Raw genomic sequence first — 134,455 nt, forward strand, 5'->3', positions numbered from 1 at the left:
GGTATATAAATAAAATTGATTTGAATTTATGGATTCAGTGGCAGCTTTAGTAATCTCTACTGCTTTGTATTTTTAACATTCCTTGTTAGTTGTTTTGTGTATCCGAATTTTCTCTGTTTTCTCTCAGAAAATTGAACTTCTGTCTGACCGTGAGGTTAAATGTCAACTCTGTAGTCTCTGAGTTAGATAATGGGCTACGTGACGTGTCACATGACAAAAACAAGCTGACCTTATAAGGGCGCCTGCTCTTTTCATTAAAGTGAAGAATTCAGACTGTTATTAGTTTACTGGATTCCTGCTGATATTTAAAGTTCAGGTGGATGACAGAGAGCCAGCACAGCAATAAGTCTCATCTCTCAGATCACCATCAGCAGGATGAATTACATGCATACCAGACAGGATCACTGCATGAAACTGATCCCGGATCAGCTGATATGAACCCAAAGCACAGTGTGTCTGTCTGCGTCAGCTCATCCAGCCTGAAAGACTGCGTTCAAAACACCAACTGGATCAGTAACACTTATCACACACACACACACACACACACACAATGACCGTCAGCACAGGTTAGCAATGAGCTCCTGTTTCTCAGTTAAAAGTATGGACAGACAGTAATGTGACATTTCAGTGAAGGTGACCTCTGACTTTTTAGACATGTCATCACTACAGCATTTGTGTGAAAAAAGGTCACAAAAACCTTTGAACCCTGCATTCTCTGAGAGAGAGTGGAAGGCTTTGCCACATTACAGTAAATTCCTCGAGGCTGTTCCTGGTTTATTCACAAGGATGAAAACTCGTCAGTTAATTTACTGTGTGATAATCTAACCCTACTGAAGTTGGATTGTGAGTAGCCTTTTTTGTCTCATTTCATCCAAACAGGTTCGTTGTGGACATTTGAACAGAGGTCTGCTCTAAAACATGCTTGATCTTTCCAATTTAGTCTTTGTGTACAAGTTTCTATGCAGAAAAATTTAAATGTCACAGTGAAAGTGGAGCTTCTTTAAAGGCACGTCGTGTTTTCATGCAGTGTCAGGCAGAACTGGCCAACATTTCAGTGAGTCTTTCCAGAGAAGCAATAACCCACAATCAGCACATCATTATCAGATATTTAAATAAGCAAATCTATATTTTCTTACCTTCTAAATCTGCCTTCATAATGAATTTAATCAAAGCTGTTTTTAACCCTTTCCTGTCACAACAGGAACTGACTGGAGCTCCTCAGGACTCTCACACTGCTCTGCGTCACCCGCTTCACTCAGGCGACTCACTGCATAAATGTGGAAGATTAAATATGATAATCAAACAGTTGTTTCTGAACAGGTGTGGACTCACAGCTCCACTTGCTGGAGGGTTACAGTCACTTCACCAGAGTGTGAAAAGTACACAAAAAATGACCCAGTTTTAAAGTGTTTTAATTTCTAGGTTTTACAGAGTAAATACGTCCACATGGAGCAGCTACAGCAGTAAAACAAGGTAAGTCCAAAGCTCAGGGTGCAGACTGCTATAAACACTCAGTTTATCCGTTTTTTCTACTCATGGATCCGTGTGATGTCACAGCGGTGACAGTAGCCTGAGCATCCTGCTTTTCAAACCTGTGCATGAGGGGCAATAAAGGGGGAGGCAATAAAACAGAAGGTTTCAGACAGGGGATGAACTGAGAGGCTTCACCACGGCCCAGTGTGAGATACAGCAGGATTATTTTTGACCTGTGAATCATGCAAAGTTGCTCTATGAGAGTCAGAGAAAAAATATGTAGCTAGAAATGAGCATCATGTTCAGCATGTAATTTATGATTAAGCACCTTCTAGGCTTCATATTACATTTTTAATAAAAATGTAATATGAAGTTTCATTTACTTTTGCCATATGTAAACACTTAATCAAAGCCTTACCAGCCATATGATCAAGAGTCCATGTAACCATCATAACAGCTGGATAACAGTATACAGGCTACAGGTGCACTGCATGGACAAAAGCACTGGGCCACACCTGTTAATCTTTGAATTCAGGTGTTTTGTCCCATTGCCACAGTATACAAAATCAAAGAGCTCACTGAGATTAAGCATGATACTGTAACAGGATGCCACCATTGCAACAAGCCAGTTCAAGAAATTCCTTCCTTCCTAAATATTCCGCTCAGTGTAAGTGGTACTATTGCAAAGTGGAAGCATTTAGGAACCACAGCGACTCAGCCACTGAGTGGGGACAGCGAGTGCTGAGGTGTATAGTGCATAAATATAGCCATCACTTTGCTGACTCAATAACTGTAGTGCTCCAAACCTCCTGTTATTAGCACCAGCACAAAAACTGCAAACCAGGAGCTTCAGGGGATGGGTTTCTATGGCTGACCAACTCCTGTAGGTGGAGCTGCAGGTGGCCCAGTGCTTTCACCCATAGAGTGTCGGTTGGTTTAGGTGAGGACAGACTCCTATTTAACCATTCATTTTCTCCACAATACTCAGAACTGAACCGTCACAATAACTGTGCCTAGCATAAACTTAAAAGAGGTTCACTGCATAGCAGAGGTATCAGAGGCTGAGGTGAAGAGTTTAACCTGGGTGAGCAGCAGGAAAGCCAACTGCTCATATGCATTTAGGAACTTAAGCAGAAAAAATTTCAGAGAGATGGACATCAGACTGTGAAGTCAAAACACCAAACTGTAGGCTGGGTTTACCTTTACAACGAATTTACCTGTCACTACTTCACCTGTAAAAATAACCAACTTACCTACCAACATAACCAGTGTATGAGTATGAAAAGAAAAAAAAAAACACAAAAACAATAAAGTTTGACTTAAGTTTGAAATCATTTGTAAGCAAATAAATCATAATTGACCAAAAACGACTTTAAGTGACAGAAACACAAAGAGAGCTGAAGAACAAGTACGACAAACAGCAGCAGGTGAGCTCAGCATCAGGACATCTTCTGGAACACAAACACCAGGTAGATACCTACACAGCAGAGCAGAGACAGGTGAGTGTTAAAATGTGATCATTTAATGAATATCAATGCAAACGTGTTGTCAGCAACGTGTTTCAATAAAGTTTTACAAGAACAACAGACGCCTGTAAAATGTGTGTAACGTTAAAAAGGAAACAGCCAGTGGAAGATCTGCTGACTAAAGAGGTGAATTAGTGGCATGACCGGGTCTGAAAAACATTTCCAGACAGGCTGAGTGTTTCAGCGATGAAGAGGAGGAGTTGATGTGAACAGCTGATGCAGGAGAACAGCTGATGTAGGTGATCAGACAGACTTACTGGTTGCTTCCCACTCAGATCTGCTCAGGGTTCCCTGCACAAACAGGAGCACAGACAGACGGTGTTAAACTGGACCAAACACCAGACGCTGTGAGCTGAGTTTTTCTGAAGCTGCGAGTTTTGAGCACACTCACCACGGGAGCTCTGACGTCAGCTCGGTCGCAGTGCTCTTTAGCATGGCAATACTCCTCTGTGCTGTCTGATGCCTGCTGACCATCCTCACTGGGAAATGGCTGAAAACAAAACAAACTGTTAAAAACGTGCTGAGGACAGAAAACACGTTCACTACGTGATCATCTGCAAAGTGGTGACAGATTAAAAGAAAAACCTTCTGACCTGCAGTGACAGGATCTGCTGGCTGTGATTCTGGCCTTTTCTTTATCTGATCAAATACTTCCATAAGAAAAACTAGTCTTTCTTTCCACCAGAAAGGGGGACTCACTGATGGTTTATTGAAAAATGAAGAATCAGATGAAGTTACATTTTTGGACTGACATGTCACCAGGAATCTACCTCCACCTTCATCCAAACAGTAAACCAGTGAACATATTTTTAAAAAACGAGTTCATCATCCAGCAGAGACTTCATGCAGATCACTGAAGCTGCTCTAGAGCACCGGGGAGGTCAAACGCATCCCTGAAAGGGTTAATTAGAGTTTTTCCTTTAATTTGTCACCATTGGTGTATGCATTCAAAAAATGTGTTCAAATCTTAATTCATATTCTACCTCCAGAGCCATCATCTTCATCATGAGGTTACGATGATGCTCCTTCTTCATCTTTTCCTCAAAGAAATCTGCAAATCTCTGTTTCAGCACCAGCCGCATGTTGTACTGCTTTGCTATGCTGAGACACGAGAAGTAAAAACAGAGTTTGAGGAAGTACTTTCACAGTAAAGTCAGAATATACGAGGATGTGTTACTGTGAGTACTCTTACTGTTCAAACAGAGGAAAGTAGACAAGGAACTCTGGAACGTCGACAACTTCTTCGAGGCTGAAGTGATACTGACATCCGAACAGAGGGTAGGAACCTTTGGACTGAAAGGTCACCTTGAAAACCTCATTGCCAAATGACAGCGAATCAGAAGCCTCCAAACGTTTACTGTGAGGACGGGAGGAGGGGAAGGATGAAGAGGGGAAGGAGGAGACCCTAAGTCAGTGATTCACATTCTTTACATCTCAAACTTTAAAAATGTCTCTAAAATCTCCAAGTATTAAGGTTATGTGATCACATGGCTTAGGTGGAGCAGGTTGTCCACCAATCAGAATACAGGTTTGAGTGGGTATTTTAACCCCCCGCCTCTACGCAGGACGCCAAGTCACCCCAAGTATGGGTAAGCACCTTCATCAGCATCCACAGGTGTGACTATGTGGCCACTGCAAAGGTTGACCATTAAAAAACAAAAAACAGCAGCTCTCACTGAACTTGAACTTTGACCTTACACGAGTTCGAAGGCATCTGGTGTCGTTCCGATGAAGAACCCTCCGGGTTTGAGGCTCTCACAGGCATTTCTCAGCATCATATTGGCCTTCTGCTCACTCTCAAATGAGTAATGATACACAAACTGACAGCTGCAGATGTCAAACTTCCGCTCAGCATCATCCAGCTTCTCTGACAACACCTCCTGCAGGCAGAGGTCAAAGGTCAGGAAGGAAGGAAGGAAGGAAGTGACCAGTCAGATTGATTTATTTGGCCTGAGGAATTCAGTTTCAAATTCAATTTCATTTATAAAGCACAAAATCACAACATCAGTCACCTTACGATGCTTTGTAGTGTAATGGCCCTATAATAATAATAATAATAATAATAACAATAATAAGGAAAAGCTCTTACTTTTATTTTCTACTTATTATTACTGATTATATATGATTACTTTCATTATGCAATATTTATACTATTATATATTATGATATATATAATAAAACCACTGAGCTGTGTGGTGCAGGTGTACCTTCGCGCAGTCTGCTGTGATAAATTCAGCAGTGAAGATTTTCTCATTACGGAAACTCTTTCTTTTCATCTCTTCATAACGAACCTGGCACTGCTCCACAGAAACCCCTGCAATATCTGAAAATAAACATCTGTGATTAATCATCAACATTCTCCAACAACATGAGAATTACTGAGATTATAATGCCTTTGGAACTGAGGACCGGGCACAGGGGACAGAGCACCAGTTACAGAGAACCTAGAACAACTACAGAGGACCGAGGAGCCGGAACGCAAGTCTGTAGTAAAGCCCGTACACAGGTGAGATTCTGAGCCAGATGCTCTCATTAATCAGTCTCTGTGAGGTCTGAGATGATGGGTGGGGTTTGGTTTTACACAAACTGAACAGAGCCAATGTTTCTGGTTGGACAGCAGGACCAGGTGGGTCTTTAAAGGAAGATTTCACTGCTGGTTCTTTACTTTCAGCCACACAGGTGTGTAAAGATGCTGGAGAAATGTGACAATAAAATTCATCGACCATAAAAATCAATAAGTGAATACCTGCACAAACTAGGTGATCAATTCCTCCTCTTCTCCACTTCTGCAGGTCTCCTCCTTTTCCACAACCAAGGTCCAACACAGACACCTCCTGAGACCCCGCCTCCCTCACCTGCTCCAGGATCTCACCTGTCAGTAGAAAAAGACAAACCGTAAAATGAGGGAAAGATCTGATTTTAAAAGCAGCTTCCACACAAGGTGCTGCACAGAGAAAACTAGTACATTTCAAAGGTGAAGCAGCTCAGGTAAGTCACAGAAAAATAAAAAATAATCATAAAAAAGGGAAAGAATAAAAAGTGTTATAATATAAAATCTATAAAAATGGTTAAAAAAAAAAAAGATTGAGAATAAAAATTCTTCAGTGTGTTACATTAACACACACATAGGTAGAACAACACTTTTGATCAGCCAATTCCCTCGCTCTTCTTTTCAAAGTTGAATTACTGCCAATTTTCCTGTCTCTGTGGTCAGCTGCCTTCATCCTACGGTCTGACAGGTTCCCCCATGTTGTTTCCAGCTGATGATAGCAGTCCTGGTTCAGTTCTGGAGCGTCACTCAGACCAGAACCCGCAGCAGGTGAAGAACTTGTTCCTGAGCAGAACCAGGACTACCAGCTGCAGAACAACATGGAGGCAAGACTCAGAGGAGACGAGGCTGATTATTGATCAGTTATTTATTACAAAGGCTAACTTTTATTATTCACCTTTTAAGAAAGCTAGGGTACAGCTCCTTTACTGAGAGGGTGCGTGCACACAAGTCCCACCCCTGCACAGGTGAAACATGGAGACAAACCTTTAGCTGTGGTTTAGACTAAAATAATTTGTCCCTTCCCCGCAAGACTGCAGCCATGTTAAAACTGTAGAAAACAGCTGAGGTCTGTGGTCTGCGTGAAAGAAAAAATGGTTAACTGACTTCCTGCATAAAACACCTCATTTACAGCAGCCCTCTGTGCAAGATTAAAACATTTCATCTGGTTCAGTCTGTTTCTTTAAAGGTTTCTGAGGATTTAAATAAAAGTTTAAAGGATGAAGCTCAGTAATCAGCGTGAAAGCGACAACCTGATGGTTCAAAAGTAAAAGGCCAATAGTCTGTGTTAGTGATTGGTGCAAAACTCGCTGGATGCAGGTCAGTCACTGCTTCAGCTTTCTAAATGCTGGAGTCGAAGTTTAGAAATAAAAAGTCAAACTGGGCGGCTTGTAAACGTGCTGTCAGCTTCATGATGAGCAGTCTGAACCACGTAGGTTTGGAGCAACATCTGAAAGGCTGGAGATGGTCTCCACACTTTGATTCAAACACAGTGATGAAGATGATGCTTCCAGATGTTCGTGATGTGTGACTATCAGGGGACTGTGATGACTGAAGGACTGATGAAGATCCCCCATAATATCAGGAGTGCAGCTGAGGCCACCTGGCTTCAGTGTAATGAAAGATCTTTAAATATGAGAGAGTAGTATTTCCTCTCTTTGGGTTCTCTGTTTCGTTGAAGCAGGTTCATTTGTTCCTGTTCATAAAGTTAGAGCTCAAAAAGTCAATTCCTTACACTCCACTGTTCTCAAGCTGAGTGAATCCTGCTGACTTGTACTGCATGCCCTTCTGAGATGCTTCACATACAGATGTTGTGATGATCAGCTGTTGGTCTGATACAGATGTGATGGCTGATCACAGTTTTGTTGAATTTAAAGCAAAAAAAAAAAAATCACAGCTCTAGTGTGAACACACATGTGATTAGAGATGGGTGTTAACTATGTCAGTGTGCTTACTGATCGCTCCTGGAATGTTGAACTAAGGCAGTATAGTGCATCAATAAACAGCTTTGATCAGGGATCAGTTACCAATCAGAATGCTCTTGAGCCAGTTGTTGAAGTTCCTCATGAAGAAGATTCGGCTTCGACTTCGAGCTGCCAGGCCAACTTCCTGCAGCTGGTTGTAGTGACTCGCCACCTTCACACTGTGATCGAGCACCTGAGGGATCAATACCAGGGATCAACAACAAGGATGACAGCCTCACAACAGCTTAGTACCTGCTGCTATTTATTTAGACTGTTCCATCTGACTGATCTCTCTGAGCTACCCTCAGTAATTACTTCCTCCAAGACATCACAATATCTACTAGACCCCATTCCTCTAAGACTGTGCAGTGAAGTATCGCTTCAGTGAAGTTTCATAATTAACATGGAAGCTAATGCTTCCATTTTAATTATGATCAATCTATCTATATTAATTGAATGTGTACCACAGGCCTTTAACATGGTAATAATTAAACCTCTACTTAAAAAGCCATCACTTGACCCAGCTGTCTTAGCTAATTATAGGCCAATCTCCAACCTTCCTTTTCTCTCAAAGATTCTTGAAAGAGTATTTGTAAAACAGCTAACTGATCATCTGCAGAGGAACGGTTTATTTGAAGAGTTTCAGTCAGGTTTCAGAATTCATCACAGTACAGAAACAGCATTAGTGAAGGTTACCAATGATCTCCTTACAGCCTCTGACAGTGGACTCATCTCTCTGTTTGTCCTGCTAGACCTCGGTGCAGCGATTAGAGCATGCCGTAGGTATTAAAGGTATTGAACTGCAGTGGTTTGAATCTATGTAATATCCAATGTGTTCATGTAAATGGGGAGTCTCACACAGTAAGGTTAATTATGGAGTTCCACAGTGTTCTGTGCTAGGACCAATTCTATTTACATTATTCAATCCCTCCCAAAAGTATTGGAACAGTGAGGCCAATCCCTTTATTTTTGCTGTCAACTAAAAACAAAACACAAATTTGAAACTAAGTATAGACATTCAGCGCTATTTATTGTTTGAATCATCAATGTAACCGGACACAACTGGGCAACAAAACACACCTTTTTAACCAGCACTACTCCCAGAAATAGAAGTGGTCTACTGTGTTCACTATTACTAGCACTGTACTAAATACCTCATTTCAAATAGGTTCAGTATTTATTTAGTGCAATAAACAAGTGCAATATAGTAATCCATTTTGTAATATAATCTTCATATAGTATGTTCTGTGCTCCATTATGTACATATTATTTATGCTGATACATATTGTCTATACTATACACATTGTTTATACATATTTTTTTTATCATTCTACTTTCTACTGTCTCTATATTTTTATTTTACCTCTCATACTTTTTGGTTTTATTGTATCCTAGTTGCTGTTTGTGCTCTGCACAATACTTTTGCCGCTGCTAAACTGAATTTCCCCATCGTGGGAACTTCTTATCCTATCTTATCTTTTAGATGCTGATCTATTTCTTTGAGGGAGGTTAAAGCCAGAGGAGCTGTGACATTTTATATCTCAGTCTGTTCACTGGGTTTATAAACATTTTCAAAATTATCTCAAACTTTTTTTATAGTCATTTATAGTTTTTGTTTGTTTTTTTACTAAATAGTTTTAGATGTGCAGTCCAATTTGATCAAGCTGAATGTGGTTCACAAACTAAAGTGAGTCTTTACCTCATGACATGAAAAGCCTCCTGATGACTGCTTTGTAGAAATATACATAAAACTGCTCTAAACAAATCGATAAATAAAATCAACCTGCTTCTTGCTGGGTGAAATCTCATCTTCCTCATGCCTCCTCTTTGTCCCTGCTTTCTGTCCCAGCTGACCTTCTTCTTCTCTGGTCTGGGTCTCCTCCTTCATCGTTTCTGTTTGAAGAGACTGAAGCTCCATCTGAGAAAGGAAGAGGAAAAGGAGGAAGACAGAAGCATTTTCAGTTTGGCCTGATGAAGCTTTATTTTGCATTGTCAGCTTGACTGAGTTTGAACAGCCTTCACAAAGTGTGTTGTAATACCTGTTCTGATTTTTATAAATGTGTCCCTAAAAAACACCCTCTGTGCAGGCCTTAAACTGGGCCAGAATGATCTGGAATGGTGATCTGACACCTTTAATAACAAACCATTAAATCTGAATTTGACATCATAAAGGCAAAGACTTTTAATGTATTAATAATTTTTCATGTGCTGAAATCTGTGGTTCTTAGCAGATAAACACATACATACCTAAATTTATTTAGATCTATTTTTATATTTTTGGTACAACAACCTTGTGATTTGTTTACAGTTCAGTTCATCAAACCATGGCGTCTATACTGCAGTTATCAGTTAACCGTGGTGAACCGTTACACCTCTCCACTCTAGCCAGGCTGACAAAGTCTCAGAGATCTGCTGAACAGTTGTATGAACAGTTACTTTCAGTACTACTGATATTTATTTAGAATTTTATTTAGACTGATCTGAGTTAACTTCAATACTTACTTCCACCATCGTGTCTATTAGACCCCATTCCTACAAGACTGCTCAAATAAGTCTTACCATTAATTAATGCTTCAATCTTAAATATGATTAATCTATCTTTATGTGCCACAGACTTTTAAGGTGGCAGTAATTAAACCATTACTAAAAAAGCCATCACTTGACCCACCTGTTTTACCTAATTATAGGTCAATCTCCAACCTTCCTTTTCATTCAAAAATTCTTGAAAGAGTAGTTGTAAAACAGCTGTTTCCTCTGCAGAGGAATGATTTATTTGAAGAGTTCCAGTCAGGTTTCAGGATTCAGGATCAGGTTTCACAGAACAGAAACAACATTGCTGAAGGCTGCATATGATCTTCTTATGGCCTTTGACAGTGGACTCTCTGTGCTTGTCCTGCTAGACCTCAGTGCAGCGTTCAATACTGCTGACCATAATATTTTATTACAGAGATTACATGCCATAGGTACAAGCCTGGTTCTGCTGTTGGGTTCTTCTCCTTCCCAATGTCGTGAAGTGCTTGCTCATAGGCGGTTGTTTTGCTTGGTGGGGTTTTCTCTCTAATTATTGTAGGGTCTTTTCTTTACAATATGAAGGACCTTGAGGTGACTGTTGTTATGATCCGGCGCTATATAAATAAAACTTAACTGAATTGAATTGCTTTAGATGGCTGGCCCTAGGTATTAAACTCGCAGCTGTACGTAAAGAAAATCTACCGGAGCTCACTGCAGAAATTTTAACATGGCTTATTTTTATGTGAGTAATTTCCCCGCAATGACTTCTGTGTCACAGAGAAACAGCAGCATCAGTGTTCGTGCAGCAGTGATAGGACCTGAAGACTTAAGTCACAAACAGGAAGTTCACTAGTCTGCAGAAGGACGAAGCAGCTGTGAGGGTCAAAGCAAGGCTGAGGAAACTGTCAGCTTCTATCATTCAAACCACTGTCATCCCTGTTAAAGTGTTTTCATACACACAGCTGCACTTTGACCTTCCATCAGTAACCGGAAGCTGCTGTTTGACTGTAAAGTGACCGTTAGCCGCGGGTGCTAACAGCTAACAGACGGCGCTGTGTTCAGAAAGGAACCGGAAGCAGCCAGAATCGGCGGTTGGATGTAATCCTCCAGCTGCCGCTGCTCTAACAACTCAAATCGACGCTGACTTTGGATAAATGATTAGTTTAAAGATAAAAATAACTCACGGTGCTCTGCGGACACGACGCGTGCGCTCTGAGCCGCTTCCGGGTTTGCCTACGTCATATTTCTGCGTCACCTCATTGAGACAGCAATTTTTTTAATTAAGCAATTGAACAATACAGTCAAATACAAAAAACATATAAGCAAAAAGACAATGACCGTTTGACATTTAAACTTTTTTTAGAAACTAGCAAATACCTCCCTACACAACAGCATAATATTAAAACCTATAAACAGAGAGAGATTAAAATATAATAACAAGAAAACTAGGGTTTATAACAAATTAAGTTCTGATATAATGAGAAAAGTTTGACTACTGGGGCTGTTTTATTTATTTATTTTTTAAGATTTACAAAATAATTAAAAACTAATTTTTTAAAAGCTTTCTCAATTTGAATAGATTTTGTTTAACAACATTTATGGTACCGGAAGCCTGACGGTTCTGGGTGAAACGGGCTTCGGTCACTGTTCTTATCTATGAAGAAACGTGCACTTTAGATTTCTACTGGCTTCTGTGGAGACTTGTGTGCCTTGTGTGGTTACAGCTGATGCTCTGCTTTGTGTTTCTGATAATGCAGACGCCCATAAAGGAAAGCTTGAATTATGTTGTTAATGGCTGTAACTCCAAACACTGATAAACATACATTTGTTCAGACTCTTCCACTGATCCTGTCCTCACAATCCTTCAGTCCGCACACACTGATCACAATCAACCACAATAACTTTACCATCACACATTTTCATTAGCACTTTATTCTGATTGTGTTTCCTTCAGAGTTACTCTGTATATGTAGCAGCTCCAGGACAGGATGTGCACATTTGTGCATGTGCACAACAGGACAGTGCATTCATGCTTTTGACAATTTTTAATAAAATAAGACCCATCAGTGATAGGGATATCCTCCAGCAGTTAATGAAAATATCATCTGCCTCCAGATGATGTTTTCATCTGGAGGTAAACAGACTTTGCTGTGAGAGCATCTTCCTTTGTCACACCAATCCTCTGCATGTCCTCCCTCGCTACATCCATGAATCATCTCTGTGGTCTTGTGCTTTTCCTCCAGCATGGCAGCTCCATCTTCAACATTCTTTGTCTACTATATCCTATATGCCTCCTCTGCACATGTCCAAATGATCTCAGCCTCGCCTCTCTAACGTTGTCTCCAAACTGCTCATCCTGAGCCTCCCTCTGATGTACTCATTTCTAATCCTGTCCATCCTGGTCACTCTCAGTGAACATCTGAACATCTTCAACTCTGCCACTTCCAGCTCCACCTCCTGTCTTTCAATTAGTGCTACCCTACATCACAGCAGGTCTCACTACTATCTTGTAAACTTTCCCTTTCACTCTTACTGCTCTCCTTCTGTCACAAGTCACCCTGACACTCGTCTCCACCCACTTCAACCTGCCTGCACCCTCGTCTTCACCTCTCTGGTCCACTATCCATTGCTTTGGATGGTTGACTCCAGGTATTCAAACTGGTCTACATTCACTACCTCTGCTCCTTGTAGCTTCACTGTTAACACCTGTCTCCCTCTCATTCACACACATGTAGTCTGTCTTGATTCTATTGACTTTCATTCGTCTTCTTCGCTCCAGAGCATACCTCCACCTGCTCCCTGCTCTCACTACAGATCACAATGGTGTCTGCAAACATCATAGTCCACAAAGACCAGTGCAAACAAGAATGGTCTCAGAATCAATCCCTGACGTAATCCCACCCCCATCTTAAACCCACCTGTTACACCTACTGCACACCTCACCACTGTCTTGTTGTACATGTCCTGCACCACCCTCACACACTTGTCTGCCACTGCTGACTTACTCATGCAGTACCACAGTTCGTCTCAGCACCCTATCATACACTTTCTCTAGATCCACAGACACAGTGAAGCTCCTTCTGACCTTCTCTATACGTCTCCAACAACACTCTCAAAGCAAACATCACATCTGTAGTACTCTTTCCCAGCATGAAACCATACTGCTGCTCACTCACAAATTGTGTCAATAAAGTTCTTTCAGTCTGTGTGGTTTAAAGGGACCAAAGCTTCAACACAGGAACTAAACAGTTGAGAAAACAGGTATAGAAATTCAGGTGTGACGATGTTTGTGTAATGTGATTTAAAGTCGAGTTTTAAAGATCCAAAACAAAAAAACACGTCAGCCCACCACTGGACAAAGAAACAGAATCAGGTCACTTTGATTTATTTTATTAACAATGAACGTTATTTTGAGAAAAACAATCAAAGTTAAATAATAACCTCTTAATTTGACAGTCACTGCTTTTCCTGCAGGAAAGGAAAAAGGGTCCTCCGTCAGAACAACCACACACTGACCCCCGCCCACTCCAACACTGTTAACTTCTTTCAGCTCCATGAAGAGCTGCTTCAGTTTAAGCCCTGAGACTCCCATCAGTGAAAACATCAGAGAGAGAGACATGAGTATGAATGACATCATCAGACAGAAATATTAACCTGTCAGAGTTTGTAACAAAGATGGAGGAAGTAGAAAAAAATTTTTAAATATGATTTTTTTTTTCTTCAAATCAGATTGTTTTTGAACTATTGAAACTAAAAGAAAGCTTCAGAATAGCCACCTACATAACAGCCCACAGGTGTTTCAAGATGGCTACAAGGTGGTGAGCCTCGAGGTAGAAGTTTGACTCAGAGAAATCGATGAGGAGGAGAGAGGAAGCTCTGACCAATCACTGATCAGATGTACTGACTGCCTCTAAAAACAGAAACAGGTAAACAGACTCTGCTGCGTCCTGATTGGTGGGAACATCACCATGATGTCATCTGTTTCTAAAATGTCAAAAGGGTCTCTGGCACTTCACTGGCTGGCCATCAGTTGATTGGCTCGTAGGACGCTGCTGCCCTCCTCTTATGGACACAGACCCAGACTCCACCCACCAGTATGAGGATCAGGGGAGTACCCAGACCGACCGCCATGATGGCAACAACCAGCGGAGAGAAGAAGTCGACAGGAGGGGAGCCAACACCCACCAGAAGCGTCCTAAAGGAGAGGAGGATGTGAGAGGTGATTGGTTGAGAGTGAGATTAAAACAAGAAAACAAAAAACAAAACATGAAGTACCAGCTGAGGAAGTGCGTGCTGTTGTAGAATGGTTCCCCAGCCAGACCGAAGCTCACGTTCAGTGCCACACTCTCTGGGTCCGAAAAGAAGCCTCTGATCAGACCGGACGCGGCCATCACTGCCGCTCCACTCTGAGCCCGCGGTGCTGAGTGACGGCACGGTGTGGCGTCCTCCAGAGCTGGGCAGTCATGACGGTACGCCACCGGCTTCCACTGCGCGAAGCCCAGAACGTCGGAGCTGCCGTTCACTGATGACACCCACCGGGACACCTGAGGGGTCACAGGCCAACACAAGACATTCAGTCAAACTTTATTTAACCTGTAGATCCTGGAAGCAGGACCAGAGGCAGAAACATCTGGAAGGGAACCCAAAGTCAATTCATGTTTTTAAAACCTTCTTCTGCCTACTCCAACAGAACTGCTCTCTAAAATAAAAACTGATTCATGTGAACAGCCTTCAAGTTAGGCTTCTCTGTTAGTAGAGTCTGACCAATTTTTGAGACCCATACTGATATTTGGCAATTTAAATATCTGATATCAGCCAATCTTTATTTTCTTTCAGACCCACAAGACATAAGCAGATCTCTCAAACATCTGTTACATGTAGTTAGTTATGAGTCTTTACTAAGCATTTATTGCATTAAATCATTAGTTATTATTAATCTCTGGCTCTCTTCCACAGCATGTCTTTTGTCCTGTCTCTCTCTCCACTTAGCCCCACCCGGTCACGGCAGATGACCCCCCCTCCCTGACAGAGGTTTCTTCCTGTTAAAAGGGAGTTTTTCCTTCCCACTGTCGCCAAGTGCTGCTCTTAGGGGGTCATTTTGACTGTTGGGTTTTCTCTGTAATTATTGTAGGCTCTTTACCTTGGCTCTATATAAATAAAAATGAATTGAACTGAATTAAGATAATATGACAATGCAGGTGAAAAATAATCTTGTATTATCAACTCTGCTTGGATCAGCTGGTTGTTGTTTGTGGCTCCAAACTTGCTGCCAACAGGGAAGGTGTAGCACACCCCCTGGTTGACAAACTGTGTGACATCAACACAAACAGCATGGTTGGAGGGTGTTTCTCCTGTCTCTTGTTTACTTTTTAATTTTCATTATTGTCTATTATTGACTGTTACAAATGCTGACACTGATGAATCAACAAATAGCAAATACTGACTGACATTTCAGCCCCAAACTATAGAAACTACATGAACTTGGAGACATACTTATGGATCTGGACTCTACCAAGTGCTATGGGTATCTACTTGGTTTGTCTTACTTGGACATAACAAGAGGAGTAGGACCCATTGCAGACAAGCTGCCATTCCACCTTCAAGAAAATGGATGTCTATAGGGTCAAAGTAGAATGACCACTACAAAGTACCTTTTCTACCATTTTCTTTCTTTTTGGACTTTGTGCAAAGAGAGAGGCCAAAGCTCATAATGACCCAGTTTTTAACACAATGATTCTCTCCACACATCCACCCAAGAAGGATAGATTTGCAGGGAACAGAACAACACCTGCCTCAGTGCACGAAAACCAATGTGTCAACAGAAAGCAGCAGTGCCCTCTCCACCACAAACCTCACCCTTTACACTCAGTGCATCATGGGAAACCCCCAGCAGCCTAGGCCTATTGCAGTGTAACTAAGGGCTGTTCAGGGTCACCTGATCCAGCCCTAACTATAAGCTTGATCATAAAGGAAAGTTTTAAGCCTAATCTTAAAAAAAGAGAGGGTGTCTGTCTCCCGAATCCAAGCTGGGAGCTGGTTCCACAGAAGAGGGGCCTGAAAGCTGAAGGCTCTGCCTCCCATTCTACTCTTAAGTATCCTAGGAACCACAAGTAAGCCAGCAGGCTGAGAGCAAAGTGCTCTGTTGGGGTGATACGGGACTATGAGGTCTTTAAGGTAAGATGGGGCCTGATTATTCATCTTATTATTCAAGAATAAGGATTTTTAATTCAATTATCTATTTGTTCATTCTGCAGTCTGTGCTGACTGAGCATGCCTGTTCGGGGTTTCTGCTCTGTGTGTGCTGTCTAATCCTGGATGATTTCCTCGTAGGAGACAATAAACTAATTTGGGAAGAAAAACTTGACGCACACCATGAAGTGAGACCGTTACCTTGAATATCGATGGTGTGTACTCATCGTCAATTGATTCGTGGACTTCCATTCTGCTCAGAGGATAATCTCCACCTACTGCTTGCAGCTCCAGCAGGAACCTGGACTGAGCAGCTCGGGCCGGCACGCCATCCAGCCGCAGCTCCAACTGGGAGGAGTTAACAGAGTGCAGTAGGTGGGGCAAGGACTGGCTCCGCCCCTCAGAGTCAAACACTGACAGCTGAAATAATAAATGAAAGTCAGCGTATTAATCACTTTGAATATAGATCAGTCTGAAATCCTAGCATGAGTCACCCTGACAACAGACCTGCAGGCAGAGCGAGCCATTGGTGAAGGAGGCGTCGGCACCACAGAGCAGCGCCGTGTGACCAGACAGGTTGAGGCGGTTCCAGGTGAAGTTCTGTAGGTCGTACGGTGGGAAGAATTCAGAGGTCGGCTCAGCCGTGTTGTTCACGTCATCATACTCCAACAGCTGAGAAAAAAAAAAATTAACTTTAAGGTTTGTCCAGTGCAAGGACTCCTTAAAGATTTAAGGTGGACTGAGACAGTTCTGACCCGGCTGAAGACGATGGCACTGCTGTATAGCACGCTGCTTTCTGGCTCCACCTTCAGGCTGCCACTGGTGTTAGGAGCCAGAAACTGAGTCCAGTTCACCTGAGACACAAAGCACACCTGAGGTCAGAATATTAGGAACAGTCTTGTGACTGTGACAAAGAGAAACACCCGCATGGCTGAAAAGTTAGTGCCATAAAAACACATCAATGAGCTCCCCCCAGCTCTTCCAAATAATGCACTACCTGCTAACATAAAATCTGCATCATTAAACAGCATCGTATAAAGTGCATTCAGAACTGCCCCAAAGCACGAGGAGCAGCTTTAGGTGTTGTGTCAACTGTGCTCGATGAGACGAGTGCTGCAAAATCAGTGACACAGCTGCACCTGCTGATGTTACTTCAGCTGAAGAAGACCAGTTCATTGACATGTCCTCTGACCCCACCCTCAGGCTGATGTTTGCCGCTCAGACACTGAGTGAATTCTGGCTTGGGGGGGAGAGGGAACACCCACTCACGGGACAGAGAGCCATGGGCATTCCACTTCCCTTTGGCACCTTCTGGAACATGGAAACCAAAGCATGGCGCCGGGCTGAACGCTGAGCGCAACCCGAGAGTGGGAGCACTGGGTCTCAGCCCCAGTGAAAACCAGCCACAGTGACTTCAGCTCTCTCTAACAACTGTTTCTGAATCTGTTCCCTTTCACACAGACTGAACTTCACTGTTGAATTTCTGGCAAAGTACAAACTGCTTCATTTGTCTCCATGTTTGAAAAAAGCACAGAGTGATGAAGCAGTTATTGAGAAATTAATGTTAATGAGTTTGGTGCCATTGAAATTAAGTTAGACTGGGGAGCGGCAGGAAGCACTGAAGACGCTTTAAAGCGTGAAAACAACCTGCTGAGGTCACTGACGCCCTGCAGGAAACGGCCCTCCGGTTTTGTTGGGTTTGACACCTCAGACGGATTTTCAAACTGCAAGTGTGCCTGTAGCGTTCCTTGATGTGGTGTGCATGTTAGTGTGGACTGTGGAGCCCGTACAGGTGGAACAGCGTGCAGGTTTACTGCAGTGCAGGTATTAAATTTAATAACCCTTTCTGAAGGCATTCTCTCTGAGTCCCGCAGGCCAGAACAAACCAACACACTTGGGACATTTCCTCCAGATTTGTATTTTTTTTAAAGTCTGGGTTTTATTCTTATTTCAAAAAGCAAGCCGTTTTCACACCTGCTTTTAGTTCCAGTCACTAGAAGCACCCTGATGATGATGATGATGATGATGATGATGATAAGCAGAGAGCCACTCTGCTCTCACTCACACTCTCACATCCTCAGCTTTTCTCTGATGACATCACACTGATGTCACTGATTTCCTGGTCATACCTGGACATTAGAAGAAGAGGAGTTGGTGTGGACGAACAGCAGCGTTGGTGCCCCCTGGCTGCAGAACAGGAAATGCAGCGTGTCATTGTCTCCCACTGCTCTCACGTGCAGCAGGTCGCCAAGGGGAGGGGTCGAATTCGAGCCAGGATTCACCTGTATGAAAAGCTGCACCACAGAAGAAGAAAACGAGCTAAGAATGTTTCATCAATGAGTGAAAAATCAATCATCGTGATCAGAGCACTGATTTTCCCTCAGCAGGATGATCAGTCAGCTGATCATCATCAGCTGACTGATCTGTTTCAGCTGAGTATGTGAGGCACTCAAACAGAAAGTTTAATCTCACTAACTCTGTGCATGCGTACAGCGGGTTTCAGCTGCTCTCTGATTGTGTGATTTGAAGGGGGTCTACCTGCTACTCATATTTATTAATCTGATCAAAGCTTTCAGAAATCAGCTCCGGTCTGATCGACCAGACACCACAAGCTAAACTATCAGATCTATAACCCGCACAACAGCTGATCAGCTATCAAACACACTGTCACTTCCGGATTCCCCACCCGCACCCTCACGCTGATCAGCTCCTCTGGTGGTCTGACCCGGTTCCGACTGCACCTGTGGACTCACCTGTCTGTGCCCGGGATCCGCGGAACACGTTACAATGACGGCACACAGCACGAGGAACCCGCCGCTCCGCGTATTCCCGGTCGCCATCATCGCTGTTGTGGGACCGGGTCACATGATCCGCGGTTTCCCTGAAGTCAGCTGAGCTGGCTGCCACAAATCAGCCAATCAGAGCTGAGCCGACGTCACCCACTCAGGCCAATCAGAGCTTCGATTTAAAGAAAACAAACCTGTAGAAATATTAGTTTGGTTCCGTTTTTCTCACCGTTATTTTTCCTCTGACTTTTGGTTCTTGCATTTGATGTTTAGGAACCATCTCTGTGGTCTGAACTAAATAGATCCAAAGTGAGTTTTTAAAAGCAGCTCCAGTTTGATTGTAATCTGATTACATTTCACATTGAAACGTGTTCACAGATTGAGATTCAGTCATTAAAGGATGCCAAACAAAATTTTAAAGGTTCAGAGTCAGAACCTCGACATATTTTCACTGACAGTCACCTAAATCAGTCTCAGTGGGTCGACCCAGAACCAGATCCACCCGAAGGAATCATAGGCTCCATCACGGATCTGCATACCAGGTCCGGGTCCACTTGAACACCAGGATGGATCCAAACTGGATAAGGAAAAGGATGGTGTGGGGTTGTTTTTCAGGAGCTGGGTTAGGCCCCTTACATCCAGTGAAAGGAACTCTTAATGCTTCAGCATACCACGATAGTTTGGACAATTTCATGCTCCCAACTTTGTAGGAGCTTCACAAATAAGCTTCTGGAAGAATGGTTAAAAATTCCCTTAAACACTCCCAAACCTTGTGGATAGCCTTCCCAGAAGAGTTGAAGCTTTTATAGCTGCAAAGGGTGGGCTGATATCATAGTAAACACTATGGATTAAGAATGGGATGCCAATAAAGTTCATATGTGTGTGAAAGCAGACAAGCGAATGCTTCTGGCAATAGAGTGTATATTATTATTGTCCCAAATTAAAGACTTAATGCTGTAATCTGACTAACCATTACCAGGCATTGGGCTGCCACACAGACACCAGGGGAAATAAATGTGTTAACACACACAGAAAGGGAAAACTGAATGTGCTCTAACAGCTAAACACATTAATTCCACTAATTCCATTCTCCTTATAACCAACACTTTTATTCTTCTTTTGAGTTTAATGGTAGTTGGCAAACCAACTTAGATCTGCATTACTGCCACCTACTGGACTGGAGTGTGGAACAGGAACTGGACAGAAAAATAAGATTCTTTCTATTAAACCAATTCTTCTCACAAATCTCATCAATTGACCATAAACTTGCAACAGTGCCTTTTCTATAAGTTCTTCCAACATGAAGTTAATCTTCAGCAGTTTAAAAGTTGTCCTATGATTGTACCTTACAATATAAAGCACCTTGAGACAAGTGTTGTGATTTGGCGCTATATAAAATTGAATTGAACTTTTAACCTCTTCCTGTTCTGGCCTTAGGCCCAACGCTCTAATAGGACATGCTAGACAGATTCAGGTTGGAGTGCACACACTGCCCAGTAGGTGCTTCCTCATCAACTACAGTGTTTTATTAAGACCTGTATGTTCTATCCTGAGACAGGTGAGTATTACCTCGCCCACCAATAGGTGGAGGTAGGTTATGTTTGATGGAGGTTATGTTATGTCTGTTAGCAGGATAACTCGAAAAATTATGAATGGATTTTGATGAAAATTTCTGGAGTTGTTGGGGGTGATACAAGGAACCACTGATTAAATTTTTGTGGTGATCCAGATCCAGGATTTTGTAAAAGGATTCTTTACCATTGTGAGATAGGGACAATAGTCACATATTTGTGTCTAACCTTATGAGGATAAGTCAAAACCTTGTAAAAAAAAATAAAAAATTAGGGTGCAACCTGACCATCAGTTTATAGCAAAGCTTGTTCATGATTGAAGGAGGATTCTGGATCTAATGATCCAGAAGGTTATTTATGTTGGATGATGACATTGGGTAGTATCTATTGCAGTGTGGTATAGGCATTATTATCAGGCTGTCCTAAAAGCTCCCTGAAAAGCCTTCAGCTGATCCAAAATGCTGCAGCTAGAGTACTGACAGGGACTAGAAAGAGAGAGCAGATTTCTCCCATATTGGCTTCTCTTCATTGGCTCCCTGTTAAATCTACAATAGAATTTAAAATCCTTCTTCTCACATACAAGGTCTTAAATAATCAGGCCCCATCTTAACTTAAAGACCTCATATCACCCCAGTAGAGCACTGCTGGATTACTTGTGGTTCCTCGGATACTTAAGAGTAGAATGGGAGGCAGAGCCTTCAGCTTTCAGGCCCCTCTTCTGTGGAACCAGCTCCCAGCTTGGATTCAGGAGACAGACACCCTCTCTATTTTTAAGATTAGGCTTAAAACTTTCCTTTTTGATAAAGCTTATAGTTAGGGCTGGATCAGGTGACCCTGAACCCTCCCTTAGTTACGCTGCAATAGGCCTAGGCTGCTGGGGGGTTCCCATAATGCACTGAGTGTTTCTTCTTTATTCACCTCTTTTCACTCTGTTTATAATCCACTCTGCATTTAATCATTAGTTATTATTAATCTCTGGCTCTCTTCCACAGTGTGTCTTTTGTCTCCCGCCCCTCAGCTCCAACTATTCACAAAAGATGGCTGACCTTCCTTGAGTCTGATTCTGCCAGAAGTTTGATCCTGTTAAAAGAGAGTTTTATTCCCACTGTTGTCAAGTGCTTGCTCATAAGGGGTTGTTTGGATTTTCTCTGTTTTATTTTATGGTCTATACCTTACACTATAAAGTGGCATTGACAAACAATGACTCTCTAAGGAGGAGGGAAGGCGTCTGCCTGGCATCAAATACAGCAACTTAACGAGGCTTCATTGAGTGCAGGTGTGTCTGGCTGCTGAAAGGAAAAAACAGCCCACCCCAGCTGCTGTACAAAATGAGGAACACAGCAGACAGGGTTTGTCTTGACAAACAGTGTCTCTCAGCCTCTGTGTGCTTTGTAGACATTATAATTCTCTGAACTACTGCTTGTGCTCACTCGTAATGAATCAGTGTCTCTTTTCAACTGTTTGAACGCTCTGCTTCTGTTCTTGACTGCTTTACTACAGTCCTCATTCCACCAAGGCTGCTGTTTTTAACCCCGCCCCCTACAATCCTTGGAACTGTTTCTTCTGCTGTCTGCTTGATTACTGCCACCAGCTTTCTGTTAAAAACCTTTACACCACTAATATGTTCCCTGAGAAGACCCTCACACCAAGCCCCACATAACACCGGAAACTCTTCCAAGTTTGCCCTGCCAAAACTGCACCTCTGTGCTTTCAACAGTACTTCTTATTGAACGTCAGTATGTATCTACGTTAATCAGTATAGGGTAATGATCACTACCAATTGTGGTGTTACAGAGTACCTCTCATTTAGCAATACCTCCCCCTTCCAGAGTTGTCAGTGTTACATCTACTGTGCTATCAGTATTTAGTAGACAGCTATATCTAGTATCTTTCTTCAAATGTTGACTAGATTTCATTAATCCACAGAGAACATGGAACAACATGGCTTGCTCTAAATACGCAGACATATATATCTTTGAATAGCACGACAAAATGTAAATGGGGAAATTGCACAAAATGCAAGGGTTTATTTTTTCTTCTGAAATAACATTAGTGACAGCGCACACATTTCCTGTGTTATGGACTCTTTAAGTTGGTGTGCAAAATTTCACTAGATGTCAGCAGATCACAGTCAGCTGAGTTTTGTTTTTTTCATAGCCCTCCCAACTCAAGTGCATAATCCTAGCTACTGTAGGACATCAGTCAGCCAAGAGAGCTAAAATAATACATTTAGACTATACCTCATAATGATTGCAGTGTGTTTCTAGTACTGTCTGGATCAGATCCGGATCAACCCCAGAGTTTTTCCCCTATCTATGGAAGGCCATCAGGCCAGTTTACCTGAGCTATGAGAAGCATCCACCTTTATTTCCCCTGGAGGAGGCTGTAAATCTTTGTGAAAGGAGTCTGATATGAGTCAATGAGTCAGGAAACCTCACTTTTGTCTGATGACAGTGATGCTGAACCTTTCTGTCAGTAAGAGCTCCTGTTTTTGTCACCATTAGTGAAACTGTCAAGGGGGTGTAACTTTGTTGGACTGATGCTTAGTAAATAAACTCACATACGATGTGAGAATCTAATGTACAACTTTCTAATCAGAGAAAAGTGTGATTTTTAGGACACTCAAGCCTAACATTTGCTGGCATAGTGTTAGATTATAACTAGCAGCCGTTGTTTAGATGGCTCCTGTCAGCTCTATGGAGACATGAGAATCACAGGTCTGATCTGCTGACATTAAGTAAAGCCAACAATATCAGGAATAAGCATGCATGTTTATGCATGTTTGAGCCCTGACTTTAGTTCAGGAGATGAAGCTTGAGGGGAGAGAGAAGATCCTGATCACTTTGTGTCTTTCTTTCACGGTTTTGCTTTGGTGAAGGGGACCCCTCTCTAGCCACATACATAAAACGCCATTAGTAAGAAGGGAGATGTCCTTCCTGTCCACTGTGTTAAAAATATGGTGAGGGAAACATGGAGACTTCCACACACCGGTACCCACTCCTATGTATCATCAAATAACTAAAATTATTCTGCGCTCTGATCCCAGGTTAGAACAGTGCAGCTAATGTTAGCAGAGCTAGCAACTTTCTTTACTGCGTCCTGTCAGAGCAGTGCTGCCAGCTGCTGGTGGGAGGCTGAATAGCACTTCACAAGAAACAGCAGGTGAAAATAAACCTGAAGAGATTTTGTACTTCCTCTGACCATAAAAAGGACAACACAGAGGAGGATTCAAAGCTAACTTTATTAACTGCTGTTGCATTTCATTGAGTCATCTGATCCACACACACACACACACACACACACACACACACACACTCCACACAAGGAGTGACTGACGTGGATCTAGAATGACGTAGACTAACGATGACCTACTCAGCACCCTGTCCTCCCATCTGCTCCTCTTTGTCCTTCTTCTTGTGACCAGAGACTATGTCATCAATACGCAGCAACAAGATAGCCGTCTGCAAACACAGAGGGATATCAGTATCAATCACACTATTGATCACTATTCATCAGTATCAATTAGTATGTATAGTGTGTTGGTAGTTCTGACCTCGACGGCGGTCTTGTAGGTCTGAGCTTTGACAGCAAGTGGTTCCCAAATTCCGAGAGCTGACATGTCGGACAGACAGCCGCTCTCGCCATCCACACCCCAACACACACTGTTATCCTGTGTGTGTTTGGCCTGAACACACACAGAGAAACACATACATTAACACAAACAGCTGACTTTTCAACAAGAAACATTTACTGTGATAAACAGCTGAAATAAAGTTTTATTACTGTAACCTCAGTGGTCACAAAAAGTTTTGCATACCCTCAGTGATGTCAGCACGCGGATGGTGGAGGCACCACAGTTCTGGATCAGCGTTCGGGGAATGACCTCAAGTGCCTGGGCCACGGCGCGGTACGGCCACTGTTCAACGCCAGTGAGAGCGCGGGAACGCTCCATCAGCCGCTTCGAAACCGCCATCTCTACGGCACCACCGCCCGGCAGTAGGAAGGGGTCGAGCAGAACGTTACGGCACACTTGCATGGCATCCTGCAGGTTCCTCTCCACTTCCTGTGGACAGAGACGGTGTTAAGAGACCCAAGCAATGCCTGGTTTTACTGATCAATTGACTAATTGATCAGTGAACTGATTGATCAGTTGCTTGGCTGATCACCACTCACTGCCAGGATCTCCTTGCTCGCCCCCCTCAGCAAGATGGTGCAGGCTTTGGGGTCCTTGCACTCAGTGATGAAGGTGAAGTACTCGTCTCCTATCTTCTTCACCTCAAACAGTCCTGCCCCCACACCCACATCCTCCTCACGCAGCTCGTCCGTCCGACTTACGATGCGGGCGCCACATGCCCTGAGACAGAGAGAGAGAGAGACAGAGAGTGTTAACTGCAGCTTGTTCACCCTCACACACACTTCCTGTCTGAGGAGTTGAGAGCTGATTGGCTGCTGTGTACCTGGCGATGCGGTTATTGTCAGTCTTCCTGACACGGCGGATGGCGGTGATGTTGGCCTTCACCAGGTAATGCTGAGCGAGATCTGACAGGAAACAGGAAGAAAATGTTATGCCGTATTTTTAATATGCGAGTTTATTTCAGGTGACTGGTTAAACGTCTCTGCTGTCAGGTTTCACAAACATGTTACAGTGCTCAACATCATCTCAACGCTTCAGTCATTCTCTGCTTTATGTCCAGCTGAGCCTCAGGTGACCTGCAGGTGAGGCATACCTGAGATGCCCTTTTCGGTAAAGAGCAGGTCTGGTTTGAGACGGATGATGTCCTCACAGATCTGCTGGATGTACTCTTCCTCCATCTGCAGGATCCGGGCAAAGTCTTCCTCCTTACTGATCTCTATGTCCGTCTGCAGGGAGCAGTGCCACAGTGCACACAAACACATACATATACACACACACAGACATTAACACAAGTAACACACACACACGGAGTTACAGTTAGAGAGAGAGTGTGTGTGTGTGTCACCTGACTCTCTCCCTTCTTGTATTCAAGTGAGCAGTCAAGCAGGACGATTCGCGGGTTCTTGATCATCCTCTTCATCCTTGGGTGCGTCACGTCTTTGTTGATCATCACTCCTCTGAGCACGCACGAGTCCTCGATTATGCCGCCTGGAACCTGGATGTGGCACAGCATCATGGGAAACAGAACAGGTAAAACTTTATTAACAAACAGCCTAATCGCAGGTGCCCCTTCTCCTTGATTTAAAGTGACTGGCCCATCATGGCAATGGCGGCGGCCGTGTGAGGCTCATACCTTCTCCACCTTGGCATACTTCTTGATGTCGATCTCTTTACGGCCGTTCTCCTCCAGCTCCACGGTGCGCACGGCATCCAGCGCGATGTTGCATGCCAGCTCAGACCAGCGGCTCAGAGCTTTGGTGTTGATAGCTGAGTGAACAATCTTCAGCATCATGGAGCGGTCTGACGTGTCCACAGGGGTGCTACAGGGAAAGGGCACAGTTACAAACAGCACAGTACATGGTGACATCATCATAGCTGGAACAGCTGGGTATTACCTGATCTCCTTCAGCGTGTCCAACACGTCCTCCAGTGCCCGGCGGTACGCACTGATAATCACCGTCGGATGCATCTGCTGTTCCAGGAACTGCTCGGCCACTGCCAGCATCTCGCCCGCTGACAGTCGCACAGGTGTGACAGGGAAAAGAGAGAGAGAGAGAGAGAGAGAGAGAGAGAGAGAGAGAGAGAGAGAGAGAGGTGTTAGATCAACTGTGAGATCATGTGACCTGACAGTTCGTTTCTCCACCACTTCCTCACCCAGGATGATGACCGAGGTCGTCCCATCTCCCACCTCCTCATCCTGCGTGCGGCTGATTTCAATCATGGACTTTGCTGCCGGGTGCTGCACCTGGATCTGTTGCCATGGAAATGCCATATGTTAGTAACCACACACATCTGAGGAGGTGCTGAGTGTGTAAGAGTGTGTGTGTGTGTGTGTGTGTGGCTGACCTCTCTGAGGATAGCGTTTCCATCATTTGTCATCACGATTCCTCCAGTGGGGTCGAGCAGCATCTAAACACACAAAACACACACACGGAGCATGTTAGCATGCTTACAGCTGTGTACTTGGAGTGCTGAGTGTGTGAAGGAGGTCTGACCTTCATCATGGCCCTCGGGCCAAGGCAGGTCCTGATGACATCAGCAATGGTCTGAAACACACACACAGAGATGGAGGGGTTAAACAATCACTCAATCCCAGCAACAGTTCCATCCACCTGAGGTTCAGGTGATGAAACAGAACCTTCAGGTGAGGTTTACCTGCTCAGAGCGAGCCATCACATCTAGGGCTACAACAAATCCTCGGGTAACTCCAATAATTTGAATATAAAAAAAATCCTCAACACAAATTTGTTGCTCTGATGCTTCCTTGAAACTCTGCAGCGCTCAGGTGTCACCATACAAGTGGAGCGTTTCACCCACAGTAGCAGCATTAAAGTTCTTCGTTGCTGCGACAGATTTCCATCGTTTGGAAAAATTACCCTATTGGATCATCACTGACACATTTTTCCATGTCTCTCTACCCCCTGTGTACGTGTGGGTGTATGTTGTGCTCCCTGTGCTGAGAATTTCAGCTGTTAGCTCAGCTGGTAATGACGGAAAACCCCGTTCAGTAACGGGCGGCACGTCAAAATATTTTTATGGTTTAATCCCTGATTAGCGACTAAAAGTAGACCTGCAATAGGAACATATTTAGGAGGACACTTGTGAATACAAAGCATTACGACATTAATCTCATGCAGCACCAGTTTTTTGAACAAAAACACTGATGACACAACAGCAGCAGTTGTTTTATGTGCAGTCTGTCTGCACACACACGGCTCGAGCTCAGGTTGAGCTAAAGAAAAAGTCTTTTGTTCAAAGCAGCAGCGCTTGTTCCTGTAACCTCCATTAAACCTTTACTGGCAAACAGCTGCCCTTCATCAACCACCTGATCACCAAGCATTAACATGAAGAAAAGAGAACTTTATAGCTGCTCCATCCACCGCTGTTTGTTTCACACAGCGAAAAACTGCAGTAAATCTACAGAAGTTAAAATATGCAGAACTTTGTGAAAGAAGACAAAAGTATTTCTTATCCAATTACTCAATGGAATAATCAATAGAATACTCGATTACTAAAATAATCGATAGTTGAAGCCCTAATCACATCTGTAACTCGTTTCAAACAGCGTGACCTCACCTGAAGGAGCCAGGCGTTGAGCTAATTATTGAATATTATTTCATCATCAATAATCCTAGAGTGCAGCTAGTCTATATGGATACAATCAGATCTGTCATACATGTTGAGTTCATTTATACTCCTGAAAAAACACAGACCAGAACCAGCCCACTGACCATCTCAATCCAGTCTGTGATGCCCTTCAAGGAAAATTTAAAATCAGCAAAAGCTGGAGTTTGAGCAGGATGTATGTATGTATATGTGTGTGTGTATGTGTGTGTGTGTGTGTGTGTGTGTGTGTGTTATCTGACTGAGTTATCAGTAAGTGAGCATTATTATTTCACTGTTTGGCAACACAAACAACAAGTTACCACAGTTTACCTATGTGGTAACCTCCTGCACAGTGCTTCTCCGTGGAAATGTTTATCTGATCGGTCACAGTGCCGGGGTTCTACCCAGCACTGCTCTCGGCTGAGAATTTCCACTGTTAGCTACCGGAATGGATTGCTATCATCACAGTTTGCCAGCAGGCCTGGCCATTAGCACTAGCGAGCAGTCATTCAGTACCAAGGGGACCCGAATATCAAAGCGCAGTGATCAATTAATCTGCAGTGCTGTCATCACTGTGCAAACCAGCCTTTCATCCACATTTGCAACTAAAATAGGCCCACAATAGAAATGTACTCAGGACCCTTTTGTGAGTTAAAAAAAAAAAAATTCAGCCCGAACAGCATTTCCTCACCAAAAAGCTAACATGACAGCAGCAGTTTAATGAGTCTCTGTACACACAGCAGAGAGCTGCAGCTGCGCTTCTTACTGTGATCACCATTAAAACCACATGCAAGATCACATGCACATGCATACACCAAATCTACAACATTCAGAAGATTCAGTAGTCACACCTCTTTCTGACTCACACAGAGAGCTTTAGTTTAGGTTGGACCGTTTTAGGACGGTTTATTTACATGCTGTAATTGTTGGTTTTCTTCTCTGCATTGTTGTAGGTTCTTTACAATATAAAGCACCTTGAGCGGACTGTTGTTGTGATTTGGTAATATATAAATAGAACTAAACATGAAGCAGATTTTTTTTTCTGTTTCCATGTTTTCTTTAAAAAGACTTAATTTGGCTTATAAATGCACTGAAGGCCCTCTGACGAATGATGTCTGCAGCTTCAAAACAGGAAGTCAAAGAGACACATATTAAAACACTTTTTTCTCTCCTCAGTATTTACCATTATTCATTTATAAGAAAAGTACTCAGTTAATTGATGGATTAATCGATAACTAACTAAAGTGATGAGTAGCTACAGCCTTCATATCCAGCTGAGACCCCATCATTCCCTCAGGTTAGGAGCGTTTCTCAGTCGGGGCGCCGCCTTTACTCCACTGTGTGACTACCCAGGCATGGAGCTGCCTCGTTAAGTAACTAACCAATCCGTGTGAGGGTCACTTCACCAGTTTAGCTGCTAAAGCATGGTGAACTGGCTGTGCTGTCATGGCATTCTGTTGCTGAGCCAGGTCGCTTCTGTACCTAACCCGGCCGGATGCTGAGGCCAAAGGAGTCGTCCGGCCTTCATTAAATGCAGCCAAAGAGCTGAAGAAGGCCGGAGTGAGCATCTTAGTCACCATTACTAACATACTGCAGGGGGATGCTCCATCTGTGAGGTAATGGGCCGAGGCTGAAGTGGGCGGAGCCTAGGAGAACAAACTCACCTTTGCTGCATTGATGTTTCCGGTCTGGACTTTCCGTCCTGACTCTCTCTTCACGTTCTGGTCTACGGAAACACAACACACACAGGAAGTTACTTCCAGCACACACTCAGTGCTTTTATTCTGAAAATTAGAATACGATGATGACAGATCAATATTCATGAATCAAAAGGGTAAGGCCATCTCGTGCAGCATCATCAAGGTACTGATGACTGATTATTGGCCTGTCGGTTCTCTCTGGATCAATCACAGTGATCAGTAACGGCGACGTGTTCCTAATAAGGATCAATGGATATTGTTAGCCTGCTAGCTGCGCAGACGCTGAGTAACGGCTTAGCTGCTAACCGGGCTAACATGCGCTCATGCTAACTGCTCATGCTAACACCGGCCGCCCCGCGCTTTGTGCGGCTCCGGGAAGCTCTGGCGGTGGCCGGCTGCGGAGCGGACCGAGCGGCAGACTCCCGGGGGGCTTAGTGGACCCCTCAGAGGAGAATAAAATACTTACTGAGTACTAAAACCTGCTGGCCGAGCATTTTCACAGCGCGCGCCGCACAACAGCCTGGAAACTTCTGGGTGGCACGAGGAGAAGGGACGGCTCCACCCACGGGAGTGGCAAAACAGCCCTGGCGGGACCAATCGGCTGACAGCATGAAATAACAGGCAGCCGCGTCCACCAATAAAGTGAATGAGGCGAAAGCGTCACCCTTTTATGGAGACAATCAGCCTTTGATTTTATATGATTTTGATATTTCTGTGGATTAAAACCTGTTCTGCTGAAGCTAGCGCAGCTTCTACGGTGAATACCATCAGAAAATCAGAGTGTTTACAGCAATCAGCACTTCCAGTCTTTTAAAACCACTGCTGGCTTTTTGGTTTTATGTAAAGAAGCAACTGATGCTCAGGAGCTGGGCGTCTCCAGGGTGAGCCCAAGCCCCAAGCACCTCATTTTTATATATATATATATATATATATATATATATATATATATATATATATATATATATATATATATATATATATATATACTACCAATGGCTGGACAAAGCTGGACTGACAGACAGCACAGAGGCGCAAATCATGGCAACACAGGAATGAGCTCTGAGCACAAGATCGATAGAGGACCCTCAAGCTCCCAGGCCTCTGGTACCCGAGCTTGGAAGACAAAGACAGCCCACAGGGCGAGTTGGGATTTTTTTTTAAATATACATATGCATACATACATACACAAACTGAATAAATATAAAAATAAACAATATAAAATAAACTGTTTAAGATGGAGTAAAGGTAGTGACACATGGTGCCACAGCAGTGATTTTTGCAAATGACAGCAGCATGTGCAGCAGAGTATGTGCAAACAGCAGCATGACTGTGTGCTGAGTTGTGCAAGAGCAATGCAGCGACACAGCCCCACCAGAGTTCAACAGATGAACAGCTTCAGGGAAGAAGCTAACTGAGGTTACAGCGTAACCTACGCCATAACCTGATGTGCACCTCTCTTGTAACTGCACGTCAGGTCAACGCAGTGTGCAAGGATCGTGATTACAGCATAGGGTTCAGAGGGAATTTCTGCTTATGTATGTAGGCCCCACAAAGACCCAACGCAGAAACATAATTCAGGCCTCACTCCCAGGAGGGTCATTGCTGCTTGGACAGGGGCTTGAAGTGTGGCAGCATCAGCTCTTCTTTTCACCTGCGTATTAACCAGGGCATTCCCCAGCTGTCTCAGGTAGATCCAGTGATATCTCCAATGTTCTGGTAACTTCCAGACTGAAAGTTATCCGAACACTGGATCCAGAAGATTCATGCAGTGATAAAGTCTTTAAATTACTGTCAGAGTGCTCCTACCCCTCATGATACCTTAATTTAGGATCCGTGGCACAATGTCATGGGTTGAGCCCAACCCATGACATCGCCTCCACTGTGTTTCACAGATGAGCATGTATGTGTGGGATCATGAGCAGATCCTTTCTTTCTCCAAACTTTAGCTTTTCCATCACCTTGATTAATGTTAATATTTGTCTCATCATTCCATAAGACTTTGTCCTAGAATTTCTGAGGCTTTCCAGTCTGCCCTTCTTGTTCTTTTTGCTAATTAGTCATTTGCATCTTCTGGTAAAGCCTCTGTACAAAGTCTCCTGTGAACAGTGAGACCTTCACTCCTGCCCTCTGGAACTTGTTGATGTCACTTGCAGCTCTTTTAGGGTCTTTCTTTACAGAACAGAGTGTTTCTGTCACAACTGCTGTTGTTTTCCTTGGTCTACCTGTTCAACATGTTACTTAGTACACCAGTGATGACTTTTTTCTTCAAGAAGTTCCAAACAGTTGTACTGGCTATGGCCAATGTTTGTGCAATGGCTCTGATTGATTTTCCATCTTCTCTCAGCATCACAGCTGCTTGTTTTTCACCCACAGACAGCTCTCTGGTTTTCATGTTGGTTACTCCTCTAACTATAAATGCACAGTCTGCAGAGGCCAAACCCAAATCTGAAACTGAGGGTAGATATTCAGTGCTATTTATTGCTTTAATAATCAATGTAACAGAACACAACTGGGCAACAAAACACACCTGTCACATGTTCAAATACTTTTGCTCACAAGAAAAATGGCTTCAGACAAAAGGTGCTATCTTCTGAACTGTGCATCAGATCCAGAATAAAATACCTGGAAATAAAAGCTGAGATGTTGCTCTTTTGTCTCATATTCATCTTTTAATGTCAAACCCAAATGTTTTTAGTCTACAACAGAAATAAAGAGATGGCCTCACTGTTCCAATACTTTTTTTTTTTTTTTGGGGGGGGGGGGGGGGGGGGGGGGGGGGGGTGATTGTTTTTTTTAAAAATCTGTTTTTTTATTGTACTCAGAGATTTTCATTTTTAATTTTGTAGGGTATTTACCTTACAATATAAAGCACCTTGAGGCAACTGTTGTGATTTGGCACTAGATACATAAAATTGAATTGAAATTAAATGATATCTGTGCTTAATGCCTAATGAGACAACAGGTGACCTTTATTGATTGACATGAAAGGTTTAAAGCAGCTGTGAGTAAACACAAACCTTTGTCCGAGTCTTTTAAATTGATAAAAAAAACTTTATTGTTCAAAAACACACAAGGAAACCAGCATCCTGTTTATCCATTGTCCTTTGATGCACAATGTCGTGTAAACAAACAAATAAATAAATGAATAAATAAATAAATAATGAGGCAACTGACAATGGCATTACTAACAGTGGTGTGTTTTAGGGATCAGGGAGGAATCTGATTGGATGCAGTGGCTGTCCTGACATGATGTCCTGCAACTGAAGTCCAGATTCAGGCCCTCCTCCACACTGCTGTCATGGAGGCCAGTGCGGTCCATTCTCATTGGTGGGTGAGGGGAGAGGTGGGGTCACAGTTCATCTCTGAAGCCGCTGAACACCAGACTGTGACTCGCCTCTCGCTTCAGGAACCGCAGGAAGTCTTTGAGCTCACGGTTACCCTGAAAGCACATGGGAGACATCATGTGACCCCAGAGGAACGTTTATCTAATAAAACCTGTCAAAGTCTGAAGCCCCACCCTCGCCGTGAAGTTGTGCCTCCTTGCTCTGCACAGTGCTGAAAAATGTAAGGTTCACCTTAACTCACATGTCAGTGTCTGAGCTTTAGCTCCCCTGTATCTGTGACCTTCAGATCCATCAGCAAACCTTTAAAACTAGAAACACTGAATTTTTACTGGTGGACCTCCTGCTCTTCCTGCTGTATCTCTGCATGAAGGAGGGGGTGTTAAACAAAGCCTGGTCCCTGCAGGAAACACAGCTGTGTGCATGTAATGTTCCAGCAGACTTTCAAAATAAAAATCTGTACTTTTTTTTTTAATGTTCTCTTCTGAACACAGAGGGGTGGGGGGGGGGGGGGGGGGGGGGGGGGGGTGTTCTCCCTGCAGTGTCTTCTGCTGTGGTGTAAGGTGCTGAAATCCAGGAATGGCGAGCTGTTGGAGGACGGCTGCAAAGGTTTCTGAACAATAAAGGTAGATTCAAATAGTGTAAAAATGCACACTATTCCAGTGTGAGAGACCACAGTGTGAAGTCACAGCGTAATAAACTAAAAAATAATAATAATCAGGAATTCAGTGGTGGGTAGACCCTGTGGTACAAAAAGATCTGTGTCTCTGCAGCCTGTCGCTGATAACTAAAACCATGCTCATTTTAACGATTTGTTATCAGTGGCTCAGTGTTTGTGCAGCAATCACAGCAGCAGGACTGAGGAGGACACAGAGTTTGGAGCCAGGCAGACTTTGGGAAGTACTGAAAGAGCTCATTGGTCAGCTCGTGAGGCTGGCTTTAAACATGAGCTCGCTGAAAATGACAGAACAGTTAAAGACATGTTGAGGACATTTTGATCCATTTCTGGACCTTGAGAAAACATCTGTCCTGTTTTACACAGGTTGCAGTCAGAGACAGGTATAAAGGAGGCTCTGTTTAAATGTGACAGGTTGTCTCTGTTTTACTTTCTAACCTGTTTGTGAGTGACTGTATTGACATATGAATGAATGGCCTCTGAAGCCCACATGGTCTCACCCAGCAGGTTAGAAAACATTTGAAAGGAAAAGTGGGTGTAGTTTCAATAGGAAACATGTAAGTGGGAACCACTTCACTGTGAACTGGGCTCGATTCAAATTGACTGATGTGTGCTGAGGGAAGCAGCTGTAGACTACTTTTCTGTCTTGCTGTTGGAGATCAAAGTGAAGTCACCTCAGCTCGTCAGGTATGGACCTGAGCTGGTGCTGAAAGGTGGAGCCTGACACAGCACACAGGTGAGCATCGCACTTAAGAGTATATTTAACTGCCATATAACCCATGGGACAGGGTGGCTCAAACAGCTCTGAAGGGAAACTATAGCAAAACACGGGGGTGTGGCTTACTGCCACTTGCTGCAGACAGCACACCGACAGGAAGTAACTTAATCTGAAACGTTATCTGAGCGACATCCAGCCCAAAGCTGCAGGTGTGTTACCTGGTATCTGATGGGCTCGTCCTTCCTCCCCACTGGAGCAAAGTAGATGGTGGGAAACCTGCAGGCAGACACACGGACATCAGACTCACACCTGGCGAGGATCGAAGCGTGTCACAGGAAACCTGAGTCTCACCCTTGGACGTCGTAGCCCAGCGGCACATCGTTGGCCACAGCGTTCATCTTGGCAATGATGATGTTGGGGTCAGATCGCAGCTGAAAAAACATTGATGCAGCTTCAGTGATGATTTTACACAGAAATAATCCAATAGCATTTCATCCAGTACAACATGTGCGTTTAGTGGGTGGAGCTACAAGACACTGAACATCACCTCACAGGTAAAAGGGGACCAGTACCGTATATCTGAGAACCAGTCCCAGTTTGAGCAGGACACCCTGTGATGTCAGCAGGAGGAGCACCTAAATGAACTCAGGTGAAGCTGAGTTTCTTAAATTTCACAAGTGCAGATGGGGTGTGGGGCGGAGCCTGAATCCAGCTGGGCTGTGAGGAGCTGCAGGTGCGCTCACCTGCACCCCTATCAGTTAGCACCTGCATTACACTTTCAGACAGTGATGCATGGCAAACATGACGTTACAGCAGACTGTGTGTGTCGTACTTTGTGTTTTTTGTTGAGCACCTCCCTGACTGTGCCTCCTGGTGCTCAGAGCAGGGACGGCCACTTCACACAAATGAACCATTGTTCAAAGGTCCCACCCATTCTGTAGGTGTCAGCTTTCCTGATGCCAACCATGTCACGTTTTACAGATTTGATTCAAAAAGTGAAACTTGTATATTATATTCATTCATTACACACAGACTGATATATTTCAAATGTCTGTTTCTTTTAATTTTGATGATTATAACTGACAACTAATGAAAACCCCAAATTCAGTATCTCAGAAAATTAGAATATTGTGAAAAGGTTCAATATTGAAGACACCTGGTGCCACACTCTAATCAGCTAATTAACTCCAAACATCTGCAAAGACCTTTAAATGGTCTCTCAGTCTAGTTCTGTAGGCTACACAATCATGGGGAAGACTGCTGAGTGACAGTTGTCCAAAAGGTGACCTTTAACACTTTGCACAAGGAGGGTACGACACAAAGGTCATTGCTAAAGAGGCTGGCTGTTCACAGAGCTCTGTGTCCAAGCACATTAACAGAGAGGCGAAGGGAAGGAAAAGATGTGGCAGAAAAAAGTGTACAACAACAGTGATAACTGCACCCTGGAGAGGACTGTGAAACAAAACCCATTCAAAAATGTGGGGGAGATTCCCAAAGAGTGGACTGCAGCTGGAGTCAGAGCTTCAAGAACCACCAGCACAGACGTATGCAGACATGGGTTTCAGCTGTCGCAGTCCTCGTGTCGAGCCACTCTTGAACAACAGACGGCGTCAGAAGCGTCTCGCCTGGGCTAAAAGGACTGGACTGCTGCTGAGTGCTCCAAAGTTATGTTCTCTGATCAAAGTCAATGTTGCATTTCCTTTGGAAATCAAGGTCCCAGAGTCTGGAGGAAGAGAGGAGAGGCACAGAGTCCACGCTGGCTGAGGTCCAGTGTAAAGTTTCCACAGTCAGTGATGGTTTGGGGTGCCGTGCCATCTGCTGCTGTTGGTCCACTGATGCTACTTTCCCACCGCCGAGGTTCCGGAGCTGGAGCAAGTTCCCGTGCCAATCCCAGTGAACCGGCGAAACGCTTAACGGGCCCGCGTTCCCACCGCGTTTCTGTGAACTGCTCCTTTACGTATGAGCGTGGGCGGGTCCTCGTCTGGACACGGAAGCCGAAGCGCACAAACGTGGGAGAACACGCTCCCCTTTCTGTGCTGCAAATACGTTTTAGGGTCCAAACCAAACTACTGCAGCATCTGTGTGCAGCACAGAGGGAAACACAGACAGCGATTAGAGCAAGACGACAAGTACGCACTTTGTGTCCTTTTATCTGTGATATGAACTGATACAAAGCAGCAAGTTCAGCCTTAGAGCCCAACCTAATTCACAGCCGTCAAAATCGCTTCGCTTTTCTCCTGTAATACACATGTAATATGGTAGAAAACTTGATGTTGAGACGGCAGAGTCACGTGTTCGTGGTTCGAGACCAGCTAGTTTGCGGGGCCGGAATTGAACCCGTTTTTCGGCCGAGCACCAAGTGCTTCAGCGGTGGAAAACCCGCCTAATGGTTCAAATTACGGCTCCGGAACCCTGTTGGTGGGAAAGAGGCCTGTGTTTTCTGAGGTCCAAGGTCAACGCAGGAAGTTTTAGAGCACTTCATGCTTCCTGCTGCTGACCAACTTTATGGAGATGCAGATTTCATTTTCCAACAGGACTTGGCACCTGCACACAGTGCCAAAGCTACCAGTACCTGCTGTAAGGACCATGGTATCCCTGTTCTTAATTGGCCAGCAAACTTGCCTGACCTTTAACCCCATAGAAAATCTATGAGGTATTGTGAAGAGGAAGATGTGATACGCCAGACCCAACAATTCAGAAGAGCTGAAGGCCACTATCAGAGCAACCTGGGCTCTCATAACACCTGAGCAGTGCCACAGACATACCACCAGTGTTAATTTTGACAGCAAATTTTGATTTAGTTGTAGTCATAATTTAGTCATCTGAATAGTTTTAATCTAGTTGATGAATTATCGCCAGAATACAGTCGACTAAGTAACTAAAATATAAAGGGTGTAAAATGTAAATGCTTTCTCTTCAGTTCCCTTGAATTAGTCATTATACACACTTACACAAAATTAAACATTTATTCAAAGTTATGGAATACTATTAATAATATTAACATTAGTGTTTCACCTGCTTCCCACACACCTGATCATTAACACCACCTTACTGAGATAATCCGAGCGTTTTACAGCAGGACGCTCTGAAAGGTACAGGGCAGTGTTCAGGACTAAGATTATAAAGGCTAATCCACCGCGGTGTGGAGATTTTCTCTAAACACAAACTGGGAAAAACACTTTACCCTGCATGACATTAAAATGCTGACCTTTGCATGGAGATCTGGGTGACTGGTTTGCAGATGTCGTTTACGCTTTGTCATGTTTTTACCCGAGATAGTCGCCCCACATGGTTTACACATCGTTTTGTTTGTCACTACGTCAAAGGACAAATGTGTCCATACATCGGCTCTTCTCTTCCTCCCTGCTGACATTGTTTACATAACTTAGTTCTATCGGAAGTAACGACCAATCACAGGCTAGTTTGGTCTTCCCGGGTTTAGAGCAAAATTGCGCAACTGTGCGTTTGATTGGATGTTTTCCCGGCCTGTCACAAAATTAAATCAGTTCTGATTGGATTTTGTCCTGCCAAGCATTTTCGTCTCGTTTTCATTCGTTGACAAAAGTGTCAATTAATTTGGTTATCGTTTTTATCCTTTTAGGTAGTTTTTATTTAGTTATCGTCTTTTTTTTTTTCCTTTTCATGATAAAAACAAGGGTTGACGACGAAAACTACAACGAAAATATTTCATCAACAAAATTAACACGGCTTGCCACACCGCACAGCTGCAGTAATCCCGGCAAAAGGAGCCCCAACTAAGTATTGAGTGATGTACATGCTCATACTTTTCAGTTGGCCAACATTTCTAAAAATCCTTTTTTGTGTTGGTCTTAAGTAATCAAATTTTCTGAGATACTGAATTTGGGGTTTTCATTAGTTGTCAGTTATAATCATCAAAATTAAAAGAAAAACATTTGAAATGTATCAGTCTGTGTGTAAGGAATGAATATAATATACAAGTTTCACTTTTTGAATGGAATTACTGAAATAAATTAACTTCTTCAAGATATTCTAATTTTATGACCTGCACCTGTAAAGGATCAAGTCCAGGAGAACTTTTAGGATGTCACATGTTGAAAGCAGAACCACAGAAGCTCCTCAGAAGCTTTGAGTTCAGGTAAAATTAGGTTTGAGGGCACAGGTGTGCCCTGTGCTCACACCTGCACAGGGCACACCTGTGTGCTTTAGTTAAAAAGTGTGAATTGTGTGATGCAGAGGACTTCAGGTCATGAATGAGTGAGCGTACCGTGTCAGCGAGCTCTTTGTAGACCGGCTCCAGCTTCTTACAGTGAGGACATGACGGAGAGAAAAACTGGATCAGAACATCTTTATCTGGGTCGTTCACCAGCTGATCAAACGACTCCGCTACCACCACCTGAGGCACACAGGTCAGAGGTTACAAGGAGATCAGAGACATCACCGCTGATGGAAACACAGCAGGGTTTGGGGTGTTTTTTTCTCTCACTTTGACAGCCACAGAGTTCTTTTCAGGTACCGGTTCTGACTTGATGTAACGTTTGAGTTGACCTGCAAAGTAATCTTCCAGAAATCTCTGCAGAGACGCACCGTCCCTCCTGAAACAAACACACACACACACACACACACACACACACACACACACACACACACACACACACACACACACACACACACACACAGTTACCTGTTGGTGCTTTCATCTTATTGGTTTGCAGTGTGTGAGGTCAGGAAGCTGAGAAACGTGGGTCACACTGCCCACTCTGCACTCAGCAGGTGTTCTATGGATTTGGAACAGGTGGCTCCAGTTTAGTCTGACACCCCCCCCGCTGAACATGTGACACTATGGTGTGACCCCAGGTACGCACGTGAACTCTTCCCTCATGGTGTACTTGTGGCCGAGGCGGGTTCGGATGGTGACGAAGGGCAGCTCTCCTCCGTCTGACATCCCCACACCAAAGTCTTCCTCCAGCTCAGACAGAAAGTCCTTCTTATTGGCTACGGAGAAGGTTAGACCACGCCCAGCATACTTAGACACCACCTTCATTACCCTGGCAACAAGACACACAAAGAAGAGGCCTACGTAAACCTGTACAGATGAACACTTCATCAAGCTGTACAAGAGGAACACATCACCTTTGTGTGCGTGTGTGTTACCTGTTCCTCCAGTAGTTGGAGCCGGGGATATTGTGATGGTAGTCGAGGTCAGAGTATGCCGTCAGCAGGTCTCGGACTCTCAGACGGTCTCTGTTCTCCAAAGTCATGTGAGGACACAGGCCGTACCTACACACAGGTGGACACACAGGTGGAATGAAGCTGCAGTTCCTCCAGTGACCAGCAGGTGAGTGGTTAGAGACTCACATGTGATCTCTGATGAAGCGCCGCAGCGAGCCGATGGTCAGGTAGTCTCTGAAGATAACCACGCTGTCCTCAAAGGCATTGGTGAGTCTTGGAGGTCTGAACAGCAGCACACACCTGGACACCCACACAGACATGAATAGAGCACTTGTAAATTGTGACCTCACTGCTGTGACATCACTGAGGTGTGGACTCACTCTGAGTTGGCACCGTGCTCTTCAGCTAACTGCACTTCGGTGGTGTGAGCGAACCGGAACTGTTCTCTGAGCAGAGCGGCGGCTTTCGTGAACTCAGCCAGATGGGGGCTGTCCACACCTGAGAACACACCTGAAACACACACATGCCCACAGGTGAAGGACCTACAGGTTTATATGTAACTAGGTGAGTCAGAGCGCCACAGAAATCACGTTTGTGTAGTCTGATCCTGAAGTTCATGTGGCCGTGCTCACCTCAATAGGATTCTGAGGTGAGCATGCGGCTTTCTTAGCGAGCAGTAAAAACTCAGTGAAGGACTACAGGTGTCTGGACCAGGACAACACGCATGTGTTTAGCTAAAGCTGTGCAGACACAAGCTCAGACGTGAATAAACCACGTCCGTCTCAAGGCGCTGACCTGCAGATGCTCATGCAGCGTTTTAGTATGGGTTGTGGTTGCCATTTCATTATTTGTTTGACAAGAAATCACAAAGAAAACGCAGCTGCCGCCCACTAGCTTGTTTCAAAACAGACCGAGCCCGTCACAGGACTGTGCCTCCTTCAAACCAGATTTACATTTGGTCTAAATTCCAGACAGCGTTAGCAGGTCCTGATGTGACCAATGGTAAACCAGTGTGCAACAATATGTGACCTCAGAGTCATACCGACAATGCTGGCATCATAGTTGTTGACGAAGGCCTGCAGGTCGTATTTGGTCTTCAGGTGGACAGAGTCCGGACCAGTCTGCCTCCTCATGTGTTCGTAGATCCCCTCTGAACACACACACACACACACACACACGTACGTTACATCATCAAGTCAAGAGGGGAAGCAGCATGCCTCACATCAGTGTTTCCTACCTGCAGTTCGAGGACCATCATAGGGGGCGGAGTCTTTGCCGTACCTGAAAATCTTCAAGGTGGGATAACCTGAGACCCCAAAACGACTGCACAACTCAGAGTTTGCTGTACAGTCTACCTGATGTACAGATGAGACAGACAGGTGAGACTCAAGACAGGTGAGACAGGCGTTCACAACAACAATGAACATGATGAAGGTGTTACCTTTGCTAACTGAACACTTCCTTTCAGCCGACTGGCGGCTTTCTCAAACTCGGGAGCCAATTTCTTACAGTGACCACACCTGAAGGAAGGAAAGAAGGGAGGATGGAAGGAAGGGAGTGAGGATAAACAAAAGAAGGAATAAAAGAAAGGTGTAAAGGAGGGAGACAGGAAGAAAGCAAGGAGGGAAGTGAGGAGGAGGGAAACAAGGAGGGAGGAAGGAAGGAATAAATGAATGAAAGTGGGAGGAAGTAGGAAAGAAAGGGAGGAAGGAATGAAGGAAGAGGAATTAATGATGAAAGAAGCAAGGGAGGAAAAAAGGGAGGAATGACAGAAGGACAAGAAGGAGGTAGCGAGAAAGGAGGGATGAAATGTAGAAAGAAAGGCAGGAAGGAAAAAGGGTGGAAGGAGGAAAGGGAGAAATAAATAAATTAATGAAGGAAGGAAGGAAGGAAGGAAGGAAGGAAGGAAGGAAGGGAGCAGGCAAAGAAGAAGGGAGGGAAGGGCAGAAAGGATGGAGGAGAAAACGGAGGAAGGATGAAGGAGGAAAGAAGGGCCAAACGAAAGAAAGAAGGGAAGTAAATAAAAGCCAAAGTATAATAAAAACAAAAAATAAAATGAAGGGAAATGACAGGGGAGAACAGCAGGTTATTAGTGTTTATATCACAGCAGAGACACACTTTAAAAGCACAATAAAAACCCAGTAAGGATAAAGTCATTTCACAGTGAGGTCCCGTTAAAATCACGGTAAAATCTCCCGCCGCTAGCCACACGAAGCTACTGCCGCTTCATTACCATGGAGCGTAGAATTTCACCAGCATGGTCTCATGCTCCGTTGCCAGGTAGTCGAAGTCCGTGTCCCCGAGCTCCATCACCTCCCTGTGCGCCGATGCGGCGGCGGAAAAACCGGACAGCAGTACTAACGTGACGGCGAGAAAGAGGCACGGAGCGGCCGCCATGGTGCAGCAGAACAGGAGCAGCTGAAAAAGAGACGGATGAAACCGGTGACCGTCACCGTCCGGGAGGCCCGATGAGACCCGCCGTCGTTCCAACTATATCACCTTCAAAGTAAAATACCTCGCCGTTACATATATTATTTCAAATGTAGAATGACTACAATCAAACATCTTTAAAGGAAAATTAAAGCCATGTAGCACTAAGAGCCTCTACAGACACACGACACACCAAATCATACCATTTGAATCCAGAGAACGAATCTGCGGCTTTGATTTTGAAGGTCTGATTACTGCAGTTCCGGTGGTTTCCGGTGTCGCTGCACTCTTTCTGAGCTGTCAGAGGGAAGGCGGGACGTAAAGAGAAACTACCGGAAAGGTACTCTCTAATTGGATCAACAATAGGAGCGGTGATGCGATGCAAGGCTGTCATTGGTCAAATGGCCCGTCAATCACAAAACGCCCTCATTCAACGTTCACATGCCATTTTTAAGATATAAACACCACTTTATGTTAAAGGTCTGGAATTTACATTTCAAACATAATAGAACAAACATTTAAGGGCTGAAATTAAAACAAGCAGATATTATTTTAATCATACTGGATACTTTCCTAATGATATTTAGTTATATTAGCTTCAAGTTTGGTCTGAAGCTCAACCGTTTCTTCATACGCAGGTGTCCTTATTGATAATCGGTGATTCTGACGACCTGAATGAACTCGTTAACATCGTGCATTCTGATTACATGATGCAATCATGTGACCCTCAGATCGGAAATGTGTTCACAAGTAATAAACAGTTTGTTTACAGACAGTTTCAAAGAGTAAAAAATTTTTAATGAGTTTTAATTCAATGTGAATAAAAGTGTGTACAAAACCTTCTCGTCATGTTTGTACAGGAATCATGAGAGCCAGGAGGCACCCTCGCTCCAGAGCGTTATGGGAAAACAGGAGGTCCCACTGGTTCCAGCAGGTGGAGACAGGTGCATCACTGTGGTCACGTGACCCTACTTCAGCAGAACATTCCTTCTTTGTGTCATGTGACCACAGAGGCTTCTCTCCCTCTGTGAGGTTAGAGGAGATAAATTAATGATAAATAACTTAAATAAAGCTATGCTCTGATTGGTCAAGGACTCTGAGTTCAAACACAAAGAGGAAGTGTGTCTGAACCCTTTCACAGTAAAGCTACAATCCTTCGCATTAACCCTTTCATCACCTTCTGCCTTAAATTTCCTCCACAGGTCTAGGTTCTGATCCAGAGCTTAGAACCTTAAGCTCAGGATCTCCTTAAACCTGAAGTCCATAACCAAAGGCTGGATGAGGAGGTCTGCATGCTTAGTATAAACATTCAGATCTCAGATTTAACGCTTTGATCCTCCCAATGGAGCCGTCTGAGGAACTCCTGTCAACACATCCTAGAAATATCTCTAAGAACCTCCAGAACCAATCAGGTGACTTCTCTGAGTTCTACCCTCATTCTGATGAAATCTGAATTACAGCAATCTGACACGGGCATTCAGGTGAGCGCCCCCTGCCGGACTACATCCATCTGTCCATATAAACTCCACAAACTCAGATGGCAGTGGATCTGGATCAGTCTGGACGCTGCAGTCCGTATGCAGGGCTCTGACTGGTCCAGCAGTCAGTCTGGAGCAGCCTCCTGCCTGCTGACTGGCTGAGCCTCAAAGGAACAGGAACCGGACTTTGCAGAGTGGAAAAGCTTCATCAGATCGAGAAACCGAAGGTGGACCTGGAAAACGAAACCAAAAAAAAAAAACCTCCCAGATTTAACACTTAGAAGAATAACAGAAGTCAGATATCTACACCTGCATGTTGAGGCTCTGCCCCCTCTCACCTGCTGGGTGGTCTTGTTCCCTAGGTGGGCGGACACCTGTCTGAATGTTTTCCAGGTGGCCCCTCTCTGCTGACAGGCGGTCAGGATGGCTCGGTCCACCTCGCTGGAACAGGAAAAACCAGAATCTGCTTTTAACACTAGTTTCTGTTCTTTTGCGGTTATCATTTAGTTTGATGGCTGTGAAGGAAATCTGAAATGTTTTATTAAAGATGCTTCTTTCCTTCCTTCCTTCTACATTTGTTTGCTTGCTCTTCCTCTGGATGTTTGAGGAATCACTACACCTCAAACTGCTTTAACCTGTTCACGTTTGTAGAACAGTTTTATATTTGCAGGACATTTAAAAATCAAATATTTCTACAACATTTAGTTTTTAACAATACAAATGTCTCGCATTGTTTACTGCAAAAGCTTCATTTATATTTCAGTAAGTCAAATTTTTCTTGATTTTTATACCTTCAGATGTTTTATAGAACATTAATGATCTGTTTTCTTAGGAAAGTTTTATATTTTACACAAGATGCAACATTTAATATATGTTTCTAGAACATGTTTCAAGAGCACGTGAACATGTGTGCACGTGCATGGGTTCAGTATCTTGCCCAAGGATACTTTGGCATGGAGACTTGAGCAGCCAGGGATCAAACCACCAACCTTCCGATTAGGAAGGTTTAAATGATGTTTAAATAATGTTTTTAAAAAATTATAGTAACATTTCTTTAGCAATTCCCTGAGTGTTTCTGGATGTTTCTCTGACCGAGTCCACATGACAACTTTGTCTCCAGTGGCCGTCATCGTGATGTTTTTGGCACAAACCGCTCGCCGCCCCTCCTCCTCTTCCTCTCTGTTGGCACCTCTCTGAGGTTCGACTCGGTTCCCGTCAGGACGACTCTGGGAAGCTGAGTCAGTGGCATGAAACTGCTGGTAGAACTGGCAGACTTCCTGCTGCAGGTCAGGATGATGGTGGAGCAGAGACGAGAGCTGAGAGAACAAACAGTGAATCAGACTTTCAAGTGAGATTAACTGATTATTCAGGAGGAAAATCAATCAGTGATCAATGATTTTAGCCTTGCGCTAATGCAGTGGTTCTCAAATCCAGGCCTCGTGGCCCTGTGTCCTGCAGCTTTTAGATGTGTCTCTGCTTCAACACACCTGAGTCAAATACAGAAGTCATTAGCAGGACTCTGGAGAACTTGACTACATACTGAGGAGGTAATTCAGCCATTTGATTCAGGTGTGTTGGATCAGGGACACATCTAAAACCTGCAGGACACCGGACCTCGAGGCCTGGATTTGAGAACCACTGCGCTAATGGCACCTGTGAAGTCTGTCTCAGACAAATCATTAAAAAAATAATTGATAGATTTTCTGATAATGAAACTGATAGGTCAGCTCAACTGACAGTCAGTACCTACCTTGTTCGTATCCTCAGGTAAGGGGGCAGAGCTTCCTTGCAGTACTGACACTACCTGCTGGTAGAGGGCGGAGCTTTCCCCCAGTCTCTGCCTCAGTTTCCAGAGAAATCGCCGACTGCGTTCAAATAGCTGCTGCTCCAAAACCTGCAGAGAAGGAGAAGAAGAGGAGGATAAGTCACTGAGGGCACCTGAGTGACATCACAGCAGGTCTCTGTGAGGTCACAGTGATGTCACCCACCAGGCCACAGCGGTGAGCTTGTCTATGGTTCAGGAAGGCGGCAAAGTCTCTGAGCAGCTGAGGCCACGGCCGCAGGATGCTGCTCAGTCTGTCGTATAGGACATCGGCCGCTGCCGTGGAGAACTCTTCCAACACCTGCAGCAGCTGCTCCCACAGGCCCGGACACACCTGCACCGCCTCACACACCTGACCAGGTAACAGGAAGTACAGTTTATGGTTACACAACCTTTCCAATTAAACCAAACATTCTTTTAGAATTAAGGCCTCTCACCCTGTAGAGATAATCGTGAGCAAACAGCACATCTTCCCGTCTTCTCTGATCATCTTCATCTTCGTCAGTTTCCTCTGATGATGGCTGAAACCAAACAGGAAGTCTTTATTCCAGGTATCTGGTTAATTGATTATGAGCTGACATTGGCCACTGGAGGAAGGTGTTTGTAAATGTTTCACCTGCTGATGAATGGTCTTTCTACCTCCATCTTCTTCTGCTGTTCTTAATGGTGTCTGGACCACTTCCTGTTTACTCTCTGACACCGCCTCTTGTATGTCATCACTTCCTGCAGTGCTGGGTGAAGATTCAGACAGAACCAGGACAATGTTGCCCTCTTCCTCCTCCTCTTCATCAGTTCTGATGACATCATCCCCCTTCACTTGATGGGAGGTGGGACCTTCACTGGAAGGAGATGTAGAGCATCTGTGACCCCTCTCCCTACTCCTCAGGGCAGCCAGCGTTTGACTGTGGTGTCTAATTTGCTCTCTGGTTGTCGTGGAGAAAGTGGAGGTGGTGATGTCAGTGGGGGCATCACTCCTAGTCAGGAGGAGGCGGTGAAAGAGAACTTGAGGAGGAGCAGGTGTGGAGGGGGCAGAGTCAGTGGGAGGAGGGGCCTGATTAAGCAAGATGAAGCCAATTCGTCTGAAGTCAAGATTCTGAGGGAGGCGGGCTGGGTACCGGGTGCCAGGGGGGAAGCTGTAGGAGCTGGAGGCGGAGCGCAGGAAGGTCAGCTGACTCTGCCGGGCTCCAGTCCACCTGCAGGGGGGTGGGACCTCAGGGGTGGAGCTGTTATAGCACTTGATGGTCGGGTAGATGACAGGGAGAGAACGCTGAGGAGAGAAGAGATGTGTGAAAGGTCCAATCAGAGAGCAGAAGATGAACATATGTGTTTCTTTAAAAATCAATCAGAGCACATGCACAAACATTGGCCATAGCCAGTACAACTGTTTGGAATGTCCTGAAGAAGAAAGTTGTCACTGGTGTACTAAGTAACAGATGTGAAACAGGTCGACCAAGGAAAACAACAGCAGTTCTGATGGAAACACTAAGTGCTGTAAAGAAAGACCCTAAAAGAGCTGCAAGTGACATCAGCAACAACTTCCAGAGGGGACAAAGTTTTATGGAATGATGAGACAAAGATGAGCCTTTACCAAAGTGATGGAGAGGCTAAAGTTTGGAGAAAGAAACAGAGTGGAGGTGATGTCATAGGTTGGGCTTTCATGGCTTCTTCTGGGCTCATTAACCTCCACTTAAACCTATAGAGCATTTTAGCTGCTAAACAGGAGACTGAAGGGAGTAAGCCCCCCCCCCCCCCCCCCCCAAAAAAAAACCCAAAACAAACAACAACTCAAAGAGGTTGTGGTGAAATCCTGGAAAAGCAAAAGAAGAATCACAAAAGAACAATGCAAAAGGTTAGTGATGTCAGTGGGTCACAGGCTTATTGCAAAACTAAATATTCTTACTCACTTTAATCTATTTTATCTTGCAATATTTTTGTGCACAAGAAAAATGGATGGCTTCAGACCAAAGGTGCCACTTTATGAACTGTATCAGATCCAGATGGAAATTCCTGGAAATAAAAGCTGAGATGTTGCTTATTTGTCTCATATTGATTTTTTTTTTTTTTAATGACAAACCCAAATGTTTTCAGTCTACAGCAAAAATAAAGGGATCGGCCTCCACATTTCTTAAAGCTGACACCTGGTTTCACGCTGGCTGTGTAAAAATTGCCGTCACTCTCGTTGTTCACCTCCAGATTTCAATAATCTGACCCACGTGCTGTGGCCGGGTTGGAGACATGACTGTATGACCAGGTTGGTGTCTATCAATGCAGGAGCTCAGGAGATTTTCAGATTACACAAATTACACAGAGAGAGACTCTGCAAAAGCTGAAAAACACAAGACTTCCTGGAGGAAACTGACTGCTTTGTTTATTGTTTGGAGCTTTTCTACTCCTTTACCAGCACTGTTTAGGAGACCTTTTTTTCTCAGTGGCAACACCTATCTGGTCTTTAAGTCCAACGTCATTTCTGGGTCTAAATGCTCCGAAATAAACAACAATGGCAGAACCAGTGACTCTTCACTATTACAGAAGACTGTAACATCCCGTATCAACTGCAGCCAGTTTCTTCTTCTCTTTCTCATCGGTAAAATGCCAGCTGAGTTTTTTTCTTTATTTGGATCGGTTAAAACGAGGGACACAGCATTGCGGCACACAGGACATTTTGGACCCGGAAATGGAATTCTACGTAATCACTTAACAACTAGATTGTTCAGGAGAAGACTGCAGCGAGTCAGGCACACCTCAAGCACCAGTGCATACACTGATGGGGGTGTGGTGATCTCACACTTGGGGCACGCAACAATAACGCTGACCTCACTCAGCCACCGTCCCTGCTGTTATGTCAGGGCTGTGTTTCTGCTGCTCATAAACTGTCGCTCAGCTGACAATTTTAAAGGTGATTTTGATGCATACAGACACACTGAGGTCACCTCCCTGCAAGTCACTCTTTAACCATCAGAAGTCAGACTTGCCTCATTGAGTGGGGCAGCTCAGATTTACTGTTCATCACACGTTTTTTCCATACAGAGTTTCACACATGGGGGAACTTCACTTTGGCGGGCTGAAAACAACACCTTTGATTTACATGCCAAAAATTCCCATGCTCTTATTTTGAAGTTTAATTTGAAACTGCAGATGGTGCTGATGCAGGTACAGCTTCCATTTGAACTCAAAGACCGCATGCGGGGGAAAGACGCTCAGCTGACAGTTACTGTTATGATCGGTGTCACGGTGGATGTTTTACATGGCACAAAGGAAACAGGAGCAGCTATCCTACCAGCAGCCACAGAGGCATGACACTCTCCTCTCTCTCCACAGGGGGGCGCTGCTCTGCTGGATCCACAGGATGACATGTCAGCGGCATCGGGAGCACCTGTCGCTGGTACCGGAATGTCTGCATAGGATGGAGAGATGGACTCAGCTCAGAGCGACAAAGCGTATATGTGTGTGTGTGTGTGTGTGTGTGCGTGTGTTACCTTGACAATGTTGTCAGGCGAACCTGGTCTGCAGCACTGCAGGATCCTTCGTCGTACTTGCACCAGAGTCTTCCTCAGCAGGAACTGAGACACCAGTTTGGGTGGGTCACATGACCCCTCCATGTTCCTGAGGCCGAGCACCAGCAGACTGAAAAACACTCACACATAAGAGTTCAATTGAATTCACTTTTATTTGTAAGCACCAAATCACAACAGTCGCCTCAATGCACTTTATACTGTGAGGACCCCACAATAATAAAACACTGTAGCTGCAAAGAGTGAGGTCATGGCGAGGGTTTTTCAAGCCAGCTTGTGTGAGTAGGTGCATTCTCACCAGTCCTCAGCTGCAGTGAAAGCCGTCGTCCTACGGGGGCAGTACAGCGCCGGGTCTAGGCTGGCGCTGGGCAGGAGCTCCGGATACATGAAGACGGGCCGTGTGGCGAAGAGCCAGGCGAGTTCAGCCGGCATGACGGGGAAGCAGCGCACTGTGAGCAGGTGAAACCAGGTTACAATCAATCCCCCAGCAATCAAAGAAGCCCCGCCCCCCCAGCTGTACTCACTGCGGCCCCTCGCATCATGGGGGCGGAGCTGTGGCTGGTAGCTGATGGGCGCTTGATTCAGTTCATCCAGCAGTTGCAGTGCCACCTGCAGGTTGGACGCTCTGAAGGCACTACAGAAACTGGGAAGAGCCACCGAACCAATCAGCTCAGCCCGCTGCGCCAGCAGGTCCAGCTCGCACTGACAGGCAGGAAGTGACATTAACGGGTGCATTAACAACAGGAAGTACATCACAACACATCCAGGTGAGTTACCAGGAACTGCCGACAGGTCTCCGCTTCGCTGTGCAGTCTGAGCACAGGTGAGGTCAGCAGGTGAACCTGCGTCAGGAGCTGGACGTGCTGAGAGACAGAGAGACGGCAGGTAAACACAGGTACTGTAGTCATGGTAACAGCTCTCAGCAGCCATGCTGAAACAGTCCAGTGTGTTTACCTGTTGGAGCTGCTGTTGCAGGCGTTTCCTCTGCTCAGTGTTCACCTTCAGTGTGTGTAGCTCCGTGTGTGTGTGCGTGTCATATGTTGTCTGCGTCAGCCGTTTCCTCCTTATTAATGCCAGCTGCTGCTTCACCGTACGCAGTTCTGTGATTGGTTCATCCTCCGCCTCATCATCAGCACGCTCTCTGAGATGGAAACATACAGTCAGAGAAATATCCAGGTTTGTGTGAGCGTGTGTGCGTGCTACATACCTGTCCTGCTGCTCCTCAGGCATGTGAGTCTGAACTATTTGTGTTTCCTCCTGTGGCTCTTCCTCTTCCTCATGGCCTTCATCATCCACTTCCTGTCCTGCCAGGTCCTCTTTCAGCTGAGACACACAGAGAGGTGAGCAAACAGGTGAGGATGAAGGGGAGGGGCCAGACAGGTAACCTGAATTGAGTTTCATACCGTTTCAAAGAGCTCCTCCATCAGCTCGTTCACCTCCTTCTCTGAGGACACAAACACAAATCAACATCAGCTGCAGATACTGATTATTGATCAGTCAGTATTCAGGTATTACTGCAGTGACCTTAAACGACTGTCAGCAGAGTTTTACTGGTGTCCATGAGGTCAAAGGTCAAACCCTCAAAAATGTTTTATATGCAGGAAAAACCTGAACATGTGTGTGCTTGTTTACTGACTGGTGATGCGGACAGCCTTGTCATCACGGTAATCCTCTACATCAGGCTCATCGATGTCAGCCAGGAAGTTGTACTCTGGATCATCTTCATCATCACACTCCTCTGTCAGAGACAGATTATGGATCAGAGTTTTAGTCCACAGTCAGAACTCGAAGCCCCGCTCAGTTACATACCCTCACCTTCATTGTCTACGTCTGAGCTCATCAGGCCTCTCAGCCAATCAGTCCACTCCCTGTCCTCGTGTGTGGTGCCAGAGTCGTACATATCAGGTGTGATGTCAGGAGCTCGAAGCTCTGCCTCCAGCCGGCCCAGCGGGACATCCCTGAGAGGACGTTTGGACCGAGTCCGGTACGCCATGAGACCGGCCTCGTCCTCGGACTCAGTCAGAGGCTGACAGAGATGACAATAAACAGCTTATTCAGCTCATTTGAACTTCTGTTGGTTTCACACATAACCATTCAAGAATCACATGACCCGCTGTCTCCAGGTTTACCTGATAGGGCTCCAAACAAACAGCCAGCTCCTCCTCCACAGCATGAAGCTTCTCCAGGAAGGTGCTGTCAGTCACAGCTTTGGGAAGCAGAGCTTTGGGAGGAGGGGGTGGTCCCATGGTTCCTGCCCTCAAACGTCTGGAGCGGCTTCGAGAAGTCTGACAGGACAGAGGCGAGGAGGCGGGGTTTAAAGCTCAGGTAGACAGTCACATTAAATCAGGCTTTTATAAACAGGTGTACATAAATCTACTGAACAGTCCTGTTTTCACTCAAACCTCCATGTTTACAGTCAGATCAACAGAAGGATGAATTTCAGTATTGATTAATCTGATCAATATTTTTATTTATCTTTAATGTCTCATTTTGTTAATTTCCAACAAGTTATTTACACAATGTCTGACAAAGCTGAAGGTTTCACAGATATTTTCAGTTTTAAAGCTCTGACTGATCAGTGGACTGATTGATTGATGGCTTGATGATCACACCTGCCACGGGCTGCAGCTGTCCTCCTCAGCTCGGGCCAGTCGACTCCCTCGAGGAGAAGAAGCCATGCTCTCCATGTCACTCTCCTGGAACGTCTGCACACACAATCAATCAATCAATCAATCATCAATCAACGATCATCAGCATCACAGCGTGCTGCAGCCATTCAAGAGTCTCACGTCTTCAGCCGTCTCGTCCTCCTCCTCCTCGTCGGGACGGTACTCTTCATCAGAGGAATCTTCTTCAGCGAGAGGGATATCCACAAACTGAGGAGCCTGAGAACAGACGCACGGAGCTGAAACTTTATCGACAACATGACTCAGTACACCAAACAAAGGTGACATTCTCACATCCTTGCAGCTTCAGTCCAAGCATTCAGGAGGGAAATAAGAACATATTTTTAACATAATTAAAAATAAATGGTTCAAAAAATGAACTTTAAAACATGTTTGTATTTATTTCTAATTATTTTTAAATCGCTTAACATGCTTTAAAAATGTTATTGAAACATGTTAATACTCTTACTAAACGTTCTACATATTTTTACTTGTGTAGGGTTCTGCAGCTACGGAACAGAAGGTTGGAAGTTCAAATTGTCGAAGGAGTAATTTTTTTTAATTCTCTGTTAATAAAAATGTTTTTATTGTCTACAAATGTAATGAAAATAAAATATTAAATTTTGTTAATTTTATCAGACAGATGTTTTTTTAAAATAATGTTTAAAAAAAAAAGGATGAAAATTTTGACAACTTGTTTAGGAAACATTTCTATTATTATTATCATTATTAGACAAAAAAATAATGTTTAGTTGAACTAATTTCATGGATATTTGTTCCAAATAAAATATGTAAATGTTCAAAGGTAAAAACTTTTTAAGAGTTAAGTGTAAAAATGACATTTATGTCAAATACGGACAAAAAAGTTAAAAATATGTGTCGCTGAAATAAAGAATATTTGTCTAAAAAAGTTAAAATGTTTTCAAACAATTTAATATGATTTTTAAAAACTTGAATTTAGCTCATGATGTGATAAAGAACGCAGTCAGAACTTCAGGTTTGACCTCTGACGTTTACCTTGATGATGTCACTGGTTTTCTTGATGGGCGAGATGTTCCAGGTTGGAATCACCTGACAGGAAATAGAAAGGTCAGAGGGCTGTGTGTGTATGTGTGTGTGTGCTGGGACTGCAGCTGATCAGCTGCTGTAAGAGGGCTCACCACGCCTTTCTCCACCACCTCCTTCAGCTTCGATCGAGTCATTTTGGGCTCCTACAGAGAAGAAGAAAAAGGACGTGAGCAGCAGGGTCAGGACTCGTGATCAAAGTCAGTGTTCTGATTGGATGATAGACTCACAAATGGAGGGACAGCCTCAGTCTCATTAATGGCAGCTTTCATCATGGCCACCACATGCTCATTGGTGATCACTTCCTGTAGGTAAAAGTTAAAACTTTAAAAAGTAAGTTTTTAGATATTTTAGAGTTATAGAGATTTAGATATTTGCTTCTTCTGGTTTCACTCTTCAGCGTTCAGGTCAGCACCCCCTCCAGGTGTGCCAGGTGCACGCACTCACATGGATGATGTTTTTGACATTCACAGTGGTCAAGTTGTGTTGTTTGGACTTTGTCTCAAGTGACTGATCCAGCTGTCTGTCAATCTCCACCTCCACTCCCGCCTCCTCCTCACTCTCTGAGGCCCCGTCCCTCTGCTCCTCCTCCTCAGTGAGTTTCCTCTTCTTCCTCCTGGCTGTCTTCCTCCTGGTGGCCTTCATCTCCACCTGGCTGTCCTCTGATGGAGAGATAACTTGTTAGTTTATCAGAGACCCAGGTCCTCAGAGACCTGTGAGTGCGTGTGTGTGTTACCCATAGTGATGATGAGGCTTGAGTCAGTGGTGTCTTCCTCCACCAGCAGGTAGCCTTCCTCCTCCTCCTGCAGCAGAGCATCATTGGCGGCGAGCTGCAGCGGTCCAGCACTGGCGACAGCAGGAACGAGTTTGGATGTGCTGAGTTTGACACGCTTTGGGCCCAGGTTCATTGTGGAGAAACATGACCTCTGACCTCTGAAACAATGACATCATCAGACTCAAGATTTCAAAATAAAGTAAATAAACCTAAACAAAAAGCATTAAAGGGCTATGCAAGCTACGACTGCCGCCCCTCGACAGGCTTCCAGAAGTTGGTCAATCAGAAGAAATTTGTGTTAAAGAGAGGCTCAGAGGGTCAGGATGAAGCCACTGCGCAGGCAGGGATTGGGACGGGGCTCTGCTGCTGCTCTGAACCTTTACAGCTTTTCCCGGAGCGCCTCCGTTAAAGACCGGGAGAGACACCAGAGGGGCGGACAGACAGACAGTGCAGAAGGCCACCACACGAAACTACCGGTGTTTACCTGGGGTTGCGTGTTTTTAGCCGCTGCGGCTCATCGTGCCACCTCCCGTCAGTTAGGTGCTAACGTGAGCCACTGCGGGCTCCGGCTCATAGCAAGCGGAGCAGCAGGCCTTCTGGTCCAACCTCAGTACACGTCCACGGGATGCAACACGAACTCAGTTACCGCCACAACAACCGTCAGAAGAATCCGCCTTCAAAAACTACATTTCCGGCGCCCTCTCTCTGACGTTTCACACTTGAGCGAGGTGACGTCATCTTGCGTCTCCTGCGTGTTTAAAAACAAAACAAAAAATCAATCATTTTTTTAATCAAGTCAGTGTTGTGATTGGATGACAGACTCACAAAAATCAGTATTTTTTTCTTAATGGAAGAAATGTATGAAAAAGCGTTAAGAAGAGGCCAAATGTCCCTGCGATTCAAAGAAGCTCCGCTTCTACTTCAATTAATGTCAAAGCACAGAAATATTCAGCTTGCTTTGATGACTGCTCAGTCTGGTTAAATATTACTAATGGTGTGATTTCGATGAGACCTGATCAAAGTTGATTTACTCTGAAAGGAAATGTATTCTGAAAGACACTTTTTTGGGGAATCAGCTCAGACATGAAACTCTGACAATCTCATCAAAAGCTCCATGTTTCAATCTGTTCCTCAGGTCACGGGGTCAGAGAGTGGATGGCCAACATAAATGAATTTTATCAGGGTTGAGGTTTAAAAATAAATGTGACATTTTTATCTTAATGGCATTTTTTTTGATATCTGCAAGAGAAACTCAGGGTAAAAAGCACAGCAACAAGGAGAACGAGCAGCTTCTTCTTTCCAAATGTTCTCCTGGACATTCAAAGGTAAATAAACCTAAACAAAGTTAAAGGAGGGTGCTTTGAGAATGATCTGCATGTGTTACTGTTTGAGGCTCTCAGGCACAAGCAGTTAACAAAGAGACTGAAGTGTGAAGATATGACAGAAAGAAACTGTGTGGTAATTTGTTCAAATATGCATTCTGGGCTCGTGAAACAAATACCAGTTTGTGTTGAAGTGGTAAAATATATAAGATTTAAACTGTCCTGAACCCAGCTGTGTGTCTGTGAGCAGTGATCACTCTATGGATGGACCTATAGACTTTAAACATGGACAGCCTGCTGATGGAAGGTAAGAATCCACCCACCCAGTTCAGGGTTGTGATGGTGCTGGAGCCTATCCCAGCTGTCATAGGGTGAGAGGCAGGGTACACCTGGACAGGTGAAGAAGATCCTTGCTAGTGTCAATTGATGGAAAGTTACAGGGCCCGACAAGATCCCTGAGCAGGTCCTAAAGTACTGTGTGGAACAACTAAAAGATGTGGTCACAAACATCTTCAACACCTCTCTCAGCCAGGCAGTGGTACCCACATACCTCAAAAGAGCTACCACTGTCCCTGTGCCAAAGAAGCACAATCCGGCCAAACTAAATGACTACTTCCCTGTGGCACTCATATCAATGTTGAAGTGCTTTGAATGGCTAGTCGTACAGCACATAAAATCCTGCCTCCCTGCCCCCCCCTACAGTTTGCCTACACAGTAAACCGTTCCACTGAAGATGCCATCTCCACCACACTCCACCTCATCCTGTCCCACCTGGAAGATAAAGACCTACTCCAGAATCCTCTTTATTGACTTCAGGGCCCTATTCCAGGAAGCATGTTCAACAAAAACTCTGAGTTGATCGACTCTGAGATCAGCAACTCTGAGTTTCCTGTTCCAGAACAGCTGATCAGAGTTGTTTGTATCCTCACCCTGACTTTGCATGTCCATGAGTGAGGAAAGAAAGCCATCATCAATAGAGCTCAAATACCAGGATTCACCATGGCCACAAGTAAATAAAGAGCCTCCATTTCAACCCAGTGGATCGAAGATCGTATGTGTCAGTGTGAAGCGTGACGCTTACCTAAAAAACAGGAGGAAAGGAAAGAGTATTTTCATCAGATTGATCCACTCTGTCATCTTCATAGATAGAATAAAAGTTTGACATAAAATAAATCTTTTATATGTCTGCTGTCATCATTGACCCAACTTGAATTTTCCCCAGATGAAGCAGAATCCTAATTTTATATTTATTTGTTTTTTTTAATAATTATTCGGCTCTAACTTCACAGGACAAAATGCAGGAGAGAGAAAGTGAAGATAAAAATGTGGAGAAATCAGAACCAGTTTTCTATATGGAGCTGTGATACCAGTGACCCGGACAGCAGCAGACCTCGGGGGCAGAGCTGCCCTCGGGTCAGATTTTTATTAAACAAAAACTTTTTGCTGCAGTTTATGACAATTCCTTTGTTTGAATAATTATTCAGTAGAAATGTAATCTCTTGATTTAATAGCAAGCTCACTTTTTTATTTTTCTTAAATATTTTTTATAATTTCTGCCATTACTGGATAAAAATGAGCAATGAGATTTAGAGAAAAACTGCTTTAATGTTCCCAGTTTAACTGTTTCTAATCTGATCTAAGATCAGCTTCACTGATGACTGAACACTCTCACAGCAGAGATGTTTTACTGAGTTGCTGTTAAAGGTCAGAGGTCAGTCATAGTTTCTTATTTAACATGCAGAGCAGCTTTCCAAGTCTGTGATGAATGTAAAGTTTTATCAATAAAGCCAAACAGGTTATCAGAAATGTCTCAGCTTTTATAGGTTTTAAATATTTCAGTACAGTTTGGGAGGATGAGCCATTTTCATTAAAGAATGCAGATCATGTTGGGAAAAATGAAGCCATTATGAACAGATCCGGACAGGATGAGCTGGGACCTGAACTGGATCTGGGCCTTATCCATTCTGAATCCATGAGCCTGATCCGTTTGGCTCCTCCTGCTGTGCAGGTGGACTCGAGCATTGTTGGCTGATCTGTTATAGAACCTATGATCCCATCTGGCAGATTCAGTGAAAATCCTAAATCCCAGATTTAGGTGATTTTAAGTGAAAAATATGTTGAGATTCATAAACCAAATTTCAAAAATCATAACCTTCAAAATGAATTGGAATGAGGAAATGGATGGGAGCGTCAAGACAGGTGGTTCAGGTGCAGCAGGAGGGGAGGAGTCAGAGAGACACTCAGAGTTTGTCGGATAAACTCAGCCAGCGAGCAGGTTAGGTTCACAGAGTTATCGTGGTAACTGACTCAGAGTTGAAGCTAGCTCTCTTTCTGGAGCTGAAAACCCGAGTTTCCTTCATTTTAGGGTTAACAAACCCAGAGTTTTTAGCTAAACTTGCTTCCTAGAATAGGGCCCAGTTCTGCATTTAATATTATGACTCCACAGCAACTGGTGGAGAAGCCGAGGCTGCTGGACACAGGCACTGGCATCAGCAGGGTGCTCAGCTTCCAGACGCAGCAGCAGGCAGTCAGGGTGGGAGAAAGAACATCCAGCTCCATCAGGGTGAACACGGGGTCCCCTCCTGTTCAGCCTGCTGACATATGACTGCACTGCCACCCACACCACCAGCCATATCATTAAGTATACAGATGGCACAACTGTGATGGGCAATGAAAAATAAAGAAGTCCGGTGTGTGGACTTCTTTGTAGGACTGTCTACTGTTTGGTTGCTACATGGTAAATGCTCCTTATGAGTAGGTGATGGCCTACCTCCCGCACATGACACAGAGTAATTCATGCTTTTATTACCTCTCGTTTAGATTATTGTAACTCTTTATGTGTTGGCTGTGATCGGTGGCTATTTTGTCGCTTGCAAGCTGTTCAAAACGCAGCAGCTCGCCTTTTGACAGCAAAGAAACGTTGCGATCACATTACACCCACATTGGCCTTGTTACACTCACTTCCAGTTTAAAATTTTACTTGTTTTTAAGAGTGCCAATGGTTTGACCCTGTTATGTAACTTAACTTTTGAAACTCTATATTCCTACCAGAGCCCTGAGGTCTACAAACCAACTGCTGTTGGATATGCCTAGATCCAAAGCAGAGGTGATGGAGCCTTTTCAGTGGTGGTGCCTAATCTTCAGAACAGGGCTCTTCAACTCCAGGCCTCGAGCGCCGGTGTCCTGCAGGTTTTAGATGTGTCTCTGCTTCAGCACACCTGAGTCAAATATAGACGTCATTAGCACAGAATTCATGTTAAATGTTAAACACTCAGGTGTCACAGGAGTGGAGCCCAGGCTGACTCACACCAGACTCCATTCACATTTTTCATCTTATTAGATGAAAAAGATCTCCAGTATTTTCCTGCTTCATTTAATGTTTTTAAAGGCATTGGGACGATTTCACAAAATATCAAACAGCTTAGTGTGTAAATAAAGTTTAAAAAAGTACTGAAACTGAAGAGTTCATGTTTAACCTGCTCAGGACAGCTTGTGATGACTTAAGTGTGAAGCTGTCCTGTTATTAGCTGAGTACAACAGAGAAACGTGATTATAATCGATCCATTTGCTCCTCACTGACCGCTCTGTGCTGCCACAGTCTCATATTCAGCTTTAAGTCAGTTCATTTCTGAGCTGCTTCTTCTGTTTAACTCTCCTTTTCTGATGAACGCCACCAAGAGCTGTTAAAATTGACCTTTATTGCCCCCCATTCCCCTCCACGCTGTACCCTCCTCGAACCCCCAGTAACAGACAGCTGACTCTGAAACAAACCATCAGTTTTTATATGAAGAATTCATTGACAGGATGAAACTTTTACTGCAGCGAGACAAACAGGAAGGAGCTGCTAAAAACAGCAAAAAAAAAATCATCATCCTCCAAAATGAGCCCCCCCCCCCCCCCCCCCCCCAAAAAAAAGAAAATCCTGGGGAAAAAAAATCATCATGTCTGCTTTTAAAATCAGTCTGCCTGAGTTCCTCCTTCCCCCAGTGCATTATGGGCGATCAGCCACACACAGTGACCTTTGACCCATTGCTCTGTGCTGGTCTCCATGGATATGACAAATGAAAGTCAGTTCATCACATGGAGTTAACGTTGGCAGCGTCTCAGATCCCCGCCCCCCAGCAGCAAAGTGCACGTCATCAGGAAGAGGCGGCGCCTCTCCCAGTATATGGAGCAGCTGGTGTGTGATTGGGTGGAGGATCTATCAGTCACTGTCGGAGCCAACAGCTGATGAGCCTTTCCTCTTCCTCTTTGGAGCTTTGGGCTTCGAGTCCTCCTCCTCCTGCAACAACATAATGAGCTCAGAACCAGACCTGAACCCAAAACCAGACCTGAACCAGTATGGAGGGGGTACATACTGAGGCGCTGCTGGAGGCACTTTCCTCCTCGTTGTTGGTGGGCGGAGCTACTCCCTTCCTAGAGCGAGGTGATGAGGCTGGAGCTTTGCGGCGTGACTTTGGCGGCTTCGACTGAGAGTCCTCGTACTCCTCCGCCAGGGCGAACAGATCGCTGAACCTGAGGGGGACGAAGTGTCATAATCAGCAGTGCTGTGATCGTGTGTGTGTGTGTGTGTGTGTGTGTGTGTGTGTGTGTGTGTGTGTGTGAGAAAGAGAAAGGGTACCTCATCTTGTGGGCCTCATCACAGCTTGCCTGGACGTGCTGCAGAGCCTGAAGAATCGGCGTCTGAGTGAAGACTGAGAGAGACATACAGACAGCACGTTCAGGTGATCAGTAATTGATCAGTAATCAATAACTGTGTGTGAGGGTACTAACAGTTATTCTTGGTGTTGCTCAGACTCAGTCTTAGGTTGTCCATGTGCTCCAGGATCTGTTCCAGGGTCAGCTGAGCCAGTTTACTGCTCGAACTGCGAAGACTGAAACACAGAGAAAAGTGAGCAGATCTGATAGCGACACCCCCGGAGGAGAGCCCGAGGAGCACAGACACAGAGGAGGAGAGCCCGAGGACAGAGGAGGAGAGCCCGAGGAGCACAGACACAGAGGAGGAGAGCCCGAGGACAGAGGAGGAGAGCCCGAGGAGCACAGACACAGAGGAGGAGAGCCCGAGGACAGAGGAGGAGAGCCCGAGGAGCACAGACACAGAGGAGGAGAGCCCAAGGACAGAGGAGGAGAGCCCGAGGAGCACAGACACAGAGGAGGAGAGCCCAAGGACAGAGGAGGAGAGCCCGAGGAGCACAGACACAGAGGAGGAGTGCCCGAGGACAGAGGAGGAGAGCCCAAGGACAGAGGAGGAGAGCCCAAGGACAGAGGAGGAGAGCCCGAGGAGCACAGACACAGAGGAGGAGTGCCCGAGGAGCACAGACACAGAGGAGGAGAGCCGCTCTCTGTCTTCACCTGTTTTCACCTTGATATTTTTCTTTTTCTCCTCATTTCCTTCTTTTTCTCCTCACCTCTGTCTTTTCCCCTGCCATTAGTCTGTCTGTCCTCACCTTTTTTTCCTGTCTGTGTCCTTACCTGTCTTTTTTTCAGTTTCTGTCTTCACTCATCTTTTAGTCCTCACCTCTGTCTTTTGCGGGGCTGGTTATTGTTTTTAATAAGCTGGGCCTTTATGTGCTCCCCAAGAGTGTCGTCGTACTTGGTCGCCCAGTGTCTTAGAATGCTGGTGGTGAACTGGTCCTCTGGGTGACAAGGACGACTCAGGACCATCTTCACCATCTCCTCACTGGGCCTGGGACAAAAACACGAAGGGACATTAACGGGGACACAGACACAAGTATGAAACGTGAATCGGGGTGGGGTGTCTGCTGTGCCGTACTTTTCTCTGCGGAGCTGCAGTAGCAGGCAGGACAAGGCCTCGGGGTGCTCTGAAGCATAAACAGAAACACAGTTTAGTGTCTTTCTTTTGGTTTTTGTCCCTGTCTGTTGAAGTTTTGATCACCTTTGTACTTGAGGTGCTGCAGGATGGGGATAATGGTTTCCAGGGGGATGCTGTGGGCCAGAAACAGCTGCCAGGTGCTGTACTGCTCAAAGGTCTCCCAATCGAGAGACTGAACTGTGGACGTGAGAATAAACAAGCACATGAAGATGGACAGTGGTCCAAAAAATTGACCAGTCAAACTGTCAATCTGAGTTTCTCACTGAGGATGTTGAGCACAGAGTCTTTCCGGAACATCACCAGGTTCCCCATCATCACGTGACACATCAGCTCCTGTAACTGCGCACACACACACACACACGCACAAGCACGCACGCACGCACAGGTGACACAGGGTTTCCCACCCAGAGCTGCAGGGGCACACTGATCAGATTTTTACCTGTGTGGAGTCGATGACAGCGACGATCATGTTAAGAAGCTCGCCACTCCGCAGTGTCTCATCTGGAAACTGAACAAGAACAGGGATTCATCAGAGTGTGTGTTAGGGCTGTGCCATATCACAGCATCCGTGATATAAAAATGTCACATCTTGATACCATTGCTATGGCAACACCATGTGTTTATGGTCCCAGCATGTCTGAGAGTGAGCGACCCAGGTAGAAAGTATTTTTCAGTTTTGTGCAGCTGCTGAAGTTACCAGATGGTTACTTTAGACTCAAGAACAGCTTCTTCGCCAGAGCAATCACCACCCTGAACTCTCACACTCACCCACTCTAATTGTGCAATATACTGAACAATATCTATCACTCCTATATTGTGTAATATCCAGTATTCATTCACTAGTGCAATATTCACCATCTTCATTATTATATGTATACACTTAATTCATTTTTTTTACAACTTATATAATTTATACATTCTCTTATTTTCTGTGTATCTTTTTAAACATTTTATTTTCTGTATATTTTTAGATTATATTAGATTATTTTATTTTAGAGAGTTTGACTTTCTATTGCATGGCACTGAACAGGAGTGGCCCTCCAGTCTCATTGTACATCCTATATAATGACAATAAAGACATTCTATTCTATTCTATTCATTGTTAGACTGATGTGTTAAGCAGTTGTGTTATACTTAGGGCTGAGAAATTAATCAAATCTTGATTTCAATTTTGGCTACAAACACTCAAAAACAACAAAATCGAAAAAAAAAAAAAAGATAAAAGAAATAGATGAAAATCCGTGAAGTAGAGGCATTATTTTTATTATTCATATATATTTTAAGGCTTTATAAACCCTTACCACACGCCTATAAACCTTTCCCACTCTCTTACTACAACTTCAGTGATGATGATGATGAATTATGTAGCTGTGCAGTACTGATGGTGATGACGATGAGATAAATGTGCAGTACTGCACAGCCAAGAGGAGCATTACAGCTCTTCTGAAAGCACCACTTCATCAGGCACTTCATCACATGGTGCAGCATTGTCGCCCTCGGCCATTACTTCTATTTCTGCTAAAAGTGTAGGCGTTACTGATCTCTTTGTCCGAATGATGAACATAGTTATGGGGAGTTATATAAATATCTATGTTCCACAAAAATCCCACAATATAGCGAAAACTCCACAATACAGATTTAGATATGTTTTTTAAAATCTGCCACACAGTGAAGCAAGGGACGACTGTACTGTAAAGGACAAGAAGGGATCAAAATATTGCTGGAAGAGGTTATGAATTCTACTCTTCCTGCTGGCCCCTTTTTCAGAGGGCTTTTTGTGGTCCAGGTGAGACTCGGGTGAGATAAGTGTGTCTACCTCAGAATAAATGGAGGGTGTGAGGTAGCAGAGGAGCCGGACGTCGTCCTCCTGACAGGCTTTCATGTCCATCATCAGACAGGTGTGCAGGTCACCGAGCGCTGTTGCCTGAGCAAATGACTCGTACAGCATCATCTTACCGTTCGCTGCTTTACTGTTGACAGACACACACAAAGTTAAACTGAGTTTCTCCTGTCAGCATTCTGTGACATCAACTTTAGCATCATGCCGGCTCACCTAGCCTTCAGGTAATACAGCAAGTGGTATCCAATCTTTGGCTGCTTCTGGTAAAGCTCAGCTAACATGTCGAGCAGAACTGAGAAACCACTGTTGTCCTCTTGCATGGTGACGAGGTTTCTGAAGATCAGACAGACGGGTTTTGACACAGACTCCTCCAGAGACCTAAAGAGAGAGACACAGATCATCAGAAATTAGAAACACCCTTTCTCAGAGTGATGCTGAAAAGCTAATTCATGCATTTATTACTTCTGGGCTGGACTATTGTAATTCATTATTATCAGGCTGTCCTAAAAGCTCCCTGAAAAGCCTTCAGCTGATCCAAAATGCTGCAGCTAGAGTACTGACAGGGACTAGAAAGAGAGAGCAGATTTCTCCCATATTGGCTTCTCTTCATTGGCTCCCTGTTAAATCTAGAATAGAATTTAAAATCCTTCTCCTCACATACAAGGTCTTGAATAATCAGACCCCATCTTATCTCTAAGACCTCATAGTACCATATCACTCCAACAGAGCACTTCGCTCTCAGACTGCTGGCTTACTTGTGGTTCCTAGGATACTTAAGAGTAGAATGGGAGGCAGAGCCTTCAGCTTTCAGGCGCCTCTTCTGTGGAACCAGCTTCCAGCTTGGATTCAGGAGACAGACACCCTCTCTATTTTTAAGATTAGACTTAAAACTTTCCTTTATGATAAAGCTTATAGTTAGGGCTGGATCAGGTGACCCTGAACCCTCCCTTAGATGCAATAGGTCGTGGCTCAGGGGGGGTTCCCTGATGCATTGAGTTTTTTTCCCCCCATTCACCTCTTTTCACTCTGTTTATACACCACTCTGCATTAAATCATTAGTTATTATTAATCTCTGCCTCTCTTCCACAGCATGTCTTTTGTCCTGTGTCCCGTCCCTCAGCCCCAACCGGTCACAGCAGACGGCTGCCCTCCCTGAGCCTGATTCTGCCGGAGTTTTTCCTTCCCACTGTCGCCAAGTGCTTACTCATAGGGTGTAGTTTTGATTGTTGGGTTTTCTCTGTATGGTCTTAACCTACAATACATCTGTCGTGATTTGCCGCTATATAAATAAATAAAGAGAGAGATAGACGGGTCATCAGAGAGAGAGAGAGAGAGAGAGAAAGCAGAGAGAGAGAGAGAGAGAGAGAGAGAGAGAGAGAGAGAGAGAGAGAGAGAGAGAGAGAGAGAGAGAGAGAGAGAGAGAGAGAGAGAGAGAGAGAGAGAGAGAGAGAGAGAGAGAGAGAGAGAGAGAGAGAGAGAGAGAGAGAGAGAGAGCGAGAGAGAGAGAGAGTCAGTTGATCGTACTCCTCTGTGATCTCCTCCGGCAAAACTTCTCCTCTGAAATGATCTTTGAACAGTTCGGCCAAACAGGAAGCCATAGCTGACATCTGCTCTGTGTCAAAGTCCTCCTACAGCACAGAACACAGCACTGTAACAATAAGGCTGACAAGAACTGCACCCACATGCCTGAACACTGAAGCCCAAGCAGCTGGCTTCAGTGCAGCTCGTAAGCCCCCCAAGTTTCTGATCAGGGTAAACTCACCTCCAGGATCAGATCCACAATCTCCTGCATCACCTCACACTGAGTCTCTGTGTCACTGCAGAGAGGAAGCATTGTTATCAATAAACAGGAAATGACTTCAATGTGAGCTCTAACCTGAGGATCTCAAGGAGGACTGTGGGCTTTCACCTAGTCTTCTGAAGCTGCTGCACCTTCTCCTTCATTGTGTCATCTAATTGGTCCAGCCAGGGCGTGATGTCAGCAGGCTCCTCCATTACAGCCTCTTTTATTGGATGAAACCGGAACTCCCTCTTTTTTCCTGCACAGTGATGGGTTGATGGGTGTGTCAGACACTTTACTTCCCACTTTCTGGTGAATTGTTAGGAATTTAATGTAAAACTTTCAAATCATGAATTTCAAATAAAATTCTTGATAAACTCCAGGAATTTAACAGCTCAGATTTCTGCCCCAAACTGGAATAATAAACCAGTTAATTCCAGAATAATCCAGGTTATTCTGGATTTAAGTACTTTGTAAAGCACTGTAAACTGTTTTATTCCAGGTTATCTCCATTTAAAGTTTGTTTATTGGTCCAACTTGTATTATGTTTGTTTATTCCAGTTTTAAATGGTTTATTTAGATTTGTATTATGCAGTTTTGTTTAGATTAAAAGGGGTAATTTTGACACCTCTACATTTTAAAAATCATGTAATTATGTGAAATCAAAACCCCATCATCTCATATGTCATGACTCTTCCTAAAATGGGCTTATTCATCAGTGAAGTTTTGGGTGTGTGGGACAAAAAAAAAATTCAATCACCTATACCTAGAACCACCGATGATGTCATACTGACCCCGTACTAATTAATATAAAACAACAATCGCTGGATGCAAGCTTGCCTAAGAACATTTTGATATGAAGGCTACAAAAACATGAGCCAGAGATAGCCAGATATGACTGCCAAATAAAAATACAGGGGCTCTAGTTATTAAAAGCTGAATAATTACTACAGAGCTGAAGAGGTCGAGGATGGGATATTGAGCTGAAGCAGAGCGGGTTCAGAGTGGGGTGGTGTGTGATGGAGCAAGTGGAGAACCAGGTGAGTTGCTGGCTGTGCAGAGCAGCAGGGGAACCACAGCTGAACTGAGCAGAGAGTCCAGTGTGGGGAGAACTAATCTGAGCAAACAGAATGAAATCCAGAGCAGAGCAGCAGAACCAGACGAGTTTCAGGCCTGAGGAGGTGAATGACTGCAGGTTGGGTGAAGACGAGGCAGTTGTGGACTGTGTGATCACTTTCACCATTTTACTTTTGCAATAATTGATTAAAATGTGTTTCTTATTTTATTGTAATCAACTGTGATGTCAGTTTTAAAATGCAGGCAATGAGCTGCTCAATGTGCTTTACAGTCACTGCTCTGATTCTTATACCTTCTTCACACTGACGTTACGTTTCATAATGTTCTTCTTCTACAGTAATTCTATAATTTAGATGTGTTAGCTGTTGCGTTGTTTAAAAATTCACAACTTCTTCAAGAATTAACCTACATGAGCTACATTAACAACAGCATAGTTTGGCAGTCAAACTGGAATGAAGCCATCTAAATTGGTTTCTCCGGGCGTTACCTTTGTTGTTGACTTCCTCCTCATCGTCACTGAAAGTTGCTTCTGTGTTGTCGTAGCAACCCTCCTCCTTGTCTAACACATGGTTGTCCATTTCCATGGAAACAGCCTCTTCCATCTTCACTGCATGATTTAAAAAAAGAAGAAAAGGTTAATGTTTGTTTCTACTCACCTGTGTGTGTGTGTGTGTGTGTGTGTGTGTGTGTGTGTGTGTGTGTGTGTGTGTGTGTGTGTGTGTGTGTGTGTGTGTGTGTGTTGGGGGGGTACCTTCAGTAGGAGGTGATGGTGGGCTGCAGAACTCGGGGAATCTCTCTCTGAGCATTGATCGAAGCTCTCGGTCCAGCTTTGGGTTATCAAACAGTGGAGCAAGGTGACTGACAGAGAGAGATCAATAACCAATAATCAATAATGATCCCTGTGACAGAATACTCAATGATCAACATGTGATGATGTCTCTTACGCCAGCACTCTCTTTTCCATGATGAAGTTTAGCGAGTTGAAGACTCCTTGACGAACCTGAGACTCCAAAGGAGGGAAGAAGTGAGGGATGATCTGGGGAGGGAAGTAAAGGAAGAGATGTTAAAACAGAAACATGTTAAAGTCTGTTCACTTTTTCAGTATGTATTCTGTGTGTTACCCTGCACATGAAGTCCAGCAGCGTTGCGGTGATGGCAGGATGAGGTTTCATGGAGTGATGCATCACCAGGATGGCTGGCTCTGAAACACATCATCATCACAGATGAGTGCCGTTTTACCCGTTAGCCTAATCACATGATGACATCATCTCTGACACTCTCCTCAGGTGTAACCTAACTTGTTACCTATGTTCATGATGCTGTCCTTCTCAGGGTTGAAGAACAGCCAATCATAAAAGAGAGCCAGCTTGGCGTTGGAGGCCGCCACGTTTGACTGTAGTCACACAAATCATTTGATTATTAGTTACTGACCTCAAATAATTCTTAAAGAACAACAACCTGAGACTGCACCCCTTACCGTGCAGGTGGTGAGCAGCCAGCCAATGATAGCCCAGCGTGGCAGAATATCAGAGCTCAGCACCTCATTGGATGGATGCACCACCCCGCAGATGTAGCGAATCAGATCGCAGCGTAGTGATTGGCTCTCTGCTGTGGACAGGTACTGTCTCTGAAACCAGTCCTGATACCGCTTCTGCTGCCCAAAACGCACCTGAGCACAGGTGGAGAAACAGACATCCGAATCACAGTTAGATACAACTAAGTCACAAAATCAAAATCACCTGAGTCACTGTATCTTACCAACACAGGGGGTATTCTGGGGGGGCAAGATGGCACCTAGGCTTGACTTTGGCACCTCCACTAGCCATTTACCTACTGTATTTGCTTTGTTGGTGGCTCTACAGCTGGTGTGCAATGGTCTTTCTATGCACTGAGTGTATGATCGCGAGCTCTACTACACACCCGAGCTTCTCAGGGGAAATCACAGTGCTGCTCTTTCATACCTCAGCAAACCACTCTCTCAGTGGGCTCCATATGTCCCACTCTGGTGAAGATGAATTGCTGGGAAACTTAGTGTTCCCTGATTCAACATTTTCCTCCCTGGTTGCTTTTGCAGGACCTGCTGTCACCCTCAGGTGTTTTCCAGTGGCTGTGACAGCCTCCCTGTCTGTCAGTAAAACCGATGTGTGCAGCAGATATACTCTGCCGGCCTGCACACCTTGCCCTGGTTCCCTTCTACAAAGAGCCCAGCCCCGGTCCTCTGAGGATGGCTCAGATAAATGTGTGTTCCACCTTAAATAAGACTTTCATTCTGAATGATCTTTGATAAAAATCGCTGTGCATCTTCTACAAAACTTGTTTTTATCATGTACAGTACCAGTCAAAAGTTTGGACACGTGTGTCCAAACTTTTGACTGCTACTGATACTTATGGCACTATTTCATGCCAAAATTACAAAAAAAAAAACCCAATAGTACTTTCTTTTTTTTTTTTTACTTATTCACAAGTGGAGAAACACCTGAGTCACAGGTGGAGAAATCATCAGAAATAATAATTCAATAGAGTGAACCCGATTCACAAACATTTTAATAAAGGATCTTATCAGCGACACAGTGATAAGATCTTTTATTGATAGGAACTCCATTTTCTGAACTTATCACCACATTCATAAGCTAAAAGGGATTTTACCCTGGAGGTCATGAACAGCAGCTTGGTCTCCATGTCCGGTGTGAGTCGACAGGCCAGGAACTTCCTGGAGGTCCGAGCCGTCAGTAGCTGGAGAACACCTGTGAACTGAGGACTCAGGACTTGAGGGTTGTGCAGAAGGTCTCTCCACAGCAGCTCCATCTCTTGGATCCGAGCAACGTTCTGCAGCAGACGAACCAGATCTCTACCGATGATGAGACAATCCATGAACTACAGACAGAGAGAGGTCATCAGTGGAACGAGAAGGGGTTAAATGCATCAAACAAACACCACCCTCCTTTCATCCTCTCCTTGTTACCTTCTCCCTCAGCATGCCGATGCAGAAGTCTACTTCTTTCTGGCGCAGAGACAGCAAGTTTGGGGCTCCGTGGTCCACGATCAGGCGGAGGTAGGTGTAGACTGACATTGCTATGAGCATCCCGCTCTTCAATACCCACTCCCTGCAGAGACAGAAATATTCAGCTGTGCTACAGTTTACAATATGTAAACAGATCTCCTTCACACTATAAAATTTGGACGATTCTGTACAGTACAAATACTCAGTCACCTTTTTAAACACTTAAATATTCAGCTGTTTTACAATGTGTGACTCTAATGAAAATAGAAATGAGCAGCAGATACTCTAGTTTGGGTGTGAAGCAGCAGCCACAGCATAGCATTATTTTTTTTAATTGTACTTTAGTGTGAACCTGTTTTTTTAATTAAAGGATGTCATAAATCTTTACGTCTTACATTTGCTCACTTGTACATTCTGAAAAACCAGCTAAACATACTTTTGCTCAAGCAGGATGTCCAGGACGCTCTCAGCCAGCCACAGGTTCTTGTTGGAGATGTCTCCACCTGTGCACAGAGAACAGTGACATCACAGTGAGAGAGAGAGAGGTCATGGAGTTCATGGTTTACGTACAGGTGAAAATCTGAGTCTCACCTGCAATCTGCTTCAGCAGCGTCATGATGACGCCGTCAGCTCCCATCACGCCACTCTTCACCAGCTCTCTGACCAGCCACACTAGCTGCACACACACCAACACGTCATTAGTAACCAGCACACTCAGGTTCAGGTGAATCAGACCTGCGTGATCACAGTGACAGCGCTGTCCTGCCCTCTCAGGAACTAACCTGGTACTGCCCCTGTTCTTTCACAAAGGTAAACACAGGTCCTCACGTCCCTAAACAGCTGTGTTTTCCCTTGCATGTGTGTGGTTGGGGTGGCTGGGGCTCAGGAGGTAGAGCAGGTCACCTACTAATCAGAAGGTTGGTGGTTTGATCCCTGGTTGCTGCAGTGTGCATGTCAAAGTATCCTTGGGCAAGACACTGAACCCTGAGTTGCTCTCTGATGCATTCATCAGAGTGTGAATGTAGTCCATTTACCTTTTTCTGTGTACCTGTACTTGAATGTGTGTGTTTACCTTTATTTTTACCTGTGTGAGTTTACTTCACTAGTTTAGCTGTGAAAGTTTACCTGTGTTCTGGGGGTGTCCTGCAGTTTCAGGAACTTCTCCATCAGGATCTGGTTGATCTTCACCAGCACCACATTCATCCCATCTCTGCTGAGCAGCGCCAGGTCTCTGTAACACTGTTGCCACATACAGTGATGTTAGTTGTGTCGCACGGATGTCAAACATTACCCATGATACTGCAGTAACTCACCCTCTGGGCCTGGGCTGGCTCTGTGAGGACCAGTGTGAACAGACCTAGACACACCTCCTCATGCTGCTGCTGACCTTTGCATACCTACAGGACACAAATTACAAAAAAAGTCACCATCAGCAAAGGGGACATTTAACATCAAAAGTAGGAGCCACTACTGTAAACATTTACTTCACAGCAAATACGAGTCATAACAGAGTACTGAGAGAAACAACAAGAGGGGAAAAAGGGCTCAAAGTACTCCTTCAGGGCTGTTAGCAGCTAATAAGTAGGTAGCAGCAGGTGCACTGTGGACCTGTAAAAGTCTTTTTGTGTTTAAACAAAAAATGTAAATAAAGAGGAACTCAGAGGTCTCTGGTTTCAGCCGTTAAACAGAGTGGACTGAGCAAAATGATTCAGAATTAGAGCACGAGAAAGAAGCTTCCAGCTTGGATCTGGCTGCTCCAGAAATATTTGCAAAGACACTTTTTTCACTTTCATGGCTAGGTGAAACCTGTTCCTTCATTATTCCATGAAACAGGTAAAAGATCTGGAAATGATTCCAAGTGTTGAACATGTTTTTTTTAATAGCTTTTCACTAGAAATCTCTGCATGAGGTTCAAAGAGATGTCAGTGCACGTGAAAGAGCCCATCATTAGACTGAAAAACCCAAATAAATAAACCTTCCATCCATCCATTCGCTTATCCTGTTCAGGGTCGCGGGGGGGCTGGAGCCTATCCCAGCTGTCATAGGGCGAGAACGGGTCGCCAGCCTGTCACAGGGCCAACACAGAAAGACGAACAACCTTTCACACTCTCATTCACACCTATGGGCAATTTAGATTAGCCAATTAACCTAACCCCAGTAACTGCATGTCTTTGGAATGTGGGAGGAAACCAGAGTACCCGGAGGAAACCCACGCAAGCACGGGGAGAACATGCAAACTCCAAACAGAGAGAGGGAGAGGGCTGGGCCAAGGTGGAATCGAACCCAGGCCTTCCAGATGGTATTCTAACTGTGAGGCAGCAGTGCTAACCACTGCGCCACCGTGCTGCCCAAATAACATTACAAGTGTCCAAATCAACAATCTGGATCATTGTTAAAAAAAAGAAAAGAATGAATGCACTGAGCAGCTCAGCAACACCAAAAGGCCTTAAATAAAGTGCATGATGACAGAATTATTTTCATGGTTAAGAAAAACAACTTAACAACATTGAAATAAGTCAGGAACACTCTTGAGGAAGAATTTGTACCAGACGGATGGGAAGATTATGGAGGAGAGAAACAGCCCATGATCCAAAGCATACCACACTATCTGTCTAACACAGTGGAGACAGTGTTATGGCATGGGCATGTAAGGCTGCCAGTGGTGTTGACTGATGATGTGACTGCTGATAGAAGTAGCAGGATGAACTGTGAAGTCCACAGGGCTAGACTCTCTGCTTAGATGCAGACAGATGCTGCAAACTGATCAGACAGAGCAGATAGATAATGACCCAAAGCAAACTGCAAAAGCAGCCCAAGAGTTTCTCATGGCAAAGAAGTGGGATATTCTTCAATGGCCAAGTCAGACACCTGATTTCAGCCCAACAGAGCAGCTTTTCAGTTATTAAAAATAAAACTGAATGCAGAACGGCCCACAAACAAGCAGCAACTGAAGTTGGCTACCATAAAGCCCTGGTGAGCATCTCAAAGAGGAAACACAACCTTTGGTGATGTCCATGTTACAGCAGCAATGGAAACAGTGCAGTACAAGGCTAACAACAAAGTTAATACATCACTGAGTGACTGACAGCTCATACAGTGATGCTGTGTGTGGGATGTGACTGAACACAAGCTGAACCGTTGGACCATGTGATGTCAAGGTGGTTACAGCCTGTGCACTGCAGGAATCTGTGATGCAGAAAATGGAAACATGTTTTGTTTTTGCATCTAATGCGGCTGCGTTACTTTCACACTGCTGAAAGGAGCCAGTAGCCGTGACAGTAGTGTCTGCAGCAGTGACAGTAGTATCTGCAGTAGTAGTAGTAGTAGTCGTAGTGTTTCTTACATTGGCGGTGAGCGCGTCATTGGCCTCCCTCTCTGACAGTCCATTGGTCAATGCCTGCACGATCCCCACACAGCGCTCCAATCTCTGCACACAAACACAAGTCAGTGTAAACACAACAACATCTACACAGCAGTCAGTGTAAACACAACAGCAGACATAAAATAACAACAAAAAAGCATAAACCCAAACATAAAAACTATCGATCAGCTGACAGTTTCACCACAGTTACCTTATGCTCTGACATGAAACACTGCGCATGTCACTTTTTGTCTCCATATGTTTACGTACGGTTAGCATGCTAGGCTAACGGTTTGCGGGTTGAGGAGCCCCGCGATTCGCTTCGCAGCCCATACACTATAGACGAACACTAGTAGACCCAAACAGAGCGCCGTACCTCACTCGGGTAGCGGGTCCGAGTCCTGCACCGTATTGTTCTGCTGAGCTAACGCAATTAGCCTGCAGCTAGTCATGCTAACTAGCCTGTAATAAAATGGTTCCGCGGAGTCTTTGTACCCGGGCTGCTGTCGCCTGTCCCGGTCACACCGGGTTCAGTCTGCCCTGCGGGCCGTTAACTCAGGTCACCCTACCTCCTCCAGCTCGTCCTTAGCGTCCAGCGGGGTGGACACCAATAGCCGGCCCTGCGGCTTCGCCTTCGCCGGTGCAGGATCCATCTGCTCCCACCGCGCCTCGCCGGGCCCCGCGGAGCTGAGACGGGCTGGGACTGCTGGGAGTTATGATTGTCTATGTCGGGGTAACGAGGTCTCGGGTCTGAGCCTCTCTGTGAGCCGCTTCGGACCTTTAATGTGTGTCTTCAACACTTGTTCTGGGTCAATTCGGACCGTAAGTCCCACTCTGTCCGACACGGTAACATAACGGACGTCCGCACCGAGCCAGCGGAGGGAAGGGGCGGGACCGCACAGCCCACCGACCAATCACTTCACTTACACCTCTCAATGACGTGAGCGTGGACCAGTAACGGGAGCGAGAACCCGGAGCCAATCCCCGGCCTCCTGCACTGAAGGCCAGCAGCATGGAAAGCGCTTCAGCGTGTTTACAAAGAGCTCAGAGCAAATACTGCAGTACTATAAAGTACAAAGTACTACCACACGGTGTCTGCTTGCTGTACTTTTACGGCTGCTACACAGAAAGGTTATTCACTAATTCTACACTAGGAGACACTTTGGAAATGTGTGCAAGATCAGACTGATTTTATAAATGCCAAACAACTAGTAACATCAACACAATAGGAGTTCAATAAAGGAAAACAGGACAAAACAAAACAGCTGACTCCAGGATTATTACTTAAGAGGAAAGAGCGCAGTCAAACAGTAAAATTAAATTTGAATTATTCATTGGTCCACACACCGGATTTTCAATGGATATTCTTCCTCTGCAGGTGGAAAAAAACTTATACAATAGCCCTCATATCATCTGAGGCCCATTCTTTAGATCACCTGGAGTTTGATTGAAAGATTGTCTCTTCTCCAGCAGCACATACCTCACTGTGTTACCTTTACAGACACTTTCACTCTGGTTCAGATCAGTGCTGTTCTGCAGGAGGCCGCTCCATGCTATTAGTCAAAATCTCCTTCTGCAGATGACTCACTGTTAATTGTTGTGATGCTGTCCACTGAGTTCTTTCCCTCCTTTCTTCAGGTGGCCCAACTAAATGAATGAAAGATGGCTATCCACATCTACGGGAAGCCAATGAAATCAGCCAGAGGAGCTGGGGTCATTTAGAAGGACTGCTGCATTGTCTAAAGTGCCCTGGATTATTCTTATATACTCATGTTAATAGATTTCAGCTTGAATGTGTGTTACTGACACAGATGTAGAGGACATATTTTGAAAAACACTACAGCAGTGGGTGTTACTTTGATATTAATATTGTTATTTTTACAATCATGACAGTAATAGTGACTTTAATTAAAGATAAAATAAATGAAAAACATTAGAAGTACCTGAGTGTTTGCTTTTCCTTTATAAGTTGAAACCCAAGGTTCTGTTTTAGGCAGAGGTGGGAAGTAACGAAGTACAAATACTTCGTTACTGTACTTAAGTAGATTTTTCTGGTATCTGTACTTTACTTAAGTATTTATTTTTCTGACTACTTTTTACTTTTACTCCCTACGTTTTTACACAAGTATCGGTACTTTCTACTTCTTACATTTTCAAAACAGACTCGTTACTTTTTAACACGTCAGAGAGAAGTTTTTATTTCCGGTCAGTGCGCCGTCAAACATCAAACAATCTGAACATAAACGGAGGAATAATAACCCACATAAGAGACAATCGTAGTGGCGTATCCTCCATCACCGGGAATTATCTCGTACAAAGGGATTAAATACGCAAACCCATATAATTAATGTATCATTTATAGCGCTATAATTAGCGGTTACAGCGGGCCGGACCGAGTCCGTAAGTTGCGCTGCGGGACATAAACAGCTTAGCTAGCGGTACTGAAAAGCAGCGAGCATAAAGGGAGTAACGTGTGGCAGGTAAATGCAACGTTTCTAAATGCTCAACAAATATCAGCAAACACACCTCATGTTTGTGTTTAGGTGGAGGCACAGTCACCCTCTACTATGAAGGACACACAGAATAGAGCTGTGTTTAAATTCCCTTTCACAGTTTGTGTCCTACATAACAGATTCAAGCTTAGTGCATTCATTAGTATTAAAATTTAGATTTGAATAACGGTTGTATTCTCATGTAATATTATTTTATATTACAGTAATATATAATGAGGTTCGGTTAGTTTTACACAAAAATAGAAGGTAGAAATGTCCTCCAAAGAACTACTTTTACTTTCTTACTTTGAGTACATTTCAGAGCCTGTACTTTTTTACTTTTACTTAAGTAGAGAAGTTGAACCAGTACTTAGACTTTTACCAAAGTATTTTTTAACACAAGTACTTGTACTTCTACTTAAGTATAGAATGTCAGTACTTTTGCCACCTCTGGTTTTAGGAGTATCTCAGCTTCAGCAGTGATGCACAATGATGGATTCATCTTTGACTGTGAAAAATGACATGTGAAAACATCACTCCCTCTTGATTTTTTTTTCTTTTTGCATATTTGTCACACTTACATGTTTTAGATCAGCAAACAAATTTTAATATTACACAAAGATAACCAGAGTAAATACAAAATTCAATTCTTAAATGAGGGGGCAAGTGGTATGAACAAGGAAGTCTCCCCACAGCTACCTTTAATGGGGTGTAGGTCCCAACTCTTTTCTTTCCTCCTCAACCATAGCCAGTAGCTTGCTCTCTCTGCCTCCTCCCTCAGCTCCTTTAAGACTTTCCGCAGGCTTGCCCCTGCTAACCTGCAGCTGGACTGCTGGCCTCCCCACAAATCCTCGACGCCCAACCTCCATGGGGTAAACTCTGGCTTTCCAGCCAGCCTCTTGGCATTCTGCTGCTAGCTCAGCATATTTGAGGTACTTCCGCTCATGTGCTGCTGCCATCCCCTCTTCCCAGGGAATGGTAAACTCAATGAAAAGGGCCCTCTTCTCTACCGCAGACCACATGACGATACCTGGTCGGAGCACAGTTGTTAAGAGCTCCCAACTGCTTTCTGAGGCCTGTCAACATCTGCCACTCTTTTCCCAGAGTAAGGATGCGATTTCTTTCCCCTGTGGGAAGACGGAGCATGCTTCCAGACCTAACAAAATCTATCAGTGTAGGCTTCGTGGACCTCATGTAGTTTGGAGAGAACTTGATTGTGGTGTCACCTGAAACGACCTTGGGTCAGTGCCAATTTACACCCAGACAGAATGTGCTGGAGGGATTCACACAGGGGACAGCTGACCTCATCTCCAAAACACTGGGTGCGATTCCGGGGGCATGGGAGAGTGTCATAGGATACCCTTAACAGAAAGCTGATCCTGGATTGTGGTGTCCTCCAGATGTCTGCCCAGGTGACATGCCTGTTGATGGTCACATCCCATCGTGCCCAGGCTCCCTGGTTAGCCTGGACTATCGCCTTGACATAGAAATGCTCCTGCTCCAACCTTGTGACTTTGTCCACCACCATGGTCTTCTGCTGTTGCTTGGTGGCTTTGGACCAGAATTGCTGTGGCGTTCCCCAACCTAGACTCAGGTGGCCAGACTGGACCAACTCCATCACTTCATGATTTTGCAGATTAAAGATGGCATGCTGTACTTCGGCTTGCGCCATTCACAGATGGAAACTTGTGCATTTCTTATAAGCAGGTCTACCGAGTCCTTCATTTCCAGTACCAGCCATGCCTTCTCTTGTTTGTACCCTAGGCCAATGGACTTGAGGGGAAGCTGCAGCATGTTTTGGCCAAACAGGCTTGCATCCGAAAAGCAGCAGGGCAGACCCAGCCACTTTCGGATGAAGCCATTTGCTAAGCTGTCCATCTTGCTAATTGTAGATATGGAGATTTCACAGATCTTTGGAGGCCACATCACACGATGGTAAAGAGTGTGCTGGTAACATCACACTTTGTGCTTCTGAGGAAGGTGACTTTGCTCGATCTCTGCCAGGGCCTCTGCCAGTTGTTGCTTGGCTAGCTTCCCCATGTACCTATCTGACAACTCTGCTGCATATTTCTGACCAAGACTCCTTAGCAGTTTCTTGTCCAGCCTAGGGATGGGTTCTCCTCCGGCCATGAAGGTTAACAAAAAATCCCTGTTTCTGGCCCTCTGGAGTCAACAGACACGCCGGCGCATCCAAATGACATTATCGATTTAAGATGATGTAGCAGCAGGCCGCAGCCTCGTTGAGTCTCCATTTCCACTTGTGCTGAAAGTGTGGACTTTAAACTATGCGCCAGTTTTTAAATTGTGTTGACAGCTCAAGTAAAAACAAAGTTGTGATTAATATTTTACCCCATGTTCTTTCCTGAAAATTGTTTGGTGCAAAAAAAAATGGTTAAAAACACAGTTAAAAAAAAAAGAACACAGTTGGTGGAAAAATGCACCACATTGACCAATGAAAACATTGTATGGCAGCTGTGGCTATTGGTTGGTGAAAGTTGTGGGAGTGACGGAGCAAAAGACAGACAATGATATTGACAGCAAGGTTTGAAATGTGAGAGACTTTAGTGTGTTTGGAGTGTGTAGTTAGTGTGTTTAGTGTGTTCTTGTAGTCATGAACAAGGCAAATGCTGCTAAAAAACCAAAGACAGACTCTAATGTAAAGGCTGTCTCCAGGTACACAACAGGAGCAGAGACACAACTGGAAGTGTCAGGCCTGTGATGGGCCCTGTAATGGAAAATTTGTTTTTCAGCTCAAATAACCTCTGTGTACTTCTTTGGTATGTAATTGTAATTTCCTAGTACAAAGACCAAGTGTGCGAAGTAGAAAACAAATTTCTTTCTAGGTTGTGTCCAAGGCCATGACGCACTTATTATCAGGCTGAAGTTACAAGGTGGTGGGAAATTGAACTCCCCACAGCTAACAGAACAGGACTGTATCAACACAATGACTATAAAGGAACTGTGGTTATTTTGCTCTTTGGTCAATGCTGGTGTGAAGACTGTTCATGCTGTATTGATCCCTTTGCAAAGGTTATAGTCTTACTTTCAATAAATCATCATAAAATCAGTTTGGTTTCAGGGCTCAACTTATTTTTCCACAACAGACCCCTCTGTTTGTGATGGACAGGAACTGTTTTTGGAGTGGCACACATAATTTGTGTGGCATCTTATTGTGACACCTGAGGTATCGCCTGCATTTTAATGCGAATAGTTGTGTTTAACTTTGTTTGCTAAATTTGTACATATGGTTGTTAAAATTACAACTTATATTTGTACTTTAAGTTACAAAATAGTTTGCTAACCATGTTTGTGGTTCTCACTATTAAAAAAAACTTTTTTCTACACTGATTTTATGTTTTTTTGTGTGATTTTTAAGTCCTGTGTGTTAATACAATTTGTCAAAGTGAAAATATAACTGTGCAGTCACACATGTGAATTATAAAATGGTAAGGTAAACAGTTTAAGGTGAAATATAAAAGTAAAATATAAAAAGTAAAATCAAAAGCAGACTCCACATAAGGGAAAATTTAAAAAATGATATTTCCCTCTAAACCTGTCAGATTCATCCAATATTTAGTACACAGTTGTGGAGGGCCAAGAACTAGTGCCAAACCAAATGCTATCTGAATACAATCCACGTTCTAGATTTGCAGGCTTCTTGAGTTTAATGTGGGGAAACTCCATTTAACGCATATTTTTGAACATATCTGAAAAAAGGCACATCATCCATTTGTTGAAGTAAGAAACATATCACTGTTGTCCATGGACATGTAACATTTGATCGGGATATGATCCAGACACACAAATATATGACTGGCTGAAAGATCTCACATCATGCCACGATCTAAAGAAACACTGTCACTGACACCTATCAGTCTGGAAAGGGTTACAAAGCCATTTCTAAGGCTTTTGGAGACCCCAATGAACTGAGATTCTTTATGCACAATGGGGGGAAAACCTGGAACAGTGGTGAACCTCCCCAGCTACAACAATTACTTCAAGAGTGCGACTCATCCGGGAGGTCACAGAAGAACCCAGAACAACATCTAAAGAACTGCAGGCTTCACTTGACTCAGTTAAGGTCATGATTCAACAATCAGAAAGAAACTGGGCAAAAACTGCCTAAAACTATCACAGAATTTCATAAAAAGAACATCATATCTATAGTCAGATGTGGTGGTGGTAGTGTGATGTCTAGGGCTGCTTTGCTGCTTCAGGATGACTTGCTGTAATTGATGGAACCATGAATTCTGCTCTCTACCAGAAAGGAGAATGTTTGACCATCAGTTCCTGCCCCGAAGAACACTTGAGGTTATGCAGCAGAACAGTGATCTGAAACACACAAGGAAATCTACCTCTGAACGGCTCAACAAAGAAAAAAACAAAAAATAAAATGAAGGGTTTGGAGTGGCCTGGTCAAATCTAACAGAAATGTTTTGACATGACCTTAAAGAGGCCATTCAGGCTTAAAAACTCCCCAATGTTGCTGAAGTTTGCTGCATTTTGTATGTACTTGGCTTATCTTTGTATATTCAGATTTGTTTGATGATCTGAATGTGACAATTATGCAGAAAAATAAGAAATCAGGAAAGGGACAAATATGCTTTCACAGCACTGTACATGCACCTGCTGCTGCTAATACCCAATCTCCTTGATGCTGTGGGAAAACACCATTTATCTATCCTGCACCTCCCAGGTGAAGCAGGCTTCACACAGCCCCTCTGTTAGAATAATGTGCCACCTTAATATTGTGATGTCCTATATCATTAGCCTCATAGCATAGGCATAACATAATTGCCTAACTAACTTTTAGGCCATAATAGGCAATAATGCAAGGTGCATCTACAGTGTTAGCAAAGTAGAGTGAGGCAGGTATCTCAATTTGGCCAAATATGACTTAACAATATGACGAATGTTCTTTTTCTTTGACATTTGTCTCAGTGTTTAAAATATAACTTTGCTAAATCCAGGTTGTGTTGAGTAGACACAACAGTGTGTCACAGCTAACACTCCCTCAATGTGTATTTAACAGTAAATGAAGCTGCTACCATACTAACAATACAGAGGTTCTACAATTTATTCTGGACTCACAGAGATTTTTTTTTTCAGTGTAGGGAGTATACTGTACACACAGTACATACTTTATTACACAACTGAAAAAGACCCTGTGTGTAAAATGGTTTGTAGTCTCGATGAAGTTTTGTTGAGAAAAGCTGCAAGTTTATCGTGGAAATCAGTAAAGCACAGGTAATTTCTTCCAGGAGCTGCTTTTTGATACTGAAGACACAGTCTCATACTGTGCCTTTGAAGGCAATTACTCACTTCCACATATCTTATCTCCTTGTGCAACACACATAACAGTAGCTGCAAGTTACAATGAAGATTGTACCAAGCTGCTGTTCCCCAGTCGTTTATAATTTATGAGATTTCTCCGTGAAATGATCCAAGTCTTCACCATATTGTTACCTAAGTCAAATCAAATGAAAGACTGGGTCAATAATTTATTGGAGGAAATGTTCCTAAAGTACAGTTTGTGTAAATTATCACTGATAATGTCAGCAAAGCTAAAAGCTATTGTACTGAGAATTATTTTTGTGCCTATTTAATTATCATGGTACAAGATGCAAACTGGTGAGATTTCACACCAGGTGAGTAAAGGTTAATATGCATCTGGGCAAGTTAAAAATATTTCAGATTTGGTAAAAAAAAATCACTTTAATGCTGTGTCTAAAAGTTGAACAGCTGAGGTTCTCCTGGTGGAACGCTGGAGCTGTTCACCTTTTGGACAGAACACTGCAGGTTAAAACTTTGCTTCATAGTGTGCATGAAGCTTTAGGGTCTAAAAATGTCCACCCCAAAGATAAATTCCTTCTGAAATTTGTCAGAGTATATTTGTTCTAAGAAATAAGCTCTATTCTAAACAAATGGACAGAAAATTCAAAGATTGACTGGTAGTTCTCCCTTCACAGTGCAGCACAGTCTTGCTCAGACAGGTACAATCAAATAAAGCTGCCTCTGTTTTTCTCCGATGTCTTCTTGGTCAAAGATGGTCTCAAACTTCTCTTCCTATATTCTGGTCAGTTTGCTCAGTTCTGTGAAGGAAGCAGTGCACACAAGAATAAAAAACTTTCACTTCTTTGGAAATGCTTTCATTTGATAGAACTGTATAGATGTAATCTTTGGACCTTCCAGTCAAATTCACACAGGCTGATGGTCCACACAGTTGAAAAACCAGATTTACTGCTTCTTTGATTTTCATGGAACATAAAAAAGGTTTTATAATGATTGATTAGCTTTGTCATTAGGAAACACTATGTGGTATTTGAAAAAATGGAAAAGAGCTGATGAAAATGGGCTTCTGTAAACCTTCACAGATGTTCAATTGAAAATAATTGATTCCCTAGTTCATTTCTGGTCATTTACATTTGTGATTAATTTCATGAAGGAAAGATCAAAGGAACAGTCTGGGTATTAAAGGTCTCCCAAGGCAAACTGGTCCTGGATGAGCGGCCAGACGAAGAGCAATTTAGATGATCTATATATAAAAAAGACCAAGGGAACAGTTTACCCTGCCAAAGATAGGGTTACCAGGGTCTCACCTTGGTGCCAGGGCCGGGGAGGGCAATCAAGGGAGAACACCTTGTGACCTTAGCCCATGGGGCCTGGCCAGGCACAGCCAAAAGAAAAGGCATAGGCCCACCCTCCTGTAGGCCCACCACTTAAAGGAGGCATCTTAGGGTCAGGTGCAGTGTGTGTGTGAGGGCAGCAGCCAAGGCAGAGGCCCTGGTGGACCAATCCCTGGCTATCAAGACTGGCTTTTGGGACATGCAATGTCACCTCTGGGGAAGGAGCCTGAGCCATTACATGAGGTTGAGAGGTACTGGCTAGATATAGTCAACACATGGATTCAGCTCTGGGCCAGGGAACAGGTCCTGACTGTTGTTTGCGCTTATGTGCCAAATGACAGTACAGAGTACCCAGCCATCTTGGAGCTGCTGGGCAGGGTGCTCAAGGGTGCGCCATCCGGTGCACCCTTCTGGGAGATTTCAATGCTCACGTGGGAAATGCCAGTGAGGCCTGGAGGGGTGTGATTGGGATGAACAGCCACCTAATCTCAACTTAAGTGGTGTTCTGTTATTGGACTTCTGTCCAGATGACAGTTTGTCCATAAGGAACACCATGTTTGAACATAAGAATGTCCATAAGTGCACATGGCACCAGGACACCCTGGCTCACAGGTCGATGTTCGATTTTGTAATCGTATCAGCAGATCGGCAACTTCGGAGGCAGCTAATGGGTACCCAAGGTGCTTGAAAGGAGAGTTTGTCCATTACTCAAACTTCAGGTTCAGGAGAAACTATGGGGTTTTTATCCTGGTCGTGGAATGATGGTGGTTGGATGGTATTAAAGGCACTGGAAAACTCAAAAAACATGATTCTCACCATACCACCAGTACCATCCAGGTGAGGGTAAGCAAAATGAAGAGGGATGAGAGCATGTATCTACCACTATCTGCTTTTCCAGTGCAGGGATTTTACCAGTCTTGAAATAATATCTTTGAATTAGCAAAAATGCACGCATTGTGCATGCTCCCAGACCACTTGATAACAACACCTCGGTGTTCCCCTGGATAAGCTGGAGGAGGGATATCTGGGTTTCTCTGCTTAGGCTGCTGCCTCCATGACCCGGCCTCCGACAACTGGAAGAAATTGAATGGATGGATGATTTAAAATGTAACAAAACGTTTTTCTTTACAAAATAGAAACATTTCTAAGTGAACCAAAATGTTTGAGCAGCAGTGTACTTGACTTGATGCTGATAATACTCAGTACCATGGTCAAGTCAAGCTTATTTAAACAGCACATTTAACAGAACAGTTGACCAAAGTGCTGTACATAAATTTAGAATTTAGAATCAATTTAGGTCCAAATTATTGTTGTTACATGTCAAAACATATGATGAGTGTTTCAGAACACCCATCCAAAGACAGAGACAAGCAAGAGATAAGTGTTTTGTGGCGTTGCTGCTGTCAGAGGCGCTGCCATTTAAGAGATAACAGGGAAACAAAGTGAAACAATAGGACAGGTGAGGAAAAAAAAACAACTCATATTTTGCCCAGTGGGGGGCACCATATGAGGTTGAAAAAAACCTCTGCATAGTAAGCACATATAGCATATAGCGTGGGAGCATTAGAGTGGGAAGGGGCAGGGATGGAAGCCTGCAGAGGCGAGTGTGTGGGGGGGTGTCAGGCTACTGTGGGGCTGACTCAAACTTCCTGCTCAGCTAAACAGTTCCTGAAAAGAGCTGGAATGTTCATCAGCAGCTTGGTCTAGGGAAAACAGGACAGCGGGGGCGTAGAGCATCTATTTACATAACATCCAGGAGATAAATGAGATAACAGCAATCCGAAGGCCGTCAGGGAGCCAAATTTCTGATTCTACAAATTGTCTTGGTACAGGCCGTACTGATTAATTTGTTGACAGCCTTTAGTCTTTTTGGCACCTCTCAGTAGCAAAAAAATCCAATCCTCTGAATCTTTTTGGTTCGCTCCTTCGCCGTGCAGAAACAGATACATCTCCAAGATCTAATCCCTCCGAATCAGCTCCAGATATACTGAGTCTGAACCTTTCTGCATTCCCGTCTTAAGCAGCCTTACCAAGGCCCAGACTTCCCGAATTGTAACGACAAGCCAGGTATCTCCAGGTCCAATTCGGAGAAATCCTAGTGTCAGTAAGCCAAATGTGTGTGTCCTCCATCGACAGTCCAGCCAGGCACGTCATCTACCACCCCCACAGGAATCCATAACGTAGCCAGCCGGGAATGTCGATTGGATAAGAGGGAAGAGGGTTCTCCTTTCCCCAAACTCCTCATGGTGAAAATTTGATCAAACGGCGTTGAGAGACCAGCTGACCAGATCCATAATTCTAAGTTCCAGTTCAGAAGCTTTGTGAAGACAGGCTCTAAAAGCAGCAAAGCAGGGCAAAAAGGAAGGGATGGGGAGAGATGAAGAGTGCTGAGAGAGAGAGATGGTGTGTGTTCTAATATCACTATGTGATGGTCTGCAGGAGCTGGTGCTCCCTGAGGGAGTTGTTGATCTCAGAGTTTCCATAATAGATTTATTCACAAGAAAGACACATAGGTAACAAACACAGTTTATTTTGTATTTACACCACTTCTTTCTGCATGATTAATTTATTTTACAGTGAAATATTTGACTGTGGTTTCGGCTACAGTTTTTGGTGAAACCAGTTCACTCAGTCTGTAATCTGTCATTTTAAACAATGTCCTGTCAAGTCAGGCAGTAAGAGGAGAAATGCGGGCTTCTGATTTCCACCTGTTCCATCAATTAGTGTTGTTCTCTCCCAGCAGCCAGTACGTTCTCATGCGTCCTTTCCCCTTCACCTCAATCTCTCCTCTGAGCTGCAGCTGGAAGCAGCTGAACTCCTGCAGGACCTGACGAGTTGCCTCCGACACATGAATCTTCAGAGCTGCAGAGACACGACATCACACAAGACATCACACGTGACTGGACCAATGGGATGAACAGGAGTTAAAAAGATTCATTACGGCTACAGTGTGACAAAAAGGTGAATAGACCTGCAACTAAGATTATTTTGTTAGTCGAATAATCTGTCAGTTATTTTATCGATTAGTCAACAATTATTTCAATCTTACCTCACCTGTTCAAGTGTTCCCACCTGTTAATATCACCTCTTTGTCTCTTCTCAATTAAAATAATGACCCATTAAAATACGAGTTTGAAACTAATCAAATGTGTTTTTAACATTAATGTGACCACCACAATTAATATTAAATAAACAGTGCATATCAAAGCGAACTGAATTTTTATTTTTAAATGAAAATATAATATATATATAATATAAATAAAAATGGCCTCTTTCCAAAGGTTCAAATAAGGCTTCAAATTAAATCAGAAAGATTTTTTCATGCAAAACTGAAAAGTTTACAGACGATTCAGTTCATGAAGAGGTTTACTATTCAGAATGAACACTAATATTAATGCGAGAAAAAAATAGCAGACAATGTAGCTGCTCTCCTTCACTCGTTAGCTAACATTGTTTCCGACAGGTAAACTAACAGAAACATTACTGTACAAACATTAACAGGTATCTACGACAGACTAACGTACCCATCCAGAGCTGACGTCACAGCTCCAGGGTGCTGGCGTTTTAAGCGCTGAGCATTGCAGTGATGCTGCCGTGGAAGGAAAGCTCTGCTTTGCACAGTCTGCATTCAGCTTTATTTTTGTTTTCTGTGAAATGTTCCCACACCTTTGACAGTCTGTCTCCATTTTCTTTCATTTTCTCCACCCTCCTCTCTGTTCCACCATCGTTATGTTGTTCATGTTATGTTCTTTTTCATTGGTATTGTTGTTATTGGCAGACAATGGAGGCAATACTGCCCCATATCTTCCTGTAGTGTATTGCAGTTACAAAATCACATACGTGGTTTTAGAATATGAGGCGTCGACATTAAAATTAAAATTCCATCCATCCATCTCCGCTTATCCGGTTCAGGGTCGGCTGGAGCCTATGCCAGCTGACATAGGGCGAGAGGCAGGGTACACCCTGTACAGGTCGCCAGCCTGTCGCAGGGCGAACACAGAGAGACAGACAACATCCACACTCACATTCACACCTATGGGCAATTTAGAGTTTCCACTTAACCTAACCCCAGTAAGGGCATGTCTTTGGACTGTGGGAGGAAACCAGTGTACCCGGAGAAAACCCACGCAGACACGGGGAGAACATGCAAACTCCACACAGAGGGAGGAGCCTGGAATCAAACCCAGGCCTTCCAGATGGTATTCTAACTGCGAGGCAGCAGTGCTAACCACCGCACCGCCCTTCCACGTCGACTAATTTTTGTAGCCGACGTCATCGATTATGTCGACAAATCAGTGCAGCCCTACAGGTGAATTAAAGTGCCAAAAGCTGCAGTTCCTCTAATGTCAACCAGAGAGGCTCCAGTAGTGGGTCAGTCCCCATAGGGATCTGTGAAAAATGTCCAACTTTATAGCCTTCCACAAACAAAAGTATCATTGAGTGGGTGGATTTGTTAAGGGGTGAAGGGGGGAGAGGGTGGGGGTCAAATTGCTCTTATAGTAAAGTCAGTGAAACAGTGTGTGAAGAGTGAGCACTCCACCCTTTTCTGGCTGAGAACCATGGCCTCAGACTTAGAGGTGCTAATTTTCATATGAAATGCTCCAGTGTGAGCTGGAGGGCATTACCTGATGAAGCCAAAAGGACCATATTGGGGTGGCTGTAGCTCAGGAGGTAAAGCAAGTCACCCACTAATCAGAAGGTTGGTGGTTTGATTCCTGACTACTCCAGTCTGTGTGCCAAAGTATCCCTGGGCAAGATACTGAACCCTGAGTTGCTCTCCAAAGCAACCGTTGGAGTATGAAGGTGTGTGAATGTTAGATAGAAAACACTTAGCTGTAGAAGGAAGTGCTCGTATAAATGGGTGAATGAGGCATGTTGTATAAAGCACTTTGAGTGCTCAGAGTAGAGTAGAAAAGCACTATTTAAGAACTAGTCCATTTACCATATCATCCGTAAAAAGCAGAGATGAGCTTCTGTGGCAAGGTGGAAGCCATCTGCCACTTAGCTATGCCTAGAAATTATGTCCGTAAAAATTATGAACAGAGTCAGTGACAAAGAGTTCAACACCCATTGGAAATGAGTCCAACTTATTGCGGCAATGTGGACCAAGCTTGCGCTGAAGTTGTACAGGCATTGAATGGTCTGTAACAAAGGGCCAGACACCCATACTCTTGCAGCAACCCCCACAGGATACCTTGTGGAACAGAGCTGAATGCCTTCTCCAAGTACACAAAACACATGTAGACTGGATGAGCAAACTCCCACAAATGCTTGATTATCCTCGCGGATAAAGAGCTGGTCCACTGTTTCACCATTAGGATGAAAATCACATTATTCCTCTTGAATCCAAGGTTTAACTAATGGATGAACTCTCATTTCCAGCACCCTGGCAAAGACCTTCCTGGGAAGGCTGAGGAGTGTGATCCCCCTGATAGTTGGAGCACACAGTCTGGTCCCCCTTATTGAATATAGGCACCACCATGCTGGTCTGCCAGTTCAGTGGCACTGACCCACTTGACATTGCAGAAGCATGTGGTGCCTTGACATTACAGACGCATGTCAATCAAGATGGCCCTACAACAAGATGGCCTTCAGGAACTCAAGATGAACCTCAACCACCCCAGGAGCCCTGCCACCTAGGAGTTGTTGAAATACCCCAGTGACCGCGGCCCCAGTGATGGGAAAATTGTCCCTCTTGTCCCCAAATTCTGCAAAGGAAAGACTTTTTCCATGGCCTCACCAAACTCCTCCCACACCACAGTGTTTGCTTCAGACACTGCACTAGCCATGTACTGCTAGGCCTGCCAGAATCCATCAGTTACCTCCAAAGTCCTACAGGCTAACCAAACTTGAGAGGTTGATGGCTCCTTTCACCTCAGGTGTCCATCATCCAGCATCCACCACCACCTCCTGATCCAACTCACCATCAGGTGGTGATCACTTGACAGCTGGCCGCAGATCTGATGATGATGATGGACATACTTACATTTGAATATAGTGTTCATTATGGACAGAAGTCCAATAACAGAACACCACTCAAGTTCAGATCAAGCAGGCTGTTCCTCTCAATCAGACTTCTCCAGGTCTCACTGTCATTGCCAACATGAGTGTTGAAGTCTCCCAGTTGGATGATGGAGTCACCAGATGAAGCACCCTTGAGCAACCCACCCAGCAACATCAAGAAGGCTGGGTACTCTGAACTGTCATTTGGTACATAAGCGCAAATGACAGTCAGGACCCATTCCATGGCCCGAAGGGGCAGGGAAGCAACCCTCTCATCCACTGGTGAAAGCTCCAACGTGCAGGCAGCAAGCCGAGTGGATACAAGGATACCTACCCCAGCCTGCTATCTCTCATCAAGGACAACTCTAGAAATGGAACAGAGTCCAGCCCCTCTCTAGGAGACCAGTTCAAGAGCCCAGGCTGGGTGCTGAGGTGAGCCCGACTATATCTAGCTGGTCCCTGTCAACCTCATGCACTAGGTCAGGCTCCTTCCCTACCAGAGAGGTGACGTTCCATGTCCCAAAAGTCAGCGTCAGTAGCCGGGGCTCTTGCACTCAGATGCCTCCAGCGGATCGTGGGTCTACTGGAAGGTGAGCCCATGCCTCTTCTTTGGGCTGCACCCGACCAGTCCTCAGGGGATAAGCCCCGGCCACCAGGAGATCTGCCTTGATTACCCTCTTCAGGCCTGGTTCCAGGGCAGGGCCCCGGTAACCCTATCCTGGGCAAGATAAATTGACCCCTTGGTCCTTTTTCCATGTGGGTCATCTGGATCGTTCTTAGTCTGGCCCCTCACCCAGGACCAACTTGCCGTGGGAGACCCTAGTAGGGACCAAATGCCTCCAGGATTACTGCGAAGCACAAAACCCTTCTCTACAATATGGTGGTAATTTGCGACCCTAACATTTTAATCTAAATTTTAAATGAACAATAGAACATGTAACCACAATAACCAGAGTAAACAAGTAAACAGAGTTCACTTGTATTTAAATCTGATTTCCCATCCATGCGTTGCTCTGTGTACCTGGCCTGTACCACCACCCTCTGCCTTCTGTCTTGCTTTTTTCACATAATGGTACGATCCTAATTTGTCTTTGCATGTGACTGGCCGCACGGTGTGCCCATCAAAATAAAGTCCCGCCCCTGCCTGCATGAATCGGCTCCAGACCCGGCTCATTCGTGAACAACATTCCTGGAACTGACATTAACTGATGTTTGTCTTTCATTAACGTCCGAGTTGGTGAAACTAAACTAAAGACAGTTATAACGTAGTTGCCTCTGGCTCTAATCTGATTAGAACTATCCCAGTGGACACAGTTGTGTGATTAGTCAGCAGGAAGCAGGTCTTACCTTCCCCGGTGGACTCCATGCGTGATGCTGTGTTGACCGTGTCTCCAAACAGACAGTACCTCGGCATCTTCAACCCAACCACACCGGCACACACTGGACCTGAGCACACAGACCAACATTCAGTCTGCACTGTCCTCTTACTGTCGTGTAATGATAGAACTCATATTATTGTGGTGTTCTGTAGTCCTCGTTGATGTAGTATATGCAGTGGCGGTTTCTGATATGGGCGACATGGGCAGCCGCCCAGGGCGGCATTTCATCTAGGGCGGCATGACCGCCCCCCTCCCCCCAACGCATTGCGATCGCCTCAGCAACGCCTACCGCACTGCTCCACTTGTGGGATAATGGGCGCCCTCTGCTTGCTGTGTATTGCATGTAGCTTTCTGCCATGGTCAGACAGGTTGTAACAGAAGAAAAAGGGCAGGCGGGGGATTCTCTCTCTGTCTCGCTGTCACTGCTTCACTCGATCGTCACACACACAGCGCTGCCCCGCCCCCTTCTCCTTTCAGCCTGGGGTGCGAGTCGAGTGAAGCAGTGATGGCGTGAGAGTGAGACTGTCAGCCGGGTTCATTCATTCATGCCTGTACAGTTTGGGCCTGGTTACAGCCAACAGTAACCGCTGAATTATAAATAAAGGCGACTTTTGCTGGCAGTCTCTCGCCAAACCTTTCATCCTCACGGACACTGCCATATCAAGATTAACGCGAAGTGTATGTCCTAATATTGAAAAGTTTTGCGAGATCTCGCAAAAGTAACTCAGGATCTCGCAAAACTTTTGCGAGATATGCAAAACTGACTCTTTTTTTTTTTTTTTCCTCCCATGTTCCACAGAATGAATCTGTGCGTCTAATAAAATTAGATGCACACAACTGATAGAACACAAAGCCAATTTCATTTATAATACTGTAAATATGGTCATTAAATCACAGTATTTGTGTGAACCCGAATCCTGATAAAAAAAATAACACAAATACGAATCTAGACAGTTTGGACAAATGTTGGTGGATGGCGCAGTGTTGCCAGATTGGGCAGCTTGTGAACACATTGGGGTGGAATATTATATAGATATTTCTATATAATTATAAAATTATATAGATATATAATTTTACAATAAAAACTTCCTAAAAACCTACCAAATATGGTGAAAAGCAGCCAAAATTTTAACAAGTTACCCAAAGCTTGTATATTTAAATATATATCACACCTGGTGCTATTAACATGAGTTTCAGTGGAGGTTTTGTTGTGTTGGGCTGGCAACTGTCAGTCAGATCTGACAACCCTGGGGATGGGCGGTGGTGGTGGCGAATTGTGGCAGATGGAAAGGAAAAGGTCAAAGCCATCAGGTGCACAGTTTAGGAAAAAGAGAAAAGAAGAAGAGGAGAAACAAGCAAAGATAAAGGTAAGCAGAAGCTGTGTAATATTTCAGTTTCTTCCATGTTTTTTCAAATAAAAATTTAAAAGAAATTCTGAGTGTGCCTGTGATGGTGGGGGGACCTTCTGTTAAAGCCTGTCTGTCAGACCATGGCAGAAAGCTACATACACCACACAGCAGTCGCTCATTACCCCCCCAAGTGTAGTAGTGCGGCGATCGCTATTGTGTGTGTGTGTGTGTGTGTGTGTGTGTGTGTGTGTGTGTGTGGGGGGGGGGGGGGGGGGGGGGGGGGGGGGCGCCGGCGGGGATGCTCGCCCAGGGCGCCAAACAGGCTAGGACCGCCACTGAGTATATGTAGTACCACTGTGGATGCCAATTCGGAGGCGTAGCTGCTGAACGGGTCGGTGTCGGATCCTGAAGCTCTTGACAGCTTCCAGCAGAGCAAGGGACATGCGGGCGACCTCCCGACCATGGAGTTTACCGTTCCTGACAGGCAGACCTGAGACCACCATGTAGGCATCACCGATGGTTTCTACCTGAGGGGTAGAAACTGTAAACTGATCTGAACCACACATGGGGAATTAGCTTAGATTAGCCCAGCTTAGCACATTTTACCTTGTATACATCAAAGTTGTCGATGATGGCATCAAAGCAGGTGTAAAGGTCATTTAGCAATGTCACAACCTGCAGGAGGAAAATACAGACGCAGAAGGTGAATCTGGAGTTTCACATAAAAACAATCAGAAATGTGTTATAGTAACAGGTCAAACCAGCAGATGGCAGCCTTGTGTTTGCAGGTTCTGTTGTGAATATACAGATGGCTTCCCTTTGGGTCCTTCCGATTTGTACCGACCTGCAGTGGCGTGCTCTCTGCTGACAGGGCGGTGAAGCCAACAATGTCGCTGAAGTAGATGGTGACAGAGTCGAACGCCTCGGCCTGAACCGTCTCTCCTCGCTTTAGCTGCTCTGCTACAGAACTGTCACACAAATAGGATGTTAGAGAACTGCAGTACTCAGTATTCAGTGATGTATTCATAACAGTAATACTGCAGAATATTTACTGTGGCAGTATCTGGTACAATAGGGCCTCCGCCTTCCTCTTCTCCTCATGATAGGCCTGTGTTCGTTCCTCCACTAGCTCCTCCAAGTTGTTGGCATACTGCTCCATCCGGGACAGCAGGTTGTCCAGGATGTTAGAGCCATATCCTCTGAAACAGACAGACGTGGGGATAGATAGATGTACAGACAGGTGTTTAGCTTTTGTATGTCTGTTTTGTGACTGACGGGTTTTCCACGTTTCTCACATTAGCCTATATTTTAGTGAATGAGAAATACTGTTTGAATATTTGTTTCTTTGCTGGTTGATGTTACTCGGTTCATCCACAGGGGGCTCTCTCTGCTAGAGTTGCAAAGCAAAACAGCCACAATTGTTTGAAAGATGAAAATCATATATTTACTTTTGGTGAAATCAACACCTTTCCATTATCTAAGCACCTCACACCTGATGAACGTGTGTACGTTTCATACGCGAACATCCTCAGATAAGCACCTCTCATACTCTGCTCACTTGATCTGTGATTGGTCAGTGTACTCTCAACTGGCTGAATTACAGGTTTGTACAGGTGAGAACAGAGCAGATCACTTTCAGCATGGTCAGAGGTTATTTGTGTGTATCCTACTCCAGCATTAAACAGACCACTATACAGAAATGTCCCAGAGTAAATACCAGTCTGTTGCCTCTCTCCCTCACCTGTTCTGCTTCATGAGCAGGATCTTAATGGTGTTGAACTCAGGCCGCTCGCTCGGGTCTTCACTCCAGCAGCGCTGCATCATGACACCGAGCTCTTCGCTGTGACTGTGGAAGCAGAGGGAAGGGCGGAGGGGGGGCACGCCGCCACAAATCACCGCCTGGATGATCTCTGTGTGTGACAAAAGTACAGCACGTAAACAGAAGTAACAGATACTTTTTTAAAAAAAAGCTGAGTACTGATTCAACATCTTTATTCAAGTAAAAATGAAAAAGCACAGGCTCTGAAATGTACTCAAAGTATGAAAGTAAGAAGGAGCTCTTTGGAGGACATTTCTACCAGCTATTTTGTGCAAAGCTAACCAAACTAAATGATTAATTATATAATAAAACAATATTAATACATGCACGTATTTAAACTTAAATTCTAATCCTAATGAATGTACCTTGCTTGAACATGTGTTATGTAGAGCACAAGCAGAGTAAAACAAAGGGAACAAACTACCTCTATTTACTGATCCCTACACTGATGAAGGGAGATTTTGCCTCCACACCTAAACAGGGAAATATAGTTAGGAGTTAAGGGGGAAACCCTAAGATCAGTTGTGGTACAGTGTAGCGGATCACTTAGAAATAAGCCACATTAATTTCTATTGTGAGCTCCAGGTTAGTTTGATTATGTTCAGGCTGTAATCAGCTGGCCTGTGCTGCTCTTTGTGGATTTACACAACTGAAATCAACGAGCTGTGAGATAACCATGGTACATGAGCTATCATGGCTGATTTCCAACTCCTAGACAGCACAAAGATGGAATTCAGTGAGTGAATCTAATCAGCATCATCAGCTTAAACTTAAATCGAGGTCTGTTACCCTGTTATACTGACCATGAACACCACAGCAGCCCAGCACCAATCCACCATAGTGCATCACTGTAAACTTAACTGTAAACTAACCACTTTAACACTAAACCGCCTGTATTTTCATCCATCCTTTAAATAACACAAAGTTCACATACTTCAGTTTGTTTTGCAGGATGTTTCACACCATGAAGACCATAATTCAACAATCTGTCATGTACGGATCAAACATCTGTTTAAAACCTCCAAAATTAATGAGGACATTACATGTAACCTTTAAATGTCCAGTTTATCAAATGTCACAGAGAAGTCAGCGACCTTCTTCCTCTTCTATCCTTTTTCTTCCATCTTTTTGCATCTCTGAGGGAATTTTTCTCTCTTTCTGGAAAATACAGCATCTGGACCTTTAGCTTGCAGACACACTGTGTGACACACTGTGCACAAATGGTGTGTGTTTGCAGATTTTTGCTGAGCAGATAGGTAATTTCAAGTGCAATGATTCTACCACTTAAAAAAACGTTACTCCCTTTATGCTCGCTCCTCTTCCGTAGTGCTAAATAGATGCTGAAGTACCACGACCACAACTTATGGACATCTGCTCTCATTCCAGCCCACTTTAACCCCTGAGTACAGCACTATAAATTTATGTTTTTGCCTCTTTCATCTCTTCTTGTATGATAAGCACCACTGATGGATACATCAGTAGAACTGTCTTTTATGTGTCATTGCTTCCTCCAGTTGGGTTCAATCAGTTTGTTAGACGGTGCAACAACCACTCACATGTGTTAAACCTAAAGTAACAAGCCTGTTTTGAAAATGTAAGGATTAGAATGTACAGATATATTGTGTTAAACTGTAGGGAGTAAAAGCTGTCAGAAAAATAATCAAGTAAAGTGCAGATCCCTAAAAACTCTACTTCAGTACAGTAATTCCATATTTGTACTTCGTTATGTCCCACCACTGGGGGCGGGGCACGGGGCATTAAGAAGAAAATTAAAAAGTTTTTTATTGAAATGTGGAAGATAAATTTAAAAATGTCACAGTTTGAGGAACAAAACTGCTCTAATGTCTGCTGGAACATCTGAGTTCACAGAAAAATAAAACCCATAAAAGCTGAGATGATGTCATGTCAATAAAATCCAAACACACAGCAAATGAGTTCAGTGTGAGCGCAGTCATAGAGTGGTGTGTTTGTGCTGTTAAATTATTATTGCACATTGATTAAACACTGATCAGGCTGCTGTGCTGACTGATCAAATCTCACTGCAGCATTTGTTTTTCACGCTCCTGTCTTCTTCCTTCAGTCGTTTTCACTTCCATGTGTTTGAGCTGCTTCGGCTCGTATTTCTGTGAAATCACCACAGCGCCGACTGAAGCTGAAACTCTGCTTAATTCATTCACTTTAAAGTCAGACTTTGAATCACGTCTGCAGATGTTTGAGTTTCTCTTCTTTAATGGTTGAGATTTAAATTTATGGAGTGTAAAATCTCACCACTAGATGTCAGTAGATTGAAGATTGCAGTCAACTTAAAGATTCTCCAGAAATGACTGCTGTAACACCCACTGGTCACTGGAGGGCATCATCCACCCACTGATCCTGTCACACAAACCTGATCACTGAAGTAAATCTGTCAGAAATCAGCTGATAAAGGAACCTACAGAAGCTCCAAACTCAGGATCAGATCTTATAAACTATTAAAGTAGCTTTATCCTCAATGAGACTGGTTGAGTTTGCTCAGAAAGCTTTGGATCAAAGTTCATTCTGTTTCCATGAAATGATCCTTACTTGGATCCAGGAATTTCTGGATCCAGATTCGTTGCCTTTGTGAGATATAGAGGACTCAAAATTGGACACTTGGCCTGAGTTTACAGCTCTTAGTGGAAGTTGTTTTACAGCTTTTAATCACTTGCTTTGGCTCAATACTTGAATGATGACTCAACTTATCAACAAAACTTTTTTTTTTGTTTTTTTTAATCATGTCACACAGAGCATTTATCAGTCTTTGCCAGCACAGCTGTGTGAAATTTGAACAGGTACTGTTTGAGGGAAGGTATGATACTGCAGTTTTCATAGATCAGCTGATGAAACATTGCGTTCCACTGTAGGTTCTCAGTGCACAACACGTTTATAATCACAGCAGAGTGTGTGAACATGGAGGAGGAAGAGGAGTGACAATGAGTGGGTATAAAGACAGTAGATGAAGAAAAATGCAACATATCAGCTGATAGAAACATGACTACAGAGACCCACAAAACCACTAACTGTTCACAGTCTACACAGCAGTGTTCACCTAGAATCACTGAAACAAAGAACAAGATGTCAGGAATGTAAATAAAACTCACACACACACACACACACACACACACACACACACACACACACACACACACACACACACACACACACACACACACACACACACACACAAATCTAAACCCTGATCCATATGATCCATAACGATCCAGTGGAAAAGGTATTGTTTTTCTGTTTTTGTTTTCAAAAACTAACGTGTTCAGATGGAAACATTTTAAAAACAACTGACTTTCACAGGGAAACACAAGACGTTGAAAACGTTATAGTACCCACGGTACAGTCCCATCACTCTGGGACCCATTTTCAGGGACTTGAAACGCCATTGTCTTGTAAATGAAAGGCTAAAATTTTACCATTTCCACCTGAAAACGTTCTCATTTAAACGAGGCTTTACGCTGTAAAACGCACATTCACCTTTAGGAGAGAGGGAGTGTGAGTCGAGGTAGAAGACTCCTCTGAGCAGAGCCACCTCCTGCAGGATCACCCCAAAGCTGTACACATCCCCCTTCTGTGTCCCACAGGGGGGAGGACAGTCTATCCTCAGCAGTTCTGGAGCTGTCCACAGCTTACCTGCCAGGTGATCAATGACTGATATCAGTGATAAAAACATCCTTAAAATTACTTGTCAAGGTAAAACGTCAGCCTCCATACATACGTGCATAGTAAGCATGTGTGTCCTCGGGGCAGCTGCTGGTCCTGAGACTCTGCAGGCCGTAGTCGGTGATTTTCAGGACAAAGCGGCTGTCCACCACACAGTTGGATGATTTTAGGTTACCATGGGAGACAATGACACTGTTGTGGAGAAACACCATCCCCTGGAGGCAAACAAACACAGCTGACTCTGGTAAAATGTTTAGACTGATCTTGGACCATTTGAAGGTCTCTGGATAAAAATAAAAATGGAATCAAAACACAAGTAACCATAGATGTCAGACCTCACCCGTACTTTTTGATTTACAGGTGTTTTCTGTATCCCTACCCCAAGCCAGAGAGACAGGTTGTTACCTTGACAATGTCATTGATGAGAGAGTATCTGAACATCCAGTCCAGAGTGATGCTGTCACTCTCCATCAGGTCCTGAAGAACAATTACACACATGTTGGTCATTCACTACATGTGAGGACCTCACTGACATTCCCAGAAACTCGGGACACTTCTGCTCTACAGGGACATTTCTGTGAGGATATTTCTGTGCATTGTTAAAATTGTATACTGCATACTGAATCACCCAGCAGAATAAAGGTTTCTTTCCTTGTGACCATCTGTATGCAGCAGCTTAGGCTGAATTTCTTCTTTCAGTCTCCAGAGATTCATTCTCCTCACTGTACTTAAAGCATCATCCTCATCTCAGAGCACAAAATAACTCAGCGGTCATTTGACAACAATCCAAACCCCACGCAGCCCACATCAACCTTTGCATGTTGCTAGGTTACTGTGCTTGGGGGTTGCTATGCTACAGTGCTGACAGATAACTGTAACTGAGAGGAGAGAGATAAAAAAACATCTCATATATGAAAAAATATGATGTATAAAGGAACAGAAGATGGATGCACTGCTGCCTCCTTACTGTAGAAACTACTGCATCATTTAGGCACAATAAAAGCTTATTCACAAGTGGTTGCCACAGCAGGTAGCTCCACTTCTTTGATCTGGCAGAGTTTGTATACAGTGAGTTGTGTTAATCTAATTGGGAGGAATTGGACAAGTAAATGGTAAATGGATGTATATAGCGCTTTTCTGCTCTACATGAGCACCTTCTACATCTAAGTAGACATCCACACTCCAATGAATGCATCAGGAGCAACTTAGTGCTCAGTATCTTGCCCAAGGATACTTTGGTATGCAGACTGGAGCAGCCAGGGTGGTATATAAAGTAGTGTGAGGATTTAGTACTAGGCTATAAAGGGTTGCTAAAGAGTTACTGAACATCAGCAAACAGTTATTGTTGATCTATTTTCAGCTGATACTGGGTATACTGGGCTCACAGGTCAAGAGCTGAGTGTGACTTACCTGAAGGCTGCCCCTGGGACAGTACTCTGTGATGATGCACATGTTTGGTGGATCGATGCAGGCGCCAATGAAACGTGTCAGGTGTTCATTCTGAACATCTCTCATCTACGAAAAGGCAAGGTAGGCAAGTTTGTCACTATAGGTATCAGCAAGAAGGATGGTCCATTGATAGCTGGGTAAGTAACTCTGTCAGTAGTTAGGCTATAAGTTACTTTGGTTCAAATACAAAACTTCAACATCCTACAAGGAAGATGCTAAACTTCCAAGGTAGGTTAGTGGGAAGGTTAGTTGGTAGATTATCAGGCACATGAAGTGAGGGAGTTCTTACATGCTTTAGTTCAAACAGAACCTTCCGGGTCAGCTCGATGCGTTTCTTGTTGATGTATTTGATAGCTGCCAAGTTTCCCTGCAGGACACACAATCAGCGGGATTACTACTTTACTGACATCATCTTGTTACAGAAACATGTGATCGGACTGTCAGGGTCTGCCAGACCTTGTAGTATCCGGTTTTAGTGTAGATCTGAAAGTTTCCCTCCATGGTCATCAGAGAACCATAATTTGATCCTTTCTGCACACAAGCACAAACATTGGAAACATCTTATTTCAGTTTCCACTGGAGACACTCAGCTTGTTTCTAACAGAATCCAACAAGTTTAGTCAGATGAAGAATTTGAGAAGAAGAAGAAGAAGAAACAGCCTTTATTGTCCCACACAGGGGAAATTTGGGTGTAACAGCAGCCGCAGTTATTATAAATATAAGTAAAAATATAATAATTCACACTATTAAGAAAAGAATATAAATATATATAAAATCAACAAACAAGATTAACCTTAATACTACTAATAATAACACTATATACAATGTACATGAGTCCTGAATATACAGGAGTACCACACAGAGGTAAGATAAGTGGGTGTTTACCATTCAGCCCAATAAATCTAAAAATTTAGCAATAACAAACGTATCAACTGCTAATGAGCATCACAGTAGACACACTTATAAATAATAAGCATTAGCATAAATATGCACTGATTAACTTCTCATATAAACAAGAGAACCGGTTTATGGTTTGAAGGAGATGATTTCCATTTATCTGCACAAATATATTAAACATTAAACAAAGAATATAGAATAATGAATCCATTCAAACTGAACTAATCAGTCAGTCTGCTGACCGAGTCCCCAAGGGCTTCCGGTGTAGCTGGGATTTCCAGAAAAATGGAAATATGGTTCAAGGCCTTCTGTTCCATCTGCTAGTCATCGTTTACAGATATATTTTTAAACAATGAATAAAATGATAATATTGTGGCAGATGAAAACAGATGGTTGTCTGATGCATTTCAGCATCAGGTACAAAAGGCCTCTCATCTATTCTGTCTAATCACAGACAGGTATCTGTTTGCAGTATAATAACAGGTGTGTTACCAGAGACATGGTGAGTCTGCTGCAAGTTCTCCTCAGGACTTTTTCCAGGTTGCTCATCTGGACATCATCCCAGGAAACTCTCCACAGCTGAGCTACCAGCTCACTCTCCAGCTTCAGCTTCCTGTTCAACAGACAGGAAGACAGAGTGAGTGAGTGTGTGTGTGTGTGTGTGTGTGAGTGAAGATGGTGTGTGTATGTGTGTCGAAATACAAAGGAAAAGGAAAGAGAGAGAAAGGATGAACAGGGAAGTGCTGAGTGAGCTATACAGAGATCTACACGAGGTAACACAGCTTCGGTCTGACTGAGCAGCAGCTCAGATCTGCATGTTAAGATTTCATTGTCCAAACAATCAGAAGACACTGTCCACTGTTTGTTTATTTTGGCTGACAATACAAACAAACCAAGGCAGGTAACTAAACTAAAGAAAACCTAAACTGTGAGAGGTAGCTAGAGGACACTAGGAGCACGGAACACGACCACAACAACAAGACTCTGACAAGAGACGAGGAGATGACTGAGACAATAAATACATGGAGGGATAATGAAGGAACAGACAACAGGTGGGGAGCACAGCCGAACATAATCACAGGAGATGAGACAAGGAAGTAAAACTAAACACAGAGGACAAGAGCCAAAGACTAAAACAGTGGAGACAAGAACACAGACTTGATACAGGAAGGCAGACACACAGAGGAAGAACTAAACTTTAAGGCCGCTAGAAAACTAGAAAAGTATCCTAGAGGGGAAACAATACATGAAACAATATAAACAATAGATCAGAACTAGGAAACTAATACACAAGGGAACTACACAAATGAGATAATATAAAACAAACCAGTGATCACAATCTCTGACGCAGTGTTGGATTAAGATGCTTAGAAATGCTCGCTTGGGCTCTGCCTTTTATAAAATGGCTAATCTGGAAGAGGGACTAAAAGTTGAAAAGTAATAAGGACTCTTGGTAAAGCATTGTCTTCGTCGACTGATTCAGTTCAACTTTGCCTTTCAGGGGATAGATGATGCTTCCCTAAAGTGTCTAAACCAGCATTTATTCTGGCCCTAACAGGTTATACTTAAGGAGTAAGGAAAAGCTCAGCCAGATCAGACTGATGACTGAGAAGTCTTCCTTTGAATTGATGATAGCAAACCTCCATAACTGTAAAAAGTCAGTTTCTGAATTTCATAAATGGAGAAAATGTCTTTTGGACCAATTTTTATTTATGTTGGTTTTATGTCTTGAATAGTTAAATTTTTAATTACTCAAAATGTAAATATATGAGGGCTTTCTTTGTTGAAGTAGGATTGGGATTTCTCTACCCAACTTGTCTTTGTTGGTCCTGATCTGCAGCATGTATTGTTTTATGATTTCAATGGGAGCTGGTGCTGGGCCGGCATGTTTCTGGTTTGTGATTTTGATCATACAGGGAAGGATGCTACATGCACTTGCTGTATCCTTGTATCTGTGTATTTGCATTGATTTGGTCTAAGTTTCTTCTGTCTTGTGTACTATTTTTGTTTATTTTTTCTTTTATTTATGATAAAAAAAAATGGAGAACTCAATAAGAATTTGAACAACAACAACAAAAAAAAAAATCCAAGAATCAGTGTTCAAAAACACAAAAGAAGATAAAACAAAATATACCCACAGATAATGCAGGACCAAGAGAGTTTCAAATAAGTTGCATTTATTTTTTAAAATATTTTTAATTCAGATAAATATAGATATTCATCATATTTAATGTTAATTTTTACTTCAGTAGAATAACCTACATATTGACATTTTGTGCATGTGAACACAGTCACTGTTTTTTATTAGAAGGGAAAAGCAACAATAGTCAGAGCTGGGTTTATGGGTTTTGATCTTTATCCATCCTTGTCTCAGGAGCTTGAAAAAAGGTGACTAGAACTGAAGAAGCCTTTCAGAAGAGAGGTGAAACCTCTTCTGAAACTTGAAGAAGTCCAGTCGCCTTTTTTCAAGTGTCAGAGACTACCATGACCTAGATGACTGAGAACATACACAGACATATATCCATCCTTCATTATTCATTCTGGGCCTCGCTGTCTCTACAAAAGGAGAGAGAGGAGATGTGTGAGAGGAGGGAAGAGAAATAAAACAGAGCGAGAGCTTGGACCGCTACAAAGTCTCCTCATACATCTCTGTGAGGCCTAATTTTCATCACAGAACATTAGGAGGTCTGCACAAGTGCAGGAGATATAAATGTGAATGTCTCACCTGTAGATGAAGACGGTGACAGTAACGATGATGACAAAGACAAAGCAAATCACCATTGCAACCATCTGATGCATAGTAACCGTACCTGAAAAGTGAGATGGGAAGAAAATCCATGAGTGTCCTAAACTGTTTCCATACGTTATGAGGACCTGTTTGAGCTCTTTTAAAGGGTTCAAGGGTTCAGACTCAGATTGTATTTATATCAGTCTGACACTAAGTAAAGAAGTGATCAGGTCAGTTTGTGCTCAGATGTGTTAAAACCATTCTTTCACATAACTCATCTGCCTAAATTGGATTAAGGCTTAAAGTTTGGATTATTATGGGTGTGGCCCCTTTGACTGATGGATGGCGACACAGGCGGATGTAGCTGCTAGCTGACTGCTAGGCCTAACCTCAGCTAACTGCTAGCTGCTGGAGCCTTATGGAGCATTTTTAATGCAATTATCTGACCAATAATATGGCTGCTGTGTGCTTCACTGGACTAACATACTGTCCAAGAAAGCTGAGCTCCAGTTTTGCTGAGTGAAATTGTTGCATTTTATGTGGATTCTACTAAGCACTGATTAGTAGATATCTTCGTGTGTGTGTGTATGTGTGTGATGCTCCCACACAGTCTGTGGAGGCACCTTGATAGCACTAGCTGATAACAGCATTCCAACCTTCCTTCCAAATATGGTCACTACTGGCTCCAAAAATGGCCAAAAGACTTATGTTCAAAATGTGGAGTTTTTAGACTATTGTTCTGTCAGCCAGTGTTCTGCAGTTTATGTATACCACAGTCCAGAAATGCATCTGTCAGTACCAGTACTGGTAGAATAACACCATTCTCAATAGCAAAACAAAATAATCATGCCATGTACTGTACCAGTCAAAAGTTTGAACACACCTTCTCATTCAGTGGTTTTTCATTATTTAAAAATTGTCTGCATTGTAGATTAATACTAAAGTCATCCAAACTATGAAGAAATGCCTACGGAATTATTTAGGAAATGAAAAAGTGTTAAACAAATCAGAACATATTTTATATTTTAGATTCTTCAAAGTAGGCACCTCTTGCTTAGATGACGTCTTTGCACAACTTGGCATTTTCTCAGTCAGCTTTTTGAGGTGGTCACCTGGAATGGTTTTCAGTTAACGGCTGTGCCTCATCAAGAGTTAATTTCTTGAAATTCTTGCCCTCTTAATGTGTTTGAGACCATCAGTTGTGTTGTGAAGAGAGTTATAAGGCAAGAACTTTACTCAACTAAGTAAAGAAAAACGACAGCCCATCATTACTTGAAGGTCAGTCTATCCAAAAAATTTCAGACTCTAAAATCTAAAACATATTTTGGTTTAACATTTTCAAGTTTACTACATGATTCCTTGTGTGTTCCTTCATAGCTTGGATGAAGGAACGCAGCTTGGATTACAATGTAGAAAAAAAATTGAAAACAGTGAAGGAAAAGGTGTGTTTTCTTATGAATATGTCATGGTGGAGCAAACAAGGCAGTTCTGGAAGAATTACAGCCTCAGCACATACACCGCCTATAAGCACATTTTCAGAATTTTGGAAAACCAGGGTATTTAAAGTATTTTGATTCTTGTGACATCCTTTGTGAAATTAGTTCTGTACTCTGTAGCTGTGTGTTCATACGTGTGAGACAGGCTGGACTGTCATTCTTGAAGCCACACTCAGGGATGTCTGGGGGCGGCGATCCTCTGGGCCAATAGAAGCTTAGACCATTTTGCAGGACAAGCTGCTTTATGCTGCTGTTATACATACACACCACCTGAGAAAACACACACACACACACACACACACACACACACACACACACACACACACACACACACACACACACACACCTCACTTACTTCTGAATGGTTTGATACTCTGTCAGGTTTTACATAAAAGATCTTAAAAAATAGAGAAGGGTTTATTATTATAATTATCCAAATATTGACCTGACTGTTAATTAAAGGTTTCCATCAGCTCACAAAAGGGTTAACAAAAAAGTTTCAGTTGGTATTTGATTTGTTCCCAACTTCACTGGAAATAGCTGAGTTTCAGGGTTAATATATCATCACAGGATCTTTTAATAAACATTTAAATGTTAGCAGATGTTTACTGTATAGTTGTAGTGTTCCAGTTATATATAACTGCAGTAATTACAATGAAAATTGCTATATTTTCCGCAGGACGCTTAGATTTGCTATTCCCACCATTTTCAAATCAAACAAACTTGCAGCAGCAGGCAGAAACTTGTCATTTCTAAGCTGCTGTTAAGTCTGGGAGGTGCATCTGTATGATACAGATGTTAGTTTGGGAGTAAACAGTTTACATAACAGCGTGCTGGTGATTATATGTATGTAACTTTATGCCCCCCCCCCCCCCCCCCCCCCCCCCCCCCCCCCAAGACACTGAATGTTATATCAGCCAGTTTTGCAGTAGACCTCCAGCCTTTAACTTACTTCTCAGGTGTTACATCACAGTGATGACATCACAAGTCTTACCTGAAACTCTCCAGACTCGACATCTGTCATGTCCCACACAGCAAAGTCCATCTGTCTGTCCCCAGACTCGTCCATCTCCACGGGGCCCATCACGCCTGCAGAGACGCCACAGAGCAGCTTTTATCTACTTGTGGATCTCAGAGAACATTTGTTCACTTCTTTCTGTTATTTGTGAGTGTTTTCTTTGCAGTGATGGGGAAATATTTCTCTGAACCAACATAGTTTTAGTTTTTGTTGATTAAAGTCCAAGAAAATGACAAAAGCCCAAACACACTGGGGCGTACTTTGAACTGACATGAGGTCACATTAATCTTTTTTACCACCTTCTGAGAAATATTTTCTTTCTCATTCAGATTTTTTTATTTGACATATTTTATTAGCACCCTGAACGATGGAAGTCTTATATTCTCACAACCAAAAGGTCAAAGGTCAAGCTTGGACAAACATGGATGTGAACTGCAATGTGACGTGTGTGGAGGTGTAATGCCCCAACATGGAAATATGCTACAACCAAACAAACAATTAAAAAGGGAAAAACACTCTTCTGTCTCCTCAGATTTCTCAACAACATGAATAATAAAAAAATTATGATTATGACAGATTGCACCAGTTTGTTTACAGGAAAAAAAAAACCCTCACAGATGTTGATTGTTTGAAGCAAACTCCTCAGTCTGTCAAACATCTGTCTCTTTCTGCTATGCCTGTATAAATATGTATAAATGTAGGTATTTGTTTAGAAATCAATCTGCACATTGAATTGCGGCTCAGCCTGGTCTTCACTTCTGTCTCATCTCTAGTGAAGTAAAGTCTCTCAGCCAATTAAATTGCATTTAGCTCTACAGACTGCAGGATTTAAACTCTGGTTCACCTTCAATCTACAGAATCAAATCAATGAAACAGGAACTTGTTTTCTTCCTGACGAATATCAGAGTAATGGAGGCACCATGTTTCTGTCACAGCAGACTTCATTAAGACAGGAAATAAACAAGCTATTCCTGAAATGAAGGAGGGAGGGGTCTAAAAGAATAACCTGACTGACCAACTTTTATTCAACAAAACCTGTCAGGTTTTCTGCTTTTCACTGAGTCAGCACAGTAATCACTGATTACTGCAGCCTGATTATGGCACAAAGCTGCACTGTCCCACTGTTCTGTCAGCATGTATGGACAAATAAGGGATTATTTCAGAGACCTAACTGTTCTGATTTTGGACTTTTAGGCTTTTAAAGCCTCCATCAGCCTCTGGAAGGCTGGATCCACCAGCTGGAAGTTTGTGCTGGAAAACTGCTGGTGTGTTTCTAACAGGGGAGAAACCCACCAGCATGGGAACATAAATATCATCTGTATATAAACTGATATTTAATTGAAATAATGCAGAAAGTCACTAAATTCCAACATGAGTTTTAAAAAAGCAGAGTTCCTCATACACAGCCATGTGGTACGCCACCATATTTATAACAATACTAAGCAGCATTGTAGCATTGTGAATACATTTGTCAACTTTTTTCCAGGGAGGGAGAATGGACATAAGAAATGCTCTGGAAGAGATCCAGAGATTAATAACAACTAAAGATTAAATGCAGAGTGGTATATAAACATGACCTAAAAATGACCTCCAGCAGGTCACTGGTGTGACTGTCCCTGACCAAACAATCAAAACAGACTTCATGAGGGTGGCCTGAGGGCCCGATGTCTTCTAGTGGGCCCTATGCTCACTGCCCGGCACCATGAAGCCCAGCTGGCATTTGCCACAGAATACCAGAATTGGCAGGTCCACCACTGGCGCCCAGTCCTTTACACAGATAAGAGCAGGTTCACCCTGCGCATGTGAGAGACGTGAAAGGTTATGGAGAAACCGTGGAGAACTTTTTTTTTTCCCTATTGAGATCTGATGTGTTTTCAAAGTGTTATATTTTTTGAGCAGTATACATTCATTTCTACTGTTGGAAATATGCCCTTGTTTTATCTATTAGACTTGTTTACTACCATCCATCCATCTCTCCTTCCCTCCTCCCACCTCTCTCGTACCCCCAATCCACCATCTCACACACCTCTGACGCACATGCCCAGTGATTGATGGCTGCTGACTGTGTTTCAGCGTGTGTTGTGGATAAAAGCAGTTCAATCTAATAAAGAGCAGACAGAGCAGCCTGTTTATCAGCACCATCAGCACACTCAGATACACACTGAAGAAACACATCCAGATGACATTGGGTGTACCTCACCGGACCTGAGTGTCCCAGTCCTGAGTCTGTTCCTGGTTTGAATTATATTAGGGGTGGTTGACATATACATGATAAATACACAGACATATGTTACTAATGTACAACCCTGTTTCAAAAAAGCTAATTTCAAAATGTTAAAAACAGAATGTGATCATTTCACATCATTTAAGGTTCATATGTAAAAGCAGTACATTTCCTTAGTTTTGCCAGCAGCCTGCCTCCCTCTGAACTGCACCAGCACTCCTATAACTCTCTATAAGTGTTTGAACTGAGGAGACCAACTGCTGCACTGTAAAGCCAAATGTTTCTGTTGTTGTTAGAGCAGAAACATTTAGTAGTTGGATGGTCTCTCTCTCCTCTTTAGCCCAAAGGAAACAGCATCCCTGATTTCCAGACACAATCTCAGCTTCTGATTGGTCAGAGTACAGGACAGTTTTCCATCTTAAGCATGCCCCAAAGAAGGCAGCAGTGTTTCTGAATCTTGTTTTTCTGTTCTTTTATGTGGTAGAGTTTGAGCTTCCTGTGTGGATGCAGTGATGAGCTGTGTTTAATGCTGATAGTTTTCAGACATGCTGCTGAGCTCATGCAGTAATTTCCACCTCAGATTCAGGTCTGAGGGGCTGAACACCATTAACATCCAGCTCTGCAGCTGCTCCTGTACGCACATTTCACTGAATCTTTGTCATTTTATACCGATTAAGGTTCTTCTTAAATAACTGAACTATTGTATTTGCTCTTCTATATCTGAAACGCTCAGTCTCTCTGAGAGCATCTTTTTACAGTCATGTCACTGATTAGCCTTGCTAGTCAGGAGATTTTTTTTCTCTAGCATTACAACTTTTATAGTTTTGTTGTTGCTCCTGGAACAACTTTATTGAAACCTGAATCAAATTCAAAATTATATTTTGTCTTTCGTCGTAAGTGACTGTAAATCATTACACTGCTTTTAGCAGTTGGCCAACTCTTTTGGAAAAAAAGGTTGTATACATTCTACAACTGAAATAGTACTGTGAGTAAACCAGTGTTGGGGTCATTACTCAAAAAAAAAAGTTATGTATTACACATTACTTGTTACTTTTCTTAAAAGCAATGCAGTATGTTAGGCCACCTGATCCAGCCCTAACTATGAGCTTGATCAAAAAGGAAATCTTTACGTTTAATCTTAAAAATAGAGAGGGTGTCTGTGCCCCAAATCCAAACTGGGAGCTGGTTCCACAGAAGAGGGGCCCGAAAGTTGAATGCTCTGCCTCCCATTCTACTCTTAAGTATCCTAGGAACCACAAGCAGTCTGAGAGTGAAGTGCTCTATTGGAGTGATACGGTACTATGAGATCTTTTAGATACAATGGGGCCTGAAAACTCAAGATCTTGTAGGAAGAAGGATATTAAATTAAATTTAGGATTTAACAGGGAGCCAATGAAGAGAAGCCAATATGGGAGAAATATTATTCCTTGTCAGTACTCTAGCTGCAGCATTTTGGATCAGCTGAAGGATTTTCAGGGAGCTTTTAGGACAGCCTGATAATAATGAATTACAATAATCCAGCCTAGAAGCAATAAATACATGAATTAGTTTTTCAGCATCACTCTGACACAAGATGTTTCTAATTTTAGAGATATTACGCAAAAACAAAAAGCAGTCCTACATATTTGTTTAATATGTGTATTGGAGGACATATCCTGGTCAAAAATGACTCCAAGATTCCTCACTGTGTTACTGGAGGCCAAAGTAATGCCATCCAGAGTAAGTATCTGGTTATACACTGTGTTTCTAAGATTTTTAGCCTTTTACAGACTAAATTAAGATCTTCTAAATTAGTTAGACACCTGAGTCATACAGAGTGAGGATATAAAACTGTGGACATGAATTGGGATTATAATTTTTGGCTTTTTTTCTACTCCCTTTTGCCCTGTTGAATATAACCTGAATTGGGCCGGAGGATCTTGTACTGGATCATTACTTCCTATTTGGATTATTTCAGGCATGGCCAAAAGGGAACATCTCTAAGGGCCTGACCAAAACCTGTCATCTCTCTCATTCATCTCAGGACCAGTATCAGAAATCAGCATTAGCATAGAGTAGATTAGTTAGGTTAGGATACATTTCAGATGATATGGTTATGTGATTCTTATTATTTGATTGAGCTTTTGCTTTGCCCCGGCTAAACTGCTTTACATTGAGTGCTGTGGTTTACTACACAAACATACAGCACAGACACATTCACATCCATACAAGACAGACAGACACACATAAACACATACAGAGTCATCAAGACACATGCGTGGACACACACACCACACACACGCATACCTTAAGGGAACAACAAACACCCCAGTTATTTTAAACATGACCATACTGTGAGTGGGATTGAGGAAGTCCTTGAAGTATTCCTTCCACCACCCGATTATAGCCTCAGTTGAAGTCAGCAGCACCCCACCCACAGTATACAACATGTGGATAGAGCACTACTTTTCCCTCCTGAGTCACCTGACGGTTTGCCAGAATCATTTCAAGGCAAAATTTTGCCCCATGTCTTTTTCCAGGGCCTCACTGAACTCCTCCCACACCTGAGGGTTTGCTTCAGCTACCACCCAAGGCACATTACACTTGGGCTGCTGGTACCTATCAGCTGCCCAATATGGCTCCTTCTTCAGCTTGATGCTCCTTTCACCTCAGGTGTCCGTCATCTGATTTGCGGATTATCACCATGATAGGAACCAACCACTTCACTTTGCAACTGTGTGCAGCAGCCTTAGCAATGGAGGTGCGGAACATGGTCCATACTGACTCAGTGTCCTCAGCCTCTGTCAGAATGCTGTCAAAGTTCTGCTAAAAGTGGGAATCGCCATCTTCTCGTGGTGGAGGGGTTTGTGTGTCCCAGTGATCCCAGGGGTTATGCTGTCCGAGGAATTTAGCCCACCTGGTAGCCCTCCCAAGGCAAATTGGTCCTGGGTGAGGAGCCAGACGAAGAGCAATTCCAACTGCCCTCATGGCAGATATAACAAGAGAACAGTTTACCTTGATTGGGATAGGGTTACTGGGGCCCCACCCTGGAGTCAGGCCTGGGGAGGGAGCTCGAGGGAAACTGCCTGGTGGCCAGGCCTTAGCCTGTGGGGAAGAGGAGACATGGGCCCACCCTCCTGCAGGCCCACCATCCACAGAAGACACTATAGGCGACAGGTGTGGCGTGTGTCAGGTGGAGGCCCTGGCAGACTGATCCATCAGCTATCAAGACCGGCTTTTAGGATGTGTGTTTTTATTTGAAGTGTTTTTTGTATTTATGTGTTAAACTCTTTCCTGGGTCATTGAAGGCACTGTCTGCTACCACTTTACCATTTTATTGGACTAGTTTGCATTAGATATTTGTGTTCACACTTTCAGTCTAAGTGAGTCCTAATTAAAACTACCAACTGAGATTTTAATGGGACAGGTCGAGCCATACTGGGGGCCGGTAACAGGTGTCCAGTGACACTGATGACCTCCACCCTGAGTCCAACAATGGCTCCTCCATAAAAACAAACCAATCTGTCTTCAGAGGCACACACAGCAGCCTATCAGACAGCCGGATGTAGTTTTCCAGTTGGTAGTTTGAATGTGTGTGTGTGTCAGACTTGTTCTCATGGTGCCCATCTCTTGTTTGGCTCATTGGTTAGAGGAAACAAGAAGCTGGTATCTGGTGTTTGTAGTACAGCGGTGTACTTATATTGTTGTAAATGGTAGTACTCTGACTGTCGTGCATATTTTATTTTCAGTGCTGCACTCTGAATAGTCACCTGCTGACAAAGACAAACATCTGTCTTCACCTGTGATTGTCCTGTTCCACATCCTCTGGGTCACCTCATCGCCTTTGGGCCTCCGGGCCGCTCCCAGTCCTGTTCCCTGCAGGTTCAGGGTCTCATTCAGAGCCTGAGAATACAGCATCACCCCATCGTAGAACCCTCCGGCAATCATGTTGTACTGATGGGACATATCAAGTTATTGTTATTAATAAATATCAGTTTGTCTCATACATTTTAATAAACATTTAAAATATTTTATTCAGTTAATTGATCAGGAACAATATTTGTACCAGAGAGTCATTGATGGTGAAGTTGAACATTCTCTTTGCGTTGTTCTTCAGAGTTTCAACAAACTTAAAATATTCAGGATTCTGAGGCTGCAGGTACGTCAGCACCTTCACACTCTGATGACATCAAGAACAAGCTAATCAATCAGTCTGATCATTTTACAGCACATTACTGCACATTTAAAGAGCAACTCATCTCACCCTGAAGGCAAGGCGGGCCGCATAGTCCTCCTGGTCACCTCTGAACCAGGGCCTGACGGGAGCTCTGCCCCCCAGACCCTCAGCAAACAAATCAATGAAGAAGAACACGTAGTCCTCCAGCTCCACCCCCTCCTTCCAGAACTGGACCATCAGAGTCCGGAAGATGTCCCAGGAGCAGCACATATACACCACTGAAGAAGAAGAAGTGATGTTACTTTATAAAGGAGGGGAACAGAAACAGGTGTCAGATGGTAAAACTTCATTACTGTGACCTGCACGGAGGCCAATGTTCCAGCCTATCAACAACACTTCATATAACTGCAGCGCAGACCCGACAAATTTCCAGCTGCTCCAAATGAGTCAAGGTTCAAAGATCTTCTCACTGTCTCATTAAATGAAATAAGCACAACAACAGCTAATTGTAGGAAATGGAAATATTCATAGCGAGTGTACAAAAACCCTAACCCACATGTAGCACCCAGCCACCAAACCACCCACCCACCGCTGTATTTAGCCAGCGAAAACAGAAAAGCTACACTTCAGAGAATCCTCCCTCCTACACTGCTGCCTGCACTGAGGTATACAGCAGGCAGCACAAGTTTATTGAAGGGCATGAAATTATTTATGGTCGAAGCAAAGGTGAGAGCTAATTAGTTAATCACTGGTCTCAGGGTTTCAGCCAGGAGTTACTTAACTGGCTGCATATGTATAGCGCTCCACTCAAGAGGAGAGATTAGGGACAGAGATTATTTATTTCTCACAAGATAAAGTCGTGTGTGTATATATACCAGCAGGAAAGCATGAATCATATTTAACCCTGTTCACATATAGTAATGAATAATTGTTTCTTGAATCATGGACATAAGTGGATGATTATCAGGTAAAATGGTTTAAGTCATACAACGTGTGTGTGTTTGTTTGTGTGTGTGTGTGTGTGTGTGTGTGAGAACATAATGAACAGGAACAGTAGTAGATAGTTAATTAGCTAACTTAATGTTTGGAGCTTTGTATGTATGAAATCAAAGCCCTGTCAGGCTGCCAAGGCTGTAATAAATTGGCAGAAACTAGTCTCTGGGGGCAGTAATATTTTGAAGTATACTTTTACTCCAGCAAAATGGGGACTAAGTCTGCTCTCTTCCAAAATCAACAAAAAAAGTAACAACAAATTTAATAAATGCAACAATCCAAACTAACAGCATCTTGTGTGGAACTCCCCAAAATGCTAAATACCCAAACTACTTTAGGATGTACTCAAAAAGCAATTCAACTCAGCTAAGCATTTAGCAAAGCACAACTTAATTTAGATATCAACACTGACTTAAAGTCTAATCTCACCAATGGTTTTAAAAATGAGCACTTCCCATTTATCATAAACTGGCTCAAAGTAAGTGACAAGAAAGGAGTCTGCACAAGAGATTTATTTAAATGATTTGGATTGAATAAAATAAAAGATTATTTCGTGGGCTTGAAACCATACAGGAGAGCCAAAACAAAACAAACAAAAAAAATGACTATAGTTTGCTCTTATTTTGTATACTGATTTTTGTTTTTTTAAGCATGTTTCTTTTTACAAATTGATGACACAGTGCTTAATGTACGATATTGTCTTTGTCATAAATGCACTTACGCCCTTTTGGCACAAACTTCTTCTGTGCATTCAGATTTAAGCCTTTTGGTTTTTGTTGAATAACTCTATATCTATTAATGTTTTGCAGGGACAGGTTATTGGTAGAATTAGCAGATAAATGACTCAGAATGCATGCAAATGGAAAAAAGACCTGCAAATGGAAAGTGCATTATGTGAAAAATGCAGTGTCCAAAACAAGACAGGGGCCCACCCAGGCCTAGGCACCAGACCTAAGGGTTGAGGGCCATCGTGAAGGCGATGCAGATCAGCGGCAGAAATGGATCCTTTCTGGGGGCTGGCCACATGGCCAGCAGGGCAGACGAAGCAGCTCGGGGGCTGGCCGGGTGGCCAGTGACACAGAGGGAGATGCTCAGAAGGCCACCGCAGGGCAAGCGGTGAAAGCAAATGAGTTTGGGAGGCCAAGACCAGGAACAATGATGATGGCAATGACACTTCAGTGACCTGGTGGGTGTCCGGTGGCGACAAAGAAGACCAGACTCCTCCAGTGGCTTGACTGGAGACCAACATCAGTGGAAGAACAAACAGAATCCACCAGAAGGCCGGACAGGACACAAGCTGCGGTGAATACAAAGGTGACGTGGCTTCACTGACGCCAAGGCTCAGGCTTGGCAGTGGGGACGGAGACCCTACAGTGGCTTGGCAGGACTCACAGGTTGGAGCTATGGTGGAGTGGGACCCTCTGGACGCTAAGAGTGAGTGGAACTCTCTGGACGCTTGGAAAGACGGAACCCTCTGGCTCTGGCGACATGGGACCCTCTTTCTCTGGCGAGAATGAAGGCGGAGCTGAAGATTCTGAAGGAGCAGATGGCGTGGCTGAAGACTTTGATGCATGTGATGCTGAAGACTCCAATGCAGGTGGCGCAGACTGTAGAGATGCTGAAGCCTGACGAGGTGGCACTGCAGATGCTGGCTCCGAAGACTTGAAGAACTGATGGGACGCTGCAAACTCTGATGACCGAGGAGGGTCTGCAGACTCTGAAGGCTGATGAGGCGACACTGCGGACACTGACTTTGAAGACTCGGTGAACTGACAGGATGCTGCATTTGAAGATTCAGAGGACTAAAGTGGCGTTGCAGGCTCTAGCGACTGAAGAGGTGCTGCAAGTTCTGGTGACTGAAAGAAATGATGCTGCAACAGTTGACTCTGAAGACTGGGACGACTCTGGAAGTGTGGGCAGCTCAGATTACAATGGTGACTCTAGACGGACAGGTTGGTCTGGTGACTCTGGACGGACTGATCAGCTTCAGCAGCAACGTGGATGAGCTGATCCGTGGAGGCAGCGATATGGACATGGATGAGCTGATCTCGCGTGGAAAAACTTGTGTGTGGAGATGCAGCTGCCGCTGTGATGAGGTGTTGAGGGCTGGAGGAGTGGGAAGTGGCACCAGGTAAGTCTTGGATGGTTTCTATGACAAAGTCTCTTATCAAAACACGAAAAGAGACCAGAAGCCAGGGAAAACCAGAAACCAGTCTATATAACCTACATCATATTGCATTTCTATAACCCTCACCAGGCTGTTTGAGCCGAAGAGTGCCCTTTAGTTCCTCAGATGGGTTTAAGACTGCTGGGACCATTATTTGGTTGTGTCGTTCTGTCATGGCGGGCGCTGTGGCAGGCAGAGTTTGGACCCAAACGCAGCACTCGGCAGACAGATGTTAACTTAAAAGGCTTTATTGCTTAACTCTCTGACTTCATACAAAACCTCCACAGGGCAGAATCCAGAAACCAAGAACCTTCAGGCAAAAATACAAACAGACAAACAGATGAACACACCACCATGAGGAGAGCTACTGATGACCAAAACAAGTCCAAAATAGAATATGCTGGGTCAATGACCAGGGACCATGACAGTGTATGGTATTGAAGAAAAAGAGTGAGACTTTTTTTCTCGGCTCTGTAATATCAGGTTTGGCTTCATGGACTGTTGAAATAGATGCAAATGACAGAAAAAAAAATAGCTTTCAGACTTGAGACTGGTGCAGATGTCTCAGTTGTGTTGCAAACTGTCTTTGATGACATTTTTCCTGATGCAAACCAGAGCATTCTTCAAGAAGTGGAGAAACCTTTGTTTGGTCCAGGACAAAGTCCACTGAAAGTGCTGGACTCTGTCATGCTGCAGTAGATAAGAAACGTAGACCATGGAAAAAGTCCATGTGGCCAAGAACCTGAGCACACCCCTGTTTAGAATAGAATAGAATAGAATGCCTTTATTGTCATTATACAGGATGTACAATGAGATTGGAGGGCCACTCCTGTTCAGTGCCATGTAACAGAAAATCAAACTCTCTAAAATAAAAATATTATAATCTAGTATGATCAATATAATCAAGAGATATACAGAAATAAACAATGTGTAAAATATACAAAAAATAGAATGTATAAAAATATATACATACATTGGTGAATCTGTACATTGTAAGAAAAGTAAATATGTGTATACATATAATAATGAAGATGATGAATATTGCACTTGGTGAATGAATATTGCACTAGTGAATGAATACTGGATATTACACAATATAGGAATGTCAGATATTGTTCAGTATGAATAATATAATATTGCACAGAGATGTGGGTGTTGCACAGTTACAGTGGGTGAGTGTGTGAGTTCAGGGTGGTGATTGCTCTGGCGAAGAAACTGTTCTTGAGTCTGTTTGTTCTGGCTTTGATGCACCTGTAGCGCCTGCCAGAGGGCAGCAGGTCAAACAGGTCAAAGCCAGGGTGTGAGCTGTCCTTGATGATGTTCCTGGCTCTGCTGATGCAGCGGGAGGTGTAGATGTCCATCAGGGAGGGGAGAGGGCAGCCAACGATTCTTTGTGCTGTCTTGACTACCCTCTGAAGCCTGACCCTGTCTGCCTCAGTGCAGCTGCTGTACCATACTGTGATACAGTACGTCAGCAGGCTCTCAATGGATGAGCGGTAGAAGGTCAGCAGCAGGTTTGAGTCCAAGTTGTTCTTCCTGAGGACCCTCAGGAAGTGAAGTTGCTGCTGAGCCTTCTTGATAACAGCTGTGATGTTATCTGACCAAGAGAGATCAGCAGAGATGAGGACACCAAGAAACCTGAAGGTGTGGACCCTCTCCACATGCTCGCCGTTGATGTAGAGGGGAGCTGGGTCAGTCCTGTGCTTCCTGAAGTCGATGATGATCTCTTTGATTTTCATGGTGTTCAGTACCAGGTTGTTCTCTGAACACCAGGCTGTCAACTTCAAGACCTCCTCTCTGTAAGCTGCCTCATCTCCCTTTGAGATGAGTCCGACCACTGTGGTGTCGTCAGCAAATTTGACGATGAGGTTGTTATTGTGGGCCGGACTGCAGTCATGGGTGTAGAGGCAGTACAGGAGGGGGCTCAGCACACAGCCCTGTGGGGAGCCAGTGCTCAGTGTGCGGGTGGAGGAGAGATGGGGGCCAAGTCTCACAGTCTGGGGCCGGTTGGTTAAGAAGTCCTTGATCCAGGAACATGTGAGAGGGGGGAGGCCCAGGGTGTGCAGTTTGGTGGTGAGAATGTCCGGGATGATTGTGTTGAACGCTGAGCTGTAATCCACAAAGAGCATGCGAGCGTAGCTCTGCTGCTGCTCCAAGTGGCTCAACACAGAGTGGAGAGCTACAGCGATGGCGTCCTCTGTGGATCTGTTTGCTCGATATGCAAACTGATGGGTGTCGAAAGTGGGGGGCAGGTGGTCTTTGATGTGCTGGAGAACCAGCCTCTCAATGCACTTCATGATTACCGGTGTGAGGGCCACAGGGCGGTAATCATTTAGGCTGGTGACAGATGACCTTTTGGGGACAGGGATGATTGTGGCTGTTTTTAGGCAGGGGGGGATGACTGCTTGGGCCAGGGAGAGGTTGAAAATCCTGGTGAGAATCAGGGTGAGCTGGTGGGCACACGCTCTGATCACCTTGCCAGGTACTCCGTCTGGTCCGGTAGCCTTCCTGGGGTTCACTGCCAGGAGCACGCGCCTTACCTCATGCTCCTGGACAGTGAGTGGGGTGCAGCCTGGTGGGGGGGGCAGGACTGGAGCAGATGGGTGGTCCTGAGGCTTTGGGTTGCCAGCCATCATAACCCTCAGTTTACACATCTGTATTGAATGCATAGATATTGCAATGCTGAAGTCATGGTACCCCAAGTTATACAGCTTTCTTGGTGAAATTTAGCAACCATATGCCATTACACTGAAACACAAAGCAGTGCCAGTTTCCCTGAAAGCTACAAGGAGGATTTCACTACCTCCTGGTGGGAAAGGTTAAAGAAGAGCTTCAACGTATGTAAAACTTGGGAGTCATCAGCTGTGTGGAGAGGCCAACAGACTAATGTGTTGGCATGGTGGTCATGCCTAAGAAAGACAGCAAAAAGATGTGTTTGTGTGTGAACCTGACTGGTCAAAATGAGTTTGTGTGCAACGAGAAATACATTCTCCAGCAGAGTCTTGGCACACTTGCTGGAGTGAAAATATACTTCAAACTAAATGCCAAGATGGGGTTCCCGCAGATTCCACTTACAGAAGAATCACCTAAGTATGCTATGTTCATTACACCATTCAGGCAATTTCACTTCAAGAGTCTTCCATTTGGGAGTGCCTCAGGACCAGAGCACTTGCAGCCCATGACGGCTGAAGTCACAGAGGCACTAGTAGATGTGGCCTGCCACATTGATGATTTGTTGGTATGGGGGCAGGACCAGGAAGAACTTGACACTTAACTCTGTGCTGTCCCACAAAGACTGGAAAACACAGGCAAAACTCTGAATGTAGATAACAAAGTGGTCTTCTTGGAGTACATAATCATGGCTACGAGCATTTGCTTGAGCCCAAGAAGACAGAGCAATTAACGAAGATGAAACACCCTACAAATGTTGATTAAGGAGTTGAGGAGAATTCTTGGGATTGTCAACCAGCTGGGAAAATTAATTCCTCAGCTAGCAGCTGATACTTTGAACTACAGACACACTGTCACAACCTCCTGTGGAATCATGCATGTTCAGAATCAGAATCAGAATCAGAATCAGAATCTTTATTGTCATTGTACACAGAAGTTGCACAACGAAATTTAAAATGCATTCCTTTCTAGGTGCCTCAGACAATAAATAATAAAATAATAAAAATATGAGTGATAAAAATGATTACTAAAATACAGTGCACAATAGTAAATTAAGATGAATCTAGCCCCAATACACACACCAACGCACGCACACAGTCAGCACTACCACCCCACATCACTGTCCAAACCACACAGAGTTCAGTTCAATGATAGCCCTGGCATAAAAGCTGTTCCTCAGTCTGTTTGTTCTGGCCTTCATTGTCCTGAAACGTCTGCCTGATGGCAGTAGCTGAAACAAGGAGTGTCCAGGGTGTGAGGGGTCCTGGAATGTTCACATGTTCACTGAGGAACAAGAGTTGCGGAAGAGTACGAACACCTACACACTTGACTAATGGGTGCTTTGTTGCTGTTGTCAAAAGGTGTGAGATCCCCTGGGTAATCTCTATCCAAGAGTGGAATAAAGGTGTTAACAACAAGCCTTCTTGTGGTTAGAGTAACACAGAGTGCTATAAAAAAAGTATATCGTACGTGATTTCACTAATAGTAATCATGCATAATTCTAATCAAATATAACTGTAATCAAGTATAAATCTAATCAATGCAATACACATACACAAAAGCTCCCTGAGCACACTGAGGACCACTGTGAGCAACATCAGATGTGCACGCTGTGGCCACACACCAGTATTACAGCTGTTATAAAACAGGGATCATGCCCAGGGTCAGATTTTTTTGTGTGTGACAGCTCGTTCCTTTTCTCTCGGTCTTTTGCGCTCTCCTGCAATAATGTACCAAACCCCATTCCCATCTTGAGTCTTCTTACAATTCCAACAGCATTCAAATGACTTTCCTGCTGAATGTGACGATTAAGGTAGTCCAACTTCCATTCGGTCCACATTTTTCCGTCTGAAAACTCGCTTGCTACTTTGGCTTCGCTGCATGTTTTGCAGAGCAAACCTTTCTCATTGGAAAAAGAAAAAATCTCACCCAGTTTCACCGATTGTTCTATTTGCACAAACTCCGACTGCCATTCCATCTTAAAAGAAGCGCATTTCTTTTTTATTTTGGCTTGGTGCCCGTTCGCTTAGCCATGATAATGGGTTAGCATTCGCATCTCTTAACTCCACCACACTGTTCTTACCTAGTTAACCTGCACGGTGCCACGGTGCATATGGGCAAGGCAAGTACACACAATAGTATGCGATGATTGGCTGTGTAGCGTAAGCGTATCGTATCATAGGCTGAACACCTGACAATCACTGACTTAAACTACAAAACGGTACAGAAAGAATTTTTATTGGTCTAATTAGTTTACGGTTTATGTTGGATTCTATTTTTTGCACCGCATAGATTTTCTTTTGCGCTGAGAATGTGTGAGCAGTGCGCGATTGCGCAGGCACGCAGCTTAGAGGGGGCATTGGCGGTAGGTCACTGACAGGGTGTGTGTGATACAGCAAAGTACTGAGTATGCCAATAGGATGGAAAGGGTGAGTGTGTGCGTATGCATATGTCTATCGGTGTGCTTAAGTGGAAGGTTCAGGGTTCTTTCTTCTGGGTTCCCACAGAATGCGTAGAGAGCAACATCTGAGAAAGGATTTTGGAGTTCAAAGTTGAGTTCACTGTCCAGCCACTACGGACTTAAGAATTGGGATTGTAAACTTTTGCTTTTCTACTCACTTCTGCTGTGTTGGACTTAACCTGAATTAGGATGAAGGCTCTTGTACTGGATTGCCGCATTCCTATTTGGATTATTTTGGGCACAGCTGGATGGGAACTACTCTATGGACCTGATGTAACCTCTATTCTCTCTCATTCTTCTCAAGACCAGATTATTAGGCAGGATAACTTTCAAGTGATTTGATTATGTGATTATTTCATTATGTACTTGTTATTTGATTGAGCTTTTGTTTTGGCCTGCTAAACTGTTTAAATAAAATATCCTGCATTTAAAAATTTAAATTGTGGACATTCACTTTTTGATTCTTTGTGAACCACTAAAGAATCAAAGTGGTTCCTATAGGTTACTCCAGTCCATAAAATTAACAGATCCCTGGGGCCTATTCTTTTCCTGGCCAATAAATTATAACCTAGTCATTACCAAAAGTGAGGATCCAGAGGAGAGCTGCTGATTATCGAGTGTGGCTGAGAAATTTCACTCTGTCTGCAAGGCTTCTCGGGTAGTGGTTTTGTCAGAGGTAGCGGGATAGACACTGGGATGGGAAGGAGGAGTTAGAGCTAGGTGATTCACCTCACCACTGGCTTAATCACTTCCTGCATTACGTGTTGGGGAATACCCCTTGGAATCAGAAACTCTAATCTTTTAAAGCTGGTCTAGACTTCCTGTACAGGAGTAACTCAAATTCATGAAAAGCCATTGTTCTTTGTTGCTACATCCCAGGAGATGAAGTGTGTAACCAATGGGACATCAACCTGATCACCAGAGTAAGGCAACAAACCCAGGAGGTGAAGTTGTCTAGCCCTCCAAATGGCCAAGAGCAGGCGGCACGAACAGCACACGTTGAAGAGAACTGTCCACCTCCAACACATGTGGAGTAACCTAACCAGATGGCCACTCATCTCTTGTTCATAAGGCCACAAGAAGCTTTGAGATGTCAACAACTCGAGACAGCAAAAGCTTCAAGCAGAGGCAAATCCTGGAAGAATGTCCTCTGAAGAGATAGAGTCCCGCCCCCCCTCCCCCCGCAGGCAAGAGTGGGGTCCAGCTCAGTTTGATAATTAGAAAGATGAGCTACTAAAAGAGAATCCCCCATTCATTGCAGAGTCCAAATGGACAAAAGAGACTCATCAGTGGTTATTCAGAGTGATCATATATGGAAAAGGGCTTAACAGCTATGATTCCACCACACAAGACCATCACTGGACAATCCAGTGCAGGAACCTCAGGGCAGGAATGGAGTTATTAGTCCTCACCTGCTGCTGTAAGTGAGAACCAGCCTGAGAAAGCTCTAGATAAATAAGCAATACCTGCTGAACCTAAACCAAAGGCAGCAGGAACTGGGGATATCTACCTCGAAAGGAATTATTGGGGACTGATGTCAAAGCAGAAGAAGGCCCTCTGGGAAGCCCACCAGGCCTTCACTAGAGGAGCTGAGGGTGACCCGGATAATGCCTTTTGGGTGGAAGATGATATCTATATATGGGTGAATGCAAAGCTGCATTTCAATTTGAGTGTCTCATACTACAAAGCTTATTTAAGGAGGAAAAAGATGGTGAAGAAAAGTAGGAATTAAGTTGCATTGTGCAAAAAAGAAGCTATCACTGAGAAGCAATCATGACAGCAATGCTGTCATGATTGCTAGGCAACAGGAGCTATGCTGAGGTAAGGGCAGGTGATGCAGATATGAAGGCTAGACTGTCCAGTTTCACAACCGTTCACTTCCGGTCTTTGTGGGCTTCGAAGAACCCTGCCTTTATAGACCGGGTCCTTCAAAGGATGAGGCCCCTGAATTTGGACACAGCTGCAGTTTGTGGGGGCAGCTGGTAACCAATCTTACTAGCATTAGCTGAAAACATAATACTCCATCCTCCCATCCAAATATGGTCACATCCTAAAACAAAAAACCAACATGCCGAAGCCCAAAATGTTCATTTTGGGGCTTAGTGAAATCTTGGTTGGTACATCTTTATTTTCATATACCTTTTGAGCTCCCTCACACTGAACTGTGTGGTGCTGGTGTTGTTCCCCATAGAAACTGATGGGAACTTCATGTTTTAAATTGATTGTTTTCCTCCAGAGAAATGAAGAATAAATGTGGGATGAGAAAAGAAAGAAAGAAAGACCCCACCACCACAGCCTGCAAATAATAAACTCTCAGAGAGGAAAGACAAATACCACCACTACCCAACCCCCCCCCTCTATCCATATAGTCCCCAAGGCGGACGAAAAAATGTGAATGCTGAGAGTTTCACATGTGAAAGGCAGAAAGTCAAATATTGGTTTGTCTGCAGCCAAAAGTGCTTTTAATGGAAGCAGAAAACAAAACATGAGCGACTGATTAATGCTGTCTCTCTCTCGCTCTCTCTGTCTCACACACACACACACACACACACACACACACACACACACACACACACACACACACACACACACACACACACACACACACACACACACACACACACACACATCAATGTTCACCTTGAAGTGTGATGACTTATGCTGAGGACCTGCTTCATGTCCCCATCATGTGACCGTGGAAACAGATTCAGGTCCCCACAGCATGATACCTGAGCCCGAACCACACACACACGTTTAGAGGTAATTACTGTGAGGACATCCATCTTGACGGGTGCAGCAGCTGGTGTTGGTTAGAGGATGACAGTTAGTGTGTCTGTGATGATGTCACCATGTCACACGGCTCCGGTCTCATGATCTAATTCACACTGTGACATCAGTGAGGAGATGCAGCCAGCTGCAAACATTTTAACAACATCAGAGCAGCGTTTGAATGAACGCTACATTAAAAACGTGCTGACGGTGAGGAGCCGAAATACAGCAAACAGGAGGCTGAAGGGACACGCTTCTTCTTCTGCACTAAATTACAAGCTGATTGTTTACAGGTGTGCACAGCAAAGACACACACATACACATCTGTGTTGTGTACTTGTGTACCCTTACTCACATCATTACCCACAAACTCAACCTGATATCAGGCAGAGCGTTTCCAGCTCCAGTTACAAACCAGGTATTTCCTGCTCTCGCTGTCCTTTTTTGTGCTCATGCAGATGTGTTTTCTTCAGTAGCACTGTCCAAACACTATTAACACTTTTTTCACTGGGAAAAGTGAAGACTTTAGAGTAAAGTTGTGAAGCGTGTTTTCTCCTGAAGATCTAAACTAATTCAGTAAATCTTACAGTCATTCTTCTGTCACTGTCCCACAGCTGACTGCAAATTAAAGAGTGTTTTGCACGTATCACTCATTTACTTTTTATTTGATTACTTCTTCTGTTACTATGGGTCGATGTAGGGAGTCTGCCTCGTGGAAAGTTGGTTTTGAATGCAGACCTATGCTGACGCTGTTGTCACAGTGATGCCAAAAACTGAAGTTTAGGCTCATGTACCAAACTCTGAAGGAAACCTCTGGTAATTATTAATAAATATCATAACTAGAAGCACTCAGAGAGCGCAAACCTCCTCCAAGGCCATAGGGTCACTGACGCTGTAATACGTGTATCTAAATGCTGTGAAATAATCTTTCATCTTTCCCAGACAACAATAACCCCCTATCCTGCAATAGTGAAGAATCCTTAAAAAAATTCCTGGATCCAGATCGTGATCCAGATCACCGCCAAAATTTAATCACTTCTTCCTCTTATCATTTCCAACCACTCCACAAAATTTCATCGAAATCCATTGATAACTTTTGGAGTAATCCTGCTGACAAACAAACAAACAAACCAACGCGACCGAAAACATAACCTCCTTGGCGGAGGTAATTACAGCTATCAGTATTGCTTTTGTTTAAACCTAGTACACAGCTAACAATGTGAGCCATTAGTTTATTGCCTGAAAGTAGAATTTTCCTTTAAAATAAAGTTTGAACTGCCAAACAGAGGTAAAAAAAATGTCCCCATAATGCAGGACTCTCCCCACTCCCAAGGTCTTAAACTGAAATGATTCCTTAAAAACATACATGTGTGAGCACCCGTGCACACAGAGCTGAGGTCAGTCATTAACCAGTGAGGATAAAAATCTAATAATAATTAACCATCATTTAACAAGGAGAAACACGTGAAGGCAGGGAGGAAAGGAAAGCAAAAAGGATGAGAAAAGGAAGTTGAAGGATAATCATGAAGGAAAAACAAGCAGTTAGGCGAGAGCAGATGAAGCGTCTGACCAGAAGAAAGTGGGAAGGAAGGAAGGAAGGAAGGAACAAGAGAATGAAATCAAAGGAAATTTAGCAAAGATGATGAAAGTGGATGAAGTGTCCGAATGAGGAATGAAAATGGGAAGAAATAAAAGAAGAAAGGCCCAGAGGAGTTGAATTGACAATCAGATTAAATTGTGATATAAAGAAGAGAAGATAAAATACACCTTGAGATGAGTTCTGTTGTGACTGCTGCTTCATAAATTAAACTGAACTAAACTGAGGTGTGGCATGCAACATGGCCGTAGCTGAAATGAAGAACCTCCACAGATCTCTTAAAGCAGTTATTTTTTACAGGAAAAGAGATGAAGGGAGGATGGAGAAGAATAACAGTTAAAAGAAGGAATAAAAGCACCCAAAGCATCTGACCTCGGCTGTTGTCGCGGATCTCCTGGACCATCAACTTGTAGTTGACCTCGCCCTGGATGGCATGGTCGTGGACGGTGATGTTACGTTTACCCAGCAGGTCGTACAGCCCCTCCACAGTGAAGTAACACGGCCGATCGTCGTTGGCGTCCTTGTTGTCGCTGTAGATGACCATGGCGTGCCTCTGCCAACCGAACATCTCCTGGATCCTGATGCCAAGCTCGCCCAGCTTCTGGTGTGTGGGGCCCGTGTTGGTGACTGCTGCGTACAGATTGAAGCCAATTGCACGGGCTCCAGCCGTCACCATGGGGACATCCCAATGGGTGGTGAAGCGAGCAACAGGTGATGAGGAGTAGTCGCAGCCAGGCCCAATGAAGGCCCAGGGGTCGTGGGACAGCTTGAGGTCAACGGCTACAAGTGGTGCCATGGAGTCTGAGCAGAAGCCGTCGCGGTTCTCAGAGTTGCCATTAACCAGTCGGAGCTTCACACCTGGCAGCAGCCAGGGGTCAGAGTTCACCTGCTGTATCGCCTGGTAGAGAGCGGGTGCCACCCGGGGCCACGCCCACGCATAGTCAGTGTTAGTCTGAGGCAAGATGGCCGCCAGAATGACCTCCTGAAGATCCTCCGTGGTGTTCTCAGCAGACAGAGGGGTCACAGCTGATTGGACAAGGAGGAGGAGCAGGAAGAGCAAGGGGTGGGGCCAGGAGAGCATGATGAAGAGGAAATAATAACTTGTCAGACGAGCTGCAGGAAAAGCACAACCCAGCATTAATCAGCTTGTCCTGTGGATACAAGTCAAAGCAAACTTTTACTCATAAAACAACAATTTAAACTAAAAGTTGGTGGGAATTCTGGGAGCTCAGCCAGAGTTTCCATGTGGGATCCATAAAGTGTGAAACATTCCCCCCATGTGGGCCCCCCCATGTGGGCCCCATGTTTACAGATATGGAGCTGAAGTCCTCCATTGAGATGGTACAGGATAATTGTTGGTTAAACACCGGCCCGACTGTGTTTACTGCCGGATTAATGAGTAAATGTTGGCAGAGATACGAAAGACAATTAAGATCTAATATGCTGCTCTTAGAGTAAGTGAAGCAGTCAGAGACATATAGCCCATCTGTTCTCGTTAGCATAAGGCCGTAAAGCTGAACAGAGGTGAATGATAACAGTGAGGTGTCAGGAAAGTGTGCGAACTGTTGACTGCAGACAGAACTCATCAGGGTTCAAGATAAAATGAGCCATTGTCTTTAAAAGCTAAAGAAGTACATTATAAAAGTCTTTCAGGGGACATCTGACTGAATTCATAATGTGCTTTTATGAAACCCGACAGCAGCCCCGCCCTAAATCCCCTTCGCTTTTACTCCCTTTTGACTGGAGGTGTGTGAGTCCTTTCTATCGCCGATGAGCTCAGAGTCATCTGTCTGACCATCTGATCCATACATGCTGTCTTCCTCTTCTTACCTGTCTCTCTCACCCCTTCATTTATCTCGTGCTGTGATAGAGTAACACCTGTATGAGTAACCACCTGTGCAGTGTTTACCATCCACTTACACTCTTCTGTTCCAGAGTTCTTCAAATAAAAGCAGTCAGTCGATGTCAGAGAGAAAGAGAAAAATAAAACTGATTCACAGTGAACTATAAAAGCATTTGTCTTGTCGCTCATAAAGATTGAGACAGATGTTCAGTCTGTGCGTCACACACATTATTATTGTTACCTCGCCCACCGATAGGTGGAGACGTGATGTTTTCAGCGTTGGTATGTCTGTCTGTTAGCAGGCTAACTCGAAAAATTATGAATGGATTTAGATGAAAATTTATGGAGCGGTTGGGGTGGTACAAGAAACAATTGATTGAATTTTGGTTGCGATATGGTCAAAGGTCAAGACCACCAAAAATGTTCAAAAATGTAAAAAATCCCCCTCTCATCATTTGCACAATTTCAAAGTTAATTTCTCACAGAATTTTTCATCCATTGTGATGAAATTTGGTGCTCAGGTATAAACATGTTTTTTTCTATTTTAAATTGAAACACAATAATGCAAAGTGAACTGCAAGCTCTACACAAAAATCACACACGTTTGTTTTTCTTTTTTTCCATGCATTTTTTATGGTACATAAACTGAATCAAATATATCCAGACGGCTGTAACATAATAATTTCCCTTGCGGGATCAATAAAGAATCTATCTATCTATCTGCATATGCCATTATCTGTTCATGTGCATCTCATTTTTAAAATAAAAACATAAAATCATATTTTACACTTTTTAAAAACCAATAAAATACATTTCTAGCCTTTGTGATCTGGTCATTTATGGAGTGTGCCAGCACTGGGTGAGATCAGGATCAGCACATAGAAACTTTGGGCTGGGGGAGGTTTGCGCTCTGCTGAGTGCTTCTAGCCTCTTTTTTTAAATGTAAAGCAGAAACTGATCTCATGGACTTAAAATGCAGCTCAGAAATCTGATTCTTCTCCCTCTGAAATAAAACCTGCTCATCATAATGAGTGCTGAATATTTTGTCTCCCTTTTGTCCTGCCTCCCTCTGCTCTACTCCCTGAGCCTGGTTCTGTGGAGGTTTCTTCCTGTTGAAAGGGAGTTTTTCCCTCCCACCTTCACAAAGTGCTGCTCTTGGAGGGTTTTCAGTATAGAGCACTTTAAGAGGACGGAGTTGAACCGAATGGATCCTTTACGAACGCTTGTATTGACAGACAGAAGCGGACTGAGATGAAGAAGGAAAATCAGAAATTATAAAAATGACCAAATATAGACTATGAGAAGCAGTATGACTAAGTTTGTGGTTGAATAACTGATTGATTCACTGACTGATTAGAGTGAAGTGCTAAAAGCTGCAGTGGTTATGTCACTTTTTAACTTCTATCGCTCATTTTCACGAATAACGTATCTGCTGGCTCTGAACTTTAGGAACATCTCAGCTGTTTTTATCATCTGCGGTAAAATGAGTCGATCGCTGATCGATACTCTGTGAGGACCCCCCCCCCCCCCCCCCGCGCCTCCTCTTCCTCGCCGAAACATTAGTATTTTTACCTGTTTGTTTTTCAGTCCGCCACTTCCTGCGGCTCCATGTCTTCACAGAAGAATATCCAGATGTTCCCACAGAGGAAGATGAAGATCCAGATGTTTCCAGCCCGCGGCGCAAAAGAAGAAGACTCAGTGGGAGCTCCGTCTCACCGGAGACTCACCGGAGGCTCGCGCCCCGCTTTTCCGCGCTCACAAACCCTCAGCGATATTCCAGCCTCCCGGCGGGCGGGTGCACGCACACACGCACGGTTTCCTGAGGGGGTGTGGCGGGCACGAGCGCAGTTCACGGAGAGACAAGGTGTGCGTGCAGAGTCTGTGTGTACGCGCAATGCCCCTCCCACCTCCGTTCCTTCCTTTGTTGAAACTTATTGGCTGAAATGTTACATCAAATGAAACGGAAAACTTTATTGAAATCCCGAAAAGGAACGCAGACACAAACAGAACTGACCCGCCAGCCCCAGGTGGAGAACATATCAAACGGTTGTATTGATTAAATACCAGCACCAATCAGCTGATTAATCTGATTGATCCCTGGGTGATGGATCGTGTTGAGCCTTCCTCTCAGTAAAAGTGTAAGATTCAGCCTGAAGCTTCATGGAAATATTTCTGATCATTTAATGAGTTTCATGATTGATCAATTTCTGATGAAACTTCCAACTCCAGCTTCTCTGACCTTACTGCTGACCTTTGACCTCTGTACAAGTTGCTGGAACCTGAACATTTTTGGCCTAAAGTTCATCAAAAGCCATACATGACATCACACAGCAAGTGTGTTATTGTTCATAAAGTTAATGTACAACACACAGACACACACATTCTTTGGGTCCTGTGTGTGTGTGTTTAACAGGATACACCCGGTATACCAGGAAGTCACTTAGAAACACACGAACTCTCCCTCTCTGTACCTCTTCCTGGAAATGATCACCACCCACCCTCTTGCTCTCTCTCTCTCACACACACACACACACACACACACACACACACACACACACACACACACACACACACACACACACACACACACACAATGCCTTCCTCCCACTCTCTCCTGTTAATGAAAACACTTGTGTGCGCATTCATGTTTCTCTTGTCTGTTGCTAAATGTTGCACTTGAAGGCAGATGCCACCTCTGAAGGATGTCAGTAAATACTCACTCACCTTTATTTCTCCTTTCATGGATTCTGCTAGACCCGCTTTGCATGATTCTCAGTTCAGAACAATCCTTCTCTGTCTGATTTGGGGCCATGGTGCAGCCCCTCAGTTCATGAGACTGCTTCCTTCTGATTGGCTGCTCTCTGCCAACAGCTCTGTCAAAGTATTTTCTTCATGTCTGCTGGCTGGTGTGGAGGTTCTGAAACCTACCAAAAACATTTTTTCTAGTTGCTGGTTGGGAACAAATCCAGTTGAAGGTGCATCTTAATAATGCGATCTCTCCTGATTCCTCTATTGAGCAAACGCTGCTCTGAAAATAAAAACCAGATACATTTTTTTTCTTCCTTCTTCAAGAAAAACAAACCATAATGAAATGACTGTGTAAAGATATCATCTCTCTGTGACATCACAGTTTTTTGGAGCCTATCCCAGCTGACCAGGGTTATTATAGTTAATGAAAACGAACGAAATAACGAAAACTGAAATTGAAAAAACATTGTCGTTAACTGAAATAAATAAAAACTATAATTAAAAGGAAAAAATGATAACTAATTAAAACTGAATTGTGAGTTTACAAAACTAACTAAAACTAACTGAAATTATCGATAAACTGACTTTCATTTACTTGTTTTTTTTTTTGTTTTTTTTTAAACCTTGTGGATTGATATGAAATCATTGTTTCCGCTCTCCGAGTTTAAGCTGGGAGCGCCACAGGACAACTGTGTGAGTGCGCATGCGCGTGCGCTCACCGCGCTGGTCCGCCGAGAAAGTCGCAGAGTCCGTATGGAGGTTCTTTGAGTACAAGAGCACAGATAGAATTGAAAGTCTTGTTGTGGATGATGAAAAATGTCCACCTCAAACTGTTGCGTCCTTGTGCGTTTCCGGCTACTTTATCAGTGAGAGAATAACAATCAGGAATAATAATCAACGCATCAATATAAGGACTCACAACTGTCAGCAAATTCCTGGTAGGAGACTGCTGAAACTATCAGGATGGACGTGAAGGAATGAAGAAAGTGGGAAAAAAACAGGGACAAATATTTTTGCAGCCAAAAAACTGAGCACAAAGAGCGAGGACCAAAAAAGAAGTCCCAGCATGCACCGCATATAAAACACCTGCACACGACCACAAGGTAATTAACACACACACCAGCTACACAAGCATAAATGTTGACATGAGGTCGGACACTTCCGTAGGTTGTGTACAAAGACCCTGCAAGTTTAATTAGCAGCATCTAACCAAGCTAGCTCCAAAACAGAAGCAGCTTCAGGTGGTGAGAACATCAGGATGCAGCTGGATTTGAGCTTTGACTCCTTCGAAGAGTTTGTTTTTGTCAAACACCACATGTAGGTGTTATTAATCTGCTGCACTGATGCTGAAGTTTATTGTGGAGTTTATTGTAGAATTTATTGAGTTTGGGAGTTCATGTTTTTCTTTGTTTCTCCCTGTTGATGTTCATGTGTGTCCTTAATATTACACAAATTTAGCATGCAATGCTGCTGTCTGTGAACAGTTGGTTGTTGAATATATTTCTTTAAACTGTATCTTTTGCTGAGTTTTCATTACACAATAGTCACTTTTGTGCCTTGAATCTTGCTTCTGATTAGGTATGAAAATACTAAAACTAATACTGAAACTAACTGAAACTAACTAAAACTAAGCATGAAACCAAAAATAAAAACTAATAATAAAAGAGAAAAACTGCTCTGAAAACTAATTAAAACTAACTGAATTAGAGAAAAAAAAGTAAAAACTAACTAAAACTAAACTATAATGTAAAATCCAAAACTATTATAACCCTGCAGCTGACATAGGGCGAGAGGCAGGGTACACCCTGTATAGGTCACCAGCCTGTCGCAGGGCTAACACAGAGAGACAAACAACCATTGGCAATTTAGAATCACCAATTAACCCAACCCCAGTAACTGCATGTCTTTGGACTGTGGGTGGAAACCGGAGTACCTGGAAAAAACCCATGGAAACATGCAAACTCCATAGAGAAAGACTCTGGCCAAGGTGGAATTGAACCTAGGACCTTCTTGCTGTGAGGCATCAGTGCTAACCACCACCATGCTAAAATCTCTTTCTAGAAAATGCCAGCATTATCTAACATCTGGGTTTGATTTCATGAAAGCAACATAAATTTGGCTTTATTAGCATTAAGAGCCAACTTTAAGTTGCACAATAACACCTGCAGCTGCTGAAAGGCAATTGGTATGTCATCAACAGCTTGTTTCAGAGTAGACAACTGCATAAAGTTTGGTGTGATTTGCAAAAAGATGTACTTTAGCTGTAGACATATTCTTTCCTGTATTATCAATAAAAATGGAAAATAAAACAGGGCCTAAAATTGAGCCTTGGGTTACTCTTTTTAAAATCTTCAGGAAACTTGACTTGCAACCATCTGTACAAACGCACTGCATTCTAACTCCAAGATAGCTTCTGAACCACCTGACAGCACCTTCACTCAAACCAAACTCAAACACTGAGTCTATCTAACAGCAGCTCATGGTCAACAGAATCAGATGCCTTGGATAGATCAACAAACAGCATGATACTGCTTCCTGTCCAAGGAATTAATAATGTGTTACCAACATAGATGCTGTTATCATTCTTTAACCCAACTTAAAAGTCTCACTTAAAATAACAAACAAAGTATTCATCTTTCATCAACAAAGTATTCTTTCAACTGACAGTTTATTTCAGATTCTATAATCTTGGCAAAATTTGCTTATAGGAACATACTTATCCGCGCGGTGGTTAGCACTGCTGCTTCACAGTTAGAATACCATCTGGGAGGCCTGGGTTCAATTTCACCTTGGCCCAGGCCCCTCCCTCTCTCTGTGTGGAGCTTGCATGTACTCCCCGTGTCTGTGTGGGTTTCCTCCGGGTACTCCGGTTTCCTCCCACAGTCCAAAGACATGCATTACTGGGGTTAGGTTAATTGGAAACTCTAAATTGCCCATAGGTGTGAATTAGAGCATGACTGTGAGTGTGGATGTTGTCTGTCTCTCTGTGTTGGCCCTGCGACAGGCTGGCGACCTGTACAGGGTGTACCCTGCCTCTCACCCTATGTCAGCTGGGATAGGCGCCAGCCCCCCAGTGACCCTGAACAGGATAAGCGGAAGTGAATGGATGGATGGATGGATGGAACATTCTTATCACATATAAACGTACAAGAATTATAAAAATGATCCCATGCACACTCAACATGTGTGAATCAGTTCCTTCTCAACCAACAAGCAGCCAGCTGCAGCCCAGGAGGATCCAGTCCCCATGCAAATCCATCTGGAATATGTGGTGAAGGTCAGGCTGTTGATAGGGATGTTTTATTCCTAAATGTAGATATCTGAAAGCCAAATAGTGCACAAACAGATGAAAGAGTTTAAAATCTGGTCTCAAATGACATATCACAACTGCCTCATTTCTTGGTACTGTTTGTTTTGTTATGTTTGTCAATAAAGTTGTGGAAGAAAGTCACCTTCACTGCAGAAGTCGTCAGTGATGTCACTTGTAGGCTCCACCCCCTACCTATAGGTGTGGTAACCAGAAGCGCAGCTGGATGTAAGGCTGGCGCTCTGAGTTCAAAATCCACATCAATTTTAGGAATCGCTCAATAACATAAATTATTTTTAAATTCTGATTCATAGTGCAAACTATTCATGAGGTCACCTAAAGGTGAACAGCACGTTGTCCACATTCAAATTCTTCACTGGCAGAAAACTGAAACTGTTAGAAAAACTGAGGACTTTGGCTGGAAACTAGACTGAAGAAAAAATAATTTTTTTGTCCCGAAACAAATGATGTTTCTCATTCGCTACTTGCTGGATCATTGTACAATCTATACTTTTATCTGCTGTGATTATGGTGATATTAATAATATGTATGCTTTATTCAACTAACCAGGATGGACAGGATTAGAATCGAATCCATCAGAGGGACAACTCAGGCTGAGCGGTTTGGAGACAATGCCAGAGAGGAAAGGCTGAGATGGCTTGTACATGTGCAGTGCAGGGATAGTGGATATACTGGTCACAGGATGATGAAGATGGAGCTGCCAGGCAGGAGGAAAAGAAGAAGACCTCAGAAAAGACTTATGGATGTAGTGATGGAAGACATGCAGAGGGTTGGTGTGACAGAGGAGGATGCTAGCATAGGGTGAGATGGAGGCAGACAATCTGCTGTGGCACCCCCTAAAGGGAGCATGTGAAAGAGGAAGACTTCATTGCACTGTGGAGTGTTTCTGTGTGCTTCATTTTATCAGAGGCTGGAAAAAGAGGGGATGGCCTTACTTTTAATAAAAGTGGAGAGCAACACTGTATGATGTTTATTTACAAGGGTTCTGAAGCAAGTTCAGCATATCCAGGATATCTATTATCTGGTTTCACTTAGATAGCACAGTGGTGTGGTAGTTAGCACTGTTGCCTCACAGCAAGAAAGTCCTGGGTTTCAATCCACTTGGCCCGAGCCTTCCTATGTGGGGATTGCATGTTCTCTCTGTGTTTCCATGGGTTCTCTCCAGTTTCCTCCCACAGTCCAAAGATGTGGGGTTAGGTTAATTGGTGATTCTAAATTGCCTATAGGTGTGAATGGTTGTCTGTCTCTCTGCATTAGTCCTGCGACAGGTTGGCAACCTGTACAGGGTGTGCCCTGCCTCTCACCCTATGACAGCTGGGATAGGCTCCTGCCCCCTTGTGACCCTGAAAAGGATAAGTGGAGGAAAATGGATGGATGGCTTCACTTAGTCTAACATCATCAGTCAGCTCAATAAGTTAACACAGGGTTTATCAATCAGGGCTGGTGTTGGCAGCATGTGACCTAAAATAAAAGTGATTTTACGAAGGAAAATCAAACTATGTTATTAAAAAAGTTTGATCCTACAGCATCTGGACTCCCAGGGAACCTATGCCAGGATCCTGTTTGTGGACTTCAGCTCTGCCTTCAACACCATCCTCCCTGATCTCCTCCAAGACAAGCTGTCCCAGATTAACATGCCTGACCCCATCTGCAGGTGGTTCACCGACTTCCTGACGAACAGGAAGCAGCACATGAGGCTGGGGAAGAATGTCTCAGAGTCCCGGACCATCAGCACCGACACTCCTTAAGGCTGTGGCCTCTCTTTTCTGCTCCCTGTACACCAACTGCTGCACCTCTGACCACCAGTCTGTCAAGCTTATTAAGTTTGCAGATGACGACTCTCATCAGACTCATCTCAGATGGGGACGAGTGCCCATCCATCATGCCTACAGGATGGAGGTCAAACGTCTGGTGTCCTGGTGCAGCCACAATAACCTGGTACTGAACGCCCAGAAGACAGTGGAGATTATAGTGGACTTTAGGAAGCACACAGCCCCTCTACCCTCCATCATCCTGACTGGCACCCCCATCACCACAGTGGACTCATTTCGCTTCCTGGGAACTACCATCACCCAGGACCTCAAGTGGGAGCCCACCATCACCTTTGTCATCAAAAAGGCCCAGCAGAGGATGTACTTCCTGCGGCAGTTGAAGAAATTCAACTTGCCAGCAAGGACCATGGTGCAGTTCTATACTGCCATCATCGAATCCATCCTTACTTCCTCCATCACTGTGTGGTACGCTGGAGCCACCACTAGGGACAAACAGAGACTACAGCGTGTTGCACACTGCTGAGAAGGTGATCGGCTGTAACCTCCCATCTTTCCAGGACCTGTACACCTCGAGGACACTGGGGCGTGCAGGTCGGATCACAGCCGACCACTCTCACCCTGGGCACAGACTTTCTGACCCTCTCCCCTCAGGCAGGAGGCTACGGTCCATACGGACCAGAACCTCCCGCCATAAGAACAGTTTCTTCCCCTCTGCTGTTGGACTCATGAACAATAACCCTAAGACTGCTACGACCACCCTCCACAAACGCTGATGACCCTATGTCTATGCACCTGTCTGTTTGCACTGATCACTGCACTGTCATGTACATATTACCGGACTATAATTTACATTCTATTATCTTTACAGTCACTTTATTATGTCACTTTAGCATTCACCTGGTTTCTGCTTTGCACTAAAGGATTATGACTTATCGTAGTTAATCTCTGTACTGTATACTTTGTAATATTGTGTTATAGTTTTTATACTTATTTGATTTTATGTAAGCACGAAGCACTGCGGCAATTTCCTAATGTTGTGAACGTGTTCACCCAAATGGCAATAAAATCGTCTGATTCTGATTCTGAAGAAGTTAAACAGGATACAGAGTGAAAGCAGAAAGTGTGCGTAAGAGGAAAAGAATTCAATGCCACTATAAGCTTTAAAAGCTTTGCTCAGTCAGGCTGCTGTGTTAATAAAGTTCATTTGAAACAGGAAGAAAAGATGGTAAAAGCGACTGTGCGTACACAGACTTCTCAGTATAACAGCTCTGCCATTAAGACACCGGAGGACCTGATGGATGATAATAAATGAATGTTTGGATGTTCTTTTAAAAAGATTTTCAGCCCCAGTGGTGTTTAAGACTCTGACAAGAAATAAGACATGTAATGAGATCATCTACCCCCTCTCTGCCTGTTCTCTGCATGGCCTCCTTCACAGCATCCATGAACCTTCAAACCCTCTGCACTCTGAAGCATCTTCAGGAATGGTGACATTATTTTCTAGAGCTGTGGGGTTTTCATTAGTTGTCAATTATAATCATCAAAATTAAAAGAAATAATATTTTGAAATATATCACTCTGTGTGTAATAAATGAATATAATACACAAGTTTCACTGCTTGAATGGAATAAATCAACTTTTTCATGATCTATCTATCTATCTATAAACATGCTTCAAGTACTCATTCTGCAGCCTTTCTGAGATCACTTTAAAGATATGGTTTGAACACATGCAATTAAATAAATATTGAAGAAAAATAATCAGCAGATTGATCCATGAAAATAGCAAAACATCCTAGCCAGGCCCACAGAGCATCGTTACTATGGACCAACCAATTGAGTGGCTTTACGCTCTCTGCTGCTGAACGGCAAAAAGTCTCACTTGGAGGTGCCCACAGTGGTGAGGGAGACTCCCACAGAAGAGCCAGTCAGCACCAAATGAGACGAAAAACCTGCTGATAAGAAGATAGTGGCTTTGAAAACACTGCAGGTTATCTGTAATATCTGGGGAGAGCCATTTCTGGATACCTTGGGACACCTGAAGCTTTGGTGCCAGTTTTTCAATGTGTTCAGCAACTCTGAGATGAAGTGGTACAGAGATGAGGAGGAAATTTTAGAGGTAAAGAGAAGTGGAGGAGATGAAAGTGAGTTAGCACTGGCAATTGTTCTGGCCTCTAGCCAAGGTTCTGACTGCACGATTGCTAATGCACATGGGACGGACAATAATGACTTTCTCACCACAGACATTGTGTCTGAAATACTACTAAGAGATGATTCGGAAGTTGGAGAAGAAATAGGGATAACTCCACTGCTGTTCACCAAAGGCTTGGCCAGCTCTGGCAGTTGTGGTGACAAGTACTTTAGCTGCATCATGACTGAGACAGTGCACCTTGGGGTGGGCTGCATGCATAAACCCAGCAGGGTGAAAGTTATTTATGGCCTGGACCCTGTGTTTGAGTCCAGAAGTCCTTTTCTGGTTTTATTTATTTTTGTTTGTTTTTTTTAACCATTAGAGAAGAGCCTGGACTATATTAAATTTGACATTTTGGGGTGACTGTAGCTCAGGAGGTAGAGCAGGTCACCTACTAATCAGAAGCTTGGCGGTTTGATTCCTGGCTGCTCTGGGCTTTATGCCAAAGTATCCTTGGGCAAGATAACGAACCCCAAGCTGCTCTCTGACGCAAGTGTTGGAGTATGAATGTGTGTGAATGTTAGACAATGACTAAGCACTTAGCTTAGTGACACATGGAAGTGCTTGTGTGAATGTAAATGTCTTGTATAAGTGCGGTATAGGAACTGGTACATTTACATTTCTAAAAATCTTTAGATAACCTGAAACAAACCCTCGAAGCAATATTAGCCAAATAAGCCAACAAGTGATGTCAGCATTTAAATGTTTTCATTGTTTCTTCACAGTTTCTTTGAACTGCAATGATGAGCTCATGCTGTGGGAGACCACCATTTTTAGGCTAAAAAAATCAGTGTGCACTTTTTGTTTCTACATTTTTTGTTCCTTTGTGTGTTTTTTCTGATCCCTTTCCAGCATTTTAAAATTTATACCGCTGAATACAGGCGCAGAACTGCACTCAAAGATGAGAGCTTTGCGGTGCATCGCTGGTCAGCAGAAATTCATTAACCTTTTAATTCTTATATTATGCAAGGCCAGCAGGGACATTTGAAGATAAGGATGAAAACCTACTTGGTTATCTATTAAGTTTGTATTCTTGGTTAATGTCCAACAGAGGTCAGTTCTCTCCTACAAATAACACAGAACCTGTGTGAAAAGAAAGCTTTGGAAATTTATGTCTTGATTAATTATTAATAAGCGTATTTAAAAGAGTCTAAACAGCCACTAGTAAATTTCAGCTGCTGTCACTTGTGAACTAACTGCATGAATCCTTACAGACGAAAGAAAAAGACTAAAAT

General features: G+C 43.8%; 7 protein-coding genes across 14 annotated transcripts; all 7 read right to left on the reverse strand.

Annotated features, from left to right (window-relative positions):
- Positions 1 to 531: 531 nt before the first annotated feature.
- cct3 (chaperonin containing TCP1, subunit 3 (gamma)) lies at positions 532 to 30,073 on the reverse strand. 2 transcript variants are annotated; one of them, XM_030741946.1, is made up of 15 exons: positions 29,975 to 30,002; positions 29,473 to 29,534; positions 26,698 to 26,748; positions 26,549 to 26,611; positions 26,357 to 26,453; positions 26,098 to 26,215; positions 25,836 to 26,022; positions 25,548 to 25,697; positions 25,296 to 25,428; positions 25,026 to 25,107; positions 24,742 to 24,922; positions 24,386 to 24,631; positions 24,122 to 24,253; positions 23,847 to 24,029; positions 532 to 550 (listed from the first exon to the last, which is right to left on the reverse strand). In XM_030741946.1, the coding sequence occupies exons 1-14, from the start codon at positions 30,000 to 30,002 to the stop codon at positions 23,937 to 23,939; spliced, it is 1,623 nt and encodes a 540-aa protein (XP_030597806.1). In that variant the 3' UTR covers positions 532 to 550; positions 23,847 to 23,936. The 2 variants fall into 2 exon arrangements, with proteins under 2 accessions (XP_030597806.1, XP_030597807.1); XM_030741947.1 differs by lacking the exon at positions 532 to 550 and having other exon boundaries at positions 23,937 to 24,029; positions 29,975 to 30,073.
- rnmt (RNA (guanine-7-) methyltransferase) lies at positions 1,397 to 11,272 on the reverse strand. 2 transcript variants are annotated; one of them, XM_030741969.1, is made up of 11 exons: positions 11,207 to 11,272; positions 9,295 to 9,429; positions 7,575 to 7,704; positions 5,746 to 5,871; positions 5,207 to 5,322; positions 4,698 to 4,879; positions 4,192 to 4,356; positions 3,983 to 4,100; positions 3,391 to 3,489; positions 3,257 to 3,290; positions 1,397 to 2,950 (listed from the first exon to the last, which is right to left on the reverse strand). In XM_030741969.1, the coding sequence occupies exons 2-11, from the start codon at positions 9,427 to 9,429 to the stop codon at positions 2,913 to 2,915; spliced, it is 1,143 nt and encodes a 380-aa protein (XP_030597829.1). In that variant the 5' UTR covers positions 11,207 to 11,272; the 3' UTR covers positions 1,397 to 2,912. The 2 variants fall into 2 exon arrangements, with proteins under 2 accessions (XP_030597829.1, XP_030597830.1); XM_030741970.1 differs by lacking the exon at positions 11,207 to 11,272 and adding an exon at positions 10,180 to 10,252.
- On the reverse strand, positions 13,742 to 19,094 carry glmp (glycosylated lysosomal membrane protein). Of its 2 annotated transcripts, XM_030741967.1 has the most exons (7): positions 18,965 to 19,094; positions 18,341 to 18,505; positions 16,967 to 17,065; positions 16,719 to 16,883; positions 16,413 to 16,631; positions 14,298 to 14,566; positions 13,742 to 14,217 (listed from the first exon to the last, which is right to left on the reverse strand). In XM_030741967.1, exons 1-7 carry the CDS (start codon positions 19,052 to 19,054, stop codon positions 14,049 to 14,051), a joined length of 1,176 nt encoding a protein of 391 aa, XP_030597827.1. In that variant the 5' UTR covers positions 19,055 to 19,094; the 3' UTR covers positions 13,742 to 14,048. The 2 variants fall into 2 exon arrangements, with proteins under 2 accessions (XP_030597827.1, XP_030597828.1); XM_030741968.1 differs by lacking the exon at positions 16,967 to 17,065.
- Positions 30,074 to 32,611: 2,538 nt separating the features above from the next.
- Positions 32,612 to 41,820, reverse strand: LOC115788776 (protein disulfide-isomerase A3-like). The gene is made up of 13 exons (XM_030741956.1): positions 41,628 to 41,820; positions 40,836 to 40,914; positions 40,632 to 40,749; positions 40,437 to 40,544; positions 39,775 to 39,904; positions 39,581 to 39,694; positions 39,377 to 39,502; positions 39,088 to 39,270; positions 38,709 to 38,817; positions 38,490 to 38,618; positions 34,595 to 34,674; positions 34,462 to 34,519; positions 32,612 to 32,947 (listed from the first exon to the last, which is right to left on the reverse strand). The coding sequence occupies exons 1-13, from the start codon at positions 41,789 to 41,791 to the stop codon at positions 32,858 to 32,860; spliced, it is 1,488 nt and encodes a 495-aa protein (XP_030597816.1). The 5' UTR covers positions 41,792 to 41,820; the 3' UTR covers positions 32,612 to 32,857.
- A 247-nt stretch (positions 41,821 to 42,067) lies between these two features.
- Positions 42,068 to 53,823, reverse strand: gon4la (gon-4 like a). 3 transcript variants are annotated; one of them, XR_004020619.1, is made up of 27 exons: positions 53,627 to 53,823; positions 53,104 to 53,300; positions 52,815 to 53,029; positions 52,598 to 52,672; positions 52,463 to 52,513; positions 52,320 to 52,373; positions 51,426 to 51,521; positions 51,249 to 51,341; positions 50,766 to 50,921; positions 50,452 to 50,662; positions 50,273 to 50,374; positions 50,040 to 50,080; positions 49,844 to 49,959; positions 49,591 to 49,777; positions 49,413 to 49,499; positions 49,161 to 49,338; positions 48,935 to 49,085; positions 48,601 to 48,748; positions 48,402 to 48,518; positions 45,741 to 46,391; positions 45,562 to 45,645; positions 45,291 to 45,476; positions 45,053 to 45,196; positions 44,395 to 44,618; positions 43,641 to 43,743; positions 42,664 to 43,535; positions 42,068 to 42,121 (listed from the first exon to the last, which is right to left on the reverse strand). XR_004020619.1 is itself a non-coding variant. In XM_030741918.1 (26 exons), the coding sequence occupies exons 2-26, from the start codon at positions 53,273 to 53,275 to the stop codon at positions 43,428 to 43,430; spliced, it is 3,729 nt and encodes a 1,242-aa protein (XP_030597778.1). In that variant the 5' UTR covers positions 53,276 to 53,300; positions 53,627 to 53,823; the 3' UTR covers positions 42,613 to 43,427. The 3 variants fall into 3 exon arrangements, 2 of the variants coding, with proteins under 2 accessions (XP_030597778.1, XP_030597777.1); XM_030741918.1 differs by lacking the exon at positions 42,068 to 42,121 and having other exon boundaries at positions 42,613 to 43,535; positions 48,601 to 48,727; XM_030741917.1 differs by lacking the exon at positions 42,068 to 42,121 and having other exon boundaries at positions 42,613 to 43,535.
- A 4,543-nt stretch (positions 53,824 to 58,366) lies between these two features.
- Positions 58,367 to 72,009, reverse strand: ints3 (integrator complex subunit 3). Of its 2 annotated transcripts, none has more exons than XM_030741924.1 (28): positions 71,926 to 72,009; positions 71,339 to 71,422; positions 69,309 to 69,392; positions 69,121 to 69,234; positions 68,587 to 68,671; positions 68,432 to 68,498; positions 67,957 to 68,098; positions 67,641 to 67,868; positions 66,472 to 66,663; positions 66,300 to 66,387; positions 66,116 to 66,195; positions 65,939 to 66,030; positions 65,746 to 65,852; positions 65,482 to 65,601; positions 64,047 to 64,176; positions 63,900 to 63,954; positions 63,662 to 63,765; positions 62,351 to 62,515; positions 62,114 to 62,267; positions 60,737 to 60,805; positions 60,561 to 60,636; positions 60,361 to 60,474; positions 60,238 to 60,286; positions 60,058 to 60,150; positions 59,238 to 59,338; positions 59,086 to 59,158; positions 58,823 to 58,979; positions 58,367 to 58,746 (listed from the first exon to the last, which is right to left on the reverse strand). In XM_030741924.1, exons 1-28 carry the CDS (start codon positions 72,007 to 72,009, stop codon positions 58,669 to 58,671), a joined length of 2,985 nt encoding a protein of 994 aa, XP_030597784.1. In that variant the 3' UTR covers positions 58,367 to 58,668. The 2 variants fall into 2 exon arrangements, with proteins under 2 accessions (XP_030597784.1, XP_030597783.1); XM_030741923.1 differs by having other exon boundaries at positions 59,983 to 60,150.
- Positions 72,010 to 83,022: 11,013 nt separating this feature from the next.
- npr1a (natriuretic peptide receptor 1a) lies at positions 83,023 to 124,955 on the reverse strand. Of its 2 annotated transcripts, XM_030741919.1 has the most exons (22): positions 124,755 to 124,955; positions 121,712 to 122,452; positions 108,770 to 108,960; positions 108,572 to 108,685; positions 108,306 to 108,459; positions 102,279 to 102,373; positions 101,398 to 101,554; positions 99,786 to 99,870; positions 97,553 to 97,673; positions 96,620 to 96,694; positions 96,453 to 96,530; positions 96,125 to 96,229; positions 95,120 to 95,191; positions 94,770 to 94,929; positions 94,529 to 94,684; positions 90,947 to 91,115; positions 90,258 to 90,404; positions 90,050 to 90,173; positions 89,812 to 89,880; positions 89,558 to 89,732; positions 87,825 to 87,923; positions 83,023 to 83,336 (listed from the first exon to the last, which is right to left on the reverse strand). In XM_030741919.1, exons 2-22 carry the CDS (start codon positions 122,418 to 122,420, stop codon positions 83,191 to 83,193), a joined length of 3,201 nt encoding a protein of 1,066 aa, XP_030597779.1. In that variant the 5' UTR covers positions 122,421 to 122,452; positions 124,755 to 124,955; the 3' UTR covers positions 83,023 to 83,190. The 2 variants fall into 2 exon arrangements, with proteins under 2 accessions (XP_030597779.1, XP_030597781.1); XM_030741921.1 differs by lacking the exon at positions 124,755 to 124,955 and having other exon boundaries at positions 83,191 to 83,336; positions 101,419 to 101,554; positions 121,712 to 122,420.
- Between the last annotated feature and the right edge of the window lie 9,500 nt (positions 124,956 to 134,455).

The sequence above is a fragment of the Archocentrus centrarchus genome, chromosome 11, assembly GCF_007364275.1.
Source record: "Archocentrus centrarchus isolate MPI-CPG fArcCen1 chromosome 11, fArcCen1, whole genome shotgun sequence".
In the NCBI taxonomy this organism is placed as follows: Eukaryota; Metazoa; Chordata; class Actinopteri; order Cichliformes; family Cichlidae; genus Archocentrus; species Archocentrus centrarchus.

Bases quoted from the DNA above. Each gene is read 5' to 3' on its own strand.
- cct3 (XM_030741946.1), bottom strand. From the start codon at position 30,002: ATGCTCGGCCAGCAGGTTTTAGTACTCA. The intron at 25,429-25,547 runs GTGACACACACA...TGCTCCCTGCAG, and splicing joins ACAAGAAGGGAGAGAGTCAG to ACGGACATAGAGATCAGTAA. The intron at 24,254-24,385 runs GTATGCAAAACT...GTGTGTGTTCAG, and splicing joins GCGTGCTGACATCACTGAGG to GCCAAACACACACAGGATAA.
- gon4la (XM_030741917.1), bottom strand. From the start codon at position 53,275: ATGAACCTGGGCCCAAAGCGTGTCAAACTCAGCACATCCAAACTCGTT. The intron at 52,514-52,597 runs GTGAGTCTATCA...TCTTCTCTGTAG, and splicing joins CTGAGGCTGTCCCTCCATTT to GAGCCCAAAATGACTCGATC. The intron at 51,522-52,319 runs GTAAACGTCAGA...GTCTGTTCTCAG, and splicing joins AAACCAGTGACATCATCAAG to GCTCCTCAGTTTGTGGATAT.
- npr1a (XM_030741919.1), bottom strand. From the start codon at position 122,420: ATGCTCTCCTGGCCCCACCCCTTGCTCTTCCTGCTCCTCCTCCTTGTC. The intron at 102,374-108,305 runs GTGAAGACAGAT...GCGTCTCTGCAG, and splicing joins GTGGAACAGGACAATCACAG to GCGTGATGGGCCCCGTGGAG. The intron at 87,924-89,557 runs GTACTACATATA...CTGTGTGCTCAG, and splicing joins CCGAATTGGCATCCACAGTG to GTCCAGTGTGTGCCGGTGTG.
- ints3 (XM_030741923.1), bottom strand. From the start codon at position 72,009: ATGGATCCTGCACCGGCGAAGGCGAAGCCGCAGGGCCGGCTATTGGTG. The intron at 60,806-62,113 runs GTAGACACACTT...GTTCTTGTTCAG, and splicing joins CACCCTCCATTTATTCTGAG to TTTCCAGATGAGACACTGCG. The intron at 60,637-60,736 runs GTAAAAATCTGA...GTGTGTGCGCAG, and splicing joins CTGTCATCGACTCCACACAG to TTACAGGAGCTGATGTGTCA.
- rnmt (XM_030741969.1), bottom strand. From the start codon at position 9,429: ATGGAGCTTCAGTCTCTTCAAACAGAAACGATGAAGGAGGAGACCCAG. The intron at 5,323-5,745 runs GTATTCACTTAT...GTTTATTTTCAG, and splicing joins TGATCACCTAGTTTGTGCAG to ATATTGCAGGGGTTTCTGTG. The intron at 2,951-3,256 runs GTAAGTCTGTCT...TCTGCTGTGTAG, and splicing joins ATCTGAGTGGGAAGCAACCA to GTATCTACCTGGTGTTTGTG.
- glmp (XM_030741967.1), bottom strand. From the start codon at position 19,054: ATGATGGCGACCGGGAATACGCGGAGCGGCGGGTTCCTCGTGCTGTGT. The intron at 18,506-18,964 runs GTGAGTCCACAG...TCTGTGGTGCAG, and splicing joins CGGATCCCGGGCACAGACAG to CTTTTCATACAGGTGAATCC. The intron at 14,218-14,297 runs GTACTTCATGTT...CCTCTCCTTTAG, and splicing joins AGCACGCACTTCCTCAGCTG to GACGCTTCTGGTGGGTGTTG.
- LOC115788776 (XM_030741956.1), bottom strand. From the start codon at position 41,791: ATGGCGGCCGCTCCGTGCCTCTTTCTCGCCGTCACGTTAGTACTGCTG. The intron at 40,545-40,631 runs GTAGGAAACACT...GTGTGTGTTCAG, and splicing joins TGATGGTCCTCGAACTGCAG to AGGGGATCTACGAACACATG. The intron at 38,619-38,708 runs GTGAGAGAAAAA...TGTGTGCCTCAG, and splicing joins AGAACTCTGTGGCTGTCAAA to GTGGTGGTAGCGGAGTCGTT.